At 36.2% G+C, this 144,179-nt stretch overlaps 2 protein-coding genes across 3 annotated transcripts; one reads left to right on the forward strand and one right to left on the reverse strand.

Moving 5' to 3' along the window:
* The first annotated feature begins 20,938 nt into the window (after positions 1-20,938).
* On the forward strand, positions 20,939-35,453 carry AGA (aspartylglucosaminidase). Its single transcript, XM_027741593.2, has 9 exons — positions 20,939-21,124; positions 22,955-23,108; positions 23,731-23,843; positions 27,065-27,177; positions 28,169-28,283; positions 30,230-30,305; positions 31,046-31,153; positions 33,214-33,347; positions 34,157-35,453. Exons 1-9 carry the CDS (start codon positions 20,971-20,973, stop codon positions 34,255-34,257), a joined length of 1,068 nt encoding a protein of 355 aa, XP_027597394.1. The 5' UTR covers positions 20,939-20,970; the 3' UTR covers positions 34,258-35,453.
* Positions 35,454-44,885: 9,432 nt separating this feature from the next.
* Positions 44,886-69,870, reverse strand: NEIL3 (nei like DNA glycosylase 3). Of its 2 annotated transcripts, XM_027741590.2 has the most exons (11): positions 69,744-69,870; positions 67,742-67,857; positions 62,047-62,181; positions 60,785-60,998; positions 60,283-60,357; positions 57,618-57,784; positions 54,481-54,650; positions 51,950-52,352; positions 49,908-50,082; positions 48,915-49,071; positions 44,886-46,929 (listed from the first exon to the last, which is right to left on the reverse strand). In XM_027741590.2, exons 1-11 carry the CDS (start codon positions 69,834-69,836, stop codon positions 46,913-46,915), a joined length of 1,722 nt encoding a protein of 573 aa, XP_027597391.2. In that variant the 5' UTR covers positions 69,837-69,870; the 3' UTR covers positions 44,886-46,912. The 2 variants fall into 2 exon arrangements, with proteins under 2 accessions (XP_027597391.2, XP_027597390.2); XM_027741589.2 differs by lacking the exon at positions 44,886-46,929 and having other exon boundaries at positions 48,632-49,071.
* Between the last annotated feature and the right edge of the window lie 74,309 nt (positions 69,871-144,179).

Raw genomic sequence — 144,179 nt, forward strand, 5'->3', positions numbered from 1 at the left:
ATTTTTTTCACACAGTCATTAGGAGCATAAAAGTAGCTTCATGGTGAGTTTACCCCTTTCATTTTTTTAAGGCATTCCTTAATGGTAAGACACATTCTTTTTTTGTTTTATTTCTAAACACAAAGGACCTGATCCTGCATGGTAATGAGTGCTTTTAGCTCCCTTTGAAACTAACAGGCAGCGAGTTTATTTGGCATACTGCAGAAGACACTCAGCAGGATGCAAATCTGGGCTCAGAGTGATTTAAAAAGACAGTATGTGTTTTGAGTCACATTCAAACCATATTTCTACACAAGAAATATATTTTTACATGACCAAAGGACTAATCAGGCATTCACCTTCTTTCCTGTGGCATAGGAAACCATATATTTAATAAACTCAGAAGATACACTGTTAAATGTAGCAGGATGGCCACTGCAGTGCAAGACTGTTCAATCAACCTAGTAAGACAATGAGATCTGGAGGATAAAACTCAGTACTACCACAACCTTGCCTGAACTTGCAGAAATGCAATTGTTTTAACATCCAAAATACAGATGATTGAGATTTTGCCTCTGTTCCAGCATCCAGCGCAAAGTTTGAAAACAATATATAGCTTTTCTGGAGGGTTTTTGTTATGATTAGAGCTTTACATATAGTATTTCATAGGAATATTTGATTTCCAGTTTTGCATAATAGAGGGCATCTAGATTGCTAACAGCTATCTGCAAACTCAGACAGCTAGCAGAGAAACCAAAGTTTCAAATCTAGGATGCAACTTTTTGACATGAAATTTCAATATGATAAAAAGATAGTGTTGTCTCTGAAAAACAAATAATTTGCAAGACACTTGTTTTAAAAAGATAAAATACCAAAAAAAGACTCTAACTTTTTTGAGACAAATTGACGGTTTGAAGCTGTGTATTTGTGCTTAATTAGATGCTGCTACTTTGGTCTGTGTTTGGCCCAGCACCTGTGAGAGTTCGTTCTTTTCCTGCTAAGTTATGAGAAAACAAGCACTTATAAAGGAGGGTTTCATCCTTGAAGGAAGCATCTTGTATAAACTATAATTAATTGGTACCTCACTACTGGTTGATGGCCCTTCAAGGGCATTTGAAGATGAAAGTGAAGAGAAGGATGATGAAGTAAGCCCCCAGACTCATTTAGGAAAGACCCCCCCAAGGTACAGCATGCAGGCGCGGGGAAATTTCAGAGTACACACGCATGCGCAAAAGAGATGCCACTTATATAACGGGGGAGGGACCAAAGGCCTCTAGCTGGGTGGTGCTGACCACACCTGTCCAGGTAGACATCACCAATTAATTGTATAAAAAGCAGAGAGCTCGTGCTGGGAGTGGAACTCAAGCTTCACATCAAAGGAGAACGTTGCCTTTTGCGGGGACGCCCACCGTCTTGTGAGCCTGCCAACACTCTGAGGATGCAGCTTATGCTATAGGTAATTCTAGGCATTCGGAGGTCGGTAAGATACCTTCGTAAGCAACACCTGAGTTAGTGGAGAGTCATATTGAGGACTTATTTTCCTCCTCCTTTCTCTCTCTTGGGTTTTCATTTTGTTGGCTACCTTTTGGTAATAAATATTGTTCTTGTTGAGCTTTCAACGGTGTACGGTTTCAGTTTCAGCATCCTTCCCCGCTACAAGCTGTACAAAGAATTCTAGAAAAAAAAAGAGAATTCTTCTTACAGACACTCTGAAGTCCACAAATGTGAAGGAAATATTTTGGTTAGTCAGAACCTACCTGCATTACTGAGAAGCCTTAATTCTCACAGCAGCCATAATACAAATCTCTTCTCAGGTCACTAACAGAGTCAGCAGAGCAGAGCTGAAAATTGCTAAGTCAAATATCAGAAGAACAGCTCCAGTTAACCTCCAGTTTGAGTAGGACAACACTTGTGATCTCTAATACATTTCTAACACAGCTAATCTTCAGAGGCAATGTGGTATAACATGCACCAAGAAGGACAGAAGTCTGCAAAGCTGAGGGAAATCAGTGGAAATCCTTTCCTCCCTAATTGACAGGATCTAATGCCAGATGGCCTTGCCCTTTAAACAACTCTTCAAACACATATCTATAGTCTAGGATGTGAGGAATGAACATTAGTACTGATTTCCAGCTGTTGACTAGAGGAAATAAGATCATCTGAGTTTCCCTTTCCTTTCTCCATTTCCTATCTCCCCCTCAATCTGTAAGCCTACTGCCTCATACTTTGCCTCTCGGAAGGAATATGTGCTTAGACTGGTTGACAAAAAACACAGGTAACACAGTACAGTGCAAGGCTATTCTAACTACTTCCTCACATTGCAATTATGTCTTAACTGAAAAGAAGTATGAAAGATTTTTAGCACAAAAAAAACTTAAAAGAAATTTAGCTAGTTTTATCATACCTGTAAAATACAAAGTAAAAATCCAGGTCGTGATTCTAACAAGCTGGCTCAGCACCATGATTGTTGGGTGTCTGCATACTGTAACTCCTGGACCCTCAGAGTCATCCTGACTGGAGGTATTTCTATATTCACCATAGCGTTACACCAAGCAAAGCAAACCAGCAGGAGAAAAAGCTGGAACAGACTAAACCAGAGACAGTCAAAAATCCATTCAAAATCAACAAAACAACTGGACAGAAATATATTCAGGCAACATGACAAGAATAAAAGAAATAAGATGGTTTTTTCTTTTCCTCCACACAGCTGCAAAATACTGACTAGCAGGGATCAATATCAATTCACCGGATGAAACACTGGATTCACCAAACCCAGGAAGATGAAAATGACAATGATAAGAGTGAAAAGATGCTTCAGAACTACTGGAGCACTATTGTTCTTTTCTGTTGAAGACAATTGCCCTTTGTTCATCAAAATGTCAATCTAACTCGCTACAGCTTTCATAATAAGTGCTCATGAGTAGGTGTAAATGAAAGAAGAGTCTCTGTTATTTAAATTGAAATGCTTTTGCAATTCCTTGGTATGTAAATTGCAGATTATGTTATACATTGATAGAAATGGTATAAATAGATCTGGCAGAATCTAAGGGGACCTTTTGAATTCTTCTGAGTAACATGCACCACGTCTGAATTTGCCCTTGAATACAGACACAGGGGCAAACACAGAAAGGGAGATTTAACTGCTGGAAATACTTTGAATGTGAAAGTGCAGAAATGCACAGGCACAGCAAGGAAGATGATACATCCTCCCTTACATGTAGGGTCAAGCAAGAATATGAGTAAAGAAGATATTACACCTTATGTGGAATAGAACATTTCACCAAACTGCTTAAGATTGAATAGGACTGTGAGCAGTAAAATGTCTCCAAAAGACAGCAAGACCTAACAGCTTGTGAAATCCAGCCCTGTTTAGTACCACGGGAGATGTAAAGCACAGGAACCCATGAAGATGACATGGCACAGAAAACCTTTAGGTCTATAATGATGATAAGGATTTTTTTTTTTGTCATAGAAACTTCCACAGAAATATAAGCCTGTTAGTCTTTGGGGACTTAACATATGGCCTAGCATTTTAAGACATCCTTGTTTCTTAACAGAGGAACTAAGCACTTTACACTTGGAAGCTGCAAACTTCAGCAGGCTTAATACTCCGGCCCTTCTTCACCTACTGTAGATATCTATGCTATGTAGCAGGATAATGCTTTTTATACTGTCCCAATCGTCAAAACCGCAACTGACAAAAGGAAACCAGAGGTTGGATTAAACAAAAAGGATATCCTGGTTTTGAAAGGAATGTTACATATGCATGTAACACAATACCTATATTGAAAGTTAAGTGCTAGAAAATAATAGAAAAGTAACATAGAGTATCCTGAGTGTGAGCAAGGATAAGTGAATAATAAATCACTTAGGGGGCAATCCATAAGGTTATTCAGGTGTCAAATTGCATATATTAATTCATTTAAATGGAAAGTAAGATACTAAACAGGATTTCATCTTGACTTCCCTCTTTCTTTTGATCATGCCTTTTTTAATGAAGCCTAAATCTGGGATGATATTTTCCACTAATCATGCTTACTAATCATGCTTAGGAACATTATGTTTCAAAATGTAGGGCCAACGCTAAAAGTGCAAGTATATATCTATCATGAGCAACATGTAATGGTCGAAAGAGGGATGTATAGGTACAAAAAAAAAGATGGAACTATAGCAGCCAATAAACCTCTGTAATAATTTTCAAATGAAAACTATTTTTATAAGGAGTTTTAGATAAAAAGGTCTTGTTTGCACAGTAAATTCTGTAGGCATTTGTGTGAAGTACACAATCAATAAAAACAAATTGGTTTTTATTATATTCCAAAATACAAAAGGAAAGAAGAGCACAAATGCATAACTAAAGATGTCTTTCCTATCCTACCTCTGATATATAAAAAATGTAGGTAGGGCAGGTGCATCCTTTGACAGAGAGCAACATCGGTATTAGACACACTCTACTTATCTTTTTAAGCTTCTTTGTATTAAAAATCTTCTTGTGCCTCTCAAAGAAATAGGAAATGCCAACACTACTGCTGGCACTTGAAAAGCCCTCTGGTAAAGTACAGGAATGCTTCAACTCTGAAACAATTTCTAAAAAAGGAAGCCTTAGAATGTTGAATTAAATATGTCCTGACACAAACAAAGATGCTGGTAACAGAAAGAAAAGTTAAGCAACCCACCACAGTCTTAACCTCAAGTCAATAACAAGACTGACACTCCATATCTATTCTGACGAAATGCATTCCATAGCTGCATAAAGAAGGTATGGGACACAGTGATTTATAATTCTCTGAACAAATGAAAGCACAACATTTTTACACTTCAGCAAAATTGGACCTGGACAATAGGGAACCAAAAACTCATTTGGATACATGTGGTGTTTTAAAATACATCACTGGGATCTTCAAATCGATCCGGTGCGTAATGCCAGGCAGCACTGAGATCTCAGTACAGAGACATATGATGACCAGCTATCGTGCATGCTTAAAATCTCAGTGGTCGCATTATTGTACAAGTTCTTATTTTGTGAAAGGAGGGCTGAGTGAGACCTGCAAGCAGGGAATTACAGTAATCCAGACAAGATGTCACAGAAGCATGAATTAACGTTTCAGTATCTCCGTGAGAAAACGCTCTCAAACTTGTTATATTTCTTGGTTGATAATAGGAGTTTTGTTCACCCTGAATGCACATGATCCCCAAAGAAAAGCCCTCAATTAAAGTTTACCTCTACATTTTGCACAGATGAAGACCAAACAGTATTTATATACAGTACAGAGAAGGGACAAACCTTCAGACAGTGTTAACAGCATTATTAAGCACAGTGGTCTCATCTTTTTCATGTTTAAAGCAATTTTGGGTCAGTCAGAACTACACTTCATAAAAAATGGGGATCAGATGCTCCTATTGAGTTTGTAGCAAAATAATGTAAGTCTTCTTTTCAATAGCTGTGCAAGCTTTTTACTTCTACTCTTCTATCTTCCCCTGGATCTTATTATCTCCTATTGTCTACAATGCTTCATCAGAGACACAGCAGTTTAAACTGCTATATGACCTGAGAGATGACTTCTTTATCACCTCTGCACTTTTATAACATAAGTAAGTGACAGATAAATTATATACAAAAGCCTGGACTGTGACCTGAGCTAATAATTTTTGCAGGCTAAGTCCTGGCACTGTAAGTCTTGCACAGTGCTTGTTCAGGCAAAACCCACACAGGAGCAAGTAAGACCTTTATCAGAGTCAAGTCCAAATGAAAGCAGATTAGGGTCCTCAAGATGTGCCCCTTTGACCTCTGCTTAGAATTTCTTGCAAGCATGTTGAGCTACATATTCAGAAGCATTCAGAAGAGTGAAAGTCCTTCCTTTATTTTATAAAACTCAACAGTTCTATACTGACATTGTTGGGGTATGTTCCAATAAATCCAATATGCTACATCATACCACTTCAAGTTTGCCAATAAAATAAACAAATACTTCAGCTTCACAAGTTAGAAGAGATTAGTTAGAAGAGATTGTATTAATACTTTGGTAGAAGAGATAGTATTAATACTAAAATATCTTTAATGCAGCTCATCATTTTATAAGGCCTATACTTTGCAAATAAGCTTGGTGATGTTTACAGTACCAAAAACTCCCATATATTCAGAGCTGCAGCCACTAGTCAACAGGCTTCACTGACAAAGCTAAAAGTGAGCACACACCTTTTATTTCTCTTAATCAGAATATCCCAGGAAAAAAGGCTGACAGTGCTCTCTCCTAGGAAATCCTCAACCACAGTGGCCACCCGTGAAACCCATCAAAGCTAGACACTGCGAGAAGCTGTCTGGATCACCTTTCAGACTGGGTGGGGGTCACTGCATAGGGGTGCATAGCACACTATAAGATGCAGGGAAGAATGTTTTGAAGAGCAGCTTTGTAGGAAAAAGTTGGCTGTGATAGGCAGCAAGGTGAATGCCAGCCAGCAATATGCCTTTGAATCAAAGGCAGGTAATGCTGCAGGCTGGACTCCAGTACTGGGAGGAGTGTTGCCAACAGGTCAAAAGGTATGATCTTTCCCATCTACTCAGCCCTGGTGAGGCCATACCTGGAGTACTAGGTCCAGTTCTGGCTCCTCAGTACAGGAGAGACACGGACATAGTGGAGACAGTCCAGCAAAGGGCCACAAAGATGACTAAGGTACTGGAACATGTCTCCTACAAGGAAAGGTTGAGAGAGTTGGACCTGTTCAGCCTGGAGAAGAAAAAGTTCAGAGGGGTTCTCATCAGTGTATATAAAGATCTCAAGCGAAGGTGCAAAGAGGAGAGAGTCGATCTGTTTTCAGTGGTGCTCAGTGACAGGATTAGAGGCAATGGACACATGGAGTTGTACATATGGAGGTTGTGGAGTATCCCTATATAGAGATACTCAAAAAGTCATCTGGACATTGTCCTGGGCGATCAGATTGAAGTACCCCTGCTCAAGCAAGGGGGTTGGAACAGATTCCTTCCAAAGGTCCCTTCCTACCTCAGCTGTTCAATGATTCTCTGAATTGGAGCAGGGCTGTAGCCTTGGGAGTTTCTATGTCCAGGTCCTCACAGAGAGAATCAGATCCAGGAGCAGCTGCTGGGCAGACCAAGCATGTGAGCCTTGCTACTTGAAGTAATCAGACTGTTCTCATGTATATATATACATATATATTTGTACGGCCCCTCTAGTAGAGGAGACTTCTACTCTGCTCAGCCAGAGAACAGGATGAAGCTGTTGGTGCTGCGTTCACGTGAGCTCTCTGTGTGCCTGTCTGTGGTCTGAGTGGCTGGTCATGTATATACATAGGTATGTGGTGTATTCAGATGCTCTGTGTGCTTGTGCATACTGGGAAAACATTTTAAGGCTAGCTACTTTTTGGACCTGAGGGCACTACAGTGGCCTCACCTCCCTTGGGCTTTCAGATCCAGTATATTTCATAACATATATCTGTTATTTTTCTGTAACAGAACCAGTTCAAATAAATTAAGAACTGTTAATTTTGTAGGTTCCCTTTATCATCTGTATCTTTGACTTAAGTTAGGGGTTTTTCTTCTCATCCTACTTCATCCATTCTGTAAAGTCACAAAGATGGTAAAACATAATGATGCCTTTGCTCTGCTCAGTAAATATGGATCCAAATGTATAAAAACCCAAGAAGTTGTTATTCTTTGCTATTGCCAGCTACATGCTTCAATAAGAACTTCTGTTATCAATGCTCCTAAGGCTTGTGAATCCTGCAAGAAACCTCTGACCAGTTCCACTCCCCAGTATGCATAATATAAATACTGTTTCTTCTATATCCTAGATGTGCTAGTCTTTCTTAGGGGCATACATTTTGTTCAGCCAGATTGTACAGGGAACTAACTCTATCATTATCAAAAAGCAGCTGTTTTCTTATCTGCAGCTTGGAAAGTCAGCTTCACCGGAATCAACAATGCACAGAATAATTTTGTCTGCTAGTATTTTTGAATGATTTTTCCTCTGCTTAAAACCTCTTTTGTCTATCTCTTGAATGTCCAGGATTCAGCAATCACACCCAGCCGAAAACAGAAGGGTTTTCTTAAGCATCATAATAATTTTTAAATAATTTTTTCTTTTGCTTTAGCCTACTGTCTTTAAAAGCCTTTTGGTATATTCACATCATATTTTCAAACTTTTGTCTCCTGTTAGAAAGATAAAACATTTTATTTTTGCTTAGCTGAAAGCTGAGATTCTTTCTTGATGACTTGATTCACAAAGTGAGCTTTTAAGAGAAACAACAAATATTGTAACCCTCACAATGCAATAATGATGGATGGGGGCATGGCAGGGCTTTAAATTAAGTAAATATATATACAACCAGGGCCACAGTCACTACAGTTTGGTGTCTCCACTTCATCCACATACAGAAGGAAGGCAAAGGAAGCTGAAAACAGTAAATTTACTAGCAGGCACAGTAACATAATTGAAAACAAGGGACTACAGGTAAAAAAAATGTTTAAATCAAATCATCAGTTTTACCCTGATAATTAAAAACATATATTGTTTTTTAAACTTTAAATTGCCACTGAACATCCCTATTAAAATCATATGACAAAGAAAGATTTCGGCAGGGTTTATAATGTTCTGATAGAGTTGAACCCCACTTTCCCCAGAATGAGAGCTATTTCTGGTTGCAGATGACTTCTGATATTTTGAGGATTTCTTTACTTTTAATATGGACAGCAAAAAGAAACCTAAAGTATAGCACAATTCTCCTGAATTGCAACATACATTTTAGCAATAACTAATAGCTATTTCTCAGCTGGTCCCATAAAATACATGAATCAAAAGCCTTGGAAACTCTGAGATATATAACAGGCCTAGTCCAAAACCAGTTAAATGTCCCAAATAATTATTGTCTATTTGAGAATTACAGCAGGGGTACAATCTATCAAAGGAATGGAGGGATAATTGAGACAATTTGACTCAGGAGAAAGTGCTCAGGACAAAAGATTGCTGGGTCAGACAGACTAAACCATCAGGGCTATAAAGCACCATGGCAGCAAAAACTTCTAAATAGAAACGGTGCCCATTGTGCTAGAGTAAAACGTATGGATAGCTTAAAAGACAACAAATTAACCAGTAAAGTTACATAATGAAATTGGAGAAAGCAAAAGGCTGCCTACGGAGAACTGGGCAAACAGCCTTGCATGAGGTCATTCTGAAAACCAGCAAAGATTGAATCTACCTGACATAAAGTATTTCATTAATTTACATGGGAAACAAGAAAATAACATCTTCATTCTATAAAACACAGTATATTTATTTCAACACTTTACATTTTATGTTATTGAATGAATCATATAGGCATCCTATCCATTGCATGCACAGTGAGTTTTAAAAGTGGGATTGCAACTGATCCTGATGGTGGTCTCCACCTCTGCAGTGTCTTCTTCTGGCCCCACAGTGCAGACCTCATTTTGCCACAGGTCTCCAGGAGACAGCTGCCAGCTCTAACCAGCTTCACTAGGCTGGTGCATCTACTACATCTATCCCACATCTTTGTGACTCCTCTGGGCATCTTCTAAAGCATCAGTGTTAAACGAGAAAAAAACCAAGGAACTCATAAAGCTCTCCACATTCTTCTTCTGCTCTGAACCAGTCTTCACATCAGTGCTTAGAGCATCTAATACAACAAGAACAGATATACTTCAGCAACTCATTCTAATAAAATATTTCTAAATCTTGGTCATAATCAGGTTTCTCTCACTGACTGAAATTCTCTCTTTCCGTTGAGGTAACTGAGATGCACATGCTCCTTTTTACACCACACTTCAACCCCGCCTGACACATCAGATCTAAGGTACTAGAGATGATAGGGTCCACTGGGTCCATGTGACTCTTGCAGGCTTTGCAATGTACCACAACTTCATGTATTTTCTACTTAAGGTGTAAATAAAGTACAAATTTTTGTGAGGGTTTTTTTTTTTTAATGGACTATGAATTAATGAATGTTTCTTTATCGTAACTCAGTTTAAAACCTCTGTGTAGTGCAGTCATTTCTGATCAGTTCAGCTCTGCTGTAAATTTTCTACAAATGACATACTACATTGCCACCTAGTGAATAAATTCGGAAATTCAACTAAAAGGAGTGTACAGCAGTGGTTTTGTGATGCAGATATCCTTAAAGATTCACATCTATGGCTCCTTTGTGATAGTTATGTGGTGTGTAAGCAGGTATTCACTGACCATGTTAATGTTTGTACCTGTGTGCGAGTTTGTGCATGTGTGCGCTGCCCTGCCTAATCACAGGTTTCACCCTGTTAAAAGATATGTATGCTGCCACCAATGTCAAGCGCAGTCTGTCATGCTTATCATCAAACCACCTATACCTAGGTAACACTAAATATGATTTGTTGAGTGATGAGGCAGTCCAAATTCTGCTTAGACAAACACCATAGCACTCATCAGACTGTGTTGGTTTACTTGAACTCTGCTGCCAACAGGTTCACCTACCAAAAGATTTGCCATGGTTTCTAAGATAGACTGCAGGGATAAAAGATCCATTGTAGAGCTCCTGGACTGACAAATTGCAAGTGATATCTTGACAACTACCACATGAGATTTCATGTCATGCTCAAGGCTGTTAAGAACTTACACTTGGACACGGCAATGCCAGACAAGAGGAGACAACAAGAAAATGTGCTGATCAGAAACTATGAGGGCATAAGGCAGTGCTGTACTGAAAATATTTGAATGTACTCAATCACCCTGGCTTGTTTCAGACACCATCTTTCTCACCACCACTCTCCACCAAGAAGGCAAGGTCATGACCTAAGAAGTATAAGGATCAGTTTGTCATTACTTTTTCCAGCAGGAAATATTCAGTTCCTAAGCAAAAGATGAGAAAATTAATTACAGGACAGGAATTGCCTGTTTGGAAAACTCCAGAACACTACAGAAAAATACCTGTTGGTATATTTTGTGACTGTCTATATAAAGGACACATCCATAAAAAATACAATTCCTAATAAACATGAAACAAGTGTAAATTATTAATAGTATATATATATATATAAAAGAACCCAGATGTTTTTTCCTAGTATTGCTGATGTTGTAATTAGGATTTCAAATTACTGGAGTAGTACAAAAGCAAAGTATACTTCACTAGCAGTTGGAAATGGAAGAAGTTCCTTGCAATTATGTCCATCATTTTAAGTGGATATATACAGGCATCAGGGTGCAATTAAGTGGTAAGCTACAATTTATAATGTTTTGTCTTCAAACCCTGCTTGTCTGCATGCAGTTATATATTTACAATCTTTATTGCCCTCTAGAACTGTAGAGGACAATAGAGCCAAAGGGAGCTGATCCAGCCATGTACCTAATAACTAAATCATTTGCTGATCAAGGGTCATTTTGAGCAGCATACTTCCTAAGCTGGATTCATTCTTATTCATATAAAATAATCAGAATGCAGTCAAATACATGCAGTGTGTGGAACAAGATGCTGCTTATGTTTCAGAAGTTAAACAATGAAAAATGCTGCTCGGAAGTCCACACATATCTTTCAATGCTGAATGGAGAGGAAGTTCCATGTCTCAGCTGGTTTTCAAGGGAATTTTATTGTATATTTTAGATACATTTTTCAGCTTCTGGGTATTACATTTATTACATGGATTGATTTGTAATCTGTTTTTCTCCTTGACTGAAACCTGTTTTTATGATTGAGAGATTGAAATAAAATGCTCTTTCATCTGCTGGTTCTTACAGACTGTAGACAGAATCATAATTTCATACTATGTGTAGACAGCAGGAGTCTATATTTGCTATTTCAAAGCCAAATATGTGCAAAGTTAATGAACGTAAGTTCTTTAAACACAAGCAGAGGCATTGCTTATAACTCATGCTTGTTTAGTTCTATGAGTAAACACTAGTCAAAGATTATATTTTTGTTGGTATATTTTTTAACAAACAAAAATTAATTGCAGAAAAAAACCCAGGCCAAGCTTCTAAAACTACAGACTTATTACACATTATCTGATCTATTTAACACTTGACTAATATTCCAGATTTTATATCAGATTGCTGAACAGACCTAGTCTTTATGTATTTTTACATGCTTACATAGAAATAGATACGTCACAGATTGTACTACATTACAGCATTCCACACATGACTATGTGGACAGTTTAGAAAAAAATTTAGTGATAAAAATAGAAACAGTTTAAGTTTGAAAACATACAGTAAAGAAGACTGAAACTGCTGAAATTATAAACATCGTAAACTGAATTGACATCAGCTCTTGTTTAAAGGAGGTGTACCCTTTGCTCGAATAAACTCCTGAAAGAATGGCCCATCCCTATCATACATTGATGGAGACATTTTTAACAAAGCACTGGAGGGTATTTTTGGTATTAAAAAATAATGCAGTCCCTGATTCTCTACACTTTTTGGGTGGTTAGTAAACACAATTCATACTGATAGGAAGTGATACGCTATTAGAATGCATGTTTAATCAGAGCAAACTCTGATAATAACAATGAATAAAACATAATATGCAATTTTAGAAATTGAGTTAGAGAAAAGTGATGGCACTCTTTCAGCCATAGCTCATATGACAACAACCATCTTTGTCCCAAGAATGGTTTTACTGATTAAAGTAGTTCCCAGGTGGTACATTATTTAGCCATGATCATATTTCCAATACAAGGATTACTAAAATTAACAAATGTTAAAAAAGACTTTTAAGCAAATATTAAGAAGTATTTTCTCTTGAAGTCTGTAAGTAGTTTCATCTGAAGTAATACTTCCTGGGATAAGCTTTTTGGAGAAAATTTCATTAAATAATGCATCACATAATAATCCATCATTTGTGGATTAAATCAAAACTTAAATTAACAAAATAATTTTATGGAAAATTTAGCCACATTTTGTTCAAATTTTTTATAACACAGGGCAAGGTCAACTCCTCAAGATTTCAGGTTAATCCTCCCTGCTGTCATATACAGTGTAACTTGTGTTTTGATGAAAATACATTAAATGGGTACGTTTTCAAATACATTTTACTTTTAAAGTGGTTTTTTTTTCTGAAGAAACTTTGCTTTACCAGTTAATTATGCCTTTCTGTTATCAGTAGTAGTAGTATTGGCATTAGTATTTCAATAGCAATGCATGCAATTCTTTAATAGTGTACAAAAGATTGTTAGACACATTTTTTGCACTGATATAACATTTTTTACAATAGACATAGAAAAAAATATATGCCCAATAAAAAAGAAAAATATTTCAAAGAACTTCATTTAAGGTACTTCGGTATGTAGAAATGAAGAATACTAGGCTCTTAAGAAGCAGGCTGGAGATACTTCTGTCTTCCACACCTCAATCTGTATAGAATCTTTCACCATCTCTTTCACACTCTGTCTTCTCTAAGGTGTACTGCTCCTCCTTAGCGATTCTCACAGCCACACTAAATCTCAAGTTTTCATTTGCCTTCCCTAGAAATGCTCTGTAGCTGGGCAAGTGCTGGTGGATGCCTGGAGACAGAGTTCTTTAAATGTACTTATCTGTTGATCTTACTGATGTGAAAGAGACGTGGGTTCAGGTTGTTCTACACATCTCCCAAATGCAGAAGATGCAGATCTACAGCCAGTGTGGTGAGATAACTTTCTATTTAAGTTCAGGCTGTTCAGTTTAGACTAACACATTCACAGAATTCTTTAGGTTGGAAAAGACCCTTAAGATCATCAAGTTCAGATGTTAACCCAGCATGGCCAAGTCCACAACTAAACCATATCCCTAAGGGCCACATCAATTAGTTCACTGCTGTCTGTTCAGGGGATAGTATTTCAGAGAAGCATCTTTATTTAAGTCACTTGCTCAGAAACTAGCCATAGGCCAGGTCACACTTGCAAAGGGATTTGGATTCTTACCTCCTATTGTGTCTATAGTTTGCACATAGTTGGTAGTTTGGGAACCAAAGCATGAGTCAGGAGCTTAAAATTGTTTTGTGGGTCTAGGCTAGGTCCATGACTGTACTGCAAATTGTCATATATTTGAAATGTCATATGGTACAAATGTATATTTGTAAGTACTACATCTCTGGTAATTCTGCTTACAGGAGAGTCAGACATGATAAATTCGTCCTATTATGTGAAGCACCATAAGCAAGAAAATCCTGCGTATTTTCTGGAGAATTAATTGTCAGTACAAGAGGTAACCCAAGCAAAAATACATCTATTAGTCTTAACAGAGATTTCAAGGAAACAAGTTCATGAAGTAATTCCAATGGAATATGAGACACCCCTATATTTGTATGACTTGTGATTATGAATTTGAATTTGCAGATGAAATATAGTCAACTAGAGCCAGGTACCAAGTGGTAATGTATCTATAGCTCAACAGATATTCCCCCAAGCTACACAGTTGTCCTTCATATACATGAAGAAAAGAGCACATAAGAGAACATGTAATACAACAAATAGGCACAGATATATAAGGGGAAAGCTGGTAACATCATTCCTCTCAATAAAAAATATGTAGAGTTTATGCACATATATATATATTTTAAGCGAAAATTTTCGCAGATTCTCTTTACATCCAAATCCAAACATCATTATTTCTATTTAGAAGCTTGATCATTTTTATCAAGTCACAGAAAAAAAGGTGCCTGGTACCAGAGTAGCTCAAAATTAAGTCCTGTTTGGATGGAAGTCTGTACAGTAACACTGTAGTTTCAATATGACATATCCAGCTTTTAATCAAGTCTTAGTGCTCCTTTAAGAAAAGTCTGAGTAATGTTATCATTATAGTGATTAACTAGGTTGTTAAATTTCAAATTTTGGAGCAAAATTAGATTTGCTTCTAAATAAGAAGTAGCTAGAGCATACTGGGAAAATGATCTGAAAATAAAGACTCTGGACTTGACCAATTTTAGCTTAGTGATGTTTTTGTTTAATATTTTAGAAAATTTTTTTTCGGAAAAGGTGTATACTAATGCTTTAATGAAAGTCAAGACAACGTAAAGATGACCACAGACTATCACAAATTAATTCAGCAATTCATGAATTCAGAAATGGTGTCTTGCACACTGTTACACATGTTATTAGAGACCAAGGGAGTTTGCAAGTCAGAAGGTTAGATACGTGTTCCCTTTTTCTTAAATGTCTACCTAAGTTAGCCAGCCATGTCCCTGCACAGTACAGAGTCCAGGCAATTGCCCTATGTGCCTTGCAGCTGAACAAGTGCTGCTTATGAGGGAGTAGTCATTTACCAGACACTTCTCCAATGAAGCCAGTGGGGCCCTCCACAGCAGTAAGGGTCTAAAAGGTCAGTTTAACTCTTATTTATTCACAATCTGAATTCATATTTATGCTACAAAAGCAATGTAGGCTCTCCTCCTAAGTAATCATAAAATCACAAACCTGCAGAGAAGAAAGCATAGGAAGAAATGTTTTATTGACATTTATCTAGGGTATGTTATGAGTCTAACATTATTTGAAAAGTGAATACCAAAGATGACAGCAAATGCATGAAACAACTCCTTTCCCTCAAGAAAAAGCTTCTAGAATTTGAGAAACATTTATATAGAATGAAAACACAAAATCTGAAGCAAAATTCTGCTGTTGTTTCAACCTACACAGTCTTCTTTACATTCTTTGTTGTTGCACTCGTGTGACCAGGAAAGGTTGAGATTATTATACTCAAATAGCCAGGCTGAATCCTCACAAAGTAAGTAAATTCAGACTCACACCTGCTGCTTAACTGTTGGTTTGTCCCCTTGTCTCTAGACATTATATCCTATGATTTAATCAGTACAGAAAGTCAATTTCTGGCACAAAAATGAACTTAAAAATGTAGTCATAGCTCATAACTTTGTATTTCTCTACTTTGCATCCCATCTTTCTGTACTTTGTATCTCATCTTAAAATACAGTTGGTAAAACGTTATCAAGAGGATTTTTGTTCAAGATACTTATTTGTCAGTCTGAAGCCAAAAAATAAATAAAATAAAAGTTATAACCCCCATGGTTAGTATCAGAGTCCAATGGAACTTGCAAAGGACAGTAAGTGAATGGCTAGTACATTGCTGAAATAGATTCTCAAAATGACTTTGACCCGATTTATACACTTCTTTAGTGGTTTAGAAACACTGCAGTGCTGTATATATCCAGTTCGAACATCATGGAGTAGAGACTAGTTCTTTACCACTTCTCAGCACCATTCTTAAAATCTACCTTCAAAGTTTTTCAACCACAGTTGAACTGAAATTTCAGTTTACACTGAACATTATGGGGCTGTAATACCTTAGCAAGCTTTATGTGGGTGAACTTAAGTAAGAGGCACAGAAACCAATACAAAACAAAGGAGTTGATTTGTACAATGGAATACATTGAAAAAAAACCATAAAATGGCATTAGTGTGTCCTAACAAAGACTACAGATGAAAAACTCGGGAAAAGCACTGTGCACAGACATCACACAGTTTTCTATTCAAAGTTGGGGCTTATATGCTATAAATTACCTCCTGAATTGTTTTTCCATATTCTAACCACGAAAATATCAGTGTTGCATGTACTGATACACCCTCTATGCTAAGATAATCCTAACTAAGTGAGAATCCTGTTAAAAAATTTTTGCAGGCATACTCAAATCAAATGAAACGGATATAGACATTGCAAGTTGTCATATTTCTAAATTAATATTTGTATAATATAAGTTTGTGGTTAACTTCCTTCCAATATTGAAAGCTTTAAGTCTGCTCATTTAACAATGTCAAGATACCTTTCAGACATGGTGGAAACAAACAGCAACTTGCTGTATTTGTCCAACAAGTTTATTATTGCTGTGGATCACATTTATGAAGATATCACAAAGTTACAAGGAGTTGTAATAAAAAAAAACAGTTCCAACAATGTAATGTGGTCCATTACATGTTCCATATGACAATTTTATTACTGCACTGGACCACTACAGCAATTACTAAAAGGAAATATATTATCCATAACTTGTTTTCAGACAGAATGCAACAATAGACCAAAAGAATAATGTAAGAACATATTATTCTGTGACATATAATAGTTATTTTGAGGTTATACAGTAGGAAAGGAAGCTACTGTAACTTATAATCTGAATTTTTAAAAAAAGTAGTAGCAAAAGGAAATTTAGCAATGGAAGCTTGACTAATATTGTTATTATTGATGACTGTTTGGGTTTTACAATTAGCATCTGTATTTTTTCTCATTATAGATATTAATGCTCATTAACATACTGTCAAAGATCAGAGAGTGTTAAGGTAGGACACACTGATGCTATACACTGTACAAACTTGAAATGAAATGACAACCCGTACCCAAAAGACCTTACAGTTGAAGTGGAAGAGAACACATAACACATGGAAAAGGATTGTTAGGGAAGGCATGAAAACAGTATGGGAAGCAGAGGTCTGGATAATTGTGTGATTCAAATTTTATACATTATGCAGGATTCAGGTGAGGATAACCAGGTAGCTTTGAAAATGTTTACACATAGCTCTTCTCAAGCATGAGAGAAGGCATAAGGGTCCTTCCTACTAGACTTGAAAGATAGATGATGGTCACTATGAATGGGGTTCACTATGAATAAATATTTTCATCCTTTCCAGTGTCATTCAGTGAATGAAAGAACATGTGTATTCTAAGAAGCCAAAAAAAAAAAAGGAATTGAAACAGAAAAAAAAAAAGAATTTTAAAAACTGAGAGAACAGTGCTTCTACAAATCTACTTAAAATAGAAAACCACAACACACATTATTTAAAAATATATTTTAATTAGCAAGTGGTAATCACACAGTTGATTACTTTTATTAAGAAAATCATTCTCATATTTGCTTTTCATGTATTTGTGTTAATATTAGATAGTGTAAGTAAAATCAAGATAAAAATGTAAACAAATTACAGATACAACTACGATACTTAATTAGATTTCAAAGCACACTTACAGAAAATTTGAGACAGCAAAAAGGAGCTGGGCATGCATTTTTTAACAGATGGTGCTAGATAAGGTCACACAGATATAATTGAGGTCAGAATTTGGCCACTGTAGGAACAGACCTTCTCAGTAGAAGAGGTGAATTTCCTCCTGTGCTTTTCATTAATTACTCAGTGCCATTCAGTCAGTGTTGTCTGTTGTAGATCCTCTCGGTAATCCCTTGTCCATACAAGTTTTTCTCTAGAATATTCCTCCAGTGCATATGCATTTGAACAAAAGTTCTCTTTGTGGAAACACTGATTTGTTTTTTAGCAGCAGAGACAAAAGTCTACTGGTATCATCATTTGTCTTAGCCAAGGTCTCTAAGATAACATTAAGTATTGGGGGATAAACAGATGAAGGTGTATTTCCATTGCTGATGAAGGAAGGACTTGTATAATACAACAGGTAATCTTTATGAAAATACAAAGAATTTTTAAACCCAAAGGCCAATTTTAAAATACGTTATGTCAGAGACAGAAGGTAAATCAAGAGCCCAGATGGATGTAGCAGAACTGACTTGCAGAGTTGTCTTGGACAGCTTTTGCTCAAATTCTCCTTAGCTTCCAGCATGTAAAACAAGGGTTTTATTGACCTTACTGTTGATTTTATACACCGTCTCTGAGAGTAGTGTTTGCTTAGTGAGTGTTTTCACATACAGCATAAAAAAATATTATATTAAATAACTGTATACAGTAAAGCATAGACTCAAGATTGCATTTATTTCTAGCAGGAAGTCGTTCACATTTGAAAGCCAGTTAGAAAGTGTGCCACAGCAATCAAACCAACTGATTTTCTACATGAGCCTCAAAGCATAATGTTATGCTGTTTCAGCTCATACAAAACATTCTCTCCACAGCTGTGCAGGCTCAGCCTGCAGATGCAACCATCACAGTCAATACTTGTATTTGAATGACATCCACATTAAAGTGCTTTTCTTTCACAACACTCCATTTTATCTTGCCAAAAGAAAACCGTATTTGAAAAATATTCATGTATCCATTTTATGAATGTATTTGATTATATTTTTCTTTTTACTTATTATTAATTTCCTGAAAATATTTTCCTCTATTTACCTTCAGCTAACATTAATTCGTATCTGTACTTTGACCCTTTTCCCTTGCCTAACAGCTTTACACAAAACTACATGACAGAAATGTGAGCTGTAATATCAGAAATAAATCAGCTAACAGTATTTACCTGACTAAAGGTTTCTCTAGGCTACTTGTAGTTTTGCTTTTGGGAACTAGCTGAAACCAAGGCCATCATATTAGTAAAGTCCAACCTAATACTGTATTTTAATTATTTTGTGACTTCTGCAATAAAAGATAATACATTTCCTTTGTGGCCACCATTTAATTCCAAAGTATTTGGAATGTTTTGTTATAATAAAAATAATATTACTTCAGGTTTTTTAAACCAGCTTGGGTGCATTCAAAATTTAGGCATGCTTACAAGCCTGAGCTTGTCACACATTGGATCCAAGTATCCCCTCTTAGTACAAATACACCACCAGTGACATTGCTGTTAAAGTGTAATTGAGTTTGGGCCATCATATATTGAAAAGGAGTAATGAGGACAGGCCAAAAGAGTACTTGAAAGAAAAAGCGTAGTTTATATCTATGTCTTCTGGTAGAAGTAAAAGTCACCTTTTTTCATGTTGCTCAGAAGTAATATCTGTTTCATGATCAGCAACTCCTTGAAAATAACCAGCCCTGAACACAAACCGGTGAATTACGCTTACAGCAGGCAAGCCTATAGACCTGGAAAGTGTCAGAGTGCTGTGGTAACGGGTCAAATGGCTTTAAACTATTGCTAAAGGTTTATAACGAGAAGCTGGAACGGCAGGGGCAGAATTAAGAAATTACCTGGTATACATTTTATGATTTCTATAAAGTAAGGCTTTTCACAAGTTTTTCCCTAAACTATGTCGCTGTAGTAGGTTCCAAAACATGCCCTTTGCAGAAACATCTCTGTACCATAGGGCACTTTTGACAAAAATATCCATGTTAACAAGGTGTCAGGTGATGTTGCAAGTGAATCTCATGAGCATAGGTGACAGCCCTTACCCCACAGCCCTGCGAACACACAGCCCCCCAACACCGCCACAGCTCAGCACCCACACTCCAGCACTGCCAGCAATCTCATCAGTGGGCTGGGGCCACCCACAAGCAGGCTGGCTGTAACGCGCATCCAGACACACAATAAAAAGCTGCATCAAAAGAAGTGTGGCCAGCAGGTCAAGGGAGGTAACTCTGCCCCTCTGTTCTGCTCTGGTGAGACCCCACATCAAGAATTGCAGCCAGCTCTGGGGTTCCAAACACAGGAAGGACATGGAGCTGTTGGAGCACGTCCAAAGGAGGGCCACTGAGTTGCTAAGAGGGATGAAGCACCTGTCCTACAAGGCAGGGCTGAGAGAACTGGGATTCTTTAGCCTGGAAAAAGAGGCTTCAGGGTGACCTAAGTGCAGCCTTCCAGTACCTTAAGTGAACTTACAGGAATGATGGGGCAAGACTACTTACAAGAGCAGCTAGTTACAGGACAAGGGGGAATGGGCTCAAATTGACACAGAGTAGGTTAAACTTGATGTTAGGAAAAAAGTCATTAGAGGGTGGTAAGGCACTGGAACAGGCTGCCCAGTCAAGTTGCAGATGCCACATCCCTGAAAATGCCCAAGGATGGGTCTTTAAGCAACCTGGTCTAGTTAAAGATGTCCCTGCCCATGGCGAGGGCGTTGGAACTAGATGATCTTCAACGTCCCTTCCAACCCAAACCATTCTATGGTTCTATGAAATACAAAATGTATTTTAATCTGCCCTGGACTTCGGTCTTTGCTGGGACCTTTAAGCTCTCCCTCGCCATGACAGCGCTGCTCAGGGCCGGTCTCACCACTCCCCCGAGCTCCGGAACCACACCCGCCCGCGGCCACAGCGCTCCCCGCGGCCGGGCCCTGCGCCTGCGCCGCCGCCGCCGCCGCCGCCTGGTTGGTGTCGGCCCCGCGGGGGCCGGGCCGGGCCGGGCGGCCATGGCGGCGGGGTGCGGCGGGGTTTGGCCGGCCGTCGTGGTCCTGGTCGTCCTGCTCCTTTTGCTCGTCGTGTTGCCGCCACCGGGCGCAGCCTCAGCCGCCGCCCTGCCTGTAGTCATCAACACCTGGGCGTTTAGGACGGCCGCGGAGACAGGTGTCCCGGAGGGGGACTGGGGCGGGTGGGGCGGTGCTGTGCCGCGCCGCTCGCTGTCCTCCTGGTGCGCTCTCCCGCTGTGAGGGGCCGCCAGGCGGATCCGGGAGTAGGTGGTGGCAAGAAGGAGCGAGTTGTGACCCTGCTGCCGTCAAGCGGCGCTGGGTGCAGCGGGCCCAGGCTCTGCTCCCCGCCTGCCCTGTCCCGGGTCAGAGAAGCCCCGCTGCCGCAGGGACGGGCAGGCTCTTGGAAAGGGGCTCGGGCGCCGAGGCGCCAGGTTACCCCTCGTATGGGAAGGAGCTTACCTTTACACTGGTGCTTCCCTGACGCCGAGTCCTGGTGTGGCCTGAGAGCCTGCAAGCAAATGGTTTAACTTTCCGCGCTGGGAAAAAAGGCGTTTAAAAAAACCAAACCAAACAAATCAGTAGAGAGGGGGGCTATGAACTGCAGATATGCTAGATTATGCCCTTAATCACTCTTGTGCCTCTTTGCAGTGGTTTTTAAAGGTGCCCTTTTGAGATTCGTTCTTGCCCCCCAAGGATTTAGGTAGTTATGAATATTATTTGTTTTGAGCTCGGTGTTTTGTGATGTGTTATTGACAGGCAAAGCACATTTTCTTATGGCAATGTAAATTAGTTGTGAGTACTGATTGTAAAAGACTTGCAGGTTATTTTATCGTAGTCGAGTTGTCAATAATGCCTTTCTATGGAATTCTTGCTTGTGAAATGGGTTACCTATAAAGCCTTGTATAGGTCAGAAATAAAATATACTCATGAAAACTGCAAGGCCTTTTGCAGCTTCTGAAAGTTTGTGTTAAGGCTACTGACAGCAATAAAGGTAATAGGAATTGGAGCAATACTCCTCACACTGAAATTTGTAATAAAAGACAATCATATGTGGAGTTGGATGCATGGCATTAAGTCTTACTTTTTCCCTGGTGCAGGAAGCTTATGCAGTTGCATGTGGCATTTGTGATGGTAAGGCTTCTTGGGATGGTTTATTGCTGCAAAAAAGAGCTGTGTGCATTTGCTGCCTCCCCTATGCTGGGTCTGTTAGATGATGTAGCACCAGAGCGAGCACAAGGAGGAAGTAGGACAGCAACTATCAGTGCCAGCAAGCTTTTGTGCCTTGGAAAGTTTTGCCTGGGTCCAACCTTGTGAAATCTCATATGTGCAATGCCTTCAGGCTCAGCATATTCAAGCCGTGTCGTTTGGCATGTCTGTAATGTCTTACAAAACTGCACCGTGATCTAGATTCTAAAGAATAGAAGACTAAGGTTTGGACAGGAGAACGGAGACTAATTTCTTATATACCATTTCCACTTTAGTTTCGTGGTTATGTAATTACTGATATAGATTTAGATCTTTTTATTCTGCAGCTGGACACTTACTATTCTCATATGAAGCTTTTGAGGGCTGCTTTTTTTTTTTGGTCTTTTTTTTTTTTTTCTAAGATGAAAGTTTTGTTTCCCCTTCTCTCTCCTCCCAGAAGGCTTTAAACAAGCAGTGATAAAGTAATTATTGGTTCTGGGCACAGAAGGTTATTTGATGTATAGAAGTTGTGATAGTTGTTAGTAAATAACAGAAGAAAAGCTTTGTTTCTCAGTCAGAAACACTAAACAGATGAAAGAAAAACAATATTTAAAAAAAGTGATGCTTTACATTCTTTCAGTTATATTTATATTTTGACTTTATTTCATCTGTAAGTTACGGTTTACTTTTGTTTATCCGCTTATGCAGTGCATCTGCATTGTGTCCGTCTTTAAAACATTCTTTAAAGTAGTAGTGGAGACTGTTTTCCCTGGTGACATTTAATGATTTGTGTTGATTATAGCTTGGAGAGTACTGGAGTCAGGAGGTTCTGAGCTGGATGCAGTTGAGAGAGGCTGTGGGCAGTGTGAGGTTGATCAGTGCGATGGGAGTGTGGGATACGGAGGAAGCCCAGATGAAAGTGGAGAAACAACTCTGGACGCAATGATTATGGATGGGTAAGGAAACTACATGGAGGAGAGAATGATCCCTATATTAGCACATTTAAGAGTTGTTACAGGATCTTGTTGCTTTGGGGCTCACTATGGGACAAGTTATATGTTAACTTGTGGAACTAGGAAAAATACTGACTGGTGGAAGAGTAGGTTATGAATCTTCATATGTAGTGCGGTAATTCCGTTCTAGATATAGAAGTTGCAAAGCAGATGGTTTGTAGCATTGTTAGCTTTCCCTTTATATTCAGTCCATAAATATTTCCCTTCTGGAGGAGTTGTCTTCTGTAATTTATTTGCTATTTAAAGCTGTCCTGGTTAAAGAGTAATTGCAAGTGTGTTGTTCATGTTATGAGTTTATGTTACAAAATAGTTATTTTACTGAAAATATTACTGTAGATGGAGTTATTGTTACTTGAGCAACATCTCCATGCCTGTGAAAGGAAACAATATAGGTAGGAATTTTTTCCCTACTAGTGTGATGCCATCAGTCTATGGCATAGAACAATTAAAGCATTATGTTAAAGGAGCAAACTTTTCAATTTGGATGAGAACAGATCTTGTCTAATAAAAAGATGTGCAATTATTCATGTATTTTTAATAAGTTTTAAATATTTTCTGTTTCCAGCAACACTATGGAAGTTGGGGCTGTTGCGGATCTCAGACGTGTAAAAAATGCAATTGGTGTAGCACGAAAGGTCATTGAATACACTAAGCATACATTATTAGTGGGAGAGTCAGGTAATTATTCCTTTAACTGTTTCCAAGCCATACCCTTGTCTAAAACACTTCCTGCTAAAATTGCCATGTTTTAATCTTGGTTATATAGGTGGAAGAATTACTTGACAATAAGATCAATTTAGTCAAATAATTCAGAAGTGTTTATTTGCTCATTCCATGTGTATGAAATAGGTTTATTTTTAGAAGAAAAAAGCATAGTTTTATGGTTTTCCCACCAGCCTAACTGCAAATATTAACTTGCAATCCCAAGGCTTTGCTAATATCACTGATATCTGAGTTTTCAAAGATGATTTATTAAAAGACAATATGGAAACTGTTAGATGTAAATGTTGCATTTAAAACCATGGAATAACTTTTTCTAAGGAATGGCAGAATTAATAGACACTGCAGTTACATTTTACTACTTTGGTATATTTTGAGCATGATTATTGCATTTCATAGTTTAAAAATATTAGTGAGAACTTGAATGAAAAAAATTACATTAGAGGCTCTACTCTTAGGCACAGCAAAAGAGCAATAGCAAACTGGAGGTTGAGCTTTTTAAATACAGGCTGCTGTTGGTAGAGTAATACCAGTTTCAAAAAGAGATGTACCTTCCAGGGAGGTGTGTGAGTAGTGAGCAGGTTTCTTGGCTCACAGTTAAGGACTTTGAAAATGTACGCACCTGCTCAGAAGGAAATTTGGAGATAAGTGTGGAAGTTGACATCTGAGCATTAATGGTGATTCAAGTGCTTTGAAATTGATAAGAAAAGATAAAAGATTCTCGAAGAAATTAGTGTGTACAGAAATAAGTGCAACAGCAGTTTTTTGATGCGATCTTGGGAGGACGCTGTTTGACGTGTTTGAAAAGAGAGACGTGCAGATTCTGTTTAATTTGAGAAGAGGACTAAGAGAAATTTCACAGGTGATGCAGAAAAAGAAATTGGTCAGGTGTTAAAAGCAGAGGAAGAAATACTCATAATACTCATTTCCCCATCGTTGTTAGTTACCAAAATATTCTTAAACTTTGATCAGTAGAATTAGCAGAAAAGATAATGAAAGTGAAGAAGCAGAAGAATTAAAGTGCTGATCTAAAATATGTTTTCCAACCTAAGAAATAGGTCTTTGCATAATGGAGGCATGTGGACAAGGTTGTTATGCTGAGTCCTTGCTGCCAGTGAGAACTTCCTCAGAAGAAACTGTCTATCAGTAGTGGCAAAAGAAAGACAGAAAAGCCAAAGATTTATCTGAGTAAAAATTGGAGATGATGTTTAACGTTAGTGAATTAATCAAAGCAGTGGAGAAATTGAGGAAGAATATTTCTTGTGAAGAAGTGTATTTTCTGTGGAAATTGGAGCTTGGATAAAAGAAACTGTAGTTGTCTTCATCAGGTGAAGATTGATACATTTGAATCTTAAAAAATGCATGTGAGATAAAGAACAGTTTATTTTCTAAATAAAAATATTTACATTTTCACCAGAAGAGCTAGCTAGAATAGTAAACTCTTTTCATATAAATGCATATAGTCTCTGCAGGCATTTTTTTATTCAAGATACAAAATTGCTGAGGTTATTCCTTATTTTTCTCCCAATAACTAAATGGCACTTTTATTTGAACATACTTAACAATATAATCCAGAGAAGTCTTTGTACCTCCTAAAATTGCATTTTTATGAGTGGTTGACACTGGAGAGGAGGAGGAAGCAAACTGTGGCATGCGTTAATTTTCTAGTCATCTGTTTGTCCTTGATGTGCTCAGATATTATTTCCAGGCTTAGTTTTTCCATTTTCTTCTCAGTGATCATGGAGAGGCTAACCACCCTGTAGATCCTTGGGTTCTACTTCATGGTAGTGGTGTAGCTTTCATTGAACAGATACAGATAACTACACTCACCAATTCTTGCATTGTTAAAAGCTGGTTTTTGTCTTAATTCTTTAGGGGTGAGTCTTAGCAAACAATCAATAAAGCACATGTATATCAATGTAGACTGAATGTGGTGAGGGATATTCAGTGTAGGAGGATTACAAGTGAGGGAAAAAACCCTCTATTTTGGTTATTGTCTGCCAAGAAATTTTCTTGTTTGTCTCTAATAGATAGGGAAGTTTCAGTGTCAGTGTGCCTGACCTTTTTCTCTTTTTTTCCTATCAATATTTAAACCATAATCCAAGTAAAAAATTCAGAAAGTAAAAACGACCAACTCTGCTTTCTGGAGTAGAAACAATGCTTCAAAAGTTATGAAAGAATTCCTGACAAACATACAGAAACACAATTTTATCCTAAAAAGAAAAAAACAAAAAAACCCTAAACCCTACCTATTTGTTCTAGAAATGGGAAAATAAATATCTATTTAATTGAAGCTGTCAGTTTTCCTCTGAGTGCTAAGGAACTTTAATTGTGTCAGTTTTTAAGAAAAACATAGAAAAGCTGTCCAGAAATAATTCAAGGCTTCTCTTAATTCTTGGAGTAGATAAGCTTGTTCAGCTGTATATTATAGTGACGTTATTATCAAGGATTGATAATATAAACTCAGGCATCAGAACCTAGCAACAGTATCTGTTACTGGTTAGTATCAAAGGTATTTTCAGCTAAAAGATGAAAGAACAGTTGATCTTTTTTCTTTTCCCTTTGCCTAACGATAAAAGTTACTCTTAGAAGTGTAGCATTCTTTCATTGCTTGTGTTGGTATTTCTTTTGCTCCCTTGGCTCATACTATATTAATTTTCAAAACAAGCTGTCACTTTTCAAGCTGCAAGGAAGAAGTGTAATATGATGTAAGCTGGTGGATTGCTTTCTTCAAGTATCAGTGTTTTAATGGCAAATGTTGTGCTGCTGGGTTACTTACATTTTATAAAAGACTAGCTTTTTAAGGCAAATATATTTGTATCATTTACTTAAATATTTCTGTGACCCATACAGCCCAGACCACTCTTCCTACAGTTTATTTGTGTCCAGTTGATTAACAGAATTGAATTTGTTTCTCTTTCAATGGTAAAACTTATATGTATTAACATAGTTATAGTGAATTGAAGAAATTTGATATTGCCAATGAAGGGAGGGTTTGCTACTGCAGTTGTACATCACTCTAATGGCTGATACTGCTCCCTGAAGGCTTATTTCTCGTCTCCATAAAGGATGTAGAATTTTTTGATTTCTAAAAAGCGTAACATGAATGTATTATCATAAAATGTATAAATCTGTGAATAAATCAATGTGTTTTTTTTGTTTTGTTCTTGCTTTTCAAGCCTCCCTGTTTGCTGTAAGAATGGGGTTTCCATACGAAGATTTAACAACCCAGAAATCACTTTCGCTGTATTCAGAGTGGCTTAATCAAAGCTGTCAGCCAAACTACTGGAAGGTACAGTGCAGCGGTGGCAGTGAAGAGGGGGTTTAGAAAGTCACTAATGCAGCAATTGCCTCTTCCTTTGAGCTTATATTGAAGTTACACTTGACATGTGAAGAAAAAGAAGTTTTGCATATTAAACAGAAAAGGCTTGGAATTACCAAGCATTTGGTAGACTTGGGAATTGTATGTGTCTAGTTCTTATTTCTTAGATCCTGCTGGGTTTGACCTTGCTGCAGTAGTGTTTTGGTGTAGCAATTATTTTTTTTTCCAGTTCTTAATTGGGACAGGACTTCTCAAGCTAAACACAGCAGTGTGTGTATTTTTTGATGCATGTATAAATTTCTGAAAGAGAATTTTACAGGAGTAATTAAGGTCTCTAAATAGTTAGTTGTGAGGCTTCATGCAGACCTGTGAATACATCAGATTAGTGCAGCTGTCCATTAAATTTGCCTGCTGTGGCGAGGTTGGCTGGTTGGAGGGGTTTTTTTTGCTTTGGATGTTACAGATTTCTAGATGTTTGTACACTGTATTCATTGTTTCTTGAATATGGAATGCTGCATTGCTGAACCAGTTTAATTTAGTTTTGATTTTTTTTAATTTTCAAGATATTTTCAGTTGGGAAAATATCTTGAGTATGATGCTGACTTGACAATATCTTGACATTAGTATAACAAACTCATTTTGTCTGGTTGTTTTTTTGACTTGAAAATTTTCTTCATGTCATTGAAGAATGAGCTGACTTTTTTTTTTTTTTTGACCACTCAGTTAAGCAAGGGAAAATCTTTAATTTTAACAACATAACTTTCTAGTAGGAAAACCTTTTTACTATATTATACCAGAAATCAGTCTTTAAGCAAAACAATTTGTGGCATTTCAGTACAACTGTATGTTTTAAGTATTGGGCATCCTGTATGGCAGATTATAGGTATTGATTGTAGTATTTTTAAATTTATTGGTATTGAAGTATAATGTATTATTCATGCAAATCAAAAAATATTTACAGAATGTGGTACCAGACTCTTCAAAATCCTGTGGACCATATAAGCGGCCTGGAAAAGTAACTTATAAAGAAGAACAGACCGTCTCACAAAGAAGTGTTCAGAACCATGATACTATTGGTAACAACTTTTGGTAACCCTGATGCTGATTTTTTTCTCATTCCTCTACAGATTAAATCATAGTAATTTTAAAGAAAAGTATTTCATATAGTAATTATTTCCTGTTTATAGTGGTTTCAAGATTCTTTTACTTATGTGTTAGGATGGAGTGCCTAAAAGTAAGATTTGTTTCTCTTTTTTTTCCAGCACTGGCTGCACAGCCACTTGCTTCATATTTGCCCTTAGCTCTTGTTCATCATCCTACTACGTTTCTCGCAGATACCTTGGCATAATTCTTGGACAGCTATGGATGCTTAGAAAACTGATTAAGATTAAAAATAATTATTTTTATCTTGATTATGGTGTTGCTTTCAGAGCAACTTAGAAGGCATTACAGTGGTGGAAGAAATGAGTAAACAGGTAGTCCTGTTGCCAACTAAAAGCAGTGTTTGTCAAACACTCCTGAAATTTTTAGAACAAAGTTTGCTTTCATTTGTCTTCTGTTCTGGCTTTAGACTAAATCAGTAAACTTCTCCAGAAATTACTATGCTTAAAACAGGCTAGCAGTAGTAGTCCCAAAAACTTCTAAGAGTTTACTGATTGAGGACTGTTAATTGCTAAGCCTATAAGCTGGTTAAGGAGCAGATCAGACAAAGGAGTAGAGCAGTTACAGATTCATGTCTTTTAAAGCTTTTTACTGTGTAGTCTTGAAACTAGCACTTTTTGGTTTAGTTTGGATTTTCCTCAGTAATGCAGAACTTTTCGCCTGATGGTATTTGCAATACCAAGAATTAACAAGTTATTTCAAGTGTGAATCTTTTTTCTTTGCTTCTAGTTCACGCTGCTAATAACCAATTAATATTCTCCAGAAGGTGGACAACCCCCCAGATTCTTAAGCTGATAGCTGGTTTACTTTACTGGGGTAAACAGTCTTTAATTAGTGCTGGAAAACTCAGAAATTGTGGAGTGTCAGGAGAGGGGAATCTGGTAAATACAACTCAAGAACTGATGTATCATTAAGTAGTTGTAAGCTGTTTTGTAGTAAACGACAGTGTTTTGTATTAGTATTTCAAGTTCTCCCACCTCATTGTTTTATATATGAAATGTCTGTGTGACTAGCACATTTTGAGAAGAGTCTTCATTCATAATGCATTTAAGACATTGGAAGGATCTAATGTCCTTCCAGTCTTTTTACATAGGACAGAGAGTCAGTGCCTCTATGCTTTTAGCTTCTACTGGTCAGGAAACTCTTGTGTAAGAAGTAGGTACTGCCTGTTGAGGTCAGAGAACCAGAATTCAGCTCATCACATTCTACTCCTTGGCTCTCACTTTGTATTGCAGTTTTATGCTAGCAGCAATTTATGCCCTCTCTTGCTCTGTGGAGGTGAATTCTGGCTATATGGAGAAGCAGCTGATCCCAAATCCTGTTCCAAGTGACAATCTAAACTTCTCTTGTATGAGGCAGTGGCTTTCTTATCAGCACAAAATTAGCAAGGGGTAGGCTTATCCATCCATTTGGTTGCCTGTCATGTAATTCAAGTTACTTTGGTAGTCAGTATGTCACCATCTGCCAAATTTAAGCTCATCCTTTTGATTTTTTTTTTTAATTTCCTTCAAGCACTATTTATAATTTCCTTGGTGCTTGATGTAGTGACACCAGGTCCTTTTTTTCTACTGCTTAACATAGATGTATATCAGGAGGCAGTGCTTGGGCAGAAGTAACATCCAGCTCTGAACAGTGTGGCACTCACTATTTTACATTCTTTTTTGAGCTCTTGTAATACATCCTAAAAGTTTCCAAATGTCTTTTAAAAAGAACATGTTTTCCTTGAGTACAACTCTTGTATTTCAGTATATCAGTAATTTGAATAGTCTGTGCATTGTGGTTCTTTTTATAAGCATAGTACTAATTAAATAAATTTTTTAGGAATGTTTCTGAATATGTTTCATCCTGTTGAAAATCTTAGGTATGGTTATAATTGGTGTGAGTGGAACCGTTGTTTCTGGGACATCGACTAATGGTGCAGTCCACAAAATTCCGGGGTTGGTATCTCTGGTTTTACAAAAAAGTTTTTTCTCCACCTTGTTCCTATGTTAAGCTTGCCATGCTGTTGTAAAACATTAACATTAAGATCACAAAATGGCCTTACTTATTTCTGTGCACTGCCATAAATCCTAATGCTGATTGAGTTGCAAAATGATTTGTGTGTGTTTGAGGGAATGCTTGTTTTTCAGCTGGCTTAATTCACCATACTGGTGAATGAATGAATGAATTAATTAATTAATACACAAACAACTGGCACAGTTTTGAGACAACTTATAAGGCAAGGCACCAGAGACAAATAAGCATTTTGGAGAGGTGCACAGTCTCCAAAGAAATGTACATAAAATCAGAGCCCCAGGCTAGTATTTTATCCTTGAGATACTTTTTTTTACCCAGTTAGAATTCTTTTCTGTTAACCAAGTCAGACAACTTCGGGATTTAGCAACAAGTTATTGAACATATTAATGTCCCCAGCTGCTTACTGTTGCCCACAGGCTAAACCTCACTGGCCTAGTTATAGTCAGTATAATAACAAACAGTTGTGCATAGGAGGTGGATTAAGCCTCAGGTCAGTCAGGTTATCACAGATCACTCATATTGGTAGTTTTAAGATAAGACTTCTGACTGCTGTGGAGTGACCTTTTTACCTGTTCTGTTCTCCTGTGGGTTTGACGCTAAAGTCAGCTGGAGGCAGTAAGGCTGACAAAGTTGGGTTTTTATTTTCCATTGTTCACTACAGCCGTGTTGGAGATTCTCCGATAGCTGGAGCAGGATCTTATGCGGACAGTACAGCTGGAGGAGCTGCAGCCACTGGGGATGGTGACATTATGATGCGCTTCTTACCCAGGTTTGTCCTTAGGGCAGACTTTGCCAGCTTTTCGCAGCAAAATGTAGACTCGGCAAATGAAGTAACTGATTAAAAAGACACTGTAACTTGCTGCTGAAGTGGGAGTAGAGGAAGGAGTGGAAGAGGAAAGAACAGTAGCAGTATTAAGTCATTGTTATAATGTGTCTTAAAAGAAGAGACAAATATCTTGATGACAGATCCCTTAATGCTGCCAAGCTGTGAGCAAACAGGCAGAAGGTAATATTTCCAACCTATATGCTTTTTAACAGAACTGATTAGCTTTCTCCTCCAGTGTTTTATTATGTGGGAAATAAGTATCATAAATTGTAGAGAGGAGGAGGCGTGGGTCTCAAATTATTCAGGTGGGGAGGTGTCACCGTAACAATCCTATGTAATTGCATCTAATTTGAAACTGAAAGAGGTGTTTTAGTGCTATCATCGTGGTTCTATAAACTGTGTAAAATATGGCTGTTTTCATCACGGAGTCTTGAGAGTCATCCTTGTGGGTCGATCTCAGGAATGAGTTATGGAAATCCATGCTGAACATAATGGGCTGTGATGCTTGAAGGACTATATAGAAGCTCAGGTGCTTTTTCTGAAACTCTGGCAGCTAAGAATGCCTGCTAGCTATTGCATATTCACAAATGTCCTCAATGAAATTCAAGCTGTTCCAAGCCAGTCTTGAAGTAAATTATCTATCCTGTCATGGCGGATAACAACAGCAGTAGTTAGTTGAGCTGCACCATGAGCTTAGTCAATAAAAGCTGATATTACACTTTAGCAGCCTGAAGTATTTGGCTGTAACGCTTAAAAGCATTTTGTGTTAGCACCAGTGGGTTTTAGAAAACAACTCAGCCTAGATGGTTAATCACTGCTTCCTTGTAGATAAAGATTTTTACTAAATCCATGTTACTTAGATATTCCCACATGGAAACAAAGACTAAAATTGACCTGCCAGAAGTGAAGGAAGTGCCAAATAAAGGGCGAAATTGCTAATATTTGGTGTCTGCCTTCTTTGCGATAGTAATTTCTTACTGAGTTTTTGATTAGTGAAGAGACCTCTGTGAAATATAGCTTTATATTCGGTCAGTTATCTTTCAGATAAGTTGAACTTATTTGATTGTTAGAATAAATCAAAGATAATAGGAAGTCTAAAATGCAAGAGAAGTTCTTTTCTGCAGTACTTTGATAACACCTGTAGGTAATGCTGTCTGTATATCTCTTAGTGTAGCAGGAGTTGGTGTTGGTACGTGCGTCTTTCATCAAAGCAATCTAATGTTGTTTGCTTGTAAGTTATATCAGATGTTGTCATTTAATCTTCAGGTTCTGAAAGAAAATGGCAACAAAACTAATTTTTTACCTCTGAGGACATTTTTGAAATGCAACTGATTAATCTCAAGCGTTTCCCATATAGTCATTTGTCTAATGATACTGTAGATAAAAAGAAAGTTCATTTTGATTCTCTTTCATTTAAACTAAGATTTTTTTTCAACTTAAGTTTGCAAAAAATTTAAAAGTGTCTCAAAGTCTTGATCAAAACATTGTACCTTCATATTCATAAAATAAAGAAAACGTGTCAGTTTTGGTGTTTTCAGAGTTTTTTTTAATGGTTACTGAAATCAATAATTTATTAGTAAGGTAATATTGGAGATCAGTTTTCTTCAAAAAGTTTTCTTGACATTAGCCTTTTTGAAAACTCGTGATCACTTCTAATGTCAAACTCAATGAAAAATAGAACCCACTAACTCTTTAGTTGAAGAATGCAAAGAAGCTGTTAATCTTTTGCTTAGCCTCTTCTGCAAATGATCAGCTATCTCTTGGCTTGGTCCTACCATAGAACAATAGATGGTATAGATGACATCTTGCAATTCCTTTCAGTCCTGCTTTTAATGACTTTTTATGTAGAACTTGAATAATAATTGCCAATACAAGATGGCCTAAAAATTACTTACTGTGTGTTTTCATTATTCAAAGAAACCAAGGTCTCTTCAGTGGTATTTTAAAATATATAACCTGAGTATGGCTAACTGTCTGGGTATGGGGTCGGTTTTTTTTTTTAGTTATCAAGCTGTGGAATATATGAGGATGGGAACAGACCCAACAGTAGCCTGTCAGAAAGTCATTTCCAGAATCCAGAAGTATGCTCCAAAGTTCTTTGGTGCTATCATTTGTGCCAATACAACTGGAAGTTATGGTATGTATTTTGCTTTGCAGGTAAAGGTGCTTAACCCTTGCTAGATCACAGAAGGTGGATTTTAAAGCAGAAGTCTTTATTCTTTGAGGACTGCAGTAATACTGGCCATTTGTAGTACTAAATGCTGGTTACCAGGGCAGTTATGTCCTAGTGCGAACTGGGGATACTGTAATTTTCCTTTGCATTTTGATGTCTTGGATTTACACAAAATTTATGGAAGGCTTAGGAACAATCAAAAATATTTACAACCTTGATGTGTTTTCCAGGACTGCATATGATTAATTTGAAGGTTTTAAAGAATTCTTATGCTTTCCCTAGATGTGGCATAAGGGAGGGAGAACGTCACTGTTAAGCATGGCTTCAAAGCTTTCCAAGAGCAGTCATTGTGCCAGGCATCTCATTAGTGAACTCTTAGATCAGTATGAAGCACAATTTGCTAATCAACGTGGATTATTTAGTTAGACTGCTTATTGCTGTTCTTTGATCTCTTACTTCCCATAGTTCTGTGTTTAAGAGATTAGTGTTGAAGGAACTCATTAAATTAATCAGGACTGAAAGAGAGAGATATTTTCCTAACTTGCATTACTTTTTTGAATTGTATTATAAGGGCATTAATTGCACTACAGCAGCCAGTAGTACTGTATTTTAACTTAAATACCTTCAAGATGTCTTGGGTTAAACAGATTGTAAAAGAATAATTACACCATTGTAGTAGAATTTGTAACTGGGTCTTTAGATGATAAAATACAATGACAGAGACACTAATCCCAAATGTAGCATGTTATAATTTTTTTTTCTTCCTTTCCTAGGTGCTGCATGTAATAAAATTCCAGGATTCACTCAGTTTCACTTCATGGTTTCTAACCCTTTGCTAAGTCGACCAACTGAGCAAGTAGTAGATTGCATTTAATTTCTTTTGTCCTATTAGCATCTCAGTTTAGAAGAGGAAAGTGCTAAGGTTCCCTAGGAGTTACTTTTTAAAATGGTTGTTTCAAGCATCTAATGGCTTATATGGTCTGTTTGTTTTCCTGAGGACTGAGTAGCTAAAAGTAATGAATAGTAACCATTGAACAGGACCTTTGCTTTGCCATTTAAAAACATATTTGTCAGAAATCTCGAGTAAAGGGCTGGAACTATGACTCTACAGAGGAGACTTATTTTGAGACTACTTAATTCTCTTTCTAAGATTTAGTCTAGGTTTTCTTTTCTCTTGAAAATAAAATTGCGTAAAAATGCCGACAAGCAAGGAAAGGGGGTTGAAGAGTAGTGGAGACTATTTCAAAGCCTTAATGAAGAAATAAGAGGCATCTCCTTATGGACCATTCTGACTTGTTTCACAACAGCTGAGAATACATTTGAATAGAGAGAACATGCAAGCATCCCTGGTAGTGCAAACCTTCAAGGAGTATTGTTTGACTCTGGATGTGAAGACAATTGGAAATCTTCCTGTCACCTGGTTTCTGTAGTGGAAGTTAAGTTATGAATCATAGTCACAGTGATTTCTTTGTCACTAATATGCTGTGCACTTGCCCTTTCCTGTAGCACATTTAGCCCTGCAAAGGAGCAGTTGAATACCTAGAGTATGACAGTTACCTACAGTTTTGGGTTTTGTTACTTTCTGTGTCTAGAGACAGAAGGATTCATTTGTAATAGAACTCCAGGATCATGAGGATTGTTCCATAGGTATTTGAAGATCTGGAAGAATATTTTCAGAGAGGGGGTGCTCAGGCATTGGAATGGGCTGCCCAGGGAAGTGGTGGAGTAACCACCACAACACTGCAAGTGTTCCATAAATGGCTGGATATGGCATAGTGCTACAGTTTAGTTGGCATGATGGTATTTGGTCAAAGGTTGGACTTGATCTTGGAAGTCTTTTCCAACCTTAATGATTCTGTCTTAATTACTTGTCTCCACGAGATGTAGATACTAATCCATGTGATTTGACAATGTAGGTTGTTTTGTTATGATGAATTAGTTATAAATGAACAGGTTAATTTTTGTAAATTATTTTGATATATTTTTAATTTGACAGTGTATTATAATATTAAGAATGTACCATTCTGATGTTATGGGCAGAACTCTGAATAAAAAAATAAAATGCTTTAATATTTTGTCTTAAAAATATTTCTTTAAATGTTACTATTGGTGTTCTATTATGCTTAGCAGACACATTAATTTTTTTAAGAAAGATAAATATCAAGTAGAAACTCTTGCCAAAAGTTTGTTCCTCCACGTAAGTTCCATTAAATTTACAACATTGCTTATGTCTGATCTGATGACTGCATTTGCAGATTGCATTAGTCATCATGGAATGTCAGGGTAACTGAACAGGAAAAATGCATCGTGATACTCTGTCACTTTAATTTTTTGGCTTTTTATTGTTTCAAGTTTCAAATGTTTAAGATACTTCTCTATTGAAGGTTCAGTAACTTGAATTCACAAATGTGAATAGTCTCAGATACAAATGAGCTTTTTGTCAAAAATTGACAGCGTTTTGTAATTTTTTTCCTATTGATTTATTTCTTCTAAAAGAAATTAAATTATATATATATATATAGACATTTACAGGTTAGAGTAGTATTTCATAATATATGAATCAATCATAATGTTAGATAAGATTGTAATTGCAAAACTGAAGTGAGAAATATAAACTAATTTCTCTCACATAGAATTTTAGGTCCTGGATGTTTTATTGTTTGAAAGTCTGAAGAATGTTTGCCTTCATGTTAATTTTCACAGGTTCTGTTACCACATTCCTTTTGCTCATGGCCTTCACTTAAATTGTGGTATATTTTCTCTGTTGTTTTGTGGGACCTTGACAAACCAGATTCTCTTCAGGACTCCTTCTTCTTTGTGGGATAAATAGGGTTTTTCAGCAAGTTGTTTTCATTTGTAACCCAAATTCTCCTGCATGCCTTCCTGCCCCTCACTCCTGCTGCATGCCAAAGTAATTTCATCTGTGGCTTAAATTACATTTTAGGATGACTTTTGTTAAGGGTCAGTGTTGCATACTACTGATGCCATTTCACAAAAATTTCAAAAATCACCTCCACACCAAATAGATGCATAGCTTACACTCGCTGCAAACTGCAGCATTTTGTAAAGCATTCTCTGGTCTGTCTAAAGCCTTCTTCCCTGTAAAGGTATGCTGCTTTTCCTACCTCCCTCCTCTATAATCAGAAGAATCCTAGTGGTGTTTTTCCTGTTCTGCTGCCATTAATGGTGCTTTATACTTTCTTCAAATGTGGAGTTTGTTTTCTAAATGTTTTCTCTATATTAATTTTGCTTTCTTTGCTGTCAGCAGACCTGTCATAACAGCTTTCTTGACACATTCTGACTACACCCATCCAAGTTCAAAAGTTGGTTAATTTTCTTTCTGAAGTTTATTTCATACATGATTCATACACAGTCTACATGATGTCTACATCTACATGATGTAGACTGTGTTGTATTATTTTGTCAAGTGGTATTTGGCAGAGAGGATCCCAGTTCTGCATGTTTGAATTCTTAAAGGTGGGATAATTACTCAAGCAGTAGCTCCCAGTATCGCCATAATACAGATTTAGAATTACACTTAGCTGGATCATGAATGCTTATTGTTCTTAAGTAGATGCTTAATGGTTTATGTGGTTATTTATTAAATACAATCCGACAGGCTATTTGAAAATAAGAATGCTTATGCTTGCTCACAGTACTGCTCCTGCATAGTCTTTGTTATGAGATAAATTCCAAGACAAATTATCATAGATCATCTGTGAGAATTATAGTTGGATTGGCAGGCTGATACATAGAGAAGTATAAAGGAACTGAAACTTCTCGTAAATTAATATTTTTATCTGTAGCACTTTTCCTGAGCATTGAGGAACAATGTAGAACTGAGAGTTTCCTACTTTTCCTGTGTAACCAGTTCTTTAGTTATGTGGTTTTTTTCTGAAAGATTTACAGTAATGGATGTAGTAAAATACTATAAATTAAAAGAGTGGATGTAAAAAGTATTATAGACAAGTTTAATTCATATGCAGTCAAGTGTGTTTTGCTAATTTGGTTGTTACTGAAGACTAATTTGTATGTTATAAAGTAGAAAATAAATTATGTTGGAGTAGCTTCAGTGTTAATGAACTGTAGCTATTTCAGTTCAATCTGTATCCATTATTACAAATCTGTCAACACAAAAAGTCCTGTGGTCTCACTTCTCAGCAAGAGTTATGACAGTTTTTGTTACTGCTTAGTGACAGTGCTAGCCCCAAAATGGGTTTTTCAGGGTAACATCACTTTGTCCCATAAGCTTAAGAGTTTTTATCAGCTTTTAACTGATTTCTGCAGTGCTACGTCTTCCTGCCTGCTATGTTTCTTTCCTAGAGATTACTGTTCCGATACCAGGACTGGCAGACCAGGGTGTGCTTCATGCCAGATCCAGCAGTTTAACCTCTCTGACCTCCATCTTGCACTGAGAATAGCAATGCCTGCACCCCATTCCATCAGCTCTGCTATGGGGTTTATAACTTCTGAGCAGCAGCAAACAGCTCCAAGGTAATTTGACTGTACTTGTTTCCTGGGAGAGTATGCATCAAGAGTATGTATCATACCATCCTTATTCCCATGACTTGACCTCCAAGACTCATAGTTACAGCAGTGGTAATAAAATCCACAAAAAGCAACTATAATGAACAAGGAACAATTAACTAATAGTGAAGTGCTGAAGACAAGGTTATATTTTAAGATTGTTCATCTCTCAAGGATGGTTTCAGCTGGATAAAGATTTTGCTGCCCCAAGTGTTGTTGGTATTACCCACATCCTCCAGTATGTGTTCTCTCTTCAGTTATGCAGGTGGTTCTGGTGATTGTGCAGCTCCACAAAATGGATCAGCTTGCTGTCTGGCTGAAAACTATTATTTTTTTTCTTTTTCAGAATGTGAGTAAGCAAGCTGTTCTGTTTTTACCTTACAGCCACACAGCTGCTAATACCAACACAGGGTAGACTGCAGGAATATGCAGTAGGGCACTGAGAAGCATGGGAAACAATCCAGCTGGTGACAGCACATACTTAGTTTGGCAGAAGACTCTTCAAAATTTTCCTGTAGACTAAAGTAAGGTGCCTGTCTCTCTGCAGGTTTCATGATTTAACCCTCAGGCTAGATGCCTATTTACTATTTCTCCCCAATAAAATCGGTAAAAGACCTGAGAGTCAGGGAGTATTTTTGTGAACAGGCTATTGTCATGTTTCCCATATTCTCTCTTCTGTCATGCAAATACTTAGTTACCTACTATAGGTTTCACATTTTCCGGATGGGAAAGTGCAAAGTCCCTGTTCAAGTTTTTTCTGATCACCACCTCTTAAAATGTGATTTTGAATTTCTGGTGCCTGAGGAGGCTTTACAACTTAATCTTATACTTAGAGCATCTGTTACTACAATGCTTTATGAAAATGAGAACCATGAATTCAGTCTCCTTGACTGGCTATTTAATTGAAAGTCGCTGTGAAATGTGCTTTCTGTTAATACCACTGTGTTTTGGACAGACTATGATATTGGACTCGTGGGGATTTCTGTCACAGGGATGCCTGGTTACTGAATCACAAAGAATTTTAGGGAAGAGACAATCACCAATATACTCAGTGGAGCTAAGATAACATCTGCAGGCACATTCAAGAATAGAGCTATAACCCTGTAACTTAATTTGAAAAATCAAGACTCTTTCAGACTTGAGAATAGAAGTTTGATCTTGCATAAAGTTGTACTTTTATAACAATAATGTAGTGCCTTACTATGAGAAATGTAAGTGCTAATTCCAGATAAATATTCCAACTGTCATTTATAGTTATCATTTTTGTACTTTGGTCAGGCAGGCAGCTATTCATAGTATGCCAATCAGTGTCAACCATTATGCTCTGCTTTGTAGCTGTGATTTTTCCAGACTTGGCATTTGGGAAGAACTTCAAATGCATACTAGAATTGGAGGCAATCCGGTCATATAATAGACCATCTCATGTAAGTGCCTCTAAAGTATTACTCACAGCGAATAACAAAATCACTGAACAATACAGAACTACTGATCAGTGTGCAAAGATTAGAGTACTCCATCCTTAAAAAGGAAGAAGTTGCCCTTTCTTGGGAAAATCCAGAAGAGACCGAGGTACCAGAGTCCAACATTTTAAGCTTTATGAGAACCTGTGTGCTTTGTATCAGGTGCTGCTTTCTATCTTTGTAGGTATCCCACATCTGTATGTGTTTCTGTTAGTGAGGTTGCATAAAATCAGTAGCTTCTAATGCTAGGAAGCTAACAGGCCCTCAAGCTCCAGTCGTTCTCTTCTAACCCCAGGGCCTCGTTGGATGGACTTGCTGGCACATGAGTGCTGATCAGCAGACAGTGAGTTTGTGCATCTGAGCCTTGTTGCATTTGTTTGTTTTAATCACTGTGCTATTATATGTGAAACATGAAAATCTATGTTCAAATAATAAACCTGCCTGATCCTCCTAGAACACTGAGGCCAAAGAATCTTTTCCTCTTTATTTTCCTTTAATAAGTAGCGATTCATTCATACAAGGTGAAACATGAAATGAAAGATAGCATGTGAAGATCTGCTTCACTGGGAAGATGGAAGTAAGATTGCACAAGGAAACACACCCTGACATATGTCTGTTCCTGTCAGTACTGGTTAGGTAGCATGTGGTACCAAGCATGTGGTAAGCATTCCTTGAGTACCAGCAAAGCTCAGAAAACAGAGAAGGTTCCTGAGGGGTTCAGAAACAAGACAATAAGGGCAACTTTCTGGTGAGTAAAAATAAATGTAGATTTCTGACATCACGAATCTTCTATCAATGTGGTTCCTTAAATTCCCATCTATTAAATTTTCATAGTAACAACTGTCTGTTCCAAATGATGTTATAAAGGCACATGACAATACTGGATGACTAACAGCATACCTGTCTCGTGCTGAACCACCACAGAATTACAAACTAGGCATTCTCTCATACCTATGAAATGAGTAAATTTTATTCTCAAACCGAAGATATGAGATTGCCACCCTAGGCAGAACCCTTCCCTTTATGCAATCAAAATGTCAGGCCTACCATCCCGTGTGTGGAGAATGATACAAACCTTTTCCTGTTACACCGTTATCAAATTTCAATATTTGCAATGATGTTCTGGCAACGTTAGCAGCCTATCCATAGGAGAACAATTTAACAGTTATCATTGTAATCCGAGTAATTAATTAGTGATCAGTAAATCTTTCTTACATTCGAGAATGTTTACTTTAGCCTTATATAACAGGGTTACCAGGATCTATGTTCAGATGTGATGCTCTGGGGTAAGCTATCTGGTAAAGCAGTGTTACAACCTGAAGAGAAAAGTGGATGTGCTGCACACTGGTTTAGGTGAGAGACTGTAATTGCTATGAATGGTAATCATATAATCATATGGCCAAGCACATATATGAAATATATGTTTCATATATTTTATAACTGAAAGAGCTACATTTGTTAGTTCTTATTACAGGGAATAAGTGGGAATTGTTTTGTTTTCTTCTGCAATCTGAGTAAATATTTTCTTGAATCCTGACTGCCTTAAACACCTTATTTGGAGAGTCTTGTAAAACTTCTGGAAAAAATTTTAGCTGTTACTAGTGCAAAAAAAAAAAGAAATTAATATAAAAAAAATACAAACCCCAAACCAAAACAAAAACCTAACAACAAAACAAACAAACAAAACCACAAAACAAAAACAAACAAAGCAAAACCCCAAAAAATTACTGGACTTGCTCATGTGCCAGAGAAGAGAATTAGAGGCATCAGGCAGGCCCACAAAGAAATTATAGAATGATAAGGGTTTATTATACTGATAATATATTTACCATCATGGCAAAAGTTATATGTGAATGGACATAAAGGACAATTGGAGGTCATTTCTGTTGACCTTACTGTCTGGTTGCAATGCAAAAGCTTTTTATTATTTGTAACACCTAGGAAACACTATTTTCACTGGATACAAGCAGTATAACTTAGCAGCTTTCAGTAAAGCAAGGTAATTCTAAATATACTTGATTTTAAATAGAGGAAGTTTTACTTGAGTATACTTTCATTTTCAAAGTTGATGTAGTTGTGCTTTTTTAGCATGTAACGGTTATGAATGGTTGACTTATTCATCATGAGCAGATATAGCCTGCTGCCAGTTGGTGACTGAGCCCGCAGTTCTGCCACAGGAGTAGAAGCCAAGAGCTGCAGATTTTGTGTGTGTCCAAGAGTCATTCTTGTTCCTAGGAAACAACTCCAACCTCAGTTACAAGTTCTTCTTCTCTTATTTTTTCAATCAACCAGCCTAAACAATCTCTAAATATAGCTTGAATATAATCACCTAAGCTGTCATTTAAAGATTCATCTCAATCAGCAGAGCCTGCCAGGTGATTGTCACCTGAAACCTTGCAATTAACACACTATTTTTGATAAAACAGCTGAGTGTGACTTGATTAATATGCTATCTCAGGAATGGTCTTTTCCAGTGTTTATTACCGTCAAAGCTGTCAGTCCTGCATACTGTGTTAATTTTAAAGACTTCACAGCAGATACAGCTAAATGAATATATCTAACATAGGCTTTATCTGGCTTCTGGAGATTTAAGTAACAAAGTTCAAGTGCTTAAATTTTTTCATGTGCTTCACGTATTGGTATAACAAAAAATTAAATAAAGTTAATCCATCATGTGCAATGAATAAGGCTTTAAACTAAATTTGAAAGTAATGTATTCTAGATAACACCCAAGCCTAGATTGTGTAGAGCAGTGAGGAGTTAAAAAAAGCTGTTTGAATTGCAGTTGATAATTGTTATCAGGGACTGAGTTCAGTAGTACCTAATTTATTACATTCTAATTGGCATCACACCTGAGATTCGCTAAATAAAGTTTAAGGTTAGTAATCATGCCACTTTTTCTTTTTTTGGCTTCCTTTTGTGCACTATCGTTTCATGGTTTTATTCACCCCGCCTGAATTCCACCTTCTTTGTTGTCCCATAACTGCTCTTCTCCTTTTATTTTGATATTGAACTTATTGAAATAACTTAAAATTAGCAAAATATAAATAGCTGAAACTTCTGTAGATACGGTAGTATCTGCATACCTGAATAGGTCTATGGCAAAATTTCTTTTATCCTTATGGCTCATTCTGCATTGCTATGTATGAACATGCGAAGTCAGGCTACAGAGGGATAGTTTGAGTGGTTACACCTTGCTTTGATCACCCGATCTTTGTATTGATCTCTGTGGGAATCCAAGAACTTTTAGCAGCCACTGTCAAGATTACATGTTTAGTACATTTCCACTGCAAAAAGAAAACATTTTTTTTCTTGTGTGTTTAGGTACATTTTTTGACTTCTAATTCCTTTTTAGTAGTTTCATATCTCACAAAGATATAAAAGTTTCAAAGGTAAGTTTCCAAAACCTTCTGTCCTTACTATGAACTTCCTCTGCAACATTGTTGCTACTTTTAGTGTCTGACAGTGGATTAAGTCACTTATAGTCATCCTTAGTAATTTATGGGGAAAAAAATTGCTCACTGTTTTTAATCAGAGAATTCAATTTTATTTAAACACAACTTTGAGAAGTTGCAATGCTATAATAGTAAATATATTTGTTCTGGTCTACTTGAAGTCATTTCAAGTTTTTAAGAAAAACATTTGCTGCAAGGCTGCTTTTATATATAAGGGTGGTTATTTTGTATTTGTAAAGCCTTGTGGTATTTAGACTCTTTTAGACAGATTAAAAATAATTACATTTTATTTTTCTAGTGAAGATGAAATGTACCATGAGACATTGCATGGATTTCTAGTTGAAGTTGTAAGGTATTGCAATACTAGGTAATAGCTGAACTTTGGAAAGAAGCTGAGAAGTGGCAAATGCAGTGCAAGTAACACGAGCTATCAGAGAAAGCAAGGATAAACTATATATTCTATGTGTACAGTAAGGTAAAGAAAAAATAACGGTAAGGGCTTTTTTTATTTTCTAAATTTTCTGTTTGTACAAATGGATTTTAAGCTTGTTTGTGCATTCTAATGTTTAGTGTATTTTTTTTACTTTTATACAGTTCATCTACAAAGCCAACTTACTTGTTATTTCCCATTTACAATCAAAGCAAATTATACTGTTATACTCAAGACCACTTCATGTGAAAATACCATCCTTAAGAAGTTTACCAGCAACTTTGCCTTGAGTGGAACTTTTGCTAAATGTTTGTTTCACTTTCACAGGCTCTGCAGTGTTGCTATAGTAATGAGGTTAATTTTTATATTGCAAAGTTGCTCTTCAAATGTAGTCTACATTTAAAATTGAAATTTAAATTTTAGCTTCCATTTGTACCTCGTAACTTGAGTGTTTTTCTAAAGACATTTCAGAACTTTTATTTGTATGTTTAAGATCATCCTGAAGTTCTTATTTTTTATTAGAGCCTTTGTTTTTTTGCTGGTATGGAATTATTTATGGTTTGAGAAATGTAGTCTGAATTATTTTGATGAGAGGTTATACATTTTTTTTCTCTTGTTGATCTTGATGGACATTGCCTTAGGTTTGAAATAATGTTAGCCCAGGCCAATGGGCCTTTTCAACAAGGTCAACTAGCTGGAGGAAAAGTGCCTTGCAAATGCTACTTAATTGGGTGAGGGTAGCAAAGCTGGTGATCCCTGTGTGTTACTGCAATGCAGTTTTTTCGATAAAGCTTAAAATACATTTCCCAGTTTTCTCTATTTCAGGTGGTTTTTTTTCCTTTTCCATACTACAGTGTCCTAGTCTCTAACAGATTATGAAAGGTTTTCTGCATATCAAATAATTACTGTCACGGTTGTCGTGATTCCTGTGATAGGAGGATTCCTGTTTGAAGGAAATAACCACAAAGAATTTCTAAATATACCTGTTTTCTGCAAAGGGGTAGAGAAGATGATTATGTAATCATTTCTGTATTTAAAGATATGTGAACAAATACTTCTAAGTAATATGTGATGCTCAAGCTGCTGTGGTAAGGCCCACTTCAAGTACTGTACCTTTGGAGCTGGCTGGAATCTGCCTGAAGCACAGACCAGCCAGCAGCATTTACATATAGGCTGGTTTTTAGGCTAGTGAAACATGCAGTTGGATTTACTCATAATCTGAGGTTAAAGTCTGTTTAATCTGAGCACAGAGCAGTTGGATTGCAGTTAATTTGTTTAGATGATCTAAAACACAGATGGAAATAGTACAGATTGGTGTGAAAGACCACACAGACGTACATCTGACTTAGGTGTCAGCTCCATCTGTAGCTGAACCAGTCAAATGGGCCTTCTCCTGCCAAAGCAGAGGAACTCTTCCTTCACTTTTCCCTTTAGTGTTCCTAACTACGCAATTTTGTCCCATCTTTAAGTCGAGCTCTGCTGATTTCAGTGCCTTCTGACAGGCCTCTTCTTACTCTGCCATTTCTCTGTTAAGGTCTCATCTGAAACTTTAGTATTAAAAGACAACCAGTGTTAGCATCTTTTCACAGTATGATCATATCACATGACTAACAGCAGTCATGTTGTCGAAGTTGATTTTATAATAAAAAATTATTAAGCCTACAAACTCTGCAGGGATCTGCACTTTCTATAGCAACAGCAATTCAATAAGTTAAATAACTAAAGCACTAACTATGTTTAGACCATACTGTGTACACTTGGAATTGTACTCACACATAAGTATACTTGATGCATTTTTAATAAGTTTTTATTTGGAAAATGGTTCTCTTATTGGGTTCTCTCCTAGATTGGATTTTATGTTGTTGTTCCAGTAAGATTAATTATAGCGTATTTCCACACTTTTCTATATGAGTTTTGAATACATGTTTTGAATATTCAAGTAAAAATTGGACATAATAAAAAACCTTTCAGGCATCAGAGAAATAAAAAAACAGACGTACAGCATATTAAGTTAAGTTACACTAGATCCTGAACTCTGGCTGTCATCAACAAGCTGAATTGCAGAAAGGTACAAGAGACATTGAAAAGAATTTTAAATCTTCTAGGAATTTTGTTGAGAGATTTTGTTCACAGTTGCTATGAAGTCTTTTAGAGACTTTACAATACCTTTTGATTTCATGTGAAAGATGCTTAGCCACTAATGATGAACATTCATACAGATATTAAGGAAGGGATGGCATCTTCTGCTTCTTTCACCATCAATCTAAAAGATTCTTACTTATGTTTTCCATTCCAGGAAAACAAGTAAGAACTTGCACCCTTTTACACAGGAAGGTAGATACAGAAATAGTTGTATAATTGTAGAGGTCTGTAGTCACAGCTGTGACATAGTAATGTCTCAAAACTTGAGTGCATATTTTCAGTGTAAATTTAGTTCTCCCTCAGTGAACTACTAATGTAAGTATTATGCTGTTCATCTATTTGCTGAATTTGCATTGACATCAAATGTTAGTTGTGGATGTGTAGATTAAGAAACGTGCATGTCTGTCTTTACAAATAGCTGGTTATAAAAGTACTTTAAATAAGGGTACGAAGACATGAAACCAGGCATTAAATCTGTTGATTCTAAACTGAATGGCACAAATAGGAAAATAAACATTAGTTTCAGACTGAAAGATATGCTCTGCCTAAACTTACTTAAACTGTAATAGTAACTGAAGTGCTACCATAAACTGGGCATGGCATATGGAATTAACATTTTCTGAGTTTAAAATTTTTACTTCACAACTCGTGTGACCTTGATTTGATGCTCTAAAAACTGTTTTGCATACATCTCAGCTGAGTGCAGGGCCTTTATGAAGTTAGTTTTGTGGTATATAAAACCAGAAAAAGTGTTTTCAGCTTAAGGTGAGAGACAGGTTTCTGTTATGAGTCATGCTATCACTTTGTAGTGTTAATGTCTAAAAAAATCTCTCTCAAAGTTGTACCTAAGAGTACTAGAAGTCAGCTTTACTGAAAGTCTCCTTTATATTACAGAACTGCCATCACGACCTCGTTTCAGAAACCATGTAGTCAAAGGAGCTTATGTGAGCCCGTCAGTCCTAACAGCCTCCTGTAGACACTGGTAATAATCCCATTTCTCTTAGTTGTCTTTGGGTACAGGTCAAAGTAACAACTGTGTCAGAACCCTAAGGCCTTGAAAAGCAGCTGTATTTCTTTAAAGGCAATTTACATGTGCTTTTGTTAGGAATATAAATTACAGAAAATGTTTGGGATAGACAGTTCCCTCTTTTAACTTAGATCTTGTTATTCTTTTTAGTCTTTGCAGTTGATTGAGTGCAACATAAGCCATTAAAATGTGTAAGCCAGATACAAATCTGAAAGAAGTGTGTTCCATCACTTGCACTGTAACAGATGAATCAATGTGAAAAAATAAAAACACATTTGTAAACTATTGGGACAAAAGCTGAAAATCATGACTTTTATCTTGAGCAAAGAAAAGAGATCTTTTCAAGAACTGTCTTCTTTTTTTGGCACCCTTGGTTGCAGTTTCTTTTTGAAGTTGAGTGGGGATCTATTCCAAGATAAGTTTTGTTGCCAGCTTTTTTTGGTTAAAACTTTTTATAACCAGCTATCAGCCATAGCTCGTTAAGCAAGTTACAAAGTGCTGTCCTCTGCAAGAGAAAGAGAAAACAAAAGCTAAAAAAAAGCAAAAAAACCCAGTATTTGCAAAAGCAGTAAGGTTTGTAGAAGCATCTAGTGAATTAGAATTCACTGTCTCTTGCTTAGTTTCCTACTTCCCTTAAGTGTAAACATGTCAAATTCCTCCAGATGCTAGTTCACTGTGATAAGTTCAGTGTATCCTTACCCATTGTTATTCCCCTGTCTGCCTTTTCTCTCCTTGTGATGTTATACAACTAGGATATATAGCATATAGCAAAATTAGGCTGATGCAAATATACCACCACTTCCAAACAGATTTAAAAAAAAAAACCAAAACAACAAACATATGTACTAGAAATACAAGAAAAGTAAAGTGATTGCAGTAGCTAATAAAAGCAGTTAATGCTTTAAAACTTGTATGTGTTATATGTAAACAGATACTCACTTCTTGTCTGGCTATTAAACTAAAATAAAAACATAACCTAATTGTTATTTTTCAAGCGTCAAAGTTTGAAAAAGTCATTTAGCTTGCAGCTTTAGTGAAATCTTAATATTTGTAGAAAGCAAGTGATCAAAAATGGTTGTATTTCTTTTTTATTTTTCAAGTTTAACTGAACTACTGAGGATTTATCCCTGTGCAAGACATCCAAAAGCATGTTAAATTTAAAAATAATCAAACACTTTATCAATGTAAGGAATTGTACAAATACAAGTGAGGAACTGGTTAGATAACAATTTTAAAATTTAGATGTATAAGCAGAAGCTAGCAGCAACATATTATTGTAACAAGAAGCATCATATAGAAAGATGGTAATGGGAAAAAATCAGTAGTCACCATGTGCAATAGCTTTTGTTGTTCTCAGGTGGAGTTGTGTACCTCATGAAAGAGATATATTGCTTCACGTAAGGAAAGTTTTAAAAGATTTCAAAAGTATCAAAGAGGAATAAAAAAGCCTCTGAATTTGTGCTGATTAGGGGAAGAATTGAAGTTTCACTTTCACCATGGAACGGAAGGTTTAAATTGGACTGAAGTTCCACAACTTTCTCAAGAGAACCAAGCAGTCCTTCCCCCCGTCAAAAAAAAAAAAAAAGGAAACAATTCTGAAGTATTTGCATAGACCATAGACTGAAGGACCATTTCCAAGGTGCTTTTAAGCCTATTTCATCCAGACCGTTTTTGGTGGGAAGCAATACCTACTTTCCATTACTTTCTTTAAAGACTGATTGTGAATCAATAATCTATGAAGCTATGGCCATTATCTTCATTAGTCTCATTTTCCTTGTTATCTATAGTACATGCTCCAAAGATGTGAAGAATTCTGTTTCTGCTTTATTTTTCATTTGATAGCTTAGCATATTTTTTTTTCTTTTCCCCTTGCTTCAGCAAATAGTGGTAAGACAACCAAACATAAACTGAGTTTTAACCACCTCAGACGTATGATTTTATTATTCATTACACATGGATGTGGGGGCAAAAATGTTCAGTAGCAACTAGAATAAAAATTAATTGTTGTAACATCTGAAGGGTACAGTCCATTGCTGATTCATTTTAAGCTCTGAGTAAATAAAGCATGAAGTGGTATTAATAATATATATACATAAAAATACATATATATATATAAAAAATAATCTTTTTATTCACTTCTATTAAATACATGTTTACACTTATGAGAAAGTCTACCAATTTAGTAGCCATATTACATGAAAAAAGAAAACAGTTAAATTTTTTTATTAGAAATAGAACAGTATATATTGCAAGCTAAGTATTTATTTCAAAATTGTAGGCAGCATACAAGCAGTGTTAAATTTTTATAGGACTATGTAAAGTTACTCTTTCCAGATCTGCTGTTCTTTACGTTGGAGCTATTTTACTTATTAACCAGTGAACAGAGAGAAAGTCAAAACAAACCAGAAATTACTACGAAAGTTGTATGCGCTTAAGACATCCTGAGGAGCAGGTAACTGTAACATCACCATCAAGGAAGAATCTGCATACCTGGCCCATTTTTTGCCCATTGGAAGAAGCCACACTGTTTTTCCTTCCCGAGAGGGCACACAAAAAAGTTCTTTCCGTTATTGGGACCAATCTTCAACACAGTCTTCATAATGCATCGCTTGCCATGGCAACAAAATGGAAAATCCAAGTCAGCCCACTGCCAAAAGAAACAGGCTTTAGGCACATGTGATGGCTATTAATTCCATATTTTAGAACTGACAATAGAAACAGATCTACAGGGCATTCTACCCTAGAATGAAACTGTTCCTAGTAGTTAGGATAGTTCTATCTCTTTTGTGATCACTATTTTAGATTTTTCTTTAACATCAGTTGCAACTGCACACACTTTGACTGGTGCAACTTTAATTGATGTTAACACATAGTTTTCTTCAAATTAAGGCATTACAGTCATTACTATCTTAACTTCATCTATTAACTACTTGATAGTAAGTGACTGCCAGGTCACTTAGCAGGTCAAACTCTTCTCAGACACATACATTCATAGCAAGGAGCAGTGGCCACCAATTGCAGCTAGGAAGGTCAGGTTATGTATTAGTGCAACTGTGGGAGCAGTTGCCCAGGCAGATTATAGATCTTCATCCTAAAAGGCTTTCAAGATTTTGGCTAGACAGAAACATGGCTGATGATTAGATCTAGTTTGCCATAGTCCTCCTTCGAGCAAGATGCTGATCTGAACAAGTTGTACAAGTCCCTTCAAACCAATATTTCTGCTATGCATATGTTTTACATCACACGGAAGCAGATTAGGAGCATTTGCACAAGCAGGTCTCTTTTCAACAGTAAGAGAAGTAACTAAAACTGTAAGTTTATAACTACTACTATGGTCTTAGTTTCAATTCAGTGTGTGAAAGTATTTAGAATTACCTCAAACTTTAAATGCAATACATCTGTCCACAATTACAGATCACTGGTGCAAGGAGGCTGCAGAAACAACTGCTTATTATAAAACAAGCCCTTAAGTCTTATACGTACTTGAAAGTAGTCACACCGGGTTTCCCTGGGTAGAGGGCAGGAATAAAACTGCCTGCCCTTGTTTTCTCCGTCCTTTCTCACCACCCTGAGGCTGCAGAGACGGCTGTGTTTGCTGCAGCGAGGATGGCCCATGCTTAATGTACGAGTATCATCTGTCACATTAGCTTGAGGTGCGCTGTAATGACAAGTTACAAAATGACTCCTGTGAAAAGTTAAAGGGGTTACCAGCCAAAGAATTCTCTCCTACCATTACAATAGCTCACTCAGTGTACTTTTACACACAATGACAGTCAAAAAGCTTGCTTCTCTAATGCACCCTATTGTGTCTTTAAAGCTTAATGACTGCTAGGAGTAAAGAGACAAGACTATGTGCTTTTCTTGAGGTATTATACCAGTTCTCCCCACCACGTTTTAAATTATTCTGAAGTATTCAAATTCATCTACAAAACGAAATAAATATTACCACTGCTATTATACTCCCCACCTCTAATTCTGACACGGTTTAAAAGAGTATTTTGCTCTCGGTGGGAAAAAGACCAATACCAAGTCATTACTCCAGGTTGAAGGCATTTGTATGCTTCACAGAAAAAACTCCCACCCTCTTTACTAAAAAGTTACAGTAATGCTTCAAATCGTATTTGGACAAGAAGTAGTCCAGCTGAGAGGATGGAACAGAGTTCTCTGAATGGGATAAAGCTTCTCTCTTTCTTCCTCATGATTGAGATAGTCAGAGATTATCTGAATGCAATACACAAGGCTTCATTTAAAAACCGTAACATGAAAGAGATGAATGCTCTGAAATGTATCTTTCCAATATATTTATAGAACAGAAAAGCAGTGATGGGACCTTAGTGAAAAAAGAAAATATTAATTCATTCTGTTCAAGCTTAGGAATTTTATGTTCTCTTCTATGTCTGGAAGATTGCAGCCCTACAGACATCAGCAGTTTTCTTTCAATGCCTCACTAAAACACAAGAAGACAAAAATGGCCAACAGATTTTTTTGTTGGTTTTGGTTGGTTTTTTTCAGTTTGTTTTTTAATTTTGTTTAAAACATTTAAGTTGATGACTTGCTACAACTACCATGTTTTCATGATCGATATTGTCTCATTTCTTCTTTGCAGTCATCTGTACTCTCAGTTATCCTGCCTACATCCTCAGTAGTCCTCTGCTGAGAGTGCAAGGAGAAATTATATTCATACAGTCTAGCCTGGCTAGTCAGTGAGATCTCATTTCAAAATTTGTGCTTCAACAATGCAAGAAGTAATTTCTGTATTTCAGAACAGACACACGACCAGGAATTTTGTAGCATATCATCAATATTTCACATTCAGCCTGCAAAATTTACCACTGTAAGTGACATCTACCTGGCACTCCCATTACTGCTGTGTATGTGTGCCCAACTTCTCCTTGACAACCCTCATAGATTCTCACATTTCTCTTAACTAGGCAATGAATGTGTCTGAACAGGGCTGTGTAAATAAAAATTCAGGATGGATAGAGCATTAAAGTGGTTGTATAAAACGGGGATGGAAGTTAAGAGTAAAAACAGCAATGGAAAGTTCATCAAGGCACCTGTATAGAGCTTGCTATCATGGAAAATGTTGAAAACTGGTAGTTGACAAATAATTTTAATTAGAATATATTCATTCAGCTAGCTTCCTTTTGTAATCTTTCACAATGATTTCAAGATCTCTCTAAGCAGTGGCAACTACAGCGCTAAGATCAAACAACTCCTTAGGTAGAACTGTGCTTGTTGACCTATTAAAGCTATACTGTACTATTCCATGGGAATAGCTGAACTATGAACAGCTGTTTAGCTAACAGCAGTACTGGCCAAAATGAGGACTTTCCCAGTGACAGCCTAGGTCATTCAGTGCTATTGAAATCATGTTAAATTATAGTTAGCCTAGAATAAGTTACCTCTGGCAGAAATCCAAAGACAACACTGTCTGAGTCCAACAGCACAGTATTCCATTAATCTTTGGGGATAAAGTTTGTTTATGGGATTATAAAGACTGGTTTTTATGTTAGAATACATACCTGATTGCTATATTGTATTTGTGAACTGAGGGTGTATGATCAGTTTTCTGTTTCTTCTGTATGTGTTGGAAAGAGACAGGTTGCTGACAGGAGGACAAAGCCAGAGCATTTACGTGCGTTGAGCAGTCCTTGCCTGTGTTTCCCTCTGACTGGTAGGCATTGCTTTGGATCTGTTTACAACTGCTTTTTGGAGCAACACACTGAGAGTATCCATCAGATATTTGGGTACCATTTCTCAAAACATCTTTGTTACCAAGATCTGTTAAGACAAGGGTTGTAGTTCCAAATGCAGTTCTCCTATTGATCTTTATTTCTGTGCTTGGTTTTCTGAACTCATTACAAGGGTACTTCATTAAGTTTATGTCAAAGGCTGCAGAATCTTCAACATTCTCCATCTTTGGAACTAAGGAAAGAAGTTATTAGTTATAATCCATCTGCATAGAGTTAGACATTATATTTCTGATCTATATTCATAAGTCCTCATATGGAAAGTGAAAGAGCAAATTTACAATACCATCTTGAAAGATCTGTCACAGGTCAGATAGAGTACCACAGTTCTTACACTACGAAAAGCTCATGCACTTTTGGAATCATGTAAAACGTATTTCAAGATAACATCACTATTGCTTAAACAGGACCAAATGTTAATAGTACTCTGTAAATGAAAACTATTGGACAAATAACCTTATAAAATCACAGGGATTAAAATATTTATATTTTTTAAAATAATCTTTTATAAACGCCTGCAATGGGAGATCACGGGGTATGGTACCTACAAGTAGCGATGCATTATACATTTTTAAAGTATTATTTTATTATTGACATGAAAAGGAATATTCACTTGTTGGGTTTTCTAGTGTTTTCAGTTTTCCTGTCCTTCCCTTACTGTAAGAGGCTTTTATGAAGCAAGCAGTTCAGACATGTGCTTTGTGTATATTTCCTGACATGAACCAACAGTTCCTTCACAGAATCAGAGGCCTGCCTAGTGGGCAACTTATAGTGTGTCTCCCTCCTCTATCTTCCCTCCATACAAAAAAGAGGGAATTAAGCAGAAGAAAAATGGGTAGGTAAGGCGCACAGAAGGGCACACTCTCTCCAAAGGCATTCTCACTCAAACAAAATAAGAATCTCTACAGTTTACTCGGGACATTACTTGGTTCCAGGCTCCTTCCATTTTGCTGCTGCACAGTGAAACATACCGGTTTCAGTGCATTCAGACCTTTCAAGAAAGAACAGTAGCTTGGCCTTGTACTTAGCAAAGAAGCAAGGAAATTGTGATATAATGGCAATTATCTGTGTCTACAGACTGAATTATTCTGGCTGTATGGCCAGCAGCTAATTTTACATACTAACTACTCTGTTCTCAAAAATTGAAACATTTCTGCTGACAGTAGTTAATTTTAGAAACAATAAAAAGACAAACACTGAACAAAGTGAGAAGGCAAGAAATCTTAAGGTTTGAAAAAAAAAGAGGTAAGCAAACTCATCTTAAAAAAAATTCAAATATCACTCCTATGATGCAAAAATGAATCTTATTTTTTTTAAAAAAAGAATTTTTCCAACAGCATTCCACCAGGTCCAACACATCTTCAAATTCCAGGCCTGTTTTCAGTAACGGCATGTAACTGAACAAGTGAAACTTATATAACTTATAAGTACAGAAGAAAGAATAAGATTTTTTTCAAAGCTTAAAATAAAGCATTTGTGCATATGACAGTATATATTTTAAGGTCCAGCTGACAGTATTAATTCCAGGGTAAATATTAGTTGGTAAATCTGATTCAAGGAACAGATTAAAATTTTCAGGTTTCTGGTGCTGATTTTGCAGAAGAATTATGCAAGATTAGCCTGTGCTGGCAAAAACTGTCATGAAAGGCACAAAGACATACTTTTATTGATTCGTGACCTGAGGAAATGGACTTTAGCTGGTGTGAGATAAGAGTTTCACACACATCACTCCATTCATAAAAGGATTAAGCAAGGAAGCAATACTTCATGTAGATAACAGCATTAGAAGCTCTAGCAAGAGACTAACAACAGATTTAGGTAAGAAGTCTAGAATCATTTTTACTCTGAACTTGGAGGGAAAAAAACCAGCTCCTGAGAAACTGACATCCTTTTAGAAAAGGGTACCAAAATATACTGCTTTTGTTCGCATGAAAGAATAATAGTTACTTTTCTGTCTGCTGCTGATTTTTCATTCAGACTTATGCAGCAAACTTTGAATGATTTTAAGAAGAGTTGAAAGTATGGTGATGTGTCCCACTCCTTGCCCCAACAAAAATAAAGGGTCACTGAAGAGACGTATTTATAGAATTCCACCTGCACATAAAGTTGGAATACGTTTTTAGGGTGTAAGACAAGACAGTTTCCATGATTGTCTGTGTAAGATTTCCCCAAATCTGACTTCAAATTAGCTACAGTTATATAAATATGATTCACAATAAGACACTTCTACAGTTCTCAAAACTACATCAAAACCACAGTCCTCCCCCCTTTCCCAGCATAGATGCCAGATGACTCTTCAGTACCTTCAGGCCTTGAAGTCAAACAGGCATCACAAATTTCAGCAGAAGGCTTGTTTGTTAGGGTACAGCGCATACACGTCCACTCCTCTTCAGATTTCTGAGCTACATGTTCATTAGAACATGACCCCCTGCCATATGCCCAGCCAATTAGGCTATTTCTAGTTGGCAGTTTGCTGTGAAACAAAAGAATGATGTTAGTATTTTCTGACGTTCCTTCTACAAATTGCCTTACACCACTATGTGCAGGGAGGCACAGGGCCAGAGAACAAACAGCACAGAGTGTTATGCCTGCCTATCATAGCTTGGACAGCATGTCATGGTTCAAGTTGGATTTTTTTTTTTCTTTAACTCAAGGGCAAATCTTTCCAGATGCTGCACAAGTAATACAAATAAAAATATTTAAACAAGAAATTGACAGAAAGTTAATTATTAACTGAGGTACTCTCCAGCACAATGCCCCAGCCTCTCAAATTCCCTACCGTTTTCAAGTACTGCAGCAAAAAACTTGGTGAGAAAGGAAGACTGTTTCAGGGCTCCCTTGTACAGAACACTTACTAACAAATGCATTACTGGATGAAGAACTGTTTAGAAACTGAACTGCAGAAAGTCACATAATCTAGCAAACTTTTTTTTGCTCTCATTTAAATGCTATACATAAGTCCTCTTTGTTATCATAACAGCCAACAGCACTGAAAGTCTTAAAAGTTAGAAAGTTTCTTGTTTGTCACTATTTGCTAGAAAGCCTTTTAACATGTAGGAGCCTGTTCAGAATTAAGGATCCTAGCTGTGACATGTGAGCCAAAGCCATACTCCAGGTACCTCTAAATATTTAGTTCTATTGATTTTCCTGTAAATTATAATAACTCCTATGTTGATACACTGATTTAGAATCATAGTTACTCTTTTACAGTCACTATATTCAAACATTGACAGCAAGTTAAATGTAACTTGAACTGACCTGTTCACTAAGTTATGTACTTACATTTTTAAGTACTATATTATCAACCAACTCACGGTTGATACGTTGTCAAGTGTTTTTCTCCATAGCTTTTGTGCAATTTTGGAGACTTCTTTTAATCCAAAGAATTTAGGCACTTCAATTAATAATGCAAATGCTGTAGTTGGGAACATATGTGTGACACTCCCTTTACCTATCACTTTTCCCATAATTAGCACTTGCCATATCAGACTAGATTCCAAGATAGTGGTAGAGATATCCACTACCTACCACATGTCTTCCACAACAGGAAGACTAAGGAGGATAATGAGAACTGCTGACACACCAGAGATCCTGTGCTGTCGAGAGGTAGAACAGACATCACAGTAGCATTCACCAAACTACTGTGGCTAGATAACAAAACAGCCAAACTCTAAATGTTAAAATGGGTATTTTCGCATTATTAGATCAATTGTTCTACTCAGTTATCAAAAATGCTTTACTAGACTGAGTATATTCAGCATGTCATGTTTTGGAGTTTAATTCCATGTTGTTCCTCTGGTCTGTCTGTCACATCATGTCATCTCCCCCACTCCCTTCCCATTTTATGAAATATGGGGGGGAAAGTGTATTTTTGAGATTCAAGGCACATTTGAATTTGATGAGGTAAGCTTATAAAGGGTATTTTCTTCATTTCTTCAGTTGAGCAAAATCATAAACTACTTGACTTGACCCGAGAACCACTGGGTTAAATTCTACAGTTTATGACCTGAAGCAAGTCAGTCTGATCACACGGTGTCTCTCAAGTCTTCAAATATGAAAAGCTTGGATTAGTAGATAAATCACTTGAGCTACATATACTTTTACATAGTAATGGTTACTGCTTAATTGAAAAAAGACCAGTAGAAAACAAAGACCTGACCATCAGCATAAAGACAACACAAGAAACAACCTTTGTATTTTATAGCTACCATTACAATGTTTTTCACTGAAATACAGTACGGTTTAATTATTTATTTAAAAATACAATAACAAAACCCCAAATCACTACTTGTTCTAGAACAGAGAGAGAGAGATTTTTTTCCTTGCATCGTTTTCTCATTATCTGACTCAATGGAACAGTGCTGTTTTCCTGTCCTTCTACAATATATTTCTCATTATTGCTTTCTAAAAATACAGCAGATTGGGGTTATCAGCATGTGAAATATTTATCTTCCATGCTGGAATTTTCTATATTTGATCTGTACTCAAAAGTGATTTTTAAGCTTTAACCAAAATCCCTTCAGCCATCTGAGTCTTAAAAGAAGCTTGGAGCTAGGAGAGGGATTTGTGTGTCCCATAAATCTTATCTAAAAATGTATATATATACACACACACTAATGAAGGCAAAGTTTGCAAAGTGAAGCAGTATCTTATATTAAATTGACAGAGCTCAGTATAAAAAGGCAAAATTCTGAAGCCTCAGATGAAAATTTTCAAGAATAACATAGGTATCTAAGCCTGAATAAGATGCTTTTGGAACTTTTACCTTTTGACCCTTTGTGATATCAAATGCATTTTCTGCTTTCCTGAAATAAAAGGAGGAAAGCTGCTGCTAGCACAATTTATGTGGAACTCAAAGTGCCTCTATGGCACACCTATAGCAAAAGCTTTTTAAAACCGATAAGGAGGAAGAAAAGAAAAAATCCTAAGCCCCTACAATATTTGCTGCACTCTGAATTCACTGAAGTTTTAGTTATCCTCAGTATAACTCTAAAGCCAGAACAGCTGTGAGGGGGCTATCTTGTGAAAAGAGAGACACACAAATTCCTGCTTCATGCTATTCAACTCAGTTGTATGTAAACCTCCAAGACCATTATATTGATAACACCAAGAACAAGGGGCAACTTTTCCAGTCAATTAATTTCAGTAAACAATTCTCAGTACTCTGAATTGTTTTATAATTCCTACACTTGATTAAAGTAATAGCTACTTCATGACAGATGGGGCCTTTGAAAGAAATAGTATCAAAGAATCAAAGCTTCTAACCACTTTTAAATACCAATGGCCAAAACATTTTTCTTTTGCAAGGTGTCCTGTCCTCACCTAGCATAGAGTTTATTTAGTTATAAAATGCACAGGGATCCATTCTATTTGAAAAGAGATGTCCTCTTACTATATCAACACTTTGAGGTGCTTAAAAGTGTCACAGTTACCATCACACCTGAGATTGACAAGCTGGGGATCCGCCTTTTGACACTGGGAGCAGAAGTAAGTCATCCTGTTATTCTCTCCTAAACGACACACAGTGATGTTCCCACTGCACTGACCACAGGCTGGGCGCTTGTACACTTTGTAGTGTTTGTAGAGTGGGGACCCAGTTTTGCGGCACTAAAACAGAACACGTATCAACCCATGTTAGAGACTCAGTATAAATTTTATGTCAGTCTGAAGCTAAAATAAAAATAACCCTACATAAACTGACAGCTCAATGACTAGATGATGATTTAAGGCGCACTCATAAGGGCTATATCTGAATTTCATATTATTTTATGTAAAAAATTGACAAATCAGTTATAACAGTGTCTATAATTCTCCACATAATGGAATAAAAGATAGACAAAAAAATATACTAGCATGGTGCAAGCAAATACATGCTAGGAACTCCCTGAATTCAGCTGGACCAGCTAGCTCTGATTTAGCACCAGTCGTCTTTGACCTGGCACCTGTAGGAGTGTCCTTGAAGAGATAATAAGGTCCAATCAATGCAGCATAGAAAACAGAAATAAAACAAAGACAAACCACAAAATCAATACCACCTCCCCTCACCCTCAAAAGAACAAAAAACACACCACAGAGCCAGCTCAGACCTGATGCTACAGGGTTAATCCGCCTTCCCAAAACCTAAAGAAGTGTTCAATGCAGAAATATTCCAGGGATTCTGTAAATGTTGGTTAGTGCCCAGTAAAGTTCCTCAGCTTCATCTTGGCCCTGGCCATGCCAGACAACTTGGCTCATGAAAAACCACTTGGCAGTATGGTAAGCTCCCTAGATCCTGGCAGAAAGTCATAATAAATTAAGTACAGTACAAGCCCAAGGGCACAGTGGCCTAAAGAGTCTCCAGACAGGTGACAGGCAGGCACATCTCATGAGACAATTCATATAGCTAAAAGTGGTAAAAAACCAAACAAAAGCCCAGTAGAGATTCAGCCAACTCTGCAGAGCCACAAGAGTTTCAGCACTACAATAGCAATTTCTTGGGCACAGTTCAAACAATACCACAGCTGGCCCAGCAGTACCAGCTCAGCTCTGGCAGGGTTCAATAGCTCTAGCTCCATAATGTATGAAGACTCCTGGAGTTCTCCCAAAGTACAGGTGTCTCTGAGCACAGCATATTTGCTTCTGCTGTGCTTTTATTCATCAGCCTTGCTGAATGAGAATGCCTGTGCCAGTACAACCTAGTAATTCAATCAGAAGGAATTAATAATATATATTGGCATGAATATTCACAAGCAGTTTGCTTTTTTCTCAGGGTTTACAGTCAGTTTCTTATGAGTAGTTTTTTTCCCATCCAGTTATGTAAAAAACAAACTAAAGCAACAGCTTTTTACACAAACAAGATTCTTCATCTTTGCACCTGTAATGATACAGTATGATTAGTACAATCTATAACAGTCTATAAAAAATTATTAAGCACTATGCCTCATATTATCATATTTTCATTATGCATTTTAAGGAGACTTAGAAGGAGAGGTTAGCTCTTAAAAGCACTTAACTGTTGAATACTTGCCAAATGTTGATTGTAAAAGTTTTAAAAATCGCTACACTGAGCAACAGAAAGTTTAACTTTTTGTTAAGACTTGTTTATTACCAGTCTAAAAGCCTGTGACACATTTAGATTCCCTAGTATTATAGTTGTTGTAGAACTACATGCTATCTCTTTATTGGTAGACTTCACTGTGAAGTTTGGAGAAAGAAAAGATTTCTATAACCAATAAACTAAAAGGACTCTTCAGTGGGTTGGGGGAAAGAAAACAGTTAAGCAGACTAACTGATTAAACAAATCACATTTTTCGCCTTAGTGATTGAAAGATGGCATTAGGAACATTAAGTACTCTCCTCCTAACCTACCAAAAAAAACATGTTTTAGCAGCACTAGCTCCTTGCTTTCATGAAGACCAAGAGAAACGGACAAGAATTTCACCACTGCTGTTCATTTCTTTGCACGCAGCTTAAAGAAATAAAATGTAGAAGGATTAGGTCAAGTTCTCTCTTTTTCTATTGTGGAAAGTTAAAGAGCAACGAGGACTTATAGACTTTACAGGGGAAGAAATTAAATCCTACTGAAGTTGTGACAGTAGTGAGAAACTGTAATTTATTTCACTTTAGCAATGAAAACCATTGTTTCAGTTAGGGAAATAAAATAAGTTGTTAGCAGTTATGATCTATTTAGTTAAATAAATATACTTGTATTTAAGTTTCATAAAGGAAGCCACATGAATTACCTTCATAATTCCCTGGGGCAATCTCTAGTTTCCAGTTTTAAGAGTGACCTTTATGTTACCTGACATATACGTTTGTGTTTAACCTACATCAATTCTGACATGTTCAGAGTGACGTTACAGCACATTCACAGAAAAACTGAACTGGCCTTCAGGCAACATCTTTGAAGCTTTTCTGGGCCAACCTGTGCATACTTTTACAATCTTGACTCCCCCACTTTTCCATCATTTGACAATTCACAATTAATAAAGAGCACACAATTCAACATTCCTATTCATGGAAACACTTGTCCTGTTGCATCTTTTTACTGTTTTCACTGGATGATCACATACATCTAATGTGCCAGAGTCACATTTTGGAGGCTTCTCAGAAACATGTGCCAATACCTTATAAAAAAGCAGGGTAAAATCACGTGTCATTTTCACCAAGTGACGTATATGCTCATCTGTCAGTTGGCAAACCTGTGAGAAAGACAAGAATGATTTTTAAAATATTACAATGCTAAGGGACAACAGAAAAAAGACCTATTGAGGCAGGTGCACTTTGAACGCTGATATGGAATTGCACTGCTTTGTGTTATGATAATTGAGACTGCACATTATATGTATCATCTCAGTAAAACAGTACATGTTCACATTCTATACCACACAAACTCACTGCTTGCATACCAAACAATGTGCATTCCCTCATCCAAGGAAAGGACTTGGTAAAAATTTCAGTTGTCTTCCCCTATATTGACCAAAGACTTAATGACCACATGAAACACGTAGAGTTAACAACTCCTACTTCCCTCCTAATATCTTCATGAATTATGATACAACCTAATATCAGAGGCTCTTTCTTAATACTTAGATGTCATTAAAAACCATCTTGAGACATTTCATTCACCTTAACAGCTGGATGAAGACCACTATCAAACAGTGCTTCATTTTTTATGATATTTCCCACTCCAGGTAATACTGCTTGATCCAGTAACACATCACACAACATGCGAGTTTTGTGTTGCTTAATCTCACTTTCTGCTCTTAAGAAGCTAAACTTTGGAGAACAGACATCCAAGCTTTCCATCATTCTCACTTTCCGCTCACTCTCAGCTGCATTTCTGGAAGAGAAAAAATTCATTAGGATTTATTTTTGTTTTAAAAATATTCCAATATAGCAGCATGGTTTTAAAAAAGAACACAATAAAGTATTGTAGAACATTATATGCAGATAATAGAAACCATGAAAATACCAGTGACAGGAAGAGGCACAGAAATTACACTAGCCACCCTTTCCTGTGTTTGGACCATCAAATATAACTAACTGGTGACATGGTCCAGTAGTTACAACATATTATATGTGTATATATATATATAATATATGGTATATATAAATATACTACCATAATGATAAATAAACTACTATATATAATATATATATATACAGTAGTAGTTTATCACTAGTAGTTACAACATGACCATATATATATTTATATGTTTAAGATAAATTTTTATTTTATTAGGTTAAGCATAATCATTTAAAAATAATACAGAACAAGATGTCTCAGGCTTACATAAGCTTTTATGTTTTGTAATTTTAAATATGCATATATAAGTTATTTGAATTTACATTTTCCTTTTCTCTCAAGAGCCTCAAACAATTTAAAATCAAGCTTGTTGTAATTTTTATTAGCAGTGTGAAGTACAATGGTGATAGACATAAAGATCCACTTAATGTAAATTAGAACAATTATACCAATTTGGCTCCAAAAAGAAATATAAAAACCCAACCTTGGGAGCATAAAAATTTGAAGCCAGTAATCATGGCACATTGCTACTCTTGTTAAGGAAGCGAGACTTTCATGGAAAGTAAAGGAGCAATGGAGTTCAGCATTCAGATTTAAGGACTGAATTAAACCAAACTTTCATTCCCAGTCTTGACACTATCTAATGGGACTACAGTATGCAACTACTTTAACTGTATGTGAGCTCTGATACAAAGTAACAAAACTAAATTACCATGCCAATAAATAGGATATGTTTAGAGAGTTTTGTCTTGATAGTATCCAAGCACTTAACAATTTGTGTGTGATTATTCATTATGTTCTTAAAAGAATGTTATAAAAATAAATAAATCAATCTGTTCAATTTGGTTAGTTTCTGCTTTACCTATACTCTACTGTCACATCAAAAAACCAAACAGTATCCTCTGTAAGCTGTATCTCCAAAACTGGTAGTACTCCATTTCTGTCTTTGCTTCCATCAGGATTAATGCACATGGAACCGTTCATACCAAAGTGAATCCTTGGAGAGAAAGAGAGCTTTTATAGTTATTTTAAGTTAACAATGTTTCCAAGCATAACACCAGTCTATTTTTTGAATTTATGGACCTTGCCTAACCAAGTCAGTATATATGTACATTAATTCTAGTTATTACCAGTAACACAGCAACAAACTCTTTGCTTACATAGTGCTCAATTACTAGAGAATAAACAACCCTCCCCAAATCAAAACCACTCCAAAACATGGCAGTTTTCCAGCAATCTTCAGAATTCATTACACAGAAGTCGGACCTGATCATTAAGTAACACACTTTTCTGGTGTGCTGCACTTAGAATTTTTTTCACTTGACATGCTGGTCTTCCAACATAGGTTCCTAAACCTTCAGGGAGCCTGAAAGAAATGAAGCCACTTTACCAGACAATTTTCTGTTAAATCAGGTAGAATTCATCTTGTATGAAAGGAAAGATTTCAGTCCACACATTGCCAACCCTGTTATCACATCACAACTACATCCAATAACACCATAAACAAAGTAATTAATATTTGCCATATGTTGTCTTCTGCTTTCCTTTGCTTACAGCCAAGGCAAAGGCTGCAGGTCGATTAAAAATTGATAAAAGGAATAAAACGAAAAATGCACAGATGGCAAAGTAGCAAAATAGACTCTTTTGAGCATTCATTTTACAGATCATTAATGCTTTAAGAGGTCTTACATATTATAATATATTCTACCAGGAGCTAGTATGCTTGAGCAAAGGACAAGTTTGACTATTATGTCACACATTTTACTTATTACAAATTCACCTGGTACATTCAAGTCCGAAAACCCATGTCCTACTACTATACACGATATATCAGAAAAAGTAGATAATTCTGTAGTTACAAAAAGATTTAACAGACTAAACTACATAAATGACGAAAAAAATGCAGCATATGGTGTATATTTCCTTTCAACCCCTCTTTGTTACACTCCAGGAAGGACAGGCATTTTAAATATTTACAGATGGGTTAAGACACGTCATTAAACATAGTCTTAAGGGTAACTCTCTAAGTAACTTCCTCATAGCATTTATTTTTTTCAATTTTTAAAAACCTGTGTCTTTCCAAAACGCTCTTCTTACAAGTCAGTTCAGGTGATACAGTTGTTTCAGCCACTTTTATTTTCAATCGCCATTTTCAATTCACAAGTGCCATGAACAGTACTGCTCAGGCTTAGCTAGCCAAACTGTTTTAAACTTGGACAAATTTCTTTTTAAATCAAACTCTGGCATCTTGCTACCAAATGGTAATGTACTAAATGCTTCCAGAAAGTTATTTTTAAGATATGGCATTCACATTAATAGCTGATGGTTTCATTTACCAAGTTCCAGTATACTGTTTAAAAGGAACATTAAGAATCACAGCTATTAGCTATCTTAGTGACTTGCCAGTTCATGACTAGAAAAAATAATCGAGCCATTACTACATGTTTACATTCAATAGCCTTAAGAAATCTATAAAATTTCACTCTGAAGTGTTTCATTACCTTTGATGTCCTGAAATAGGGCAAAACAGAATTTTTACTAATTTTTACTACAAATAAAAAAGCCATGCTAACTAAAACAAGGGTCTGTTATTCAATGATAACTAATAGTAAGGAGTTGATGACTTTTTTGTTTTTTTAAAATAAACAGTGAGACTTTAGAATTATTTAGTGCTACACAATATTGCAAGGATCTGCTTATATTTAAAACATTTTTCCCTGTAAAAATAAAAGATTTCTGGCAGCACAGACAGGCTACAACATAGAGATGCAAAAAACAGTGACAATTCACATTATCAAGTTCTAAGGGCTAAGATATAATTTCAAGTCAAGACAGTGGATGTCTTTCCTTTAAGGGATTTCGAGTCAACTATTACTTGTTTCCTAAGAATATTTTAGTCCATTATCAGTTATGTAAAAACATATGTGCATTATCAATTTTCAGAAACTTTTCTAAACCATTCATCACTCCAAATTACATTAATAGCAGACCATAGGAATCTAGCTCAGAGCAAGATCTCTCACATAACTGTATCATTTCTATGGCAAAACACTCAGTTCACAAAAGTCTCTGCTGCACAACTTGCAACTATCAAAGAATCTTTTTCAATTTTCATTGATTATTTAAGTGACTTTCAAGGCTAAAAAACAAAAAGAAAAAAAATTATTTTCTTCAGTGACTTTAATGCCCCTGTTTAAATGGACATCAAAAAGCAGAAGTACTAATTTCTTCAGGTGTCCTTGCTCATCTGTACCTCTAGAAAAAAAAAGCTTCTAGTGCCTACCATGGATTACAAATATACTGAATTGGAGTTTCTAATTACTGTCCACAATATGGCAACATTTGAGAAGTATCTTCCTCATATGCAAGTCAGGTAAGCAGTAGCCAAACTGCATAAAACAATTTAATGGCCAGGTTAACTTCTCCCACCAGGAAGTCACTCCCCACTTGAGAAAATCCAAGAGAATAAAATTAGTTAATTACCCTTCATGGCCCAGTCTTTCACGAGATGTGTCTGACATTATTCCAGCATGACTACCAGCTTTTTATAGGTAATCTTAGCAGAAGAGAAAAGCTGCTTTTGTTATGTTAAGAAACTGTGTACAGATATAGAATCTATATATCAGTAACCTTCCCCATGACAAGAAAGTTCTATATTTAAGAGTTAACTTTGATAAATAATAATACATCCTCTGAAGGTGTATTTCTTATTTCATCTCCTGGCAGCCAGTCTTAGATTGCTGTAAGACACATTTTCTGAAGCTTTCATCCACCCCCTTTAACATCTTTAAGATCCACAAGATGCATTTTTAAAACAAGAGAATTAAGATCTTCAATATCAGATAATAAGTAATTTCTGCCTCCTGTATAGAGACCTTTCCGATACATAACTTCTACAAGGTTTCCCATCAGTGACATGGCTAATGAGACTTCTTTAAATACAGCTTCTAGAACTATAACAACTATTTCCTATTTGAAACAAAGCATTTTAAAGACTAATTCTCCTTTTCAGATACCTTATCACAGAGGATAATTTCCTGCTCCAGCTGGTAAATAAGCGTACCAGGGATGAGGCCCTGCTAGACCTTCTGTTTTCAAACAGAGAAGGGCTGGTGGGAGATGTGGTGGTTGGAGGCCTTCTGGGGCACAGTGACCATGAAATAACAGAGTTTTCAATACTCAGGGGTGCAAAAAGGGCCATCAATAAAACCTCTCCACTGGACTTCCAGAGGGCAGATTCTGGCCTGTTCAGAAGACTAGTTCAGAGTGTACCCTGGGAAACAACCCTTGAAAACAATCCAGGAGGGATGGACATGCTTCGAGAAGAAAGTTTTTAAAGCACAGGAGCAGGCTGTCCCAGTCTGCTGAAAGGCAAGTTGGCAGGGAAGACGACTGGTCTGGCTAAACAGGGAGATTTTGAAGGAAATTAGGGGGAAAAGGAGAGCCTACCGATCACGGAAAAAAGGGCTGGCTACTCAGGAAGAATTTAGGAATATAGTTAGGTCATGTAGAAAGAAAATTAGAGAGACGAAGGCACAACTTGAACATAATCTCGCCACTTCTGTGAAAAATAAAAAAAGTCCTTCTATAGATACATCAATAGCAAAAGGAGGGGCAAGGAAAACCTCCATTCTTTATTGGACATGGGCAGGAATATAGTTAGCAAAGATGAGGAACAGGCTGAGGTATTTAACACCTTCTTTACCTCAGTTTTCAACAGTAAGACAGGTTGTCCTGAGGACAGCTGGCTTCTGGAGCTTGTAGAAAGAGATAAGAAGCTGAATAGGCCCCCTGAAATCCAGGAGGATTTCACTGAGTCACTTGGATCCCCAATCTATGGGACGAGATGGGATCCACCCAAGGGTGATGAGGGAGCTGGCAGAAGGGTTTGCCCAGCTGCTCTCCATCATTTACCAATAGTCCTGGCTCACTGAGGAGATCCCAGATGATTGGAAGTTGGCCAATATCACGCCCATCCACAAAAAGAGCTGGAAAGAGGACCTGACAAACTACAGGCTTGTCAGCTTGACCTCAGTGCCTGGCAAGGTTATGAAGCAGATCATCCTAAGTGCAATCACACAGCACCTACAGGATGGACAAGGGATCAGACCCAGCCAGCACGGGTTTAGGAAGGGTAAGTCCTGTCTGACCAACCCGATCTCCTTTTATGATCAGGTGACCCACCTGGTGGATGAGGGGAAGGTTGTGGATATTGTCTACCTGGACTTCAGCAAAGCCTTTGACACCATCTCCCACACACACTCCTGAAAAAGCTGGCAGCCCATGGCTTGGACAGGGGCACTCTGTGCTGGGTTAGGAACTCGCTGGAGGGTCGGGCCCAGAGAGTGCTGGTGAACGGTGCTGCATCCAGTTGGCGGCTGGTCACTAGTGGTGTCCCCCAGGGATCAGTGTTGGGCCCAGTTCTGTTTAATATCTTTATTGATGATTGAGATGAGGGGATTGAGTCCATCAGCAGCAAATTTGCAGATGTCACTAAGCTGGGGGGGAGTCTCAATCAGCTGGAAGGCAGGAGGGCTCTGCAGAGGGACCTGGAGAGGTTGGAGAGTTGGGCTGATTCCAACGAGATGAGGTTCAACAAGGCCAAGTGCTGGGTCCTGCACTTTGGCCACAACAACCCCCTGCAGTGCTACAGGCTGGGCACAGAGTGGCTGGAGAGCAGCCAGGCAGAAAGGGACCTGGGAGTTTGGATTGACAGGAAGCTGAACATGAGCCAGCAGTGTGCCCAGGTGGCCAAGAAGGCCAATGGCATCCTGGCCTAGATCAGGAACAGTGTGGCCAACAGGTCCAGGGAAATGATTCTTCCCCTGTCCTCAGCACTGGTGATGCCACACCTCGAGTACTGTGTCCAGTTCTGGGCCCTTCAGTTCAGGAAGGATATTGAGGTGCTGGAGCAGGTCCAGAGAAGAGCAACAAGGCTGGTGAAGGGACCTGAGCACAAGTCCTATGAGGAGAGGCTGAGGGAGCTGGGGTTGTTTAGTCTGGAGAAGAGGAAGCTCAGGGGAGACCTCATCACTCTCTAGAACTCCTTGAAAGGAGGTTGTAGCCAGGTGAGGGTTGGTCTCTTCTCCCAGGCAGCTATCAGTAAGAAAAGAGGGCATGGTCTTAAGCTGTGCCAGGGGAGGTTTAGGTTGGATATTAGGAAGAAATTCTTTACAGGGAGGGTAATCAGACATTGGAATGGCCCAGGGAAGTAGTGGCTTCTCCATCCCTGGAGGTTTTTAAGATGAGACTGGATGTGGCACTTAGTGCCATGGTCTAGTAACCACGGCGATAGTGGATCAAGGGTTGGACTTGATGATCTCAGAGGTCCCTTCCAACCTGTCTGATTCTATGATTCTATGAAATCTCAGACTAAGAGAAAAGCAGTAAATTACCTGAACGTGTGACTATATCAGTATTTCCAGCATTGTGAAGAGGCTGATGAGAAGTTTCGGCATAATGCTTTCAAATCTTTGAAACTGACATTAGCAAAAGCAAGATGACCCACCAAATACAATCAGTCTGAATGCATAGGAAGCCTTTTTCTCAGTTCTTACCTCAAGGCTTTCTGATCAAAATACATAAAAAGTTCCTTTCCCAATGTCTCCACACCCCTGTAAATGTGTCCAACAAGGAAATCATGACCAGAGATTCTCCCCTCACTTGCAGCAGTCTGAAAAATGAGTACATACACACACGAAGATTAAAGAGAATTTATACTGCTTTGATTCTAGCATCAGTACACATTCAGCAAGCAGATGTATGAACTAATTTTTCAACTCAAACAACATTAACTATTTTCTCTTTAGGCTATTCTACCAAAAACAATGGGACTATTAACCCAGGAAGCAGTCACTATTGCTAATGCCATCATGACTTAGCTCAATTTTTTTCATAATTGAAACAATACATCTTTTTCTTCAGGGTATTTTATGCCTTTTCCTTCAAGTCATGAATTTACAGTAAGAGTCTCAGGCTGGTGTAAACTAAATAGATACAGTTTGAATATTAAAAACATATCAGAGTGTCAATTCTGCTATTTGCAGTTGTATATTCTGCTCCAAATGCTGATAATACATTTTCAGTGTTTCACACGGGAAACAGAAAACAGTGTTTCACATTTTCACAGAAAACCCTCCACTGAGCCCACAGAGATATTTCTCTCCTCCTACTAGTTTAAAGTCTAATCTCAGAAGCAGGTGAACAGCAAGGGGGTCACTACTAGAAGACAAGACCCTTAGGATGATCATTTGCCACTGAATACAGTCTGCCCTGAGGTGACTTTTATTGTACAAAGCTATGAAGGAGTCTATTTGAGGCAATGAGAATTCTTTTCTGAAACCTCAGGAACACAACTCTTTAATTTAAAAAGCTAAGTCCTGAGAGATATAAACCTATAAAGACTAATCTTTGACATACCTTAGACAGACATATCTTGAACCACATTCTTCCATAAATTGTTATTTAATTGAAGTACTATCTTATCATGCCTTAATCACAAACTCCTTATATACACTGAAGATGGGGAAAAATTCCCCAGCTTTTGTCTGGAGGCATCCAGTATACTTACTTGGGCCACAAGCAACACAATTTTTCACAGATGAGCAAAACCAAACATGAAAAAAAATACCCTAGCTACCTCTCTAATCAAAACCAGAGGTTTGTACCTTAGCTTATCAGCTAAGGCCTGTTTACTGACATCCTGACATCTCCACCTACTAGAAGGTCCCCTGGCAGTTTTATACTAGTGAATTATTTTATGCTGTCAACAAAAAGGATAAAAATTAGTAGGAAAACTATGTATTGTGTACATTGAAAGCAGATGTCACACCCTTTATTTAAATACTTGGTCTAATTAGAATTACTTTAAAAAAAATAGAAGTAAAAGCTCCCTTTCTGCAGGTTAACATGGTGCTAAAAACACCAAGGCTGTGGGTTTGAATCCCATATGGGCCATTCACTTAAGAGCTGGACTCGATGATCTCCGTGGGTCCCTTCCAACTTAGAATATTCTGTGATATCTGTGAAACATGTACCTTTCTCCCTTGTGCTTCATTCACACTAGAATCACAGAACGTTTTGGGTTGGAAGGGACCTTAAAGATCATCTAGCACATGCAAAGACTTAAGCGATTGTAAAAAAAATTAGTTTAGTAATAACTTCCCTAGTATTTCAGGTTTCCTGAAGCAAAGCGATATTTTGAAATTTACCGAACAGAACCAGAGCGATTTTAAAAGTTTTCACTCATAATTTCCTAAAGCTCCTGTTTCTACAGCTTTAGCATCTCTTTACACAGCCGACCTGCTAAGGCCTATTTATTTACTTTGTTGATGACAAGGATATTTTATAATTCAAAGGAAGAACAGAGACAGTATTCACGGACGACACCCACCACCACCCACAGATCACGGCAGCCGGGGGCCAGGCGGGGAGGCACCAACCAGCCCCCTGCGCCGCGCTCAGCCCCAAGGAGCTCAAGCGCCGTGAGTCGCTGCCCCGGCCCGCCCTGCCCCGGCCGCCGAGCCGCTCCCCCGGCCCCGGCCCCGGCCCCTCACTCACGGCGGCGCTCCGCGCTCCCCGCACGGCCTGTCCCCGCCGCAGCCGTGCCCGCAGGCGCTCCCCGCAGAGGGCACAGCCCGGGCCCTCCACCATGGCCGCCCAGCCCCGCGCCGCCGCCTCCCTTCGAATCTCCCGCTCGCCCGGGGTGACGCTGCCGCGCCGGGGGCCGGGCCGCCTCCGTGCGGCGGAGATAGCACCTCACATCCTGTTTATTTCCTTCAGAAGTGTGAATCTGTACTGCTCTCAGATACCTCATTAGCTCTTGCAGTCTGCCTAAAGCACTCTCGCAAGTGCATCTTCCTTTAAGACTTACTTGATACACATTTAGAATTTAATTTCAGTCTTTAAAAAGTCAGTATTTAATATGTTTTTGCAGTCAGTCCAGCTTTACGGAAGGGAAATGCTCCTTTCCCTGCTGCACTTGAAGCAAGAATAGGCATAATGAACTCTACGAGCTCTAAGAAATTTGAGGGAACTTGAAGTATAAGGTAGAACATTAGACACTGATGCCTTGTAAGGCGTACTTATGCTGGTGGAAGCTCTCAATGTTATTTCTCATATAAACAGTCCATATCCAGTCTTCTATCTGGGTTCAATCAAAATGTGTTTATTCCTAAAAGAATAACTTTTTTTTTTTTTACATGAAAGGAAGTGCCTAAATCAGGCTAAATTACGAAATAAAACTTAATTTACATGTTCCACTAAAGTTTAGGTATGCTACCCTTGCTGCAAATGCCTTTTTTCTTTTTCTCACTGATGTTTTTGCTCTGATCATCCAAAATTAAAACAATGAGACAATTGTCAGCCAGAGAATTAAGCTTACCAGGGAGAAATCACCAATGTTCAAAAATGGTATGCAAAACACAAACCGATTTTTCTGCTGCCCTTAAGTCCTCCCTTACTGTTCTTCCAAGCAGTTAGAAATTAGTACATAACTTGGGGTTTTATATCTAAGCACCTTAAAAGTACAGACAATAGGTCCTGTTACTTGGCTATCAAATATAATGTTTTTCATAATAAGGGTTTTCATAACTGGATGTTTTTCAGTAGATTGGGTTTTCAATTCCACATCTGATTCTGCAGATACATCAGAAGCTCCAAAAGTAATCATTAATTCTCTAGCCATTTTTTCACTCATGTAAATGAATTTCAACCAGAGATTCTGCAGTAACTCACCTTTTGCATGCACTTTTATTCCACTTAAAGTTGAGTTCCAGATACTTACAAACTATTGTTGGTGAGCTTCATATTAAAGTGTGTAGCAGTGGTTGATAAAAATTTGGGAGTTTATGTGCTTTAATAAAAGCATTTAAGAATATATTTGCAACAAAACGAAGAGAGGTAAGAGCACTGTAAGAGATACCAATCTTACAGTTCTAGTCTGAAACAAATGCCCAATGCTGAATTCTAAATCAGGATGGTTTTTAGGTAAGAGCATCTAAATGAGAACAGCCGAAAAACACTTGTTGGACAAAATTATTGCTGATGCAGTTTTTTAATGACGTAGTAGTGCAACCAAGAGAGAAATATAAATATATATAAAACACTGTTTGTGTTTTACAGCATTCCAAGTAGAATAGTCTTAGCTGCTTTTGTGACAATATTTCCTTGAGTCAGGAAATCTCAGTTGCTGCCATTCAGTTTCAACACTGCAGTTCCCAGGTCACAAGGGAAGATATTTTGGAAGATGCAAGTTTTAAAAAGAGGTAGTTATATTACTTACAAAATAAAAGTTTTCATTAACCTTATTTACAATTCCTTGGCAGGTAATTCCATCAATAATTGTACACACCTTATTTTGATTTTGAAAAATCCAGTGTCCACAAGAACATCTCCCACAGGTAATTAAATATGCATATTTCAAGAACAAAGAAGCAAATTAATATCACTCAAGTATAAGTTTAATATCTGACTATTTTTTTACTTCCTGTCTGCCTTTACATCAAAAAAAATCAGTGTTTCTCTGTACAATGATAATTGATGTAGCAAATAAGGCAAGTTACCTGAAGTGAAAGGTAGATTCTATTTTTAAAACAGAAATTGAGTAAATCTGTATCTGTTCATAGATTTGTCCCCTGTTATTGTAGCTATGTGCACAGCTGCCTCTTATTTTTCCCAATGGTGTTTGCAGGCACCATTTTTTTTTTTTTTGGTGTGTATTTGCAATATTTACATTCAGATTACAGCCTACAATAGAACAGCATGCTCAGAACTGGACACACATTTTGGTATATTACTGCAGTTGTGATCTCATAAGGGAAAAAAAAAAAAGGAAAAAAGAAAAGTACATTTCTTTCCAAAACTTCAGGTTTCTCAGAATTATGAAAAGTAAAAAACTTTTTTTTAAATTCAGTTTTCCAGAATTTATGTAGAAGACCTGATTGCCTGCCTTTTTGTATCAGTTCATGTCACAGGACATTTGGCATAAAATTGATGTGGTTATTTTGCACAAGTAGAGCTACTGACATCCAGTTGCTAAAACGTTTTGGTTTATGCACATTTTGTCCCTTGAAATAATATCTTAGTCATAGGACATTGGTGCTCAGTTTAAATACCTAAGTTAAATTTGCAATTAGCAGAGCTTTGAATAAAGATATTGGCAAGGAATATTATCATGTGGCAAATTTAGACCAATTTAAATGGAATATCATTTTAGATTAAAGAGTAAAGTTACATTTCTCTGAAGGCAACACAAGAGAACAAAAATATGCGGACTACAAGCACACCCTGTTCTAATCCAACCGTCTGAAGAACAACATCAGCACTGAGATTCTTGCTAAGGCACAGGGTTTTTTTCTGCTGGCTGGCTAAAATATACAGTGAATTATAAAGATACTCCCTTTATGGTGACAAAATCTTGGATAAGAATTACTAAGCAGTGGATGACGGATGTGTTTCATGGTTGCCTAGAGAGTTAATGTGACCAGTTAAGCACACTTAAAATTTCTCATCATGTAATCCCAATGAAATCCTTCCTAAACCTTGCAAAAACATTCCCAAATCCTTCAAAATTAAGTCTCTTAATGCAATTAATCCAAATAGTTGCACAGGGAATGTGTTCTGGTTATTAATTCCTGGTCCGCCAGTGATTTTTGAGGGTCATTCATAGTTGTTATGGATGCATAGTTAAATTATTTTTTCCAGTTATCTCAAAATCAATAGAGTGTTGGAATCCTTTTATTTTTGGAGACATCTTGCTTTCCATTACAAAAAAGCCCATACTATTGTAACTTTTTTTTACAGCTGCAGTTACTGTAAAGAAAGAGATCAAGGAGGTTCTTTGGAGATTGCAGTGAAATATCAATATAAAACTATTAACTAAGTTGCAAATAACAGTTTTAATGTGGGAGATTCTTGCATTTAATTCATTGTTGCAGCCATAGTAAAATGCTACAACTTACGTACCATTCTCACTGAATGTGAAGTATGTGTTCAAAATACTTGTAATTAATGGATTCATGGTTTGAAACTAAAATGAATAGTTGATACTTAATAGTACTATCCTAATTTCTACCTCTTGACAACTGATCAGAGATAAGCATATCCTTAGTGTTTGAATTCATATACTAAACAAGAAATTAAATTACTTATAGAAGTTTAATAGATTGTAATTTAAGTTGCCAGAGCAGGATGTGCTTTAGAGTAAGACAGACAGAGGGTGCAAAAAAACCCTAAACCATTTAATTATGTGTGCAATTATATTTTAAAAAGTTACTAATTGACACACATTGTCAAATATTGTCACAATATTCAGGTTCACCTGTCAATGACTGGTTGGCCGTAAGCAAGACACCACTCTTTTAGAAAAATAGCTTCTTATCTCTATATTAATCGTTGATTTCCCAAGAGATGAAAAAAAGTAATCACCTTCGAATATTTTGGCTAGCTTGACATGTTAGTTTTCAACAGAGTAATTTTGCCATTTTCAATCAGTAGTTAGATATGGATTGCTTTCAAACATTGAAGAGCATACTTCTGTTCTAAGAGATCTTCATACCGTATTAATCTCTTGTCCTTTGCTGGGAGGGGGAAAAAAAAAGAAAGAAAAAGCAGAAATAATCTATTTTAAATCTGACTTTTTCTTCTGCTCAGACCAGAGGGTTAAATCCACAAGAGGAAGTTAGACTTAAAAGGAGAGTTGCAAGCTATTCACACTCCCTAATATTCAGTAATAATTGAGGTTCATCAACTATATTATATCTCTAAGGTAATGGAAACTCTGAACTCTCCATCTAATCAATGGCAAAAGGTAGGCACCTTACCAGACAGTGATTTAGAGCACAGGCCTCATTAGGTCTTTCTCTCCATTAGCCACACAGGGAACAATGCTAGTTTCTGCTATTGGATACCCTGTTGCATAACTTCAAGCAGTCACCTATTTTCCTTATGCAGTGGAAGGGGAGAGTTACATCTGAGAACAGGATTCACTTGTATGCTGAGGCAGGTACTCTCTGGAAGTGCCATGGAGTTTTCTAGATGCCCTTCTGCAGTCTGGATTCATAGCCACGAAACAGCTCCTTTGGTTAGACATCTGAGCAAAGTAAATTTTTTCAAAAAAGAGAATGTGGCAGCTTCTTTAAGCTGCTGTAGCAATCCATTGATACCTAGACAATCAGTGGTGCATCTTTCCCCGGAGAATTGGAAAGCAATTGATCCTAGAGCTTCTAACTCCTGAGCAAGCAGGCAATAGACTAGCAGAGACAGTGTTCTGAACTGAGACTACATTCCTCTTGTCAGAATGCCTTTTCTTTGAATACTTTGTTTTTAACTAGAGCAATGACTAGTACCGAGGTCGTTTAGATTAGCCTGGAATTATTGAATATAATTTTCAACATCTGACTCTTGAACATAGCCACCTCAGACTTCAAATTTTGTAATAGAACTATCTCTGGACTAAGGCTGTGATCTTGCCATTAATTGTAATGAGAGCTTTTGAGATTATGAATTTAATGTAGGCTTTTGGGGAGTGAATCTCTGTCTTTATGGTGTAGTTATTAAGTTATGTAATTAAGTATTCAGCATCCATCTACACACTTTTTTTTTTTTTTTAATTGAAGGGAAGTGTTTTATTACTAAAAGATTCCTCTTCCTTTCTCCATCAGAGTACCTAATAACCCAGTGATAATGACAGTTCCTTAGGTAGCAAGAGATCAACAGTCCATATGCTGCTCCAAATCACGTGGAGTGCTTTGAACCTGGATATATTACTTCTTGTGTGACTATTTTAAGCCAGCAGGAAAGAGACTTGCAGACACCACTACAAGTGAGACTGCACTCCTGACCATGTTTTTGTTCAAAGCTGACCTGGTAAACCTTACAAGAAACTATCTCTCTTGGAGCACACTCTGAAAGCAAGATATGTAGAGACAGTTAAACAATTCCATCTACAAATGAGGTATAAAAAGTCTCATGTCTTCTAGTCTTGATTTGTGAGCACATTCTAGGGGCAGATAATTGGCTATAGCAGAAACTTAGCTTCCTGAGAACACTTGGAGGAAGGACTAGAAGGCAAATGCAGGGTCCTGCACCTGGGCAGGAATAACCCCATGCACCAGTACAGGCTGGGGGCAAACCTGCTGAAAAGCAGCTCTGTGGAGAAGAACCTGGGAATCCTAGTGGCCAACAATCTGTCCAAGAGGCAGCAGTGTGCCCTTGTGGCCAAGAAGGCCAGTGGTATCCTGGGGTGCATTAGGAAGAGCTTTGCCAGCAGGTCAAGAGAGGCCCTAGTGAGGTGCATCTGGAGTGCTGTATCCAGTTCTGGGCTCCTCAGTACAAGAGAGACATGGAGCTCCTGGAGCAGGTCCTTCTGAGGGCTACGAAGATGATTAAGGGACTGGAGCACCTCAGTTATGAGGAAGGGGTGAGGGAGCTGAGCCTGTTCAGCCTTCAGAAGAGATGACTGAGAGGGGACCTCATTTATATATGTAAGTATATGAAGGGAAGGTGAGGGGATCTGAAGGGGATGGAGCCAGGCTCTTCTTGGTGGTGCCAAGCAATAAGACAAGAGGTTACAGGCAGAAACTGATGTACAGGAAGCTCCACCTGAATATAAGACAGAATTTCTTTTCTCTGTGGGTGACTGAGAAATGGAACAGATTTCCCAGAGAACCTGTGGAGTCTCCCTCACTGGAGATATTCAAGAACAATCCTGTGCAATGTGCTCTAAGATGGCCCTGCTTAAACAGGGAGGTTGGACCAGGTGATTCACTGTGGTCCCTTCCAACCTGACCAGTTTTATGATTCTGTGACTGCAATTCTGTGATTCTGTATCTTCAAGGCTATGTAACATTGAATGCGGGAAACCTTATTTTTTGACTACTTATATCTGGTATCAGACATCTGAGATCGAACTATTATAAACTAAGTTTGGAATTTTTGTGTTAGAAAGAAAAACTGGAGAAAAAGATCTGTAAATATATGGATTTCTTCAGAAATACTCAGTGCAGTACACAAATTATGGCATTTCAAAATTCTGTAGCCATGCTAAGCATATCAAATTTCTTTCCTGAATGATTCTTTTCAAAATATTATACCAAAAGAAGAAAAGATCTTTTGCAGTTCTTAAATTATAGATTAATATTGGAGCAAAATTGACTAAAACCCTGCTTAAATTCAGAACTAAAATGTTTGGAAAATAATTGAAAAAAAAAACAAAGTTACTGTATGAGTTTGTGCTGAAAACCATAGAGTCCTTAAAAGTTCTTATTCTCTTCCCAGTTAAATACTCTTGTTGCTTTTAGATACTGGAATCCATCAGGATGCATGCCTCTACCCATTCACAATGGCATGATCTCATTTACAGTCACAGTTCAACTTCATTTGGAGAAACAAGTATGACAGCAATGTGCATCTGCCTCAGGGTGGGAACAACAGATCTTACTGAAGCTGGATATTCATGATATAAGTACAGACAACCTTCTTGGCAACTTTTGAACATTGCTCATAACTTTACTTCATCTTGAGACACAGTTGAGTGCCAGTAGTTTTCCTTGTTTAGCTGTTTGGCTCCTCCCAAATTAAGTAAAAGTTACTACATTTGTCTGGAGGAAAAAAGGAAACATTGAAAACTTGCAGTAGTTTGTTCAAAGAGTAAAGCCTTGAAGATCTTTAAGAAAAAGTGTCCAGCAGTGCCTCTAGGCTATCTCTATGCTAAAACAGATGAAAGGAGAAAAATGGTACCTGGAGAGAGAAACATTCTTTGTAGCCTTCTTGCCTATAATGCATTTATATACGCACTTCTCTGATGTGTATTCACTTATCTTGGATGGTTTGAATTTAAGATTAACTCCTCAGGGAAAAATGAGAAGAATTGGGAGAAGATGATCTTAGGATGAAGAACTTGCCAACTTTTCTTCAAGTTTAGATGCCATACTTTAATGTTGTACTGAAAAAATATTAGGATATTATTTGTTCAAAAGCATAGATAGTATTAGAAGATACAGGAAGCTCCAATAACAGAACAAAATAAGTGATGTTTGCTGGGCAAAATAAATTGAGGGCCATAGCAAAAACTGTCCTAGCAGATGCAACCAGTTTTTACTTCTCTGTTACACAAACAGTATGATTCCTAGTACCTTGCTACATGCCTTTGTCAGCTGCATGTATATATGCAGCACTCCAGTTTAATTAGCCTGAAGATTCAAGGCTTAGAAGAAATAGCAGGGGGTTCTAATTATCTTCACAAACTAGTGATCTGCCCGGAAAATGAGGAATGAATAAGCATTAAGCAGTCAGAGGCCAGTATTCAATCAGAATACTCAAACAGAGAGATAAAGAAATGCAATTTTCCCTGACTTGGCAGGGCCTTGAAAATTAGTAAAAATAATCCTTCTTTAATAAAACACACCAATTCTAGATATGCAGATTTATTATTTAATCTTATCAGTAGTGTTTGACTAGATATTTTAGGATAATTTTTTTCTCATATCTGTGCCACATTTCTGATATTTTTATTTTAAATGTGTTTATGCCTGTTTAGGCATCAGTAGAATTTCTTGGAGGACTCTTATGAGAAAAATGTTTTCCAAGCATTGCTTGTAATTTGTCAGTCCAGGTTCCAAGGAAATAAAGACTATCCTTTCCTTGCCTTGAAAAAAAATTATGACATTGGGATTTAAATCATTGCTATTCACAAACTGGCCTTGACAAAAAAGGCTGAGGATTATCTCTTTAGCAACTTTTGAATCAAAGCTGCATTATTGATATGAAGCTAAGAAGGCTTTGCAGTTCATTATATAATTAAAAGCAACTGTTATTATGGAAATTTTTCAGAACAGCTGTTGTATTGGAAGAAAGGTTACACTCTTCGCTATCACTAATCCCTTTAAATCTCTGACATGATTCATAGCTCCGCAAACAATGCCGGTAAATTAAACAAAACTAGGTGGATTCCCTATTTATTACTTGCACCCTTATCAGCAAGAGAGAATGCAATAACAGAACTCAAACTGGCTAATGGAAGTAATGTGAATGTCCCATTTTATGAACTTTATTTCTATTTTTGTCTTCCAAAGTACTAATTTTGCCCAAAAGTGCTGTCCAGCTTCCTGACTGGCCTGAAGAGCTTATAGCTCCCATAAGCTTATAGCTTTTATTCTTGAACCTTAGTCAAGGATAACAGTTTGGAAGGAAAGGATAGGTCTTGCTGGGTTTGGTAAAGGCTAGAGACAGTTTTGATGTAGAATAAAGAGCTTTAGCTCTTTATGAATTTCTGCCTTTCCTTGTGGAGAGTCGAAAAAGATTTTTCCTCCTGTCTGGAAGGAAGCAGTGTATCATTATTGCGCCTGAGGTTTTCATTTCATTCCTGGCTTTCAAGCCAGGGAGGGCTTTGGAAAGTGGAGAAGGACCAGCCAAGATTTTTTTTTTCCTCAAGGGGTAAGAAGGCAAAGGAGCAGAAGGAAGCAAAAATAGAAAACAAATGCGGGCCTCAAAGAGTAGAATTGGTAAAAGACTTGCTGGGTTTCAGAGTATATAAGATGTAGTGTATTTTGTAGAGTTGAGGAAACTCAGAAACAAAGAAGCCTTGACTTGTATAGAAGCGAGAAGATCCTTCCTTTTCAAAGCCCAGTTCCTGGGGTGGAGAAATCACATGGAACAAATGCTGGCCCAGGGGCTGACTGGCGGAGAAGCGGCGCGGCAGGACGGGCCTGCCGACGTCCCTTGGCCACAGGGAAGACGATCCAGCAGCGCGCCCTGGTGGCAGCGCGGGCGCACGGCACGCGGGGCTGCGGCGGGCGGGACACGGGAGCGCTGCGGGGGTCGCGGGCAGCGGTGGCTCTGCTCAGTCACACCACGGCAAGCCACAGCCAGACGCCCGTGTGCACCGCTGGATCCCTCAAAACAGGAAGACAATGACAAACTAGAGCGAGTCCAGTCGAGCTCCACCAATATGCTTAGGAGGCTGGAGAACAAGATGGACGGCGAGAAGCTGAGAAAGCAGCGTTTGCTTAGCAGAAAAGAAGGGCAAGGCTTTCTACACTTCTCTAATTGCTCTCTTCTCCTGCTTAAGGAAAGGAAAAGTTGTTAAGAATGCAGAGGCTCTTCTCAGAGGCACACAGCAAAAGACAAGAGGCAACACAACACATTCAGAAAAGGATTTGAAAAGGGGTTAAGCACAGGAGAAGGTTGTCCAGGGTGCATGTGAAATCTCCACCCTCAGAGATCATCATCATGGCTAGGCTTTGCGAACAAAGATTTTGGAAGGGCTCTACCCACGTTTGTTACAAGCGCATTGGTGACTAATGAGGCCAATATGAGATAGACACGTCCGGTTGCAAAAGGCACAGCAGAAAGACTCCTTAGATGGCATATTCTGCAAAGCACGATTCTTTCTGCGTTGTCTTTTCTCCTCAAGAGTGATCAGCATCAGCAGCATTAAAGATAGTGTGTCTCCAGATCTCCCGACTGGAGGCCAGAGTAAACCAGTTATGATGATCAATATGGCCAAGGCTGAGATGTTGTTTCAGGGAGTCCTTGTATCTTCTCTTCGGGGCTCCTCTCATGCGGCAGCCGGTGGCAAGTTCACCATAAAGTAAGATCTTAGGGAGGCGGTGGTCCTTTGTCCTTGAGACGTGCCCTGCCCAACGCAGCTGTGTTCTCAGCAACATGCCCTCAATACTTGTGACTGCTGCTTGTTCTAGAACAGATGTATTAGTCACATAATCTGACCAGTGGATGTTTAGGATTGTACGGAGGCAGCTGATGGAAGTGTTCTAGGAGCTGCAGGTGGTGGCGGTAGATGACCCATGATTCAGATCTGTATAAGACAGTAGACAGCACAATGGCTCTGTAAACACTGATCTTTGTACTTTTCTTCAGGTGTTTATTTCGCCAAACTCTTTTATGAAGCTTTCCAAAGGCACTGTATGCCTTTGCTAACCTGTTGTCTGTCTCTCCGTCAATCTTACCATCCAAGGAGATGAGGCTACCCTTAGAGAATACTCCTGGGAAAAGCCCTATGGAACCTGATCTCACTTTGAGTACTGCCTTGCTTTGAGTGGAGTGTTGGACTAGGTGAACAGCACAGTTCTCTTTCTGATCTGCTTGTTTTCTGTGATTCTAAGATCTACACTAGCTCTTCATCAGCGAGATTGCTCTTGCTGTGGTTCTGGATGCTATGTGAAATTCTTCATGTTACTTAAGCAAATTTCAAATTTTATTGTACACGTTTTGGACATTATTTTTTTTTCCCATTCTGATAACGAAATACTGTATCTAACAGGTGTTGGCAGAGGACTGTCAATAAAGAGTTACTGATTAAACTGCTGCAGCAGTAAGGGATGGGCTTCTGTACAATAAAGTTTCTCATGATTTGTGAAGTGGGGAGAATGTTGCTTTGACAACAAGTTTATTTGGCAGGGTATAACTTGATGGAAGATGATGAGGAAGACATTTGACAGGAGTACTGGAAAGTTCAAAAGGACAAAACCTTGCCTTTCGATGCACTTTTTTCAGTGTAAGAATTGACAACACTGCAATACTATGAATGATTTATTCCTTTCACCTTTGAGTATTTTGAACTGTCTTTACAACATTTCACCCTTTGCCTTCAGTTCCCTCATGCAGATTTCATAAATGGTGAGATTTTTGTAGTTAGAGTGTGGCCCATCAGAGGCAAAGGAGGGTTGCTGGTAAAGTAGTTGTGGACTGTACTTGTTCTACTACCTATCTTAAGTCAGATCTAAGGGAAAAAGAAGTTGCATAAACCCATGAATAAAAGTTTCATCACTGTAAAAGGTTTTAGACACTGGAGTAACTAGGAAAATGTTAATGTTGATTACTACTAAATAGAATCTGGTGAGAAAAACTGAAAGAACTGCATAAAATAAAACAAAGACAGCCTCCCACCGGACTTCAGAAGCACACTGCATGAGGATATATAGAATTTATATCCACAAATTACATTAATAATATCTGAATCATAAAAGTACACAGTAAGAATACCAGCTACAATAGTCTTAGCTTTTAGCAGACTGCTGCCTTGAAGTGTAGAGCCCCTGGACTCTTATTGTAATAGCAGGGAACTTCCTCTATGGCTCAAGAGAGATTATATAAAATATTTGCACGAACAGAATAAAAATTTTTGAAACTCACAGTGACCACGAAATGTCTTATTTGATATTTATTTTTTTCAAATGGGGAAAGACCTTACTTTGTCCATCTGTATGCTGATTTGCCAGAAAGGAAAAGTACGCCAACAACCTATGACAGAGGAAGGGATTCAACCACTAAAAAAGAGTTGGTGGTACCATGTAAGTAACAACATTACTTAGATCATTATCTGGGGGGAAAATCATCTTGAGAATCCTCCATCTGTAAAAGTATATGTCCAAAGTAACTTAAATACACTTCAGCTACTGCTAAACAGATTTTGCCATCAAAGATGTGAAAGAAGCTGACTTTCAGCCTAATATTCTCTGATCTGGGAGCACTTTAAGAAAAATAGGTTACCTTCTTCTAGGAGTTGAAGTTTTTGAGTCTTCATTTTTTCTTTTCTTTACCTTAAGAGAGAGTTTTCATCTCTATAGCTCAGTTAATTCAGTATAGCTTCTTTTCAGAAAGGGATTTGCTTTCATGAAGTGCATTTGCAGTGATCTTGTTGCTGAACTCTCTCAGATGTCAGGAAACGAAAGGTTTTGGGCTCTTCTCTAGAACCTTGTCAACACTCCTGATTTTCTGGCCTGCAGCAAGAAGCAAATAAAGTCAATGAAGTTTTTCTGTAATTGGTGTAATATGTTCCCTGTGGATAACATGCCCAAACAGGTGGGCAGCATCCTCTTACATCAGCTGTATGATCCAAACAAAGGCTATGATGAATTATGTTGTGAGGAGACATGTCTACCAAGGCACCCTGGGATTAGTGTTAGAACTGGTCTTATTTAACATCTTCATTAATGATCTGGAAGAGGGAATAAACAGACCATTAATTAAATTGGCAGATATTACTGAGAAATTATTCTGAGATTCCATCTAGACTAGAAACAAAGGCAGACTAAAACGAAAGACAGGTATTAAGAAAATAAGAGTAATTTGTGTAAACAGTTTCTCATTGTCTGCAGCCACATATGGGCTATCTTACTGATTTTGATTGCATATATGTGTATAATCCACACATTTAAACACTGTTTATTTTACAGTTAAACACTCAGTAGCTTGAGAGACCTAACAGCTGCATAGGATACAGGGTTTCCTTGTTTGTAACAGGGATAAGGGGATAAGGTAGTAGAAACTGTGTTTTTGTTCTTGCTGGGTGAAAAGAATGCACTATGGTATATCTTCAGACGAGGTCTATCCTACACATTTACCTGCCAATATCAGTATACCTTTTGTCAATATAGTAATTTTTGACCATTTCTAAAGTATTGAACAGAGCTGACTAGTGTTTGATAGACCCCTGTACAGACACCCCAACTTGATACTTGTAACTGGGTTTTCTTTGGACTTTTTCGGATGGTTTAATTCACTTTATATTTTTACAAGTAGCTTTTAATCAGAATTGCATGTGGTCTAACGATGTCACAAAACTTGTTTGATTATAAGGTTTTCTAGAAATAGTGGGAGTTTTTTTAACTAATTATCCTTTAATTCCTTACTGAATTTACATTGTATCAGCAGTTTAATGATTTTGATAGAGTTCTATATCAATCTATCCATACTGCAATCACCAATATAGTCTAATTTCACTTTTAATATTTATTTTTAAAATAAAAGTGAAACTCATTTTTTATATGCCAGTTTTATACAAGGTCTTGTAAAGTACACAAAAGAATAGCTGTGATCAGCAGCTCTAAAAATCAGGCACGTACAAATAACATAGAATAAAAAATCTGCTTGATTTTTCAGAAGTTGTGAATGTACTTCATGTGTAATGTTCTGTATAGCCTGTGTACAAACAAGGTGTGTTCCCTACTCCTGTCAGTGAGACAGAGCTGTCTAGACCACAGTAATGTCAGCTGCATGCATTTCACTTGAAAAAGACAGTTGTTTCTGTAAATCATGGATAAATCTGCACAACATGTGTTAAGCTGGAAATAAGCAGCATTTCTGTAGGACACAATATTGCAGTTCTTGTGGTGCTTGGAATTCTCTTTTAGTTCTCAGTGCAAGCACAGCAAGCAGGCTCCTGATCCAGCAGCGCTCTCAGGAGGAAGCTGGCAATATAGCAGACTCTGAATAAGTCAAAAACTAGAAAAGTATTGCCGCAAGTACATCTGTCAAACCGGGGGATGCAGGAGAAAATGAGGTGGTGACAGGTTCGGCAGAAAGAGAAATAGCATAATATGAAGTGAGTTAATGATGCCAGCAATTTTTAGCAGTTGAGAAGGTAAGGGCTGCATAGGCAAGGTGGCACTCTGTGATTTATGTGTAAGAGGTAGGCAAGGTGATATTTTTTGAAGTGTATGTTTTAAGCTGCTAGGCTAAGTTCAGATGTTCGATTTCACTGTTGCCCAGGATAAACTTATGAAAACAGTTTTGCTAGAATAACCCAGTTAATCCGAGAGCTGTGATTTGCTCTCTCTTGTGTTCCAGTCTACATAAGATTACTTGCTACTAAGAAATATTTATTGATAAGCAAAAGGTTTGTTTTTCTTATGCCAGATATTTGCTTAAAAATTTGATTTCAATTGAATTATTACTCCTAACTTACCTATGCAAAGTAAAAAACTTTAATTGAATTAAAAATACTTATTATAAAGATTTTCTTTCTTTTTAAGAAGTCATTTGTCCTAAGATGCCTGCTACTTTCATCTCATTCATAAGAAACTATAACATATAGAGCAAAAAAACCCATAACATTCCAGGTACATGAGTTATTATTCATACCAACAGGATAAATAATAAAGGAAAGGAAATAAAAAGCATTAGAAAACTTAATTTGATCTGTGTTATTTTCTTTATGAAATAAGTGAAAATTTTCAAATAAACTTTGAAAAAACAGCTACAATATAATTCTAAAAATTTTCTATTAGTATGCAAATCAAAGGATTTCTTTCATGTCCTTGGCAAGGATTTCTTTTCAGTATCTGTTTGCTACATTTTGTTTCAAGGTATTTTGTTTGTAAAAGAGAGTGTACTTCACTGGTATTATATGTGCAATGTATATTTTGTAATCTGATAAAGTATTTTAGAAATGAAGTGTATGTTATAGATATAAAAATATTATTAGTGTGACCTAGATTTGAAGAATTCTATACATTAAAGAAGATGAAACAAACAGATCCGGGTATTGTGTTAAAACTGTGTTCATTTGACTTCCCATATTTCCAGCCTTGTCTAGTATCTCAAACTTATTTTCTTGCTAATTGCAGTCAGGGTATAAGCTGGTAAAGCTTTCCGTTTAGGCGATGACTTCTTACTCTAGAGTGAGTTTGATATCTCTCCTTGATAGCTGCCTAAACAATAGATAATGATGAAACTTCAAGCTAAGAAAAGAGGTAATCCAGATGGAATATTATTCAATGAATTGTATGTTAGGGACATTTAAAAATAATAAATAACAGCTGTCAAAGGAAGCTGTCTTGGAGGACAGCAGTTGAACTTTTCAAGAAGTAAGCATGTGGTCGGGTCAACTTGTAGTACAGTAGTCACTAGTCACTATGAGGATAGTAGGCTTTAAAATGGCAAAGAAAATGGGATGTGCATTCGTCAGTGTAAAACTGATGTGCTTATAGGATTCTAATTATGTCATGAACACAAAAAAGGTGTGTTAGCTTCACCATGAGGGACTCAAGGCCATAATATATTTTACCAGCTGCTGTTCAAAGAAAAACCTATTGAAGGAATTTGTTTTTTTATGGGACTACTGGAGTTGATCATTGAACCAAGTCATGAATTCTCAAGATCATGGTAATCAGAGAGAGATAAGTATCTTTTTGATGTGCGAAACATCTGTTAAAGAATTTATCACAAGTCTCATCAGTAGCTGGCAAGTCTCATTGCTTTAGCAATGTTTTCATTATTGCTCTGTCTATAAAATGGCATAATATGTTTTGTACTACTGGTCTTTTCTGTCTTCTCAGTGCGAACTACCAGCAGATATTTTAGTTCCAGCTTCTTGTTAAAAATTATAGCAATATATAACTTAAAATAATTTAGTGCTTTTCATCTGCTTAGTTCTATATTGAAAATTTCAATTTCTGTGCTAATAGAAATCCCTGAGTATGAAAATAAACTACATCTAATCTATGAGCTATACTTCTAGCTCTGTTTAGACCTACTTACTCTTAAAATGAAGCAATAACTATGTCCTTTACTGTGTTAGTCTAAAAGTAGATGTACCATTGCATGTACCCTCTTTTCTTTATTCTGTACACAGAAAAGACAGGTTTCCTAATGAGCATCTGATGAGAAGCTCATGATCACACCTACACTAATCTTAGAAGAGCAACCTACAGAAATAATATAGGTTAGCCTGTCATAGGAATTGGTATGCAAAGCCAAATAAATAGTCTATTTATCTATTATTTTAGAGGAAGTGAAAGTGGCCAGCATCAAGTACTCCAACAAAGTTAAAAAAAATTGCCTAGTGGTAGCATCAATTCAAAAAAAAAAAAAAAAAAAAAAGAAAGCCTTTTCAGTTAGGCTGAGGCTGAAACTACAAGTTTCTCTTTACAAGTGTCAGTGCTAGAATACTCAGACTTAAGAACTTTAACACATTGACACATTGATAATTTCTTATTTTTTGTGGTGATTTTGACATCACTGTACACCTTTAGGACATTTTAAGATAATCTACAGTTTTCTACACAAACCTCATGGACAAAGGAGATGAGATGCTTTACAGTACAGCCTGTAAAGCACACCCTCTTGACTGCCAGTGCTTGGGCTGTGCCAATCTGTTAAATGAGGGCTGGGCACACGTACGTACACACTTAATCTTCTTTAAAAGGGACTGTGCATTTTCATCAAACTAAAGGGAAAAGTTCATGTGCATATGCTAGTGAACAAAATATTTAGCTGCTCTACTTCTGTTTCATCCAATTTGAGCAATGTCTGAAAAAAATACTTTTTTTGGCATTTAGAACAATCGTGTATTACAGACCAAGCACCGCAACATTAATTTTGTCAAAGACACCACTTTGTCTTATCCATTCACTATTTACAAATCATCACTAGACTAATATACACAACAGAATTGACTGGAAAAAGCAGAGATGTACGTATTTTTCTTAAAAAAGGAATAGAGTTGAAGGGAGAGGGAGATCTTGACTAACAGATGTCTGATAAAAGTTCAGGTTCTCAGAATCTGAGTTGTGGTTCACAGTCTGTTTCGTATAATAGTTGTGATAACAGTGACATTTGACTAAAGAGATATAGTATGATTTTGCTTTCATTTCCTTGCTTTTTTTGGTTTGTCAAAACATCTGATCTATCTAACAATACTCTAATTGCTTTATGTCTACTGAAATGTATTTTAATATTCTGTCTAGTAAAAACATTCATTAAATGTATGCTTTTTCTTCCCGCTGCTATCATAGTTTTTTTTATCTTGTGGTGGGGAGTTCAACACATTAATTATGTGCTTTATAATAATATTGTCTTTTAACTTCAAGAGCATTTTTCTGATGGGATCCTTACTCTTACATTATAAAAGAGGATAAATACATGTTCACATTCACCTCTTCAGATTCAACTTGGATTCACTGATATTCAGAAATTATGAGCAGTAGAAAAGAAAGAACTGAAAGATTTCAGTCCAATTAGTGTATGCAATTGTGTATGCATTCTTGCCTTCCCTATGGCTTATCATACTTTAGGAGCACAACTAGACCTCCAGCTTACTTGGGTGTAGGTAGCTCTGATAGTTCTTTTTGTCCCTACCCTCTGCTGGTCACCATCCTCCATTTGTCAGTAACTGGGGGGGGAAGTGTTGGTTTTTTGGTTTTAGGTTTTTGATTGGTTGTTTGGTTTGGTTTTGGGGTTTTTTTTGTTTATGCATTAGACTTTAGCAAACAAATACATACTATATGGAGTATCATCAACTTTATTTGTATGCTGTGTTATCTCTAATAATATGTTTCTTTAGAATTACTTTAATCTGAGTTTTGCTTCTCAAAAACAAGCCTATATAGAACATACCCAGCATCTTAATACAAGAAAGTTCAATATAGTTACACAGTACTTGTCTTTGTTAATAACCGTACTAAAATCAGTATTCCTAAGCTAGTAAATAGTATCTAACATGTAAGTTCTGTTGCTTCTGCAAGTAAATTACAAGTGCAAGATCACTGATGCATGCAACAGACCTGGCAAATACAAGTAGTTGTCTGTGTGTGGTTATGCCTGAATTCTTACAGGCAGGAAGATTACTTAGCTAAGTACATCTGTGGTGCCAGATGTATGAGTGGAAAAGGATTGGTGCTAACATGGGAACCCTAACTCTACCATTAAAGACATATCAACTGCTCTGAAATATCTGAAGAATTTGTTCCAAAACTGAGTTAAAAAACACTCTCGTAGATGAAGGCAGTGATGAGGCTGTAGAAATTATCAATGTTATAAAAATGATAAAAATTTCAAAAAAAGAAAACAAAGAAATAGACAGATGGTGGCAAGTGTCATCTTTGGATCCAGGGTACTTTTATAGTCATCTGACTCATGAATTTCTCTCATTTATTACTATCAAAGAGAGGATGAAACAGCTTAGCTTCAAGGCAATACCTAAGCCCTTTACATCTAACTCCAAGCACCTGGCTCACTTCAGAAAGAAAAGCTACTCATCTGTCAGTCTCCAGCTTGAAACTGGCAGTTCCCAGGCACTGTTTGCCAAGTACAATTACATCGGTTGGCACAAGACATTAAACTCCCTGTTAAACCATCACAGAACTAAGTTCCCAAGTTTTAAGAGTTAGTACTTTGAATTCCTTTAAATGCTGAGGTTAATACTACAGTAAGATTGATAGCAAAGGATATAATAATTTGGTGGTTGTAATGGTTGCAGTCTACTAGAATCCATCAAAATCCATAGCAGAACTTTGCCACGGTCCAAGGGGGGATGGGGCCGTGACACAGCACGGACGGGTCCGGAGACAAGGTAGAGGTGCAAATGGAATGCTTTATTGAGGTGCCCAGAGGTTTTATGGGTTTCAGGCAGGGAAAGGGCTAGAACATGGGATGGAGCATGAGACAGACAAACGGGGGAACAAATCGGGGTAGGGACACAGGCAAAGGGGGAGGAATGTGGGAGGAACCGAGGAAGGAAAAGGCGAATGGTAGCTGTCTTCTCTCTGCAGCTTCTTCAGCCTATCAGAGAGGGCAGTGTCGTGCCCGCTGGGGAAACATACAATGTGTATATTTATAAACACATAAGAACTGTAAAGTCCGTATCATAAAGTCCTGTCAATTGCTGTATGTTTTTCTCCACACCTGGAGCCTCTCTCATCCTGAATCTTGTTCCTTCACAGAACTTCCTCAAGAAAGTTATTAATTTGTTCAGTCTGAATTTAAATGATGTCATACATTCATCAGTGGATTCCCAGGTCACGTACAGATGCATTGAGAGAGACAATGCTAGAAAAAGACAGGAAAACTTTTCTAGCTAGACAAGTTGGAAAAACAACAAAGAGTGAGAATTTTACTGAATTTCATTTTAACATGCATTACCACATCTCTGTATCTCAGGTGAGGTGTAGTAGTAAGCACGTGGGAAGTAGTTCTCTCCAGCTGAGCTCTAACAGAATATTCACAGATTATTAGCTTTTCTGAAACCATTCTGAGAAAGGGGAATTGTTTATAGTGTTTAACAGTACCCAACCTCTTTAAATAAAATGCTTCAATTTGTTGTCCACAGAGTACTTAATGCAGTGTGGCCAGACTCTTAAAATCAGCTCAGAGAATGAAAAAAAGAGGTTAAATATATTGCTGCAATAAATAGATCCCAAATATACCTCCTTTTACTTTGTTAGGCATACACTAGGGATGAACTTGGCTCACTCTTTCTGTGGTTACTACTAACCTCCAGTTGCTGATGCCATTATTAAGTTAATTGTTTGGATCATCAATCTGTGTCAACAAAGCTTTCAGAGTGCTTGATGAGATATCAAGCATCAAGCTGCGATGCATTAAAAAGTGATGAATTTGCATCCAGGTAAAACAATGCCCTTCAGCTATAATAATGAATCACTACTTTGTTTACAAATGGGTATTCATCATGAGACATGGCATGTACAGACAGTTTTGAAGGGGAAAGGCATTAGCACAGTAAATTATCTTTGCAAATAAAGCTGAATACACAGCAAAGTGAAAAAGGAAGGCATGTCAAATTATCTTTTCAGAAAGGAATTATGAATGCAAATTCACACTGTTGTTGCCTGACCCATATTTAAATGTTAACAAAAGATACAATTCAGTATTAAGATGTCCTTTTCCAGTAGAGAGAAATCAACACAGTAGACTTCTTCCAAAAGTTTCATTATTGGATACAATTTCTCAGTATACACTTTTAGATCCTGGAGTAAATTTTTAATATTTTACTCAGAATTAAACGCCACTTTCTCTAAAAGGCAGCGGGTGCCAGTGGTCTACCTCCCACCATTCTGGCAGCCAAGGAAGATTCAGCTGTGTTGGCTATCCCTCTCCATGCTGCTTCTGCCATTGGTTGGGAAGACTGATATCATTTTTTTAGGCCTGTCAACCTAAATAACTGTGCGATCACATAACAGTTAAATTTAGTGTAATTAGTCTCATAAAGGCAGGGAAGATACTACTGCACAGGCTCAAGCAGCCAGAAAACATGCACAGAGTTGCCAGGAGTTTGATACTGTGATTGCCAGCAAATTACTAATACTGGGCAGATTACAGTTATCAGAAGTATGCCTGCCTGTCTTGTAAATGTACCCAGATCATGGGTAAATTACATACATATTTGAAATCTAAGTTATTAGTATTACAACTCTGGAGCCATTAGTAATGTCTTAGAAAAGTAACTTCCATGCCATAATGTCCGAATTCTTATGAGACATTTCTAGTTGTCCAAAAAACCCACTACATTTGTATTTTACAGTGTGTTATTCAGATAAGCAGTTATTGAACCAATATGCAGTGCTGGGGACAAGTCAATACAAAGAGTTCCAAAAAGCTGGAGTATAAACTGGAGACACATTAATACCCCAGCAATACAATTCTGCTACGAAGATGTGAATGTTAATTCTGGAAGCACCAAGCCTCTTACAACCTGTTCTCTGGGAGCAGAACAAAATGCAACTATGTCAAAACTTTCTAATAAAATTATCCAGGTTGTTTACCAGCAGTCTTATGAATAAATTTTAAGACTCCTGAAGCAGCCTTCTTAGGATGGCCTGTGTTTGAAAGTTTTTGGAGTAGTCTTGGCTGATCTCTTCAGCAATTAGGTTGCAATTGTCTCAACAGCAGAGTTTGACAAGAAAACAGTGCTCTGGTCAAAGTGACACATTCTGATAGAAGTTTTGACAGACAGGCAGTAAGTATTTCTGCTAGATAGCCGGTGATGCTGAAGTTAAGGAAAATTTGTTCTTTCCTCAGGGTACGAGGAAGGAATTTTTGAAGTCAGTGTGCTACAAGCCTTCATTGTTCTCCTTTCTCTGTGAAAAATACTTGTCAGCCTAGCCACTGAGAAGGGGAGGAAACCTCAAAATGAACAGTAAGATTCCATGCTGTTAACATTTGAGTTACCTTTAACATTAATCACATAGATCCCAGGCCTTATTAAATTTAAAATAGAACTGACATAAACTTTAGGATAGACACTAATTTTCCAACTTGAATTTGAAATATGCTGGCAAATTTTTTGTTTCTGAAAGGAAAGTATGGGTAAGGCAGGACTTTGTCTTATTATAGAAAGTAAAATAAAATTTGGAATAATTTTATACAGCTTCAAGGCAGTAAGTAATACCTACAGTGACTATAAGTTAACGGTGCTCACTACCATCATGCATTATTGATTATTTTTCATGAAGAAAGGCGCTTTTTTTCTCCTTGGTTGCAGGGTTGTCTGCCAAAATTCTGTGAAAAATTGCAAATAACTCTAAGAATTGTTTGCATAAAGCAGAAGAATACTTGCAAAGATAGGCTGGAAATGTTGTAACAATTCCCATTTCTACAATAAAACACTAAAGAATCACCTTTGTGTTCAGAATTTTAATTTACAAATACAAATGATTGCAGTTCATTTGGCTAAAGTAATTACTGTTTGTCTGCCTGGCATTCATTCTCTTGGAGATTATTGCTTCTGTAGCAGGAGCAACCACACATGAAAAAGTTCTGAACATCTGATGTTTATTGCACAGGATATTAAAGTAACCCTAAGCAGCATCAGTACAGTTTCTTATGGTGATCTGAGTGAGATAGTGAACCATCTGTGATGGTTAAGGAGTTGTTCCTGCTGTGGTAGCAGAAGCTTTCAACAGAGAGATAGGGAAGACAGGCAAGAATGGTAAATTCTACTGTCATCTGACTGTAACAGTAATAATGAGCCTTCTCAGGTTTTTCTTATTAGTCTGGTTTAACTTAATTTCAAGAAGAAGTGTTCATGTGTTAATCTGAATTTCTAGTCTTGTACCTTCAGTGGGCCTTTACTGACAACTCATTTAGTATAACAATCTTACGTCTTTTACCCTGTAATTATTGTCTGTAATTTTACTGGAAAAAATAATTCTGTCTATTGTTTTTTTAATCACTTTGTTGATTTGTAATGTGCATTATTCGCATTCACAGTAGGACTGTAAATACACAACTAGGTACAACAAAGTAATGCATCCAAAATTACACAGAGGGAGCTCTTGCTTTGTTTTTCCAATGCAGTAATGCAATATTTCTGGGCAAAGACATATTTTCTTTTATTTGTTATAGGCTAAAGCAATAGCACCCAGTGATATTGTCACATTTACTGATTTTCTCGTTTATCTGATCTAGAATACTTAATGTTCTTTAATGCAGATGTTTTCAGCTGCTATTTGTTTCATATAAAGAAGGTAAAAGAATAGACTTTGTGCGGCATTGAAGCTTCATGATCCCTCATTTCTCAAATAAGAAATTTCTCATTCTAGGTTGTGTAAAATATGAACAGTAACCCTTCAAAATTATGTATAGAAGAATTAATACTTGCCATGAACCTTGTGTAGTTTGGTTTGTCCCTTTATCTTGGATTTGTAACCATGTATTTGGTTCCCATCATTGTTAACCTGTTATTTAATCTGCAGTTGCAGTTCAAAACCTTTCATCTGTTCAGTGTTCTTTTTGTGTTTCTATTTTCCTTTTCCTGAAGTTGTTTGCTTTTCAGAGAATGTTTGAACTCCAGCTGCTAAACAAACACTAGAAAGAATAAGGTTTCCTTCCCTGTTACTTATATGGGAACTTTACAATTAATTTTTATCACAGATATGTGAAAGTTGTTTTTCTTTTTTCATAGGAACTCAGAGAGGATATGCTTCATACACCCTTAGGGTGGCAGACAGAGTTCTGTGCAAGGAAAAGAGAAACTTGAACCATAATTTTAGGCTGCATATACTAACAAAACAAATACTCCTATGGGTGTGATTTTCTAAAAGTGACAGACTTAAGTACAAATTTTCTGCAAGGGATTGTATTCTTCTTATAGTCGTTTATAGTTTACAAGAGACAGAAAGTATTTTTAAAAGCTATTTGTTACACAGCAGTTTTTAAAGAAAATTACACCTACCAAATACATCATAGGTTGCAAAATTATACTGTGTAATATCTACAAGCTTTGACATTCTTTACAATTCAGTGTGCTGGATTTTTTGTTCAATAAGTTAGAAGTTAGAATAGTTGTATGAACTGGTGGACTGTCAGTCCTGAAGGACTAAATAATCTGACTGCTCAGACAGAATGCTGTGGTAAATTCTGCTACCTATGTTTTGAGGTGCAGGTGCATAGCATTCTCTCACACCACCATTCTCCTTGTCTGAGTTATTCCAATAAACCTGTAGATCATTAAGGTTTTAACACACATCTAGAATAAACTGGGATAATTTCAGCACGGTCAATGAAGCTCTTATTTGTAGAGGAGAAAGTTTGTTGCAAAATATTTTTAAATACTTTAGAGAGCAGAATTTTTTGTCATGTTAATGGTTTTAAAACTTCTAGGAAGAAAAGTCACTACTTTACATGTTTACTTAAGTTTATAGTACAGGTGTGTGCACTTGCATCTTTAAAATATTTTATGGGTCTGCAAGTCAGTGTTTACTCTAGTAGACCAATATGAAGCTTTAACAGATCCAGCAGCATCAGTAAAACAGAATGAGTGGTAGTAATATATGTTATTGAAGATCCAGTGCTCTTCACTGACTGTTGATAGCTGACAACGATCCTTCTGATGTTTTTTGTCTGAAAAAGTGTCTTCATGTTAACAGAACAAGGGCCCAATACCCCTAGGCCACCTAATTTCAGAGTATCCCAGGATAAGGAGACAGGGTCACTTCGTCTAGTTCCTGGTTTGTTTTCTTTTTCTTATTTTCTTCTGTTTCTTCCTGTTTTGGTTTTTTTGTTTGTTTGTTTGTTTTGGGATTTTTTTGAGGGCTGCAGTCTGTTGCGACCCTTGGACACATTTCTTTGGGGCTGGTTATAAGGTCTTCGTTTTTTTTAAGCTCTGAGGAAGGGTGTTTTGGGCTGGGAAACAGTAAAGCATATTCTAGGCTCTTACTGGGAATAAAATGTGTCTTTCCTGATTCAATCTCCAAATTCTACTGCTATTCCCCTCTTACATAAGCTAAAGAAGGATTTCTTCCTACTTGGTCCTGCAGGTGGCCTGCTCTGTACCCCTGTGTTCTTAAGGTCTGTAGAGTCCGGATTAGGGTTGTAGATTCTCTCTAAGGCACAGTCTTGTACAATCTGTCAGGGAATGAAGGGAGCGTGCACGTGAGGCATTCTTGCACGCCTTACCTCTACAGTACATGGGTCAGCTTGGAATGGGAACAGGAAACACTGTCCTGTGTGATGTGGATGTTCCAGCAGGCCAGCCCTGTGAAGATGGATACAGCGCACTCAACCTCATGAAGGCTGTTGGCTTCCAAGATGTGAAAGGGCCCTGGGAGGAAAGTATAGATGGCTGCTAATGCAGAAGTACTGTCCTGGCCCAAGATTTTCACCACTTTTGTTATGAGACACTGGTGGGGTAAGATAGAGCACCTTATGCAGTACAGTACAATGAAGTTGTAGAATGCCTGTGTTACAGAAAGGTTGGAACTGGAACAAATCCTAGAAGGCTTAGTGTGTGAATGCAGAAAGGACACTTTATGGAGAGGTGCTTATACTAGAATAGCCCTGAGGAATGGTGTGGACATAGTCTTTATCACCAACTAAAAAGATAAAAGGAAATGTACAAGGGACGAAATTATTATGCTTTCTCTATATCATATTATCCCTGAAAAATATTGTACAAAAAGTAACATGTTAAATGGTATTCTTGGAAGATACGGGATTTCTTTTTTGGCAAATTGCAAAAGTGGAAGACAAAGAGAGCAATGAAAAAAATGAAAACTTCTTGCAATTTTTCTTCTTTTGTCACCATGAGGTTTCCAGTCGGTAAAAAATTTCACAATATTGCAACCAATGCTACAAAATGTCTGAGTCTACCTGAATCCAAATATGCTGTTCTCCAATTGGAGAGGGTTTGGAGTTTACATTCTGCAATTAATTTACAGTAAACTTCTGTATTATTGTGGGCTAGGTGATATGTCAAAAAACAAAGCAAACAAAAAACCCCAGCCTTTATCAAAATACCACTAAAAGAAAAATTGAAGAACTGTAGCCAGTATATTTTACAGTCCTTTTCTGATATGTATAGATACTTGCTAACATGTATACATTTCTAAAATGCCAGTACTAAAATTCTTTTACTATGGAAAAAATACAAGTTTGCCTTTGATTTGGTTATATACAGTAAGGTTATAGTCTGTTCTTCATTTTTGTATACTGTAAATCAACTTTCTGTGAGTGTAGTCTTTATGTATTAGCATAAAGAAATAATAATAGTTTGTAGAGAATAGTATTAGTTATTCCTAGAGGGAAAAAAAGGATGTCTCCTTGAACTTGAAGATATAAGATTATATGCCTTAGCCTTGTCCCTGATTTTCCTGGATAAACAATCAAAAACCTGAAACTCTGTCCTACAGTAATGACATTTTATAATCATGCAACCCACGGTGTTTGATCCCAGATGAGAGAAAACTTGTATTTTTCTACATACCCTTACTGATAATTCTGTCTTGAATATACACATACAGATTTATATGTATGTGTTACAATGTTTCTGCATTATCAGTGTAAACATTTAAATGCTTGTGTTTAGAGTGCCTGTTTTTGAGATGATTACAGTAGCCATTGAGTTACTTGTGTGTATCATGTCAGCTCTGACTTGACTTAGATTTTGTTCCAACTTTTGAATGTTCCCTCTTGAATTTACTAGTTTACATAAAGAACAAAAAACCGAAATACTGAATTGAGATATTTCTGATTATCCCAAGGAATAGCTTTCCTTTTGTATAAAATTCTAGTAATTTGGTAAAATTCCAGTAATATTTGGTGCATAGGTACTCTTCAGAGTAGCAAAGCCCAAAAGATTTGAAACAGAAATTCACACTGGGAGTGGTGAGTAAAATAAGAACATTACTGTGTCTAGAAAAGGATGGAAAGGATCATGCTAGAGAAATGCCAGTTTTGATGCATAACTTTTAATTGCTGTTGATCAAGTTGCACTGCAACTCTGAGTCTTGAAAAGATCAGAAGTAGCTGATGTCAAATCACACTTTCATGGAAGTTCTTGGCATGAAGCAGGCGTTTTTTAATACATTTGTTCAGAATAGCCAATGAATTATGTCATTCAAACTTTTTGTAGATGAGAGTGATAATCTGAGCTACTCTTGTACAACTAATAATGAGTTAATACAGTCACATGAAAATATTGACCCTATGCTTGGATTCCATAATGTAATTGTAGAAATTCTGATTTACATGCTGAACTTAATTTTATGTACATTTATTTTACAGTCAGTAAAAAATTATATATATATATATATAAAATAAAAAAATTAGGCTCATTTTCACAAAATATATTATAAAAATAATCTGTCTTAACACTTACTTATTCAAAACTGAACAATGACTGGAATCTATCCAAATGCAGACAAATACTAAATACTGCCAGTACACTGCCAGTATAAAACCAGTCTCTCTTGCAAGTATTCAGTGTCCCTAAGGGAATAGTGACCGTACATTGCCATCCACAATAGCTACTTTCCCAGGAACAGAAGGGAAGAGAATGTTTGTACAACCAACTTTGGTAAGTTGAATTGCTTTTTATTCGTATTTTATTTTGGTTTAGTGGCAATCCATGGACCTGGAGAGAGGACTGTCTTGCTAATTGAGGTTTCAGAGACAGAGGCAGAAGAATCCATCAGAGCAAGCGTTAACTCTCTATTCATCTGTTGAGCTACCTTATTTTCTAGTTTGCTTTTCTACTGTCCTTTCTGACCAGCAGTGTTTTTTGTTGTTCTTTTGATTTTGCTGTAACTTCCAAATCTTTGTCAACATACTTGGAATATCATTACACAGCTCAGTTTGAAAGTGGTCCTTTTGAGCACTAAAATATAAGTTCTTACCACAACTCTCCCAGAGCCAGGATTACATAGGGGAGACAAAGAAGAGGAGTCCAGGAAGTCTTAAATTAGGATTTTCCCCATCTCAGACAAGGCCTACAAGAGAAAAACACCCCGATGGCTCTTAGCAGAGGAGGATGTTTCTGATAGCAATCGTCTGGTTCAGACAAATTCTTAAATAAGGATAAGCAACATAACTCATTAAATAAGTAGTCTTCCCCTTTGACACAAGTTCCACATTCTCTCCAGAGTTTATGACCATGGGAAAGGAAATACAAATGTTCCTAGATTTTTATGGGCCAGACAGGCAGAATCTGAGCTATTCCAGAGGAGCCTTATCTTCTTCTTCCATGTCACGGTTCTGTCCTCCAGTTCAGGAAGACAAGCATGTATTCACAGCATGTCTAGAAAGATTCAGGACTTGAAGAAAATCCCATGGACTGTGAGAACCCTGTGGAGGGGCAAGGCCTTCTTCACCATGAGCTGATAGCAGGAAAAGATTTCTTTGTCTTTAATCAATATATACACCTGCATTCATTGATAGAGATGAATTGTAAGATTTTGCTTTAGCAGAGCAAGAATTCACTGGTGCCTCATTTTTTTTTTTCACTTGTTAATTTTTTTTCTAAAACTAGAGCACTCATCTGCATATTATTACATGGAAAGAAAGCAGCAAAAAGTAATGTGAAACCTAGGGCTCTCAGGAAGAGAGAACACACTGTTGCACAGATGGTAAGTCATCAGACTTACAGAGACTTGCAGGTATGAAGGTTCCTTAGTGAGATTTGTAGCTGAAGGCATGTATCACCTCTAATGGGGGAAGCTCATTCAGTAGAAAAAGCGTACAGCAGGCAGTGACTATGAAGGATGAAGATGACGACAAAGACAGTTTTAGACCATGTTGTTCCTCTAGTACTGCATAACTTTTGTGAAGATTTGCTCCAACTCCTTGCTATTTGTTCTTGTTTCTGATGCTATTAGCAATGATTGGTAGTATGCTAACTAGATAAAAATGATGCACTCTCTGATTCATTAATGTGTTATGGAATAATGGTAACGGAATATTTAAATAACTATTATCAACTTTGTTGTGCCTTTTTTTGTGTGTTTTGATTTTCTCTAGACAGAACTAAAATTTACACGACAAGAGGTAAGGAACAGGGAGGAATGAAATGGTGATTCCCTTGCCAGTGGTAGTTGCTTCCTATAACAACCTACCACAAAGCACATTTGGACACGCAGTTGGACTGAATTTTCCAGTTCAGCACCCACTGAAAGGAAGGAAATTCTGTTGTCTGATCCAAGGCACAGTAAGTAGGGCAGAGGGGGAGGTTTACATGAACGGTATTACATGTTTACATGTACTATAGGTCTAAACTAAAACCTGATCCAGATATACCCTATGTTTATTCTCTTTGTTGCTGCTGTTTGATGGTATCACAGGGCATCATTAATTGTACAACCTCTGTGTATATTGTTTGCCTTTTTTTTTTTTGCAAAGTAGCTTACTTGTTTTCAAATATACTTCATTCTTACAATTTCTGGCCCTTCTTGTGCTTACCTCTTTAACAACTACAGTTTGCTTTCTGTGGTCAGATAGTGTAAAGTACTGAGTTCTGTTAATTACTAATCCAGGCCTTAGCTCCTTCCATGATCAAACCTTGTCTAACTGCAACATAAATGATCTGGATTAAAGACTGTAATATTAAGGTTGAATTACATTTTACTGACAAATCAATCAAGTCCCATCTGTAGAAGTGTTTGGCAGTATAGAATTCCTAATCTGATTTCCAGTCTACCCTTATGACAGTTCATTATCTGCTTTCTGAGGTCACCTCATACATCTATTGTATTATCATCTATTGTATTATCATATGCATTCTCATACACCTAAGTTAAAAATGTATAAGCATGGACTGTAGATAGTGGAAAGAGCTGCCAATTCATTAGTGTAAGAAGTGGAGAGTAGAAAACTACCAAGAGAAAATGTTTACACAGATACTCAAAAGGAACATTTAGACACATCAGCTATATTAGCAGAGCTAATTGATAAGTATGACCCAACTCCCTTCAGTCTAATACACCAATTCCCAAATTCCATGAAAAAGCAGCAACTGAGCAATACATTTCTAGAAGAGAGGCTTCAAGTGCAGCTGTCTTGCTCTTTTTAACAGAGGATTAAAAAGATTCAAGAGATCATTATGATAAACAGAAACCTTTTCGTCATGTAAACTGTGGGGACAGTCTGCTTGCTCTCTGCTTTCTCATGAGTGTTGGGAGATAATGAGAACATGTACATCTTTTCTCCAAAACCATATGTAAGGCAAAAGCTGGCTTGTTACTGAGCATCACAATTTTGATCCTGAATGCCATATCATTCATAGCTCAGCAAATTCAGTATTGCTCTAGTGACTCTTAACTGAAAGCAGAACCTATTATTTTGTCATATCAGACATTTTTTATTTAGACTTTTAAACTGGTTTTTTTTGAAATTACTGTTGTTGTTTCTCTTTCAAATGCTTTCTACAAATTTCGAAAATCTCTTTAAAAATGAAAAATACTGGGGTTTTTTTGTTAAACTCATTTCAAAAATACATTTCAACTGACTTATTACATGAGGCCTAGGACTAATATTTTTGAAAACATTTTTTGTGGACTGATCTGGATCACATATGTGTATATATATATATATATAAATTTGATAAATGAAGTTTTTGTGATATATTAATTCAGTATGACTAATTCCTGTTCATTGACATTTTTCTTTTCTTTGTAGAAATTTATATGAACATGACAAGAAGTACCATAATAACTTTAAATATATTTAGCAAAACAAAGAATTCTGTTGCCAGGAAAAAAAATTATTTCATTAATCTTCTATCTGTCAGCATTCCTTTGTTTTAAGACTTCTCATTTTAGAGTATAAATACTATGTGCATTGTACAGACATCCGGTACTAATAGTGCTAGTTTAAAAAGAACTGGATTTTACTCAGCAAGAGTATTTGTTAAGTCAAGGTTCTAGTCAAAAAGTAACCTGGCCTTTAAAGCACCCTCAAACTTAGACCACTACAGATGTGAGTTGAATATAAGAAAATCTGTCACAAGATTGCATGTCACCTTTGTACGATGAGAAGAATTTTCAATCCAAGCTGTCTTATTTTGTCATTTACTTCATGTGACAGTATTTGGCAAGGAATTACAGCATCAACTGACATACAGAACAGATGCAACAAACACAGGAGTAATCCAAAGATGAAGTGCCCGTGCTCCTTTGCATACCTGACAATAATCCCATGCAAGAATATGCTGCATAAGTTTTCTCTCTTTTTTTATTTGCCTGATCCTGCATTAGAATATGATAGCTTGCATTTGACACTAAGTGGTTTTTTTCTAATCTTGCTCAGTACAAAAATCAGATATCCTTTGTCCTTTGGGAAGATTAGCAGTCTGGCCTCTACAGCCTGGAATCCCATTAGAGTCTCCTGGGAAGTTATAGACTTAAAAATGCACCATGTCCAACATGACTTTACATCTTCCCTTGCCTGACAAGTTTTCTTGTCTGACCTGTTCTTGCCTTTTCATATGTACTATTTTACTATGATAGTATACAGCTGTCTTCTGGGATCCTTTCTACATGGGGGTACAATGATGACATAAAAACACATAGAAGTTAAATATTATTATATTCTAACAATGCTGAATTTTTAATGGAATTCTTCTGTGATTACGACATCATATGTACTGCTCTCTTACAAACCAAACTCTTTTAACTTGACTTTCATTTAATAATTGCAAAAAACCCCACAGACTTGTTCTCTTTAATTAACTGTATGTCCTACTTTCTCAAAACTTAGTAGTAAAATCTCATTCACAACTTATTAGGTCATAGTATCTTCCAGATGCAGTCATATCTGACAAAGTACTAGATAAAATGAAAGTAGCATCGATAACATAATTTATTATAATATTCTGGGATATTTTAAGTGGATATTTTGCAGTAATTTTTTCTTTATCTTTTCTTGTTCAACTGCATCAAATCTGATCCACATAAAAAGATGCTTTTAACATGTTTTATTTGTTAGGAAATACTGAAGTTGAAGCCTACTCATTATCCTTTTCCTTTTTAAAAATTAAATAATAATTTGGAACAAATTTATTACCAGCTAGTATGTCTCATCCATGTAAACCACTTTCAATCTAGCAATTATCTACTTTGAACTGAAGAACACAATCTGTTATTACAAATGTATCAGCAGCATATGCAATTTCATAACTACTCTCTGCCAACTAATAGAAAGACTCTTTCTAAAATAGGAATTCTGTCTTGTAGAGAAAGGTAATTCCAGCCAGCAGTAGAACAAGAGGGCATGGTCTTAAGCTGTGCCAGGGGAGGTTTAGGTTGGATATTAGGAAGAAATTTTTTACAGAAAGAGTAATCAGACATTGGAATGGGCTGCCCAGGGAGGTGGTGGATTCACTGTCCCTGGAGGTTTTTAAGATGAGACTGGATGTGGCACTGAGTGCCATGGTCTAGTAACCATAGTGGTGTTGGATCAAGGGTTGGACTTGATGGTCTTGGAGGTCTTTTCCAACCTGATTGATTCTATTATTTTATGATTTGCCTGAGGATCAAAGTTTGATAAATATCTAGTCCTAAATGAAACTATCTAAATTATTAGTAAAACCCCAGGCCCCTCCTAGGTGACAAAAATATCAGTAATTTTTGAGTTCTGGGAGTCATACTTAAGAAATACAGGATCCAAAAGCCCAAATGCTCCCACCTTTATTTCAAATTGTGTGCTCCTGCAAATTCTTCAGAACCCTGGAAGTATTCACTCTTGTCCTTCCATGTGGCCCACGAATGAGCTTCTCTGAGCCAAAAGATTTACAAAACCTAGGGAGGGCTGATGGAGAACAATTTGTATAACTTTGATTAGAAATCAGAGGTTCTGAGGAAGCATTATTCTGTCAGAAGTCTGTCAAGTGCTTCCATCAGGTGTTTTTAATTTGATGATTTAGAAAAATCTAGAACAAGTGTTTGTAGGGTTTTCTTCTGTTGAGTTCAAAGAATGGACTTTAAACTTGTATGCAGAAGGCTGTATTTGTTTCAGTTAGTGCTAACTCGCAGTTTACTCAGTTGATCACATTTTAAGATCTAATCTTTGTGTCAAAATTGTATTTCTGTGATCCACCCTGTGCAAGGGGATAATGAGAAGCTTGCAGCCTGTGAGTACACTGGGAAATTAATTACAACTCAGAACCACAATCTCTCTTGTGCTTTTCCCTTCCGGTTGTGTGGAACTGTGGGACTACTCCGCTGGTTTGTATGGAACAGATTACTTGCTGTTTAAATGGCAAAGTACTTTGTCTACCAAGTATCAAAACCTCACCTGCAAGCATGTCTATGGGGAGAGAGAGAAAGAAAAATAATCAATATTCAACTTGGCGAAAGATCATATTACTAATAAGCTTATTTGTGAAAAACAATACTCTGCTTGTGGAGACAGTAAAATTATCTGTAAAGTATTGCACCTTATAAATAGAAACAGAACATGTCTTTAAACTATCATTCCAGTGTTTCAATATCCCAATCAAGATATACTTTATTTTGCAAAGAATGCAGCTCAACCATGAAAAACTTCTCTCTTGAAATTGTTTTTTCATGCCTATGATCTGAATGTATTGGATATGGTATCTTAGTATCTAACATGTCATGTCAATTCTGGTTCTGAACAAAATGTTACTTTCTGTGTAATTAAATTGAATATGAGAACTAACACTTTCTTATATCTCTTAAAGCATTCTCCTATCTCTATAAGTATATATCCTTATTTTAAAATTCTTATCTCCATAAGCACCATCAGTAAAATGTCATAGCAACGTATCTGTTTCTTCATTAGTACAAGGAAAAAACATTCCAGAACTAAAGTAGTAAAAGTGTACATCCTATAGAAGACAACTTTCATTTTTTGACAGGTATTTGCTGCCAATCCAAGTTGGGCAACAGGTTTAAAAAAATCCCAGATTATTCTCTGTATTCAAAGGCCATATTTCTGAATGAAGTGAAATTAGATAGTCCCTTTATTTAGTTTGTTGTATGCTGAAAAACATTAGGCCAATGTAAATAACTTCAGAAACATAACTGCCTTGATGCTTTTTGCATTGTACTGGATGCAAAAACTATGCTTCATCCAGGAAAATCACCATATTAAAAAAGAACAGCTCATTTTCAGCTGCTGAACTTTATTAAAAGCTTTCATTAAGGGTAACCTAAAAAGATTTAGCAAAATATACATTGGAAGAGGTAGAAAACTTTCCATTCTACTAATATATATGCTGCACCTGCAGCTGAGGTCTGTGTGAGTTACATGATTTTATGAGCACAGTTGGACCTTTCTAAATACAATACAATATAAAGTAGAAGGTCAGTAGTAAGATTTGCACTTCTAGATAAATGTAATTATTTTTACAGGAAATAATGTACATGCTTTAGACATCCAAGCATGGATTGAAACAGGTTTGTTTATCTTTATTCAGATCCTGACATATATATACACTATTTTGCAACAGAAAGCAAGCTAATTGATTTCCATGGGGAGAAAATGCAATTCTTTTCCTTTTACAGAACAATTATGCAAGCAAACTTTGGTTTATGTGACTGGTATTAGCCTAAATCAGTATCAGAGTTAGTGAGGTGAAGATCACTTGCTATGCAGTGTATGCGCATTCAAATATACAGATACTTCCAGATACATTTTTGAGAATGCCAAGGAAATACTCATTGAAAGCTGATTACCCATCACATGTATAAGAGCTGATAAACTGAGCAGTAGGTGTTGTAATACCATATTGTGGGGGTTTTAATCACTCAAAGAAACACTGACATAAGGTGATACTTCAGCCTCTTCCTTCTTTCAGTGATTAAGCACAATTGGCCTCCTATCTTCTGACTTCATTTTAATAAAATGCAAAACAAGTCTGAACTAGAAGAAAAACTCAGAGTCTAATTAACTGCCCATTTTTACTAAAGCTTGATTAGTTCCAGTCAGTAGAATCTTTTATTGACTTTGCGAGGGCTGGGAAAGGAACTTTGACACATCCATCAGAGTTAACATGAAGAAAGAGAAATTATTACCTCTTTGGACTCAGTTTGGTTTTGGCTTTTGCTCTTGTTTCCCAAACCTTTGTTTGAGGCTCAGATGGAAGAAGAGAACTGAATTAACTGAACAAAGGGAGGCCAATATTAAATACAGAGAAGTGTCTGGTTGCCAATGTTCTTGTTTGATTCTTGTAGGTGATGAGAGCATAACAGGACATCTGAGCAGCTACTCCCACAGAAGGGACAGCAGTTTTGGTTTTTTATTCTTCTGCCTGGGACAGGCTCTCAGAAGTGACAACAGATTCTCTTCGAGCTCTTCAGAGAGCTCATAGGCACACAAGGCTGCCTGCTTGGATGCTTCCGTCTCACTATTTCTCTTTGACGGTATGCATATTCCTCATGGAAATATTTTTTTGGAAACTTTCTTCTAAGTATTTTATATTACAAAAATATAGATTTTACATTATAGAAAGCATTTAAATGAACAGTCTACTTTAACTTGCTTAATAATGTTTTTTTGGACTCATGAGGGCATGCTCCTGTGCAGAGTAGTTTGCACATTCTCAGCATCCAGTTTTCTTCAAAGCATTGACTTGTGGTTGAGAAGTGAAATCAATAATGTAACAGCTCTCTCCTTAGTTTTCATGTCTGAGGCTCATTTGTATACATATATACTGAATGGATATGTGGTCTGAGGCAAAACTATTAATCAGAGGATACCTCTGGATTATTTTTAAGGCTGATGCAAATGAATAGTAGAAAGAAAAAGTAAAAGGGAGAGAAGGGCAAAAGAATGATTGGAGAGAAGGAAATAGTAGTAACATAAAAATATTTATATTTCCATTTTTAAAAGTATGATAAAACAAAAAATATTTTGCTATTGCATATATTTTCACAGCAATGAAGTATGCTATTCTGAAACATCAGAAAAAAATATTTTTGTAGTATTGTTACTTTCTTATCATGGCAGACTTGTTTTAGCCGGAAATAACTTTGTAAGTTCACTTATTTAACACAGCAAATTTTGTACTAAGTTCTCATACTTTTGGCATTCCAGGCATGAAAGCATACATTTTAAAACTTGAGGCTGAATGGCAAAGAGATTATTAAGAGTGCACAAGCACCTTCATTTAGACAATAGAGCAATAAATCTTCATGTTCTCTTGCCTGTTTCCTAGCAAAGAGAGGCTTTGAATAATGTTTCCATTAAGGTTACTTTTGTTGCTTGTTTTCACGTGTATCTGTATTTCCATTTGAAATGTACCTTTACTTAAAAAATAGGGAAGCTGTTTTCTAAATCAAAGATAGTAATTTTATATGTAGGTCTAACCATAATGAAATGTATGGAAATATAAACTCCTAATTACCATACTGTATTGAAATGCAATTTATGGTATTTTCCTATTGATTATTCTATTTAGTTTAAAATCATGAAGCTATCCAAATATTGAATATTATTTATACACTATTGGATCTGGCCTGGTTTCCTTACTTGATGGTGCTTGTGTATTCTCACCGTTGATTCTGTGCACATTCATTTAATATCTTCTGATAGAAATAGTGGTGATAACTCCATGAAATTGCTTTCTACCTACAAGATCGTTTATGCAAATCTTCATTGAAAGTGAACATGAGTTAAATTATTGTGATTGACCAAAATTCATCCAAAAAACAAGACACTGATGAATATAAACAAGTAGTTAGAAGGTCACAGTAGAAATATTTTCCAAATAAAATAGATTCACAAATCTCACTGAGTAGGAAGCTTGCTGTGATTTTGAATTCCCAGATAGTCCCTTTGTTTACATGGCATATTCATGCCTAAGTTTCTAAAATACTGCCTGGCAATTTTATTTTGTTAGATATGAAGTAAGTAAGCTGAGTATAGAGTGTAACATTATTCAGACTAACAAAGGAATAATGGGATAAGTGTCAATTAGCAAAAGAACATCCTACCTTTTCTGGATTTAGATATGCCTAGGAAAACATGGTTTAAAAAGTATTACTTCACATCTGACTGGTAAGAACTTACTAATTGTTAAACTTAATTTTTATATTGTATAAAATAAGCTGAATGATTCTGCTAAAAAGGGTGTTTTTCCACGCTTGAAAACTAAGAGACAGTGTCCTGCAAAATTCAAAACTGGTACAAAATATGTGTCTTTACTAGATGAGATAAACAATGTAAGAAAATGACCATTAGTACATTTATAAGTCATATATGCTTTTATCTAATCTGACACAGAGATAAAATGATCTAGTACTGTGAGCTGCGTGTTAACATTTTCAATACAAAGATAGTAGGGTCAACAGTGATTCTGTGCTGGCTCTATGAATCATGAACCCTTTATGTTTTAGTCTGTGGGAACAAAGAAGTTGTGAACCTGCATTCAGTTGCATTTGTAAATGTATTTTAATAGAGGAAGGTGAATATTAAAAGAATTTTTTCAGTCTAATTCAAGGGAATTTATTTATCCATATCTCATCGTCTTAACATTAAGCAGCAATAACTAGAACCTGTAATATCTGATAAGAGCAGACATTAGATATGACTGATATGTGGTTATTTATTTTCATCTCTTAAATAGCAACAAAAGGGAATAGGGAAAAAACTATTTCCTTGTAAATTTCTCACATCTTTGCATATGGCCCTTTGCAGGAGGCAGCTTGTTTGGAAAGTTTACTAAAATCAAGTGTTTTTGGTTTAGTTAAATCCAAACAAGCTTCTCAAGTCACCTCTACATTTTATGGTGACATAATACTTTTGCACACTGAAAAGATTTATGTAAAAGAGCTTAATAGAATATTTTTCCATTGAAAAAAGAAGTTGTAAAACTAAAAGACAGGAGAGATTAAAAGAGTAATCAAGACAAAATAATCCCTTTGAGAATTAGGTTTGTATTTGCTTTGTGCATCTCTTACCTTACCCCACCCCCCCAACAAAAAGCAACAACAAAACCAAACAAATAAACCAACCCACAATCCAATCCTAGAACTAGTACCTATTTATAGGATTTATAGGCACATAGAAAACAGCTCGCTTCAAACCTAGTTCTTCTTGCTTAAATTCTTTTACTTTCCTTACCAAACCAGCTTCTGCACTGATTGGAACCTCTAAAATCCAGTTGGTGCATAGGACAGCTACAGGCACTAGAGGGAGACAAGAACACGTTGACTTAGTCAGTGTATTAACATACTATTTAAGTCTTGTGAGAAATTAGTTTATATATATAGACCAGATGAAACGTCAGTTCTGAAGGAAGCCTTTAGATACCAACACTTCAAGTGTTTAATGTATGATTGGTAGTGATTTTGAGAGCTATAATGAGTATTATACATCTTGAAATAAAGTAAATAAAGTTGCTTACTACAGAATTAAGTTTACATTAACTTACCAGCAGTTAGAAATACTCTTCCAAATCTGCTGCAATACACTAGCTGTAAACTTTAACACAAAAGTACAATTAACAAGAACATTTTCTAAGGTCCTTTACAAGATCTCCTGTTTAATTTTGCCTATGTATCTTTTTCTGTATACAAAGTTATTTCCAGTCTAGGCACTATTTGAGAAGGGAAAGACACTGATGCTAGACAAACATATGACATTCCCTTAAAGATTTTATCACGGAAGAAAACTTTTTATTTTCTTTAGCAGAGTATATTAAAAGTGAAAGATACAGGTTTTCATGTGGGTTTATGGTTTAATAAATGTCACCACCTATTTTTTTTTATAGTCTTGTTTGGTAACTTACAATAAATGCATTGTATAATTATTGTAATTACAATTATTTTTAGTTATTTGAGAGATCACTTTACATCCAGCCCTCTTAACCTAATAATGTTTTAGGCACATGGAATTTCAGTTTCTAAGAATCTAAGCTTTATCTGGTGAAGCAATCCATTAGATCCAGACATTTTGTGACCTGTAATGGGATATGAAAAGATTCAAACAATTTGTTTGTGCAAGCCATCTGTATAAAATCAGGATGTTTGCTCAAAGATATTCTCAAATCAGATTATCTTCTCAGCGATATTCAGCTGCTTGGGAATAATATACTGGTTTCTACTGCTTTCTCTAATTCCATCAGCAACATTGATTTGGGCATATAGAGTATGGATCACACACAGCCTTTTAAAAACAAAGTATAAGTAAAAATATGTACACCTTTTAACTATGAGTAGTCAGCAATGAAAATGTTTACAGCATTTTGCAATTGTCAAAGCCCCGATCATTATAAATGTTTTAATCAAATTAAGAAATACACTATAAAGATAAATTCTATAAAGTATTTTCTAGACTGAGTTACCACTTTAATAAGGTAATATATTAATGTTCAAAATATACTGTCATATACATTGATGTTCTTATCTATATATAAAGTAGTTGCTGTCAAGATATAATATAAATTTGATGGTTGGTAGTTCCCTACAAAAGGTATTTTTAATTATTTTATTAGAAAACAAGTATAAGAACCACAAAAAAAGGCTCAGAATGCAGAAAAGCCATTCAAAAGGTATTAAAAAACCACTCAGCCCAGTAGAATAAAAGACTATAAGCATGTTGTATTTTATTAGAGCCAGAGTCTACATGCCTGAGGAAGAGCATCATATAAATAATTCTTAAGCTCTTGCATAATTATGTTTATTCCTGTTGTTGCTTGTAAAACACTAAGAGTATGAGACCTTCATGTATTTAGTACAAAGGAGGTTTTCCAAAAGATCCACTCTTTGAACCCAGAATACAAATACTTTTGTCAGAAGAAATAGAAATATAAATAAAAATACTTATGTTCCATAAAATATTAACTAGGTGATGCATTTTATTTTCAGCATTCCAGGTGAACTGGGATATGTGATCATTCATACTTTCATCCAGTATCCTGATGACCATTTAATTATTTATAAGTTTTGGCATCATTCTTAGGAGACACTAAGAACCCTTTTTCTTCGTAATGGGGTAGCCAGGCTTCGCATCTAGGGAACTGCTTGGCATTACACAGAATGCAGGATTGAACCTGTTGTTCCCATCCAGTTGTATGGTTTGGAGAGTCCTTCATACTTCCTACTTTGTAAAAAAGACCTTCATAAATAGATGACCACCATTAAGAAATAAAATTTAGGTTGTTTTTGATGAAAACCATAACTGAAGGGAAGTAGCTATCACCAGTCAGGCTAGGTAAATTGAGACTTACTTTTTGCTACCTTTCATTCCCATCTATTTGTCATCCTCCTATGATCTTTTCATATGTTCTTAATTCATATTGTGCATTACATGAGGAGCTCAAATGTCTAGTTCAGTGTTCAGAATTTAACTTCCATGCATTTCCATTAAACTTTTTATCTTATCTTCCATACCTTAAATCCCATTACCTGTATTTTCTTATTCAGATACCATAGAAAGTATCTCTGGTAACACTAGAATACATCTAGAATACATTAAATAGAAACCTATTTAAGAGATACACAATAATCATTATGGTAAAAATGCACTGTGTTCAGTGGAAACAACTTCTATATCTTTGAAAGAAAATATCCTCCATCTTTGAAAAGGTGCATTTGCTGTTAATCTAATGTTGTACAGATGAAGGCCTCACAAGGGCAGGCTTGGGTTGCTAGGGTTTTTCATTCTTTTCTGAAGAGACATGAAAAATGGAAAACTTCTTAAACAAATACATTCTGATTTAAAAAATTTAGAACCGTTCAACTGTGCTCTCTGAATTAAAAGCAACTTCTATAGTGTCAATAATTCTGCCAGTGTCAGTTTTTGCCTTAAGTATACTTAAAATATAACTGTACTTAAAATATATACTATACTATAGTATACTATTTTCACTAGGAGCTGAATTCACACAGATTCTTCATAAAGACCCTAAGATAAATATCTGCAGTTGATTTCTGAAATTACCGGATGAGTTGAGTCACTCACAGGTGACTTGAGTTAATTCTGTGTTTAACTAAATGTACCTAATGTATTGCTTTATGGTAACTTGATTGGAAAGATGCTTCACAGTAATTGTCTATTACAAGCTTGCTTTCTTCCTGAGTGTAAGCTATTCATCATTTAAAATATAATTTAACCAGTGCTGGGAGCCTTATGAAAAGATAGACTGCTGATTTTGATGTAATTCATGCTATTTAGTTAACACAGTTGGCTTATAAAATTGGTTAATGTCAGGAAAACTTGATGCTTAGCTTGCCTTCTGGTATAGGTTTCTGTAGGGTCAACTTAATGTCACAAAGACTGTCCCAATTAGGTAAACTCTTGGAGGGATTACATGCATATTCCAGGCACTTGTTAGCCAGAAGAAAACCACTTTGAAGTTTGAGAGCCGTAAAGCTGAAGACAAGCTAAATACAAGCTCTTGTATATATCTGGCATGTTGGATAGATTAGTCTTACTAAGACACTTTATAGTTCTATAGGGCTATTAGGAACAGCTACAGATGTTTTAAAACCAGCTACTAATCAGCCTGGAGTGGTCTAAGCTGTTATTTGGGCCCTTTAGTTTTTTTCAAAACTGTCAAAAAACCCAATAGGTTGTGTAACACATTCAGGGAATTGCGTTAATTAATCTTGGTATAACAAAATGCATAAAAGTAGTATAATAGTTAGAACTTATTCAAATCAGAACCTTCACTAAAGTTTATGCTTTCTGATACAATGCTTTCATAATTATTTGGCAGGGTAAGAAATAAAGAGTGGGAAAACAAAATAAGTGAAGACTATGGTAAGGGAGATTTTTCTTCATTTAAATTTCCATGGGCAAAATTCTCAGGTAATTAAAATTTAAATATTTTCTAGCTAAGAATTACCATAAATTGAAATGTATTTCTTATAACAATAAACCAAGTCACAAAGTCACAAACCAAGTAATCATCTTTTGGATTTGTAATTGGTGAGCTAACATTTCACTCTTGACTCATAATTGCTTGAGAAAGTTAAAACAAAGATAAAAGTTCCAAAATTATGAATTCATCCTAAAATCATCTTCTGATATGCTGTTTATAGCTGATGATTTCTAACACTTGAAAATATTGGTTTAGCAATATAATAACTATGAGGTTTTGAAATATCACCTACTTTTAAAAAGATTGATTTTCTCATTTTGCTTATTACTGTTTATAGAGAAATTTGTAATAAAATGATTACACTTCTTTAAAGCTTCGTAGTAAATAAGACAGGTGTCTTGTCTCAAAATACTTACAGTTAAAGTAAACTGAACAAAAATCAGCATGAAGAAAAATACTTATACGTTAAATATACCAACAAGTTACAAAATTCCATGTATTCCATTTTATTCTTAGTCAAAATGCATAGAGTACAAAACTGCTAAGGCTTCATTTCAATAAAAGAAAACTGAATTATCCTAGGAAAATAAGAATGAAATTGCTTAAAAATAGATAAAAATCTTTTGTCCCTACTCTTTTTCAGGAGTCCTTTTGAAAATTTGTAACGTTTGGTTTAAATGTCATGAGCTTGTGTTTATGTCTTGCAGCCAGATCTAACAGGTTACATATTTGTTTGAGAGTACAAGGAAAATCAAATTTTGGACAAAAATCTGATAGACCAGCCATATTCAGTTACCGAGTCACAGTCCATTTCTGTGACTAAAGCAGTTAAATTGCAAACCAAAATTGCTTAGAAATGTGAAGGATGCGGTACTAGATCAGGTCATATATTTTATATATATATATATATATATTAGTGATATTCCAAAGGTACACTATTGAAAAGAGTGATTGATAAGGACAATTTCTTCTGAAGCTATCCCTGGCTATCAAGGTCAGTTGCTTCGTTTTCTCTGAAAATCTAGTTTTCTTTGATTTTGGGTTTGGGTCATTCGTGACCCTGTTTCTATACTCAAACCAGAAGTTAGACAAAAGGAAATTATTATAACATTCAAATATAATATTTGCTATCTTGTCTGATGTCATTAGCCTTCTACGATGCCCGTTTAAAATATTGAGCCAGAAAAGACATATCTGTTTAAAATGTATAAAAGTGTCATTATTTCAGACAGACAAGAAAGCATTATTTTATCTAGAAATTCTACTGGGAACTCATACAGACTGAGACAAGCCATTAGCAATAGTCCAGCTATGAATATGCTTGTCCTTCTCATTGAAGAAAATATTAGAGAATATTTACTCAGCCATGTGGCAATTCTCATTTTGTTTCTGAACAGAAAGAAGACTCTTGTCCATTAAAAAGTTTGGATCCAGAACGTGAGGCAGAATGTCTAAAATAACTGGGAATAGGATCTGGTGGCTGTAAAAAATAATTTTTTCTCCATTGAGAGTAATTATTGTTTCTTTTACACTTAAATATATTATGGTTGTTTATGTCATAGAAATGTTTTGTGTGCCATATACTTTGTTTCCTACATAGTTCCTCACCTGTCATATATTGAATTGAAATATTAGTAGATCATACTGTCAGCTCTTTCTTTTTTTAAGGTTTGGAATTGTTTTAAAATGTGAGAAACATAAACCAGACAATATAATTCATTCATGTTTTGGTTTTGACCCCTTTTAAGCCCCCAGGTCTCAAGCTATGAGCTCACCAAGGAAGTTTTAATACAAGGCTCCAAAAATTTGCCCACCAAATTATTAGAAAATGCCTCATTTCTTTTAACACTTTAAGAGAGACTGCATAGGAGGCAAGTTGCACACTTTTTAGAGGGTACTTTTACTGGTAAACTTTAGGAAATAAGAGATCTTGGCAAAAGTTCAAAGAGTAACATACGAACAAAATAAAGCATTCCACAAAGCATTAACGTAGCACATGCTAACCCATACAGTTTAGCAAAATCCAATCCATTCAGTCCCAAGTTACCCAAAAATAGTAAGAAAGGAGATTAAGAGAAGAAGTTAAGAATGAGAGAGAAAAAGAGAAAGTTGTACAGCTGCCACTGAAGTCCTGTGCAAGTCCAGCTTCCATGTGGCCTGGTGGTAGGTCTTAAGGGAAAATGGAGAGCACATGTTGCTGCTTTTATTGCTTTGGCCTCCCTCTCAGGGGGTATTTCTGGCCCACCGGCCACTCTGAGGTGGGGTGAGGTGTGTTCTTCCCGCTGTGCCAGCCAATCTAAGGCTGGGTTAGGGGCTCCAGAGTATAGGCCTTGCTCCCAGGTTGTCTTTGACTGATGGCTGATCCAGGGCTGCCCCAGGACATTTACAGGGGCTGGGATGTGGGATGAGGCATGACCTCACCTTCGTGAAATTCAGCCTCTCCCTCCCCCCCTCATACACACACACCTGAGTTGTTCCAAACCAATATAATAATCCAGTATCTCAAAACCCCTCAAAGAACTACGGTTTCTAGAATTCATAAAATAGTGTAGTCCCTTATGTTTCATGTTTGCCTCTAAAGTTTCTGTCACCTGGAGCTTCTCCAGTGGATCTTTACCAATAGCTCTGCCACTAAATCCATGTAAAATCATAAAAATGTAAACATTTTTATCTATCAACTCAGTTAAAAAGTGTTACCATAAGAATTTTGCTGGATTCTGTGTAGCACTTGAGAGAACACAGGGATTGGGTATTTTTCATTTGCTTTTTAGGAAGGGCTTATTCTTTTAATAATGCAAGATGTTCTATTTTCAGTCACATTTTTGTGAGTCACATTACTCCATTGTTTAAGTCAATGGGATTTAATCCAAAGAGAAGACAACACTAAGCGTATTTTTAGTTCCTTCTGAACCATACAGTGTTATTTCATGTGTTTTCATGTCTGTCAGACATTTTGTAAAATGAGTACATATGGAATAAACTAGAATATAAATTTATCCATTTAAAGTTCTGCTTCGTTGCATATTGACTTGAATGCTACATTATGCAGGGTACTGTAGAAACTATTTCCAGAACTTTGCAAGATGAGGTAACACTTAGCATTTTCGAGGAATGGAAATCACACAGATCACCAAAATTATTAAATTTAAGGAATCTGCAGCTAAAGCCATGAGGGTTGTAGTTGATACCATGATTGCAGTTTCTGTACTCCCAAACATTTTAAATTACACTAGGATAGGAGGATAATGTTTGTTTTTCATTTGCACTAAAGTAAAATTATTTTTGCCAGTGAATTAAGTCTGTGTTTTAATAACTTTGGCACTAGGTATAATTGTTTTGGTTTTATTTCTTTTCAGTACAGATTTCTTACATGTTACTTTTTCGCCATCCTTAAAATTCACAGTACTCACATATTCTTCTAAATAATTCTATGCAAAGATGCTGAGAATCTTTGGCAGTCTTGAGTGATACTGTTTTTCTGTGTTGATCTTATCTACAGCATGTGTCATTCATTATGAGCCCGACCAATTGTCTAATAGAGTCTTATTGACTTTGATGGATCATGAGCTTTGTATTGTCAAATAGGAACAAACACTCTACTTCCTAAATTCCCTGAAGCACTTATATTTTAAAGTTTACTGGCTCACAACATTAACAGCAAGAAAACTCTACCTGGTAATTTCTGGTAACTTCTTATAAGACTGATCTAAAAATTATAAATGTAGAAACTTAGCTGCTAGCAGAAATAAAATATGTATTCAAGAACAAGAATTTTAGACAAATCGAGGAAAACTCATCCCTATTACAGCATTAAACAAAGAATCTGTAGGATAGTAAGTTTTATGTTGTCTTTCTATATTTCAAATTTTTTTTTTCAATTAATCGAAAAGTCACATTGGTAGACTGGTATCTCAAAAAAAAGTTGCAAAATTTGTTTTGTACTTCTATTCCCCAAATCCATGTTATTTCGTGTTAGAGGACTGTTCAGATTTTCAGAAATTAAGTGAAGGCAAATAGTTGTTTGAAATTCTTATGACCTTAGCCAATAAAAACATTTCATCACTATGGCTGCAAAAAACAAATACCCACTATTGCAGTGCGTCTCACAAGCACATAAGAATTAGTTGACTTGGAAGGATTTGCTGTCTGATACTAGATCAAAACCTAAATTCTTGAGGGAAAAGGAGTGCAAGTAGGTAATTTGATTAGATGAAATCTTGGGTATAATGCTTTATTCTTCATGTAGGTTTGTATTTGATCAGTTCTGATGTATTCTTTTATGAAAAAATTTGCTTTGAGCCCTACTTTGAGTATATGAACAGTGCTTGCACAATGACAGACAAACTGTTTCGTGACATCTTTTCCAGCTGACTTAATCGTCACATTCTTTGTGCACTTGGTCCCTAGATGGGAAAATAAAAAGCATGTATGTTTAAATTTCATAGTTAAATGTGGTCCAGATCTTTATTTGCTAAATTCGGCCAAATGCCTTTTGAGGAAAGCAGACTATGTTTCTCTAAGTATTTTCAAATTACTTACTCACAAGCACTCAGGCATTTATTTTAACTGTAAACTGCGTGACATGAGATGATTTTGCTGTTACTATTTTACGGGAATCACATTGTAGAATTAGGTTACAGAATCAAAATAGAAAGTACCCACTAAGTTTTGTTGTCAATTTTGAAACATCATAGACCTAAATAAACAGTGTATTTAGCAGTATGTGTTAGTATTTCTCTATGTCCATAAGCTTAAATTACTTCTCAAACTGAAGTTTTAATCAAAGGTTTGCCCTGCCAAAGTACCAGGCACGAGAGAGTACTAAGAGTGATGGATCAAGCTAGATTCATCCTAGAATTCATCCTCCACCTTTCTTCTAGTCTTCTATGATTATTTCTAGGCAAAAGTTTCCATAAGTAAGCTAGTGACACCTTTTCTATTGTCTTATCTGAAATGACTAGCATTTATCCTATTTCTCAATTCTTTAATGTATTGTATTATTTTCTAACTCCTTAATTTTTCTTCCTCTGTGGAAAAGATATTATTAATTTGATAACTGGCTTTCCAGATATGAAAGAAAGTTGAAGTCTAAAGCACTGCAATGGTTGTCTTGACCTTGAAATGGCAAAAAAATTCTATACTGCTAAGTACATAATAAGGTAGACTACTTGCCCATAAAAATTATCCTTTTTCTCTCTCCTGGGTCAGTGTAGGAGTCATTAATGACTTCTAAATATTTTAAATTTTTTTGTCATTACATCACTTTCCAAATCAGTACAGTTGTTAAATTATGCTAAAACAAAAACACACACACACACAGAGGCATGCACTCTGAATCCCAGGGTCATCAGCAAGATGAGTCAAGGCTTCTGCACCTGCCCAGACAGGCCCCTGAAGATGCAGTCCCACTCCAGTTGTGGTTAGAGACTTTGCACACAAACAGCTGGCTGAGATTTCCCAGTTCCCAATGCAGACAGACCATGGACTGTACCACCCAGGAGAGACTTAGAAAGAAATCTAATAAGACAGAAGAGACTGAACTGATCTGTTAGCACATGACCAGCCTTTTTTATCCTCTTACCTTTCTTTTCCAACACTTTTTTCTCCCTAAATCACCTAAACCCCTCCCTTTTCTCCATCTTCTATTCTTTCCCTGAATATACTACAAAATTCCTGTGCAATCCCGAAACACTCTTGCCCTGCATCCTATAGTATGTCCCAGGATAAGGGGCCTGTGGTTCTGTTGGGACAGCCCTGGAAAGGGCCCAGAGAAGTTGTTTATTCCTTGGGAGTCCTTAATCTGGGTTCCCAACTGCCATTGTGCCCCTGTGCCCCATTGTGCCCCTGGGTTTGTTGAGATGGGCTGTAAATGGGTTGATGACTCCTGTGTTGTGTCCCTGGGCTCCTTTGTGAGTGTCCAGATGGCTTTTATCACATGACCCAACAAAGTCCAACATAGATGTTCTTAGTCATGCTCCTGTCCACACTTCTCCTTTACCTTTAATCCTTTCTGATCTGTTTCTGCAGACAGAAAGCATTTGTCTAGTGACAGACAGCTGTGGCAAAATGTAAATAATGGTTTGGATGTTTTCTAGTGGGATTAGGCAGATCTCAAGTATTTCAGTGTAAATGTGTGCCCTGGGCAGTCCTGAGTTTACTAGAGATTCTGGTAGCTTGATCACAAATGAAACATTCCATCTTGGGCACCTTCATTGATACAGTTCTCATTCATGTCTGAACAAAGCAGTGTAGAAGCACCTACGATAACTGATACTTTTACTGTCTCTACTTCAGAATATCATACTTCAGGAGAACTGACATTTCCAGATATGGCTGCCGGCATTTTCCAGAGTTAAGGTCTTTTTAATGCTTTTAGAGCCATTGAATTATGCTTGAGACAAGAAGTTTAAATCCATATATTTTTAAAACTAATACCTGTTTGCTTTTTTTTTCCAGAAAGGCAAAGCAGACATTTAGATAAGATATTAATTTTTCACTGCTGGAGTCATCTTCTGTGAAGACCTGATTCTTCCACCACCCACTGAGAATTACTATTTCTGTGTATGTTTGTTAACCCTCACATTTACATAATAGGATCTTCTGTCTAGATAAGATGAAATTTACACTCTTTAGTGAAAGAAGTTTTATCCTTTATCACATTTGAAAACTGATTATTTTCTATACGTATATAGTTTAAACAAGGCGGCACTGCTTGAAAATTGAAATGAGACAGAATAAGATGCATAAAGAGCATGAAACACTTATTCAAATAATGTAAGTTTAATGAATGCATGATATGAGAAATGGAGAGCATAATGCATGCAGCATGCATAATGAGCTCCAGGATAAGTAAATTACCTTATAAAATTATGTTTCTACAGTCAACACAGAGTCAGAGCTATGGTGTTCAAAAGGTGTAATTCTCATTTTGAACACAAAGATAAAAACTGCATAACTGTCTAATTCTAGAAATAAAGCATGAAGATATTCCTACCAATTTATTGGGCACATGAATTAGTAGAATACAGCCATTCTTCCACGTTAGGTTATGTCTTTGTATATGAAAGACAAAGTCACTGCTCAGCTCGCACCTCAGCTGCTGCATATTCATTTATTTTTTACATCTACTCTGCTGAAAACTGTACCAGAAGATAAGCAAAATAATCTACAGAGCTTAGTCAATTTACTAATGTTTCTTTTTTCATTCTAATAATGTACAAAGAGGAAAGATGTAGGTTATTATATCCAGTTGAGCACTGTATAGCACTTTGCAGGAATAAGCAGGAGATATGGGGAGGCTTAGCATTAGAACAGTATAATTTGTGATTGCAGTGCAGAATATAGATGGTGGACAGATGGAAGAGGAGAACTGAATAGCAGCTATTCTTCAGTAATAATTTCCCCTATATTCATATAATTTTCAAGTATTCAGGTAAAATTTTAAACACAGCTATATTCCTGCAGTGGATTTGAAATCCACTTGATCCTTGTTTCGAATAGATGCTTTGTAGTCAAGTGTATGAACACTCTACACAAGCCTTCAGTCTTCCTAATTCCTTTTCTGCTATTGTGTCATTGTGATTACCTACACTACAAAGCCCTATAGTCTTTAAAAATTGCCTTAAGAACTGAGTATGAACATACTGTTTGCCCTACTGAGCAAACTGTTAGAAACAAACTTGTTCATTTCAAACTAGTTCATGCCAAGGACAGAAAAAAAGTTGACCCAGTTATGCTCTGTTGTCCTGGATCTCTCCATTCCCTTCACCAGGATTTACAAATATTGTTGTAGTACTGTCTTATAATATTTACAATGCCATTACCTGTAACCTGTTGGTTGAATAATACAATACAGAAGGACACCAGTGACAACTGTGGTATAGAAAATAAGCTAGTAAAAATAAAATCTATTTATGAAATCGATTACTGATAAAGTTATAAAAAAAAGTTCCTGAAAAAAAAATTTAAAATTTCTCTGCCTAAAAAAAAATAATGCTAAAAATGTAAGTTTACATGCAATGTTTGTTAAGTGAAAAAATGTCATTGTTGAAGAAAATATCTTCGGTGCCCTGCTTCGAGAGAAAGCACCTTCTACACATTTACGTGGCTGAACTCTCATAGCAAATAGGAGTCTAAAATTAAGAACGAGTGGTCCCCTTTACTGTTTCTAATTGAAGATTATTCACTTCTGGGGATGCTTTTGCTTTGAAATTATGACCTCTGCTGCTGAGAACTTCATTTATGAAGGGAACAACTAGATCCCCTGTTAAGGACATAGGAAAGCGAATAACCAGGCAAACATTCATAATGTACAGTCAGTTGTGGAACATTCCTTAGAAAATCAGGCCTCAAGCACCTAATTAAAGCAATTTGTGAAAGTCTTTAGTTTAGAACTCAAGGAATTCTATGAAAGAATTTCAGAGTGTTTCAACCACTACTAAGAAGTGACTATAAATCATGGATTATTACACGACTGCTCTAGATTCTGCTTTTAATGTGATGACACCAAAGGAGACATCAAACCTGAAAGAAATAAAGTGTTTTATCTGTAATCTCTCACTTTACTATTTTAGGAATGTAAACATTTCCCTACTGCTATATTGAAAGGCATCAGCATAGGAGTTTGACTTTTAAATATAGCAAAGGTAACACTGAGGAATGTCACAAACATAAGTGGAATATAAAAACATTAAATTAATTTTTCAGTTGGAGGGGCATGGTACATGTAAAATAGGCATAAACTTTTCTTGAATCCCTTAACCTAAAGGGATTGCTTCTAAGTATGGAAGTGGCATTAATATCAATGCCTCTTCTGTTTTAATTTTTCTTCAGCAAACCAAAAGAATTCCAATTAGTTCCAAACCTTGTGAATTAGTTTCAGTTAAGACTGACCTTTTTTTTCATGTGGGAAACTGCAGTGTGCATGTAAATTTATCACTGAACATCAAAGGTTTAACAAACTGCTGTCTGTCATCTCTGTTAATCCTGTTTTGCTGTTGATGTCATGTGAAACTCAGGACCAACACAGAGAGAAGACAGCCCGCATGGGTTTTGCAGAGAGACCAGACATAGGTAAGTTCAGATCTGAATCAGAGACTACTGCAGAGCAGAGACACACCAGTTTTTCCTTTTTGAGTCATTGTGTGTGCTTTTGAACTTCAGATGTTGTATATGCGTATTAGATGAGTTCTGGTTCATATTTGAAACGTTTGAAACTGCCTTGAGTAAAAAGAATGATAATGCCTATGAAAGATGCAGAAATATGGTGAAGAAGGCAGGTAGTCACTTTCTCTAAATTTTTACTTAGAAATTACAAACCCAAGCCTATGACTATGCCATTATGTTAAAGAATGCTCAGTTATTCAGTCTTGTGTGCAGTGCTGGTCCCCTCACCTCCTTGCTCTCCAACCATGGTTCCTGCTTACAAGGTAGTAGTATTAAAAAAGTAAGGAGAAAAGTAATAAAGAAGATGGAAAGAATAGAACACATACACAAAATTATGGAAAAACTGAGGAAGATAATGTTTTTCCACCTGAAAAGCAGACAACTGATATAACAAAGGTTAGAAGTTGTTGGAGGCTAGAAGTGCAATTGAAAGAACAGTGTTTTTTCTGTTCTTACATTCTCTTCTCAGTACTTGGCTTTAGTTTCTACCTGTGGCCTAATACAAATGCAAACTACTCTCATATAAATTTTTCTAGAAGGAGCCAGAGTACAATACAGCAATAAGGCAAATTCTAACCAGAAACACACTGAACTATTGGAAAGAGAACTAGAAATCTGGTTTTTTGTGTGAGCAGATCTGTAGTAGGATTAATCTGTCAAGCCTTTTATAAGAAGTGGAAGATTATAGGGTCTGCAGACAGATTACTCCTAATCTGTAATTTATCAAAATTATAGCCCCAGTTTTATAAATTTTATAAATTGAGCAATTCTTGCATAATTTGCATATGTAGGTATATAATTTGAAGATTGATAGACATGGAATGAAAATATTGCTATTTCTGGTCTATAAATGCCTTAAAAGAAGCCCATTTGCAAACAATTTAATTTTGCTTTATTTATACTATTGTAAAGATTAACAGCCATAGTAGTATATTGCTTTGATGTTTTTGGTTCTTTGCCATTTTAAAAAATCACTCAAAATTTTCCCCTCCCAAAATAATACAGTTTTGTGATTAAAATGTTGTGGTCTGAAGAGATAAGAGAAAGCAGACATAAACTATTTACTATTCATGAGGAGTCTCTGCTGATAAAGCAATATGTTCCTTATCTATTGATTTAAAAGATTAAATGATGTGCTCAGGTTACATTTCTGTTTTGTTTAAGTAAGGTCAAATTCCTTCAGTACCTTCACCTCTTGTACTCTCAACTTCCAGGTTTTGAATGATTGTGATAAATCAGTTGTTGATAGAGATCAGTCTTACTGAAACTGTAAGTTCAAATCCTTTAGAATAAATGTAGATAGTTTTGTCAGCACTGTTTACTATGAGTGCAGGGGAAAAAGATAAATAGTTATTGTTTAAATACTGTGCAAAGATCATCCCAAAGTCTAGCTCAATACTCCCCACTCAATAGAATAAATAATTTTACAATTTGAAGTTAATTTGTTGGCATTATTGCAAATTAGGTGGAAAATTATTATTGCTATTGTTGTTGGTTTTATTGTTATTATTAAACACCTATTCATAGCTCTGTCCAGAAAATATTGTACATGAGCAGTGTTTGAATTTGTTCAACTCATCAGAACAAGAGTAAGACTTTGGAATGTATCCAAAACAGGATTTCTCTGCTGTAATGATGTGGGTTGTGCTGCATCTGTTCTAGCTGTTTATTAATTATTTTATTTTAAAACCAATGTGGTGTAGCAATTTTTTCTTAATAAACATGAAGTCTTAAATTGCTCAGTGAGAAGAATGCACTTAGACCTAGAGTATCAGTAAAATTAGCATTTAATTATTTATATGAGAGACACAGCTGAAGGTGCCATTCAAAAATACTGTTAAACTCATGTCTGTGTTCAGCAAAGTTCAAATCTTGCTTTGATTAGCATACGAAAAAAAGAATTTTAAGGATCAATTGTATGAAAAATACACCAGGCATGGTATAGAAAATTAAATCTGCTCACAATTCATGCATCCATCAGAATAATTCTTTTGTAAAATCCTGCAAGCAAGGAATATTACTTGAACAATATAAAGCACAGTCATTCATCTAGTTTAGAATTTGTATGGAATTGAATGAGAACAGGGAAAAAAAATTGGTCATCCTAGTGAGAAAGATTGCCCCATGAATTTAGGGATATTTTTCATTATTTTCATTATCCCAAGTCAGTATTTTTCACACTGTATAGCACTTTTTTATGTTAGACCTTCTTTTACTTTCTGTTTTAAGGTATCAATTCTGTATCTAGTACAACACGAGTTCCACTAATACCTAAGGGAAGAACTTGCTTTATGAACGCTAATTAGAAGACGATACATCAAACATAAAAGAAGTATCACGATATGATACCTGTAATCTCGAATGTGGATTTTTAAATCAGGTGCAGCTTATCATAATGAAAGGAGGATCAATATCCTATTTGGCACTTCTTCAGTGCCAGTTTTGAACACCTACGTGTTTGTCTGAAATTTCAGTTATGAAGTGAACCACACTGAATTGATCAAAAACCCTTCAGCATCCATCTCACACTTTCTCTACTATTTCTTTTTAATATTATAATTTATCAGCTATTAAATAAAATGCCAAAACCAAAACAAAAATTAAAACTTTTCAGGGTACCTTTATTCACAACCACAACTTGGTGTTTTCAAATTTCCAAAATCTTAATTTTTTCCCCAGTCAAAAAGTTACATTCCAATCAGTTGTTAAATCTCAGTTATGTTCAATTGTAGCATCATTGATTTCTATATTTCTTGGCTAACTCTTGAGCTTCACTTGACACTTCATATTCATTTCAAATACAGTTGCTGTCACAAACCTACTTGTTCTTGGACTTGAACCTCTACCTGTCTCTTCTGTCCAGCTCCTTAGACATGCTGTATCATCACCGGCAATGTAGTACATATGACAGAACGTGAGCCACTGAGTTTTCTTTTGAGATCTCATCTACCCTCCTTGCTTCACGAGGCAAATAGCTTATACTGTCATCTTCTAAAGCTATCATCTCAGTATTACATTCGCATATCTCCCCTTTTATTTGCATTCACATAGGAATGCTGCTTTCTTTTTAAAAGAGTTTTGTTATTCTGATTAGTCTATTCCTGCTATCAAAAGTTAGTGATCAGGTGAATTTCCACTTCAGTGTGTTCCCTATTTCACCCATTGCCATGCTACTTGATGTCCAAACTACACAAAATATTTGCAACTGTGCTTTTATTTCTTGAAGTTTATTGATTTTTGACAACCCCTTTATGACAGTTCTTATTGAATACACACAGCTTGTTGAATAGAAATCTGTATTTCTCATCTTAATTTTAAAATATTATCTATCTCATTATTTTTTTATGTAAGGCAAAAGGACACTCCCTGTAATTTGATTCAACTTGGTGTCCAGCCTTTGACAATGGATGCATGATCAAAGTTATGAAAGCCATTCTTGTTTTCAACATTATTCAACTTGGCCATATAAAATTAACACTGTAACTGCTGAGACTTCTGAGTGTGTTTTACCTACTGCAATATCCAGACAACTGACAACTGGAAGAAACTGAGGCCCGGAATATTTTGTTATGCTAATATAATTTTGTTTTGAAAATATGATTGATTTTTATTTTTACAGTGACTATAGGGAAATATTAAAATGTCATCATTTCAAAACAAAACAAAACAAAACAAAGAAAATAAACCCAAACCAACAAACCCAAACTGTAAAATTAACCTCAAGAACAAATAAAGTAACTCTTAAGTCAACATCTCATCAAAGTTGGCTTGTCCAGAAATTGCAGGAGTGGCTATATGGTCTCTAGGACATAGGTTTGGCAGTCAAAGTCTAACTACTCTTCTGGCTCTTGTTTAACCATGTTGTGATCTTGGTAAATATTTTGTAATTTTTTTTCTCCATCTATAACATGAGGATACACGTAGTCCTTTCTGTAAAATGTCACATGGTGTACAGAACAGATGGAAAGTGGCATGTGAAAGCTAGGTAACTATTATTCAGATTATATATAACCTACCTTTTATTGTTTTATACTCCACCACACACTTTTCTGCATTCAAGCTAACAGCAACACCTTCCCTGCCTATCAGTCACATTGGCAGGACAGTAGAAATCTCAACCTTTCTGCTCGTTTTTGCCTAAGATGGGGATAAAAGTTCACTACTAAAGTGAGAGTACAGGCTGGAGGGCAGAGTGTGCTGGAAGCAAAGGAAATATATTCCATGACCAGCAGTCTCCCAGAAATCTCGGGAGACCCTGGCAGAGTGTAGGTCATGGAGCTCCAGTCAGATTTTACAATGCCAAATGAAAGCTGCACAAATCCCTTCTCTCTGCTGACAGTAAACTACATTCTTCTTTGCTACAGGTTTGTCTGTGAGGGAAAGTTGGATGAAGAGTGACTAATTCCAACTCATTTTTCACTAGTATATTAGAGCTTCCCTAGCATGCAGTTGCGCATTTGTCATTTTAAAAGGAGGAAGGAAGTACTGTACTAGTTTCTCACATGGTGATATTTTTGACTTAGTATCAGTCACCTTCAGAAGATACAGCTGAAACCAAAGCCCAGAGAGACACCTTTTGACCCTCGGCATGGTTTACATCAGTTTGGCCTCACTGCATGGTAGCTTCTCCTAAGTAGTTCTGTCTTTAAATTTTGCTTGAAATGAAGCTTTAGTTTTCATTCAAAGTTGTAATGAATAATAAAAGTCTAGCAACCTGAATTTAATAATTTAAACAGAAAGGCAATGATATATTTATGCCAATAGAGTATCATACAATATTTAATATAGAGGTGTACACTGAATCAGCAGTAAGTTCCCTAATATTTCATAGGTGTATTCAGCTGAATGTCAGCAAGTTGCTGTCATGTCTAGAAATTGCAGAATAGTTTCGTCCCTGATGTGTCTTTGTCCTGTGCTAGAGAAATATCTGTGAATGAGTGTGTATGCATTACCTTTGGGAGCAATGAGTATGCGATATATTTGTATATGCTTTAAAAAAACATATATAGCCAAATATTTTACATGTTAATTTTGAATAGGTTTTTTGAGTCACTAAGTGTCCCAGTCTGACTTAAAGTAGGTTAGTCTTTTAGATACTGATTAGACCTTTGAATTCAGAACAGCTAATGCTTAAAAGTTAGCAGAGTGTTAAATACTTCTCAATGATATGAAGTAAGTTTTTAAATTAGTAAATACTGAAATGACAAAGAAAAGTCAGTTTCTGGCAAAACTTTTCTACATTCGTCTGTACAAAAATTGAAAAGTGGAATTTTAGACAGAGAAAATCATAATATGATTAAAGAAATCTAAGATGCTAAAAAACCACCTTATAATGTCACAGCTGGTATTTTACACTGAGGTAGTAAGTCTGAACGACTTAAAACATATCAGATATCCAAAAGTGCCTGAATATTAGTGCAGGATTGTTTATGTAGTATTACCTACTTTGTTGTTATTCATGGTTTCCAACAGTTAATTACATTTTTGAGCTGTTTTATATTTTTAGAAGCTGTGTTGTGCAAGAAAAAATTATACTGTGTGACAAAATTAATACTGAATAAACAAGAGTTTAAGGAAGCTGATGTGTGCGTTTCTGAGCTCAGTTTGCTGGGTATTTTCTGTAGGATGAACCTACCTAAGATTTCATGCGATGACAGATTATCAGCCTCTCTTCTCTTGCACATATGTTTCTTGAGACTTTTTAGTAAATGCCAAGTTTTGGGATCTATTACTCCAGTAGACTTATAAAAAATCATTAATAGAATAACTATTTGTTGAGAGTGACATAGTAAACAAAAAAGTTGGAATATTCAAAGCCAGATACAGCCCAATAAAAGTGGCTGAAGTGGAATATTACTAATGGAAAAAATTAATTTATAAGAAATAAAAAACATTTTTAAAGTATTATTTTCTTCTAGTGTTATGTAAACAGTCCAAATCCAAAACAGATTTAACTGATGCCAAATCAATTTCTATACAACCCTTCCTTTCGGCAACTTGGAAAGTGATGTGGTTTCTGCTTAATGAAAATGAAAATTGGTCCAAGAACAGAAAGCCTATTTCATATGGCTTTAACTCCTGTAGTATAATCTCTGAGCTGTTCCCTGTCTCTGGCTGATTATACAAGCATTAGCCAAAAGAACCTTCACATAAAATGGTGTTAGTACAAAAAAATCTGTTAGAAATTGTAGATTTCTACATTGGCTAAGTGCAAGGTCAAAGCTCTAGTGGTCTGGCTTTAGAACACATGTGGAACCTAATCTTAATACACTTTTTAGTAAATAAATTGTTATGCTTTCACAATTATACAACCTTGACAAATTGACACGTTCATATTGATCTACTATGGTCATTATTCTTTTAATCGTTTTATTTAGTTCAGTGTGAATTCTCAACAGTGTAACATAGGGCAAATGCAGATTTTAATAGTAGAAATATTTCTTAAAATTTATCCTGGATAATAAAACCAACAATAGAGGTTGATTAAGAAAAAAATGAACCTTTTATACATATCTCACACACTCCACCTCCATAATCAGTCAACATTTTTCTGTTAAACTCTTCTTACAGACAAAACTGCATATTTAAAGCTTTTGTTTATGAAACTACGTGATTTCATGTATAAAAATAAATAAATATACATATAAAATAGCCCGATAATTACAAATATCCCACTCCAAAATTTATCAGTTCAAGGAAGCAATAAAAGGAGGTAATTAATTAATGTTGCAGACAAATTTCTAAGTCACTGTAACTTTGCTTCTCTTTCCTCTTATTTTAATTTATTTTGATCAATTTTTTTGATAAACTGAGATTAAAAATGCTGCCTTTTGAATTAAGAACATCTTACTTGTATACAGAAAAAATAGGTAAGTCTAAGAAATGTAGAATTTTTTTAACAGAATATTTCAATGCATGTAGATCATCTGTGAATACTGAGTGTACAGTTTCCCACAAAGAAACCATTTAGAATGCTTTTGGATTAAAAATATCAGAACTGAATGTTAAGGTGGAGATTGAACTAGGAAAAACTGCATGTATAAAGCAATATTTATAGTACATGGAATCTTTTGAGCTTGTGAATGTTTTCCATCACATAAAATCAGGTGAATGAGCTACTTTGTGTGAAATAGCATGCAGTTATCTCTAGATACATAAGTATAAATAAACAAATATTGATAATTCCAAAATTATTCTAGATTTTCAAGTTTACTTAATCTTGGCAAAATAAACACCATTGTACTTCACATTTGAAACATATGAGTTATATACTAAACATCAGATGATTCTGATTTGCAAGTTTTACTTAACTGTATGTGATAGTTTTCACCCTAGGCCTTCCTTGAGACCAGCTTGTAACCAGGAAGGAACTATGAAAGAGACTAAGGAAGTATTCCATGCTATTCCTTTCCGTAACAGAACATACAAAAAGGCGCAGATAAGAGAGTTCGCTCTCTTCTCTCTTCCGGTGGCTGAAGACGACAGGTCCCTCTCGCAGACGGTTTTTGCTTGTATAGGCCAGGGCCTGCTGCTCAGACCTGCCGTTATCTCCAGTCTCTCCGGGAGGCGTGGGGGAAGTTGGCTGCTGCCTTGCACAGCTCTGCTGTTCCCGCCCAGGGAAGTATTTAATTTGTTTTTATATTCATTCATTAGGTCTCTTTCAACGGTTATATTTAGGAGATATTTGGTTTTTAGGTTTCTTTTTATCCCTGTTTTCCCCTTCCCTTTTCCCTTTTTTCCCCCCTCGTGAGCTCCTTGTTGTGGATACTATATTCAAATTGTATATATATAATTGTAAACATATATATTTTTGATAGAATCCCGTTTCATTCAAACTTTTTTCAGTTTTTTTCCTGTGGTTCATTTTTTTCCTTCCCTCTTTGGGAAACAGGCTCTGTTGTCGAGTTTCGGAGACTTGGCCGGAAGCCAGCTCCAAACTTGCACACTGTATTATCTTTATTGCATTAGACCATCCTGTGTATTGCAAAAATAAAGTTAATGACCCCTAACATTTATATTTTCACTAATTAGCCTGTCATGTGAAGCTCTTTTCATAGGCCGTGTTTGTTAGTCAACATAATCAGCAGAATCCTAAGTCCATTTCACATTAAGGTGACAACTATATTTTGTTATGTGAATTACCTGTTTCTTTCACTGAAACACAGGCCAAGTTGTGGTTGACTAGTATGGACGTTGGCTGTGCTGTACATGCCTCTGCTTCAGGGAGACAAATCCCGTGCAGTGAATCTGAGTTATGTGAGTGAATCAGAAGTTATGTCCAAACTATTAACTCAGCGGAGATTCCACAAAACTTTTATGATTTGGATGTTTGGTACATGTCCTGTCCAAGTGATCTGGGTATTTTCAGTACCTCGTAACAAGCCCACAGGACTTCCTGCATGCCCACAGGCTATAACCACTGCATATATGAGGTTGAAGAAATCCAAGACACAAAAGGCCCATGATATGGACCAGTTGGCTTGTCTCCACATGCATAGAAAATTTTGCTGGCATTTCTTGATATGCTACAAATGCTATACCACCTGAACCATTGGACATCCTGAGCAAATGTCCATGCTGCCATGTTTTTCTCAGTCAAAGTTACCAAAAAGAGAATTCGCAGAATCACAGAATGTAAGGTTGGAAGGGACCACAGTGGGTCATCTGGTCCAACCTCTCTGCTTAAGCAGGGTCATCCTAGAGTGCATTGAACAGGATTGTGTCCAAATGGTTCTTGAATTAATCTGCATAAATGCAGAACTGTGTTAGCTCTCATGCATTTCCTGAAAAGCATACCAAATGTAGAGATTTCAATTTCTGTCCAAATACTAGCAGCGATTTCTCACAATGCAATATAAATATAATTGCATGCATTATAATTGCATGCATAACAAGAAGGGAAGGATTGCTTTTATGAAAAGGTTGTCAAGGTAGTCATCAGTCCTCAGAACTAATTTATCAAATTGGTTTTATGAACCACTGGAGCTGAAAAGCCTTGGAGATCTCTTTGCAATTTCTTGGCAGAAATAATACGGTTGGCTGAGCCTAATAAAACACAGGGCATCTCAACTAGGTATGGAACTGTTATCATTAGAAAATCACTGGCCATCTGGTTTGGCATTATGTGCAATAAGCTATAGGCTATTGATGTAAAATTCTGCTTCTGAAATATTTTCCTGAAAATGAAAGAGCCTGATATAGGCTACATCATCGATATTCATAACCAGAGAGAGAAATTTTTAGGGTCTGAACTCTGCAGAGTGAAAGCTAATAGAGGACAAACAAATTAATCTGTTCGCCTGAAAGTAAGTAAGCATGCAGGTGGAGTGAAACCCTCATTTAAACTCAGATACTGAGGGATACTACAGTAGTACTTTAGATATAATTTAAAGCCTTTATTATAAAATGATTGTGTGCATCATCTTAGAAGCTGTGCAAAGATCATGTGAGTCAGAAACAGCACACTTTTCTAAAAAAAAAGAAGAAAAAGGGTACAAGAAAGAAATCTCCTGTTTTCTTTTTTGTAAACTTTATTTTTGCAACTTTAAGTGCTCTTTGAATTAAGGCAAATCCATGGGGCCATATAAAGCATCTAGATAATGCAGAAAAAGCAGTTCTGTTTAAAATCCACATTATCTAATACCCTATTTACATTTTTACAGTGATAACTTACAAATAATGTTTAATAAATTAATACTTGCAACTAATTCTTTAAGTTAAAACTATGAATTATTTGTATCATAATCAATATTACTGTAAAACGACACATGTCCCTTTTTCTCCTAGCTGCCTTCTGTGGATTTACGTGGCTGTGTAGCGGAAATTAAGGAGAAATTGCTGTTTATGTTGAAAGACCACATGGACCTCAGCAGAAGTGTCATTGGAAATGGATACATTTTTGTCTTCTGATTTAAATAGGTGAATGAAGACAGAATAGTTTTCAGTAAATGGAAAGTTAGAAATTATCTGACAAAAAAATTGCAGCTCTGGAAAAGCTATAAAACACGCGGTTTTGCTTCAGGTCATTTGTAAGTTTGGACACACTGGGTAGGTCACTGACAATCTGAAAACATGTATCCAGGCATTTCATGTTGTTCTGGGAGGGAAGCCTCTCTGGCTGTGCCTTGTGTGCCAGGCAGGAATACTTTGCATTGCATTCAGGAGTCCTTTTCCCCCTGATTGCTGTATCAGGTACTTGACTAGATCACTTTACATCTTTGGAATCCACATGCTCTAATTTTTGAGGGAAGATGGAATATATGTATGTCTGAGAGGAGTGCAGAGAAAAAAGCATACACAAGTCTTCTTCCAGAAGTTGAGCAGCATTTTTGTGTTACAGAGTTCTCTTTTCTCTTGTGAAAAGCCAGCTATCCAAAACAAGTAGAGGATATGATTATAATCCTGATAGATAAAAGTTGTTAGTTATTATTGTCATTACTTCATTGTCCTCAGAGTCAGCTCCTAGGGATAAAAAACATCTGGGTCTCATATATGAAATCTTAAGTGAATGAATGTATTTGAGCAATTTGTTAAATGAAACTGGGGCGGTGATAACAAAAATAAAAGTAATATGCTACCTCCCTGCTGTATAATAGCCAGCATGTCTAGGAGTAATTTGTCTTTTTTTTCCCCTGGGAAATCAATACTACGTGAAAGAGAAATTCATAACAACAGAAGAACAATTTGTATACCAGCATTCCCCATATATCTTGAGATACAGGTATGTCCTGCCAGGCATAAGTATTAAATAGCTTGTAGCAGAAAATATTTTTCAGCAAACAACAGAAGGGGACTATTAAAGGAACGTCTTTTATAATTTAAAAAGGAGGACTGTCTTTGTTTTGTGCAAAGAATGCATTCAGTACAATATTTAGTTTGTTGCATTTGAACTTACGTGATGATGAAGCCACATGCTACATGAAGCATAAATGGTGAAGAAATGTGGATTTCAGTGAGGAACCCAAATTTATCTGTCAATTTTCTATCCTTTTCTGTCCTGCTATACACTCATCCTATGTTAAGGTCAAGATCTTGGAAAACTGCAATGTGGACCAGTATCCAAATCTTGCAGATCTAGTCCCCATTCACAATAATTTGTTCCTTTCGTGTACGTATTTCACTCTAACTCTGATCAGCATAGTTGTTTAGTGGTATCAGGATGATTAGAAACCCAAACACTGAATGCTATGGACTCATGAATTAACTTTATGATATTCGGAAGTCTACTTTACCTAAAAAACAGAAGCTTGGAGAGGGTGGTAGGGTGGTATGGTAATGCTTCTGTTAGATGTTCCACTCATGATTAATGTAACTTATCCCTAAATTTCTTTATTAGTTCTGTTAAACAAGATAATATACATTTTATATATTGTACCTTATACATGTAAGCATCATACACATGCACAGACACATACATCAATTGTAAGTGTGCCAGAAAACAGGTTTAAAATTAAATTAAAATCAATAAATAAGGAATACAGAATGTTTTAAAAAATCAAAGAACATAACAAAGCCTCAGAATTGTGGGGTTTTCTGCATTTTTAGTTCATGGAGCACATATATGCTTGTTAGAAAACAGTGTTCTAGGATAAATTGCTGTGTGCAACATACTATTATAAAAGTAGGGTGAGAAACTTATAGTTATCAAAATAAGGTCATTGTACTTGGTCATCTGTATAGACAAAACCAGCTAGATTTGAACATTGTTATAAAAGATGTGACATTTAAACTTCATGTAGACATTTGAATTTAGCTAGAGACCTGGGATGAAGGGTATACCCAGTTTGAATACTAGTAAAAATAGTTGTTCATGCAGATTAAACAAAAAGACCCAGAACAGAGGGAAAGTTCACGCACTAAAAACCCTACATCAATGTGTCAGAGTGATACAGAGTTACAGGATCCCTTCTGTATGTCTGTAGGTCTTTTTAACTCATTGTAGCAATCAAAATTCAAAGAGGGTGTCTTATGGCAAAAGTGATTCAGAAAATCTGGTCTCTGATTATTTATTTGGTCTCTGATTATTTGTTTTCTCCTGAGCAAGTAAATCACATTGCACTTCATTTCTTCCCTTGGAAGATACAGAAAATATATCTTTCTCTTCTGCTTTGTTTTTGTCTATTGTCTCATTGTAAATTGAAGAAACAAACCTGTCATTTTACTGTGTACTTTCGCAGTGTCTAGAATCAAAGCTTTCATTGGCTGTAGTTTCTATCAGAAGTGACTTACAGCTTCTCGGGAGCGTCTCCTGAAAATGAGCAGGCTCAGTGAATGAAGGGCTGCTACTTCCCTCATGAGGAAGAAAAAGAGATGGAACAAAGGCAGAGGAATAGAGTTGAATTAGACTTCCTGTTGCCCCTGAACATGATACAAATGTTTACTATTACTGGGAATTAGCACTGTTCTTAACAATAGGTAGAACACACAGTGCATTTAGTCTCTTAATATGAACTACAGTCCAAGAGTTTGGCACTGACAGGGAGCTGCTTATGAGAAACAGGAAGTTTTTTCTATTTATTAGATATGAAAGCAATTACTAACAATGTTAATATTAGAAGAAAATCTATATCTGAAAGTTCTTTGGCCTTTCAGTAAATTTTGAATTTCTCATATACCACCCTTTTGTCTAAGGATTCTTGATCATGGTGGTTACCATTTTGGGAACTGAAATGCAATTGTTGCAGAAGTGTAGAACAGTCCCTACAGAAAAGTGGATATATGTATTTCAGTGTGCATGTGCATCTTATATATAAGATATAGCGCTGTACATGCAGTTACAAGTCTCACTTGGCATAAGAGACACTTGTTGAAGTAGTCAGTTTATTCAGTCACTTTATTCAGTTAGGTTTTAGTCAAGCTGAGTATAATTTAGAGGACCAAACATGACTCTGCTTTACTGGAAGTAACACTGTTTAAATTAAGCAGCAATATCAGGAGAGTGAAAAATCTCACTGCTGTACTAGGGAAAAAGAAGAAGCAGAGATTTGGGGAACAATGTCCCAGCACTATGTTGCACAATTAACAGTACAACCTATTTTGTAGTATTTAAATATATACGAATATTTACAGTTTTATATACAGATATGCATACACTTCCTTTCAACAAGCAGCAGAAGAGTTATAAATTCTTCGTGCTGCCTTTCTTTCTCCACTTGCTGTGTTGCCAGCAATACAGAGAGAATTAACAAAATGTTTTATAGACTTTTTGATGAAAAATGTTTTAAAGCTGCCAAGTTCATAGTCATTTGTGCCTTGAAGGCTAGATGAGAAAGATTGTCAAGGAAACACATAATAATGAGTTCCAATAGAAAATGTTGCCTTTAGAAAATTAGGGAAATGGGAGCCAAAGATCTACCAGGCTAATCTGTAATTGTTGTGGCTTTCACAACAGAACAAAACACTGCATGGATACCCTAGGTTTTGATGTAGAAAGTTTATTTGTAAATGCTTTAATGAGTTTTCAAAGAGCATTAAGATGATAAGTGTCAAAAGACAGTTTTTGCATCATGCAGAAAGTACTACAATCATTTTCTGAAATGTGTTCTGACTGCTTGGGTCATTTCTACACACATTAAAGATTTTTTAAAGCAATAATGTTGTGTGAAGACATTATTTTTCAGTCCAAACTGCAGTGCAATATGATCTTATGGAAATTCAGTGAAGGTCATGTAAATTAATTCAATGGGAAAGGAACATAAGTTTTATGTACTTATTGATGGATATTTCCAGAAGTCCATTATTTTCCCAGAGGTCACAGAATCACAGAATCATTAAAGAGGGCTTCACCAGTGGGGTCATCTTGTCCAACATCCCTGCTCAAGCAGGGTCATCCTAGAGTACAGGATTTTGTCTAGATGGTTCTTGAGTATCTCCAGTGAGGGAGACTCCACAAACTCTCTGAGTAATCTGTTCTAGTGCTTGGTCATCCACACAGTAAAGTTCTTTATCATGTTCAGGTGAAACTTACTGTGCATCAGTTCCTGCCAATTGCCTCTTGTCCTACTGCTTGGCATGTCTGAGAAGAGCCTGGATCCATCCTCTTGACACCCTCCCTTCAGTTAATTATAGACATTGATGATGTTCTCTACACTGAACAGGCCCAGCTCCCTCAGCCTTTCCTCGTAAGAGATGCTTCAGCCTCTTCTTCATCTTTGTTGCCCTCCGCTGGACCCAATTCAGAAGGAAAGGATTAAAAGGATTAAAATGGAACCTGGCCTAGAAAAAAGTCATCTGACTGAAACACACTACTCTTTTTTCAATCCGCCTTTGAAAAATAACTAAATAGGGTCTTTTTTGTAGATACAATATTTAGGTTGCAAATATAACACACAAGGTTCAGTACAAGGAATAAAACCAACTGAGAAGGCAATATATACAAATTAGGAGGAAATGTATTATTGAGGTATGCAGAAACATCTACATTAGATTTCTAGTTCTCAATTCAGTGATGTTATCACCATTTTCTATCATCTAATAAATCTGAAGCAATATGCATAATCATAATTGAGATCCACGATCCATAGAGTTTTTATGCAATCCAAGGGGGACCCTGGCAGTTTTCTGGAATCAATATTTACATGTCAACCCTGCAGGCTGATGGGCTCAATCAGCCACGGGAGCATACATTTTGTTGTCACTCAAAAGACTTAATTGTTGGACAATACATATATCCATGCATTCAGCCTACTCTTTTAATGCTGCTGAACCAGCAGGCCTTATAGCTTTTGTTGCCAGTAAAGTGTTGATACAATGTCAGTAACTTCAGGGCTGTAATTTGTCAACTGTCTGTGAGCTGATAGTCTGAGAGCCATGAGATTTGGAAAGTTCACAGACTAGCATCTCATCTGTATGATTTTGGTCATATGGGATTTCAGTTAAATAAACAGTCAGTGGGAAAAGCTCTGAACTTTTAGTCTTCCACTGTGGGACAGCACATATCGATTTAGTGCTGGAGAGAAAGGACACAAAAAGCAGGTTCTACCATAAACATTTATATCAACTTAATCATTTTTTCCCATCACTGCAGTCGAGATGGTATTAGGCTTGGAACTGTGAGGTACAGTACCAAGGCACTGTGAGGCACAGTACCAAGGCACTGTGAGGCATTTAATGGTTATTTACTGTCTGATTATTGCCACCTCTTTTTGCTCCTCCACCACCATGTATGACATATTTAGGAGAAGGATATTACAAAAAAACCACCAAAATATGAGACTAGAAGGGGAGCATGAACCCTCTAAGAATTGTTATATGGGATAGTGGTTGTCCAAGTAGCCACCACTTGATCACAAAGGCAGAAACGCACTGGCATCTAGCTGGAGTAACATCCTAAACTGGGTCTCCTCCATGTTTGGATCTGTTCTTGATGACATGGCTTTATTCCCTTGTTTTATCCTGGGTAACCACGGCTTTTCAATTTTTCTTTTGCACAAAAGCTGGAGTTGAGAGCCGTGTGAAGTTGTTGTGCTTTTGTAACGATACTGACTTTTCTATGCTTACACTCTACCAGCCAAAAAGCTGCTTTACTTTTCTTTTTTTTAAAAAAAATAATTCATCTAGCTTAAAAATGGATCAGTGTTGACATCTCTTCTTAACAGTAAAGATAGAAACTCAGAATGAACAGCTGTTCGGACAATCTTGGATGAAAGCCTTTCCCTAGGCAAACACAGTAGATGCACAAGCACATGCAAGGGCACATTGCTGCCATTATTGATGTCCATCTGTTAGACTGGCATGGTGCCCACTCAGAAGCTGAGTCTAAAGCAAGATCTTTGTGATGTAGGCTCTGCCTCCTCTATAGCTGTACTGCCACCTGGGCATCAAATGACTTTTCACAATAGCTTCCATTTTTAGGTAAAAAGCAAAATACTATTTTTAAAAAGGAGGAAAAAACTAAATATAATCAAATAAAAAACTTGGTTTACTTTCAAACAAAGTTGGTGTAATGACTTTATATATGTCTATGTGTAGTGCATAAATATATATACACACACATGCATTTATCTGTAAAATCGCATTGTTGTTGCCTGTTCTGATAGGTGACTAGAGCTACTTGTTTTCATGAAGACTGAGAATTTGTCATTAACCAGGCAAGTGATTTATAGATTTCACAGAATTTTAGGGGAAGGGAGAGTTCAGAATATTCAGTAGTTTCAACTGGTAGAAGTTTGCTTACAGAAAAGTGATCACATTTAAGTACCTGAAGAGACTGATTCTTTCTACTCCTAGGTATTCTTTGAATAACTAAATAAGAGCTAGTGGTTTTCAAATGCTTTTGAAATGTCCATTCCTTAACTAATGTTTCTGAGGGACCCAATGTCACCAAACACCTAGCAGTAATCTTTTCTCGTCAGTGAATGGAATTCCAAGTAATTCCTACTGCCATGCATAATCCTCCTCCAGCTTATAAAATGACCTTAACTGTTGTGTGCAGAATTATAGCTGCAGTGTTTCATGTCCTGCCAAAATTCAGCTTATTTTTTGCACAGAGTATTCTATTTAATTATATTTTCTTCAATAGAACTATTTATTCTTCTATTTTATTGCAGTCTGGTAAATGAAATATGAAGCTTTATGCCATGTCTAATAATATTATGTAAAAACATGGGTCAGTTTAATTTTTTTTTACTGATATGGCTCTAAGTATGAAAGTGATTCTGTATTTGGAACTCTGGGCTGTTGCCAATCTGCCCTGGAAACCTCACTGATGAGATTAATAAGAAATAACTTCAGATTATTCTAGGTTTTCCTATTTCATGAAATTGTAATATTTTCCTTTTAAATGCATACAGGTTTATTATTATTAGAATTATTTATAGTTATGAAGAAGAATACCATACAACGATTACTGAGGTAAAAATTAATTTTAAGTTTTGAAATAGAAATATTAAAAAAAATGTCACCAGGTGGCAATGTTACACAACCTCTTCCAAGTTTTTATTGTGTAAGAAACAGTGTGTTTTAGAAAGATGTGTTAGCTTTAGCCTTCAGTTACATAAGACTAATAGAAGTTCACTCTGAAGAGAAAACTTTATGAGTGTCAGTAATATTTACCATCTTGGCTTCTGATTAGAATTCATCATTGAGGCAGAGCTGGCTATGGATAAGTAGAACTGTTTTCTGAACTGTGTGAATGGCACATATATATGATGCTCTACGGGCTACTAAGGTTACACAATACAGTTTTAACACTACCAGGACCTCCTGACTGGACTAATGAAGCAATTGCTATGAAGTGGAAACCTTTAATGTGAGGATAGTTTTACTGTACAAAGAGCTTTTCAGAGCCTAAAGAAAAGATTCTGTCATCAGATCAGTTCTCCGCATTGCGATAGTGTTACCTCACAAAATAAAAACAGTGTTGGAATGCACTGTATTGGCTTTTTGCCAAAAGCTAGTGGCAACAATATCTTTGATTCTGTGGTAGAAAATAAATAAATAAATGTTTAGTTAATGTTTCAATAGGGAAAGATGGTTGAAGTAGGTACAAGTAGGAAGGGCATGCCCCACAGCTTGTGAAAATTCTTACTATCTATCCCTGCTCTGTGACCTAGGATTGTCCTTTCTTATATCCATGCAGTGTTATTAATGATGATGATACAAAGAACAATTTTTGTTGTTGTTGTTGTTACTGAATTCATGAAAAGATTTATTTAGAACTGTAATTCATAATTTTATGAAGCAGAAGAAGCATTTCATGTGGTTTAATCCAGAATATTTAAACTGTAACTTGTATTTTTAGTTATAAAGTAATAGCATTCAGGATATCATAGATTAAAAAAAAGTATTCCAAATCCAGCAGGGTTAGGATATTTTAGGTTATTGTCAGCCCTGCCATTTTAAAGGGCCTAATTCTTAGATTTAGTCAGTTGCATTTCTAGGCAAGAATGGAATGATTTTTTTCTTAATCAAAAGTCATAGAGGACTTGTCACATGGAAGGTAATATACTAAAACCTCACATATTTCTGAAAACAGTAGTGTGGAAAATGCTCTAATATGGTTCCAGGAATCATAGATGGAACTATATATGGAATTAAACTGGCTTTTAATTAATTCATGCAATTAATTCACTGTAATGCTTTAGTTGACTTCAAGTAATACAAGTGGTGTAATAGGTGCACAAAACAGATGGAGATCGTTTGGGTCCTGGTCTAGTCCAATGACCCAATACTTGGTTTTATATACCTGTTTATCAGGCAAACAAAAAAATTCAGACTGCTTTCATTTGCCTCCAAGGGAACCGAATTTCTGCGAATTTGCAACAGAATTTATATGTTTTGAACAGCTATTTGTTGACTACAAGGATAAACACTCATCCCTAGCCTGTGGTAAGTCTACTTACAAACTGAGTCGAATAACCTAAAATTATATAATGGATTAGTTAAATTAATGAAAAGACTTAACTTAGAAAACATAACATTTATCACCTTCTCTTATGGACTTCCAACTTCTGGAATAATACAGTATCATTTGAATCACCTTCCCAGCCACAGGTATTGCTTAAACCATGGTGACCAAAATGAGGCTGAATAGGACAGCACCATAGTTACTTTTTGCAAAATAAAAAGCAGGCTTTGGAAGAAGTCCAAACTCAAAGAATATTAGCCCTGGAATTAGATGTGGGAAACTCAAATTTTCACATTCTCCAGACATGTTCAGATAGACAGATCATGAAATATCACTTTGTTTGAGGCATGAAAACTTAGATGTCCCAAAATAGTGTGACAGGAAATATTTATTTACCAATTTCTTGGCTACTATTTCATATGAATGCTTTAAATGCTTATTTCCCAGTGAGGTGCACTGGAAACAATATTTCAAAAGTTAATAACCATAGTTTAAAACACCCTAAAAATTACCCTGGGGTTTTTTTAATAACTTCTGAAATCCATGCTGATAGTCCTGATAAACTTCTTTGCAGCCATGATGACCACTTTCACTTGTTTAAAATGTTGTTTCATCATATCTCTTTACCAGAATGTCAGAATGAACCTAGGGTTTATATAAAAGAAATCAAAGATCTCCAGATTTGTAATTTTAAGTCAGGAGCAGATTAAGTCCTTTGATACCTCTAGCACTGATCATTTCAAACAAGAGTGTACTATCACTACATTTTTACCATCTACTAATTTTTTGTGTGACTTTCATAGTAGAACAGTTCGTTGCATTGTTTTCATGCTTCTACGATGTGCTTTGCTTGCAATAATGTGGAAGTTTCAGCTTATTCAGTTTGCAGTACAACGCTAAGACCTATTGCCTTAGATGATTCTCTTCATTTTCTTTCCACTGGTTTCTTTCTTTGTATCCCTACATACAAATACACACACACACACACACACAGTATCATCCCTCTGGAATTAGCTTTTACATAAATCTAGCTTGGAGTCTGACTCTTTCAGAGACTATCCCTATTTCTCCGGCAGCTGGAATTAATGAGGACACTATGTCTACTGAAAAATGACACTTTTGGAAAGTGGGATCAGGGCATTCTCAGTGCATGTAATTCATATTCAATCTACATATGATATGTGGATGTTCTCTTTCATTGCTTATACACGCAGAGAATGATCTGTTTGGAAAAAAAAAGACATTTGCCTTTGTCAAATAATGATCTCAGAAAACTCATAGAAAAGGAATATAAATAAACTCCTTTTTCAATGACAGGACTTCAATGGTTCTTCTATAACTAGCAGTTAATTTTGGGGTATATTTTTGGTCATACCAAAAAACTAAAGCTAGAAGACTCATACAGAAGTAAACATAAGAAATAGATCTCAGTCAAAGAAACTTTGTTTTTCCCAGAATGAGCACTGAAGTAATTAAAGAGCTTATATAAAAAATTTAGATAAAAAATGTAGAAAATTGATATTGATAAATATCAGAATATTCTACAATATCTATTGTCTTTTTTTGTCTTGAATTCAACTTTTTTACAATATAGGCAAGTAAAATTGAAGGGTATACTTGAAGATGAAATATATAACAATGATAAGCTTAGTTAAAAGAAGAGAACTGTAAGTATAAGGGAAAAATATAATAGGAAATACTGTTAAACATAGAGGAAAAGATAGAGTATCTTTTCTTTTATTCATTTTTGGAGCCTGCAGGTGGTGTAAGTACCTTAAGAATTATTCAGAATTCCAAAACAATGGTTAGTTACCATTTCTACTAATATTTTATACAACTATATTATATGTTTTGTAAGATTGTATTTTCTAATCTGATAGAATTCTGTTTTTTCTTCTGGATAAATGAGTAATAAATTCACTTTGTAGTAGTTAAAGAGCTGCATAACAATGCAGGCTCTTGGAATGTATCATCTACAGATAATTAAAATATATTTTTTTCTTAATTTTTTATAGGTTACTTGTGTGTGAAGGGGGAAAGTGAATAGGATACTAGAATAAGAGAGCTGTATGTTTTATTTAAGAAATGTTTGAAGCATAGTTTGAAGTAAACACATCAGTACCTGTGATGTGACCTGCACAGAAAGTTTTTCTTTTGCTACTGGAACTCAAAAATTCAGAAGCACTTTGCATAAATAGGAATTCAATTATGTTTGAAAACTGAATGTGAAATACATTTGATGACATATTTATGCTTTAAAATCAGTACCAAAAGAAAAATAAAAATCATCCACTAGCAGTTTTCATCTCTTGTTGTACTATTAGCAGCCCATTACTTTTTGCTAAGTGATAGTGCTGATAAGTAAAAAAAAATAGAGGGCGTCATCTTTCATTCTGTCTGCTAAATGCCAGCAGTTAAATAACAGCTGTAATAGTTCCACAAAGTGTAAAACCATAACCTTAGTGTTGTATAAAATGAAACATAGCTTCCTAGATTCCAATTAAGTAGTGAAGACTCTTGTCTTAGACATCAGAATTTTCCTATGACATTAATGCCATTGAGTGATGGTTTCCACCAGACATCAGCCCACTATGGAGAAGTAGTGACATCTAAGTTGGGCATTTGTTGGAAGATGTCTGACTGTGACTCAGGTTTTTTCTAGATGAATGCAACATATGTATTTGACACTAAATTAAAGGATTTTATTTTACGTTTTATGACAAACATAAAGAATATATTCTGAAATTATTTTCCTTTCTAGATTTTAAATTAACTGGATATACATTCTTTACTGAGCTTTTACAGAAAACAACTTACACAAAAGCAATTTTAGTAGATGGAAGATGATGATTTTCCTCTGCAGAAATAATAAGCTTGTCTATTTTGTTTACTTTTATGTGTCTTTCCTTACTGTTTTAACTGTAAGGAAAGAAAATGGATTTTGTCCAACAGTTCAATTTTTTCTCTCTAGTGAGTAGTAACCTGATACCAAGATTTTAATTTAAAAAGTACACTCTATTGACTATTTTGCAATAGTGTAATAGTATACAATCTTCTTAATTTCAGTTCAGTAGAAGCAATATAATGTCTTAAGCTTCTAAAGATGAAGTTTCACAGCCTTCAAACTCCCCTGGGATCATTTGCCAAACTCTGTTCCTTCTTTTAGCAGGAAGTTCAAGACAGGAAACATAGGGAAAGATGATCAGTGTTTTCCAAATGGAAATTAATTAAAAAATCTGTTAATGTCTTAAACTTAGAGGTCCAAACATGTTTTAAATATCATATTTTTAGAAAAAAACTATTTTTGTTTGATTGATACTGCTGTAATATCTATTTTTCCAATTATCATTTATATGATTAGTATTTATAATCTCAATTTATATGAGACTTCTTGGACTTCTTATTTCTCTGAATAAAGATTATGGAAGGTTCTATACTCCTTATGCAAAGATGATTTTTTTGTAAATTTTATCTGGTTTGAGCCTTTTGGCATTATGTGGATATCAATAGGTGATAAAGTAGTATGAGTTTAATTACACTACCAAATTTTTCTTGCTTCATTGAGATATGAAAATACATTTTTTATCTTCTAAATAATGATAGAATTGTAATTTCAATTTAAAAATATTAATGTTCTGTAGCTTAGATAAGGGGAAAGACTGCATATAAGAAGAATAATTCCTATTTTTTCATGTCTGTCTTGACTTTCTCCCTTTTTTCTTAGTTGAGTATCTGTTCATTTTTTTTTCTGTCCAGAAGATAAACTAAAGTATTTAATTTTGATCAGAGAAATGGTTTTACATGTATTAGTATATTAAACTAAAACTAAATCTATTGTTTCCACCCAGATTTTTGTTTACCTGGACTACTGAATGAGCTGCAGGACTTGTCATTCTGTCTGCACTTCTTGCTAATGATTTTCTCTGGTTATTGAGATTTGTGATGGATAACTTGCTCAGCTACCCCAGATGATTTGACGTAGTTTATTTTTAAAAACTAAAGCAGTTGTAAGGGGGCCTAGAATATTACAGACACTCAAAACAATGCAATTGTGTCATCATACTTTGCTGAATTGCCCAAAAAGAAGCTTTTCATTTTAAAGTTTTTTTTCATTTTAAAATAATTCATTTTTACAGTATCAATGTTCAACTCTAAAATTTCTTCAATGCTTCCCCTGGCAAAACTTTATCGATCTATCTATTTATTTATTTATTTAATTCTAAAAAGGAAACATTTCAAAATAATAGCATTTGGATATTCAGATCTGAAAAGTTTTGTTATTACAATTTATCAAAGCAAAACCTTAGGGAACACGGAAGCACAAAACCCGCATTACACTTTAAAAAGAACATCAACATATTTTCTCAACTATGTCACTGATCTCCTAGAGCTTTTGGCTGAAAGTCATATTTTAATCTCTATATCTGTTTCTAATGTTACCTGTCTTACATGTTCACTACTATCAAGACTCTGATCCAGAAAAATAAGTAAACGATTAATGTAGGCTGACAAGAAATACTGAACTTAATAAAAATCCAACAGAACACTTAACTGAAAAACATGGTCTCTTAACTGACAAATATATATATTTTTGCATATTTGTAGCAGAAAGAAGGATGGAGCAATTAAATTATGAGAATTTTAAATAAAAGCGTATGTAATAATCTCCAGTTCCTTACACAACTATTTACATTTTTACAGAGAACTTGTGACATAAGCAGCATAGCCATAGTTTGCATTCTGTTCAGACTGAATTTGTAAGTGATTACAGATATGCAAGTTGGGAGAGAATTTGATTTGCTGTTGGATTGGGTAAACATAGGACTAAAACTCTATGTTTATAATCTCCTTAAACAATAACATAGAACATATCCACTATAAGCCTATTCAGAAATTGAAACACATCTTATAGGTTACAAGTAGAGTTTATACAAACTGCTATATTTGGTAGTATACTATCTTGAAAGAAATCACGTATTTCCTGGAAGTTTATTTTCCAAAATTTTTCATTTGCAAAGGACCAAAATGTTATTGGTGCTGAATTTTACTACCAAGGCTTTAAATTGTTGTCAGATAGAGCAACAGTTAACTGTTTGTGTTTGACCTTGGCATAAACCATGGATTAAAGTGCATATTTAGCATAACATGCAAAAAATATGCATTGAAGTTTGAGAGCTGGTAGAAGAAAAGGTTTCTGCCAAAAAACTAGTGATGGATAGAGCAGTACACGGAAGAGATCCCAAGGCTGAGGCACCAGATGTGAGTTATATAATTTGTGAAGAAAGATGTTTAATCTGACCACTGCACAGTGTAAAGTAATACTTGAACAAATCAGGTGGTGTTTACATAGGAGTCTCTGAAGTGATAACATTAAGTGAGTACACTTTGTTGGAAAACACTTATTCCATCATGTGGTAGTCTGAAATGAGTAAATTTGATACACATCACTCTGTGTATGCATAACAATTGTCTTAACTGTAGGGAAACATATTTTCTATTAGCCAAAAAGCAAGTGTTACTAGAATTGTTAGATAAACTATAACAGGAGGGCTGCCAAGCAGCCCATTCCCTGTAATCCTAGTCTTAGAAAGAGACAAGAAATAAACAGAGTTTAAGAAGTAGAAAACCAGTTTATTAAGTATGAGATCAATATTTTGTGAAAAATTAAGAATAAAGCAGTCAACGATTTGACTACATTTTCTTCTCTGACTTAGATACTTTTGTCTTACTTTTGTTAGTCACTCTCCTGTTGCTACACTGTATTTTAGGCCTTTGTAATCCATGTGAAAGGAGGCAAATTATTTCACTAGCTCTCTTCTAAAAAAACTAGGTAAAGAATTACTAGTCTGCTACCAATAAATAATTTTGTTCCCAACAACAACCTATTGAAAGCCTATCAATCTCTTAATGGAAGCCTACAGAATATTTAAATTACAATAGTAAAATG

This window comes from Pipra filicauda, unplaced genomic scaffold, assembly GCF_003945595.2.
Source record: "Pipra filicauda isolate LSUMZ 115617 unplaced genomic scaffold, ASM394559v2 scaffold67_size6003252_pilon, whole genome shotgun sequence".
Lineage (NCBI taxonomy): Eukaryota > Metazoa > Chordata > Aves > Passeriformes > Pipridae > Pipra > Pipra filicauda.

Excerpts from the sequence above, each read along its gene's own strand:
- AGA (XM_027741593.2), top strand. The coding sequence starts at position 20,971 with ATGGCGGCGGGGTGCGGCGGGGTTTGGCCGGCCGTCGTGGTCCTGGTC. Across the intron at positions 27,178-28,168 it reads GTCAGCCAAACTACTGGAAG|AATGTGGTACCAGACTCTTC; the intron begins GTACAGTGCAGC and ends AAATATTTACAG. Across the intron at positions 28,284-30,229 it reads TCAGAACCATGATACTATTG|GTATGGTTATAATTGGTGTG; the intron begins GTAACAACTTTT and ends TGAAAATCTTAG.
- NEIL3 (XM_027741589.2), bottom strand. The coding sequence starts at position 69,836 with ATGGTGGAGGGCCCGGGCTGTGCCCTCTGCGGGGAGCGCCTGCGGGCA. Across the intron at positions 60,358-60,784 it reads GTCTTCATCCAGCTGTTAAG|GTTTGCCAACTGACAGATGA; the intron begins GTGAATGAAATG and ends TCTTTCTCACAG. Across the intron at positions 49,072-49,907 it reads CCCGGTGTGACTACTTTCAA|TGGGCTGACTTGGATTTTCC; the intron begins GTACGTATAAGA and ends TTCTTTTGGCAG.